The sequence below is a fragment of the Cynocephalus volans genome, chromosome 6 (assembly GCF_027409185.1).
Source record: "Cynocephalus volans isolate mCynVol1 chromosome 6, mCynVol1.pri, whole genome shotgun sequence".
In the NCBI taxonomy this organism is placed as follows: Eukaryota; Metazoa; Chordata; class Mammalia; order Dermoptera; family Cynocephalidae; genus Cynocephalus; species Cynocephalus volans.
In genome coordinates, this window is record NC_084465.1 from 16,937,285 (window position 1) to 17,059,180 (window position 121,896).

Consider the following 121,896-nt stretch of genomic DNA (forward strand, 5'->3'; position numbering starts at 1 on the left):
GTAAATACACATAACACTACTGAACTGTGCACTTAAAATGGTTAAGACGGTAAATTTAATGTTATGTCTTTTTTTTACCAGCACAATAATAATAATGATAACAAAGGGAGAGGAAACGCTAGTTGAAGGTATAGTTACGTTGCAAAGAGGAAGGGAGGGGAAGAGTAGACGTGGGAGTTAAAATTCTTAGAGCAACAACTAACAAGTCAGTTTTCAACTCTATTTAATAAATACTTAGTTGAATACACACCTAAAAATAATTTCAGACTTACAGAAAACTAGAAAAAAATGCTGGAAAGAATTTCAGTATACCTGTATCCAGATTCAACAAATATTAACATTTTATCACATTTGCTGTATCATTATCTATCTATCTATTCATATTACTCTTTTTCTGGACCATAGAGAGTAAGTTGCAGACATAATTCTCCTTTACCCCTAATACTTCCATTAGTATTTCCTAAAAAAAGGCATTCTCTTGTATAGTACACTGATCAAAATTAGAAAAATAACACTGATATAGTATTGTTGTCTAATCTATAAACTTTATTTCAAATTTTACTGGTTGTCTACAAACAATTGTAGCAAAAGGAAAAAAACACTTTTTTTTTTTCCTGGTGCAGGATCTAATCTAGGATCATACATTGAATTATTTAGTTGTTGTGTTTGTTCTTTTTGATCCAGAATAGTTCTTCAGTCATTCTTAGTCTTTCATGACCTTGACATTTTTGAAGAGCACAGTCCAGTTATTTTGTAGAATGTCCCTCAAATGGGTTTGTCTAATGTTCCCTCATGATTAGATTCAGAGTATACATTTTTGGCAGGAATGCTACAGAAGCAATGTGTGTCCTCAGTGCACCCTATCAGGAGGTGCATGTCTACCTTCCAGTTACTGCTTACGGTAAGGTAACTTTGATCACTTGGTTATGGTGGTGTCGGCCAGGTTTCTCCATTGCAAAGTTACTTCTTTCTTCATAATTGATAAGTGTCACATACAGGAGATACTTCAAGATTATGTAAGTTTCCGTCTACCTCTTAGTGCTGGTGTTTGCTAGGGCTCCATTGCCAGCCTTCTGCTCTTATTCCAAGTGTTCATGGCTTCGCTGATACCTCTTGGACCTATGTCTTTGGGGAAGATCATTCTGGAAACATAGCTCCCTCACAGGATGTCCCATAGCTACCTTAAAGTCAACACTGCCCTTCCCATCCAGGACCTTGTCTCCCATCCCCCCCAACCATAAGCTCGTGGCATCACCATGCTCCCAGGCTCCCAGTCATTCATCAGCCTAGATTCTCGGCATCATTCGAGACTCCTCCCTACTCCTTGCACTTCATGCACAATTGACCACTAAGTCCCAAGATTTTCTACTACTCCCTTGGTTCAGGCCATTATCACCTCATGCTTGGGATCCTGCCGCAGTCTCCTCACTGCTCTTCCTGCCCAGGGCCTTGCCTTCTCTCTAATTCATTCTTTATCAGGATGGCAGAGTGAGTTTCCTAAGGTGTAGATTTCATCATGAAGAGTACAGCAGGTGGGGTGAGTGCTACTTAAACCCTTCAGTGGCTTCCCATTGCCCTCAGATACCAACCAACTCTTTGTTTACGGTGAGGCCCTGCCCACTTCTCCAGCTGCTTCAGTCATGTTGATGTTTACAGTTTCCCATTTTTTACTTGCTCTCTTCTTGGGGTTTCATGCATGAAATCTGGAGTGCCGGCCCCTGGCCCCACCTGTTCACCAGCTCTTGCTGCCGTTTTGCTGCTACAAGGTGGTGCTCTAACCAACCGACCCAACTGGCCAGCCTCTTGCTGCCGTTTTGGATTCAGCTTAGGCTTCATATCACATGCTGTGAAAGACACTCCCTGACCCCTGGGTGTGATTTAGATGTCCTTCCCAGGTGCTCCCCAGGTACCTGAACTGGCCCAACCCTACTGTGACATTTTTCATGCTTTGAAATGGATTATGTTTACTTTGACGCCTTCTACATGGGCTGTGAGCTCCTCTAGGCCAGGAACCATGTCCATTCCTTGTTGGGAAACCTCAACTAACACCATTACCTGGCTCCATAACACTTGCTCTGTAAACATTTGTTGAATGAATAAGTGGGCGAGTGAGTCGGAGGAAGTGAAGGCAGGACTCTGATATAGCTGTAGGTTTTTATTAATCTAGGGAAAGTTACCAAGACTCTGGTGACTCAGAGACTTGGGTTCTGGGGACAGGGTGGCCAGTTTTTGGAATCTAGTTCTCACAGATCTAGGACATCAAGGAGGAATACTAGGAATGAGGTGAAATGCTTCAGGGTCAGAAGACTTAATTAAGGCAGGGCACTCATCAGATATCCAAATTCCCCTGACCCAGAAGGGCTGGGACTCCAAAGAAACAGGTTTCCAAGGCCCAGGTGACTCAGATAGGGTTGGGTTCCAAGGCTCAGGAACAGGAAGTTCCAGATAAGAAAGCAATCAGCAGGGCTGCTGCCCAGGTGGCCAGCCACACAGCCGAAATCCTCCATTGACTTGGCAGCCAGTTCAGCCCATGGTTTCCTAGGGAACTGAAGGCCAAGCAATCTGTGGCACAACTTGGCATGGAGCCTGGGACATTTTATGAGGGCCAGATGGCTGGATTTGGTGCTGTCAGTGTTGCAGGGTGTGTGGTTGAGGGTCTTGGGGGTAGGACTCAGCATTAGGGCTTGGAGAGTCTGAGAAAGGCCACATAAGTGAGGGGGACAGGAACAGAGAACTGGAAGTTAGGAGAACATAGAAGCAGAGACTGGTGAGAAGTCCAGAGCCAGGGGTCACTGGCTCTAAAAGTCAAGATGAGAAAGTGAGTTAAAAAGAGACAAGGAGTGACCACATGGTTGGAATCTGGGTCAAGAATATTATTCATCCCCTGAGAGCAGGAATCTGGTCTCTCTATCTCTGCTTGTTTTAGTCTGTTTTGTGTTGCTCAGAATACCCGAGACTGGGTAATTTATAAAGAAGCGAGATTTATTAGGCTTATGATTCTGGGACAGCTGCATCTGGCATGGGCCTCAGGCTGCTTCTACTCATGGTGGAAAGTGGCAGGCAGCCAGTGGGTACAAGCAGATCACATGGCGAGAGGAAGCAAGAGAGAGAGAGAAGGTGCCAGGGTCTTTTTAAGCAACGAGCTCTTGCGGGAACTAATAGAGCGAGAACTCACTCATTAATCCGCCCTCCCCCAGGGAGAGCATTAATCCATTTGTGAGGGATCCTCCTCCATGACTCAGTCAGTTTCCAACACTGCCACATTGGGGATCAAATTTCCACATGAGTTTTGGAGGGGACAACACATCCAAACTCCATCACTGCTGTACCCACACTGCCGAAAACACTACTTGAACAAGTGTCACACAGATCAGACTGAGATTCAGGAATCAGGAGAGCTACTTGAAGGATGGGGCTTGATTGTGGAAGAATGGCTTCTTTCAGCCCTGGGAGATAGAGATGGTTCCAATGAGAGAATGGACCACACATTTTTAAATTTATTTACTAGGATTACTACCTACATGAAGCACTTATGGTAAAAATGAAAATCATAGGCATGCATATTTAATTAATCTTGGCACTGGGCAGAAGGTAATCTCTGCTCAGGGCTGGATCACCGGCACTGCAGACACCCTAACCCAGGTGTGAGAAGCACACACTGGCACTGCACACACCCTAACCCAGGCAGCTTGTCAGGGATGCCCCGCCCCACTGTTTAGCAGAACTGGAACAGGGAGGGGGCTTCTGTGGCAAGCTGAGGGACCAGGAACCAATCTCTAGACCTGACTTGTCCTGAGAAAGCAGGAAATGACTAAAATGGAACCTAATCACCAGAAATTTTTCTGTCTTGATCTTACTCAATAGGTATATAGATTGAAATAGTTCAGAGCATGCGTACTGGCAGTCTGAATGAGGCTGAGTTATATAATAGGGAGGGGAAAACATGTGTCATGTGTAATTGTAGGTGGGCACAAAGTGCTCCATGTGTTGGATTTTTTTCCCTGATGGCAGCGAGACCTAGGATGTAGGCACATCTGGGCAGTGATTTGAGGGGCTGTCAGACAAGTGGAAAGGCCTGGACTGCTTGCGTCAGGAACCTGGGCTAGAAGTTCAGGCCGTGATCTCCAGCCACCAGCAACGAGGAACTCTGGACTTGGAGGCCCCTGTAGCTCTAGGCAGGAAGCCCCTTGCACACATGGGATGGAGCCCGCTCAGTGCCTGTGGATAGGGAGCTGGAGGAGAAGTGAGAGAATTGAGTAGACAGGGTGCTAAGTTGGAGGCAGGCATGTGAAGACAGAAGAAACCACCCCAGAGCCTGCCCAGGGCTCACTTTCTATAGTATCATACGTGACTCTTCTTGATGGGGTTCAAGTCTCCTCCTCCTCGTTGTCATCATCATCATCAAAGTGCCATTCATTGGTCACTTCCCATTTGTTCAGTTACCTCACTTAATTCTCACAAAATGCTGTAAGTCAGGAACTGTTATTATCTTCGAAAGGGGAAACTGAGGCTCAGAGAGGTTAAGTGACTAGCCAAAAGTCACATACCCAGGAGGTGGCAGAGCCAGACTTGAACTGGATCGAAGTCTGATGGACTCCAAATTCTGTAAGGTAGCCTGGAGAGTTAGGAGCACAGCCTGTGGAAACAGGCTCACGATTGGTATGGCTGTGGCCAACTCTGTGACTCATTTTTCTCGTCTGTGAAATGGGGATGATGGTGTTCAGAGAACTACCTCATAAGGAAGTACTAAGGATCAAGTGAGAAACTATAAAATATAACTGCTCCAGGAGTAGGGTTGCCCAATTTAGCAAATAAAAATGTACTTAAAATGGAAATTCAGATAAACAATGGATAATATTTTAGAGTAAACAGTCTTGCACTATTTGGGACATACTCATACTGAAAATTATTCACTGTTCAGCTGAAATTCAAATTTAACACGCACCTGGCTCAAGTGCAGGGCTCTCTGATCTATCTAGTGAGGCCTGTTGCCTGTGTTCCTGCCTCTAGGCTTTTGTTCCGGCAGTTTCATGCCTTATCGTGCCCCCTGCCCCCCACTTTCAGCTCTCCTTTTCTCCTTGCCACCCAGGCCTTTCCTTCCTTTATTCATCCTTGTGATCTTCTGCAGTCTTCATGGCATGTTCTTCCCCAGCAGGCAGCACCGAGAGTCCAGATCATGTAATTTAGCCCCTGATGACACAGGTCAGGTCTACTTGCTGTTCTTTCAGGGGAGTTACTCTGCTCTCCCACGTGTGCCTTGTGGGCAGGAACTGTGTCCTCCATGTCCTGAGCTTGCGTGGGTTTCAGTAAGTCCCTGCTGCTTGAGTGGCTGCAGAAGTGAGATCGTTCACCTTCCAGAAACCAGCTTATGGAGGAAGCCACTTCCATTTTTCTCAGAATGCCGGGGTTGTGCTGTCAGAGTAAAGCAGCAGAGGCTAGCACCCCAATCAACCCTCCTTCCTCCCACCCGCAGCCCGTTTCACTTCTCTTTCCCACAGAGGGGAGCGGCTTGGCCGAGGCCTGCTATTTCTTAGCCAAGAAAGGAACACCCAGAATGGAAGGGAGTGCACCTGCCTTCAACTACAGCAAGGAAGCAAGAACCAGCATGGAGAAGAGATCAGGAGGAGGGACGCCAACAAAGTCACCCTGTTGCACCTCAGCTCAGGTGGCATCAGGTCTGTGCTAGGTGTCAGGTCCTGTCTGGCTTCTTCCCTGTGCCGTGGCAGGGTGAGTCCTTGGATGGACAAGCTGGCCTCTGACATTCCTTCTGGCTGTTGTGCTTTTCCTTGGCCAGGTGTAGGCCCTGGCAAAGACATGACTCTCAGATTGCCCTGTCCCCCGCCTTGCCCTGCTGCATCGCTAATGCTGCACCACATGTCTCAGCCTAGTGAGCCCCAGAGTCTGCAGAGAGCTTGCTTGAACACAGATTGCTGGTCCCACACCAGGAGTTTCTGATTCAGTAGGTCCAGGTTGGGGCCCGAGAATTTGCATTTCTATCAAGTTCCCAGGTGGGGTTGCTAGCCAGGGACCACTCCCTGAGACCCATGGTGCTAAAGTTTCTGGGTCAGTAGGAGGCTGGGGTTCCAAAAGGCACCCTTGGCCTTCAGCTCCTGAATTTCAGCACTCCACAAAAATGATCCCCAGTCTGAACAACACTCTTCTTCTGCATCCCTACATCTTTGTGCCGGCAGCCCTGTAGCAGAAAGGACTTTAGATATGGTCACTATGGGCCCAGTTGGTAATCAGGTCTGGGGAGGCCCTGATTTTATCATGAGCCTTCAAGACGGGTGGAACTGTGGGGGATACTTAGCATTGGAAGGGCAGCTCTTTCCCTCAATGTGTTTATCGACACGTGAAACAAACTGAGCACAAGTGATAATTGACCATATATTATGTAATCACACCCCTCAGTCCCAGGTCCTGCGGGTGCCCATCCCCCAGATGCTGGAGCACTGTGGCTGATGACTCTTAGTTGAGTCCCTTTTCAGGAATTGCCTTCCTTGCTCAAGGTCACCCCTTTCCCCCAGGGCAGCCCACATCTAATGGCTGGCCAGTGCTGGGTACAGCCACTTTGCCCCCATTCAGGACAGCACTGAAGGGCCATCCCAGCTCCAGAGCTCCCTGTGGGGTTGTGGGACTGGCTGAGGCCCTGCCCTCTGCCATGCCTGCTTCCTTCACTCCCAATCAGCTACTTGTCCTGAGGCCACTCCCCAGTGAAGTTCCTGCATGACAATCTCTGTCTCAGAGTACGTTTCCTCTGGCAACCTGAGACATCTATTTGTCCCTGAGTCTGGGGATGCTAGAGCAGATGAACAGTGCTTCTAAAAGTCTGAGGAAGGTGCTATCTTCAGGTCCTCGTGTTCACACTGGCGGTGAGGAGGTCTGACTTCTTTTCCCTCCACTCCCTGCACTGGTTCGCTGCTCCCATAATCCAGGGAGCCCGCTCCAGGGGCCTGTTGCTTTGCCCAGCACATCTGCCCATCTCCCTTCCACCTGCACTCGGCTTTCCCACCTCAACTCACGTTCCCGTCCTGCCTTTCCTTATACTAACTAATCCCTGAGCCATGACCTTTTTTCAGCCCCATAAAAGCCACTCAGGTAGATGCCATCTTCAAGAAGAGATAAAAAGAAGAATCCAGAAGAAAAACAACACAAACTCTATAATGAATCTTTGTAAGTGTCTCCCGGTAAAGCGCTCTGAGAGTTTATGACAAGCCAAGAAGCTCTTTAAAATTAAACGTGAGGTTCCCAAAAGGCTTCTAAGAATCATTGTCTTTAATAAGAATGATTTCTAGGTCCAACTTGGGAACTCCCTGAAGGGAATCGAGATCATTCTAACCACCTGGGCATATAGTAGGCATTCAACAAATATTGAGGGAGGAAATGGATAAGGTAGGCTGGCTATTTCTGTTTGTCATTTCTTAATGAATAACACCAATGATTCCAGCTACTTTTGAGATTGTAAAAATATTCCTACTATGTTTAGGTGAGGCTTTTGCAAGTAGTGACCCTTAACTACTACAGAGTCCCTCAAGTCCTACAGGATGTGAAAAAGAGAGATCTATTTGGAAAGTGTATCTTTAAAGGAATTAGCTCAAATATCCCCTGGAAGCCTTCCTGGCCCCTGCACTGATGGCAGGCTTAACCTTTTCTCCCTTTGGATGGTCACTGTTCCTGAGTTCCCTCCTCTCTAAATGTCAGGCACAGCTCTTGTAACTCTTCAGTCTGCTTGCTTCTTTACAAGTCTCTGTTTAGCTCAGTAAGCTCCTCCAGGGCAGGGACCATGTATCTTTATGTCCTTGAGCATGTGCCCAGCACACTGGAGGTGCTTCATAAATATTTATTAAGTGAACAAATAAATTACATATATTTGTTCCAGAAATAATCTAGCATGGGAAAGATAGGGCAATTAATTTTAATGTGGACAAAACTTCATTCTTCCAAAATCCTTGATGGTGATAAAAAATGAAACAAAATACAGAAATTTTTATCAGTGGCAGCACACAAAACAAGACTGATCAGACAAGTGGAAAAAGATGTTCTCTGTGAATCTGGGTTTGTTTTATTCTCAGCTCCTTTTCTGGAAACCAGGGCTTTCTGTATCTTTTTGACACAGTGGAGAACACTGAGTGCAAAGAACATAATGACTTTCTTTGTTTTACTGTAAGGCTGACTTTTTCTCCCAGTTCTTAGATTTTGTCTGATTCTCATAAATACGCAAAAACTGACAACTTAGATTCCTTCAACATCTTGTAGTTCCATTCACAACAAAAATTCAACACTCATAGCAGTAAAGTCAACTAATAGACTTACAGTTAATGCTTAGGTAAGCTATACTTTCACATTTATTTTATAAAACATTCTGCAAGCAAGTTATACATCATTTCTTTTAAGGTTTCCAAACATCAAAGTGATTTCAATCTTTTACTTATGCATATTTCCCATTTAATATATTTCTCTTTCCCCCTAAGTTTCTCTGTTCCCTTTGTTTTAGAAATGTTTATTTCATCATGTCTTCAACTTTTTATAACAATCTACAACTCTAGCCTTATATTTTCTCTAAATAAAACTAAATAATTGAAGGAACATGCAAGGAGAAAGTTCTGGAAAATAAAATAATAATAGCTAACATTATTGACATTTACTGAATACAAGAGACATTCTAAACACTTTACTCCTTATCTCATCAAATCTTCACAACAACTTCATGAGGTAGGTGCTATTAAATTCAGCCCCACCTTGCAGGTGAGTCTTGCCCAAGATTACACTGGTGTTAGGTGGTGGGGCTGGGATGCAAACTCCAGTCTGCAACACTCTGAGCCTGTGTTCTTAAATACCAGAGCATCCTGCCTGTGCTCCATGACTGAGATGAGAAAGAGGGGAAATAGAGGCTCTTGCTTTAGCTCTGTTAATGAGAACTGAGATCTTATTATTACTATATAAGATTTTCATCTGTGTTTGACTGGACCCGTTTGATCTGAGATGGCTTGGCTGTGTCCAGCCTCAGTGTTCAATGCAGAAAAAGGATCTGGTGCCTTTTCTTCCTCTGTTTCTCTTCTCTCTCTCTCACTCTGTCTCTTTGCTCCCTGTATTTTGTTGCTACATATTTTTAGTCTTTTTATTGGATTTTCATCAAAAGAAAATATCTTCTACTTCTGCTTGGTAGACTTGAACTTCCTTCCACCCTCACTACTCCAAGAGAGCCATTGAAAGTAATTGTGAGGTCAGAGGTCACGGCAGGAGTCAAAGGACACCAGCTTTGTCACCTAAACAATGGATGAAGGTCAGAAAATTAAAAAGTGAAAGGATAATTAAAACTTCTGCATCTATGAACCAATTAATTGGACCTCCTGTCCCTGTGGAATAAGTGTCAAATATCTCAGACCCTGTGTAGACAGAGCTAGCAAAACACTTTGCTAGGGTGGAAACATCATGATGAGACAGAGCCTACTGGAAAAAGATTCGACTTCCCAGAGACCTTCTATCATCTTATTCATATAGTCCATTCACTATTCCAACCAATATTTGTAGTCTGCCTTCTGTGAGTGGGGCACAAGGAGGAGGGAGTGAAAGGCATTTTAAACACGAAGTCAGGAAACTCTAAGGATGACCTTTTCCCCTGGGTATGATGGAGCACCGTCTCGAGCACAGCAGGGCGTCTGTACCCTCTCAGGTCCGCCTCCTCTTCTTCCAACAGCAATTTCAAACTAGATGGGCTCGGTGTACAGCCAGACACCCTCACTACCTTCCTTTCCTGGACAGGGAGTAATTTTTGTTCTGGAAAGAGAGATTTTGTGCCCTGTCAACTTAGGGCAGCCCACAGCCCAAAAACTAATTAGGTTTGGGCTCTATATTTAGATTTTGGTTGTTCAAACTCCTTAAGTAACCTCCCGAAGAAGGGGCTTCCTTGTTAAGCTGCCTGTATCTGCCAAGCAGCTATTTATTTCCCACTTAAGAGTAAGGGAGATTCTCTGAGAATTCTTACGTATGGTCCATGACTTTTTAACACCAATTTGCTGGTATTTATTCAAAAGTGTTTACTGAGTGAATAATAATAATAAATATTATTATGTATTAATATTAGTATATTAATATGCTATTAATATATTAATATTCATAAATGTATTCAGCAAGGGAGGAATATATTCATAAAGAAGATTATGCAGCAAAAGGAGGGAGACTATGTGTAAATTGAACTTTTTTTGGTATTTCTTAAAAAGTTTTCTGTGATAGATTAATTTTAAAATTGGAAAATAAAAATGCTATTTTATAATATTATTGGTCTCTTAAATGAAAAAAAGCACTCTTCATAGCATTATGTGGAGATATACTTCTGCTTCTAGCCATAATGTGAAGCAGGGACCAGATTTTTCCTCCCACCTAAAACAATTTAAAAACTAGACAAAATAGATTTAAAAAACCCTATTTTCAGACATTGCACAACAGGCTGTGTAGGACAATGATAGCTGAAAGAATAGAAACAAATGAGAGGCAGCATGCAATTCCCCCAGGTTACTCTCAGGAGACTTTCAAGTCTGCAGTGCAGGGAGGATGAACCCAGACAGAGCTCAGTAGTGTCCTTGAGTTGAGAAAGCAGACTTCCAAGTTTGGGGAGGCCAAGGTGGCTGGAATTTGCAGGGCAGAGTAATGGAGAGGAGAAAGCTTCATACAAACACAAATACACACACAGAGAAAGAGACAGAGAGAAAATTCTGAAGATCTCTCCATGAATCTTCATCTGAGTACTGATCAGTGCTTGTGTATGAGGAAACAACCAGAGGCTGGGTGATATGGGTTGAATGTGTCCCCCAAAGTTTCATGAATTAGAAACTTAATCCCGGGCCGAGCCCGTGGTGCACTTGGTAGAGTGCTGCGCTGGCAGCGCGGCGACGCTCCCGCCGCGGGTTCAGATCCTATATAGGACTGACCGGTGCACTCACTGGCTGAGTGCCGGTCACAAAAAAACGACAAAAATAAATAAATAAATAAATAAATAAAGTAAAATTATAAAAAAAAAAAAAAAAGAAACTTAATCCCCACTGTGACGGTGTTAGGAGGGTGGGAAATCCTGTTATGGTAATTGAAAGGTGGAGCCTTTAAGAGGTGATTAGATTGTGAGGACTGTGCCCTCATGAAGGGATTGATTGATTCATGGAGCAATGGGTGGGATTCTGATGGCTTTATAAGGAGAGCAAGTAAGAAGTTTAGCTCTCTCTTGCTCAAGCTGTTAGCCATGTGACTTCTTGTATTGATGTGAAGAGCCACCCACCCACCAACAAGGCCCTCACCAGAAGTGTTCCCTGGAGTTTGGACTTCCCAGCCTCTGAAACTGTAAGAAATAAATTCCATTTCTTTATAAATTACCCAGTTTCAGGTATTCTCGTATAAGCAACAGAAATGGACTAATACATCAAGGAAAGGATCACTTGGAAAGAACAGGAGGAAAAATGGCCAGAGCACACACAGAGCTGGCAATAGTTTCTGTTCTTACCAGCCAGAGTAAAAATATGGGCCACCAAGTAGATTCCTCAGAAAGGCATTATGTCAGTGCTGGTGACAAATTAGCTCTAGACTAAGAGCTATTCTGAACCAAGTGAACAAAGCTTAAAATCAAGCCTTGAAAGGATTAAACTATTTCTAAATGATTTAACTGCATCTCAGAATAAAGTGCAAAAATATCTAAAGAAACAAAAACCCTACCACCCAATAATGTGAAATTTACAATGTCCAGCATCCAAACAAAAACTACCAAGCAGGCAAAAAATCAGGAAAATATGACCCATAATGAGAAGAAAAATCAGTTAATAGAAACAGACCCAGAAATGACACAGATGACAGAATTAGCAGACAAAGGTATTAAAACAACTATTATAAATATACTGTGTATGTTCAAGAAGAGAAAAACATAAGCATCATAAAGATAGACACAGAAGCTATAAAAATGACCCAAATTAAACTTTCAGAGATGAAAAATACAGTGTTTAACATGAAAAGATAATATAGGAATAGAAAAATTAATCAGCAGTTTCTGTCCTTGAGGACCAAAGACAATCCAGTAGGACAGAGAGACGTACAACCCATAACACTAGGCATAAGATGAGAGGCACCAGGGAAAAAGCCCCATTAGTTCTTCCAGCTGAATAAATTAAATAGGGCCTCATGGAGAAGGTAGCATTTGAATTTGGTCTTAAGGAATTTCAACCAACAGAGATGAGGAGAGGGCGTGGGTATTTCATATGGACAGACTCACATAGGCAAAGCACAGAGGAAATAAAACCTGAGCAGGTCAACTTGACTGATGGGTCAAGGGATTGATGTGTGGGACTAGTGGGAGGGCAGGTTGAAAAATGATGCCAGCCACCACTTACTGAGCAACTGCAATATGTCGGGCATTGCTCTAACTGCTTTATATACATTAACTTGTCAATTCCTCAGCAACATTATTATTCAGCCCCATTTTGCAGATAAGGAAACTAAGGCCCTGCGAGAATAGAGAATTTGCTCAAAAACACACTACTGGAAAGTAGCAGTCTGGTTCTAGAGTCCAAGCCCCAGCTCTTAAGCATTATATTCTGCTTCCAGTGATGCTGACCAAGTAGGTAAGGGTCGGCCTTTTATTTATTAATTATTATTATTATTATTATTTGTTGTTGCTGCTGCTGGGGGAAATTGAATACCAGGCTAAGGAAGTACATTTTATTCAGGAGTGATGGGGCCCACTGGAGTGTCATGTGTGGGGTGGAGCAGATCAGTGAGATGATTTGGGATGATGCCTCAAGCTGAATTGGAGGAGTGAGAGACTAAAACCTGGGAGATAATTCCAGGTATGGGACTACAAGAATCCAGGTGTGTGGTAGGAAGGACCAGAGCTAGAGGGCTGGCAGGGGATGGCAGGGAAGGGATGCATGTGAAAAACAGTTTTAAAGAAAGAATCTATAGGGCCTGGTAAAGACTATTTCTTATGCATTCCACTGGGATGAGAGTGTTACAGGTTTGGGGGCAGGTGGCAAGGCCTACAGAAAAGTCACAGAGAGGGAAGGTTGATGCTCATGTGACCAGAAGAAGAGCGATACTTGTAGCAGGAATAAGGAAGCCCTGTGGCCAAGGTCACTTCTGAGGTTGGCAGGAGGAGCCCGAGGTGCTGAGGGCAGAGCTCCAGGGGCATGGAGATGAGCTGGGGGGATCTGGACATCAGCAGCAGAGGGGAGAGGGGGAGGTCTGCAGAGTTCAGTGCAAAGAAAGAGGACTCAGCAAAGAAGAGACTCAGCAGAGGAGACAAGGCAAAGGGGCGAGCGGTGCCAGAAAGTTCCGGGCACACATTCTCTGGTACAGGTATGAGGAAAGCCTGGTGCCGCCTTAGACACCGAAGAAGAATTGTCAAAGAGAGGGGATCGTCATTGCTGTCCAGCGCTGCAGAGAGCGAGCAGAATGAAGATAGGCAAAAGGCCCCTCGTTTAGCAGCCAGGAGGCTGTGGGTGCCAACCAGGAGCACCTCAGTGGTGTCCTGGTGGTGCAGACCAAAATTCCAGGGATGGGAGAGCAATGGAGAACAAGAAACACGGGGGCACTGCAGCCCCTTATGGAAGAAAGCCTAGGTCCCTTCCTTTAGAAGCAAGGGGGCTCAGGAACAGCTTATTTAGAGTTCCTTTTGGTTTGTCGGCATTTTCTCCAGGGCAAACATTCATTGAGCTGTTGCTGTCATCAGCCCCTCAGCTGGGCAATGCCAGGGGAGAGCTGAGCTTGCAGGAAGAGAAAGGGGGAGTTCCTGGGGGCCGCATAAAAGATGCACAAGCAGGAAGGGGGACAGGGATAGAACAGGGTTGGCAAGCAAGAGGGAGGGCAGGGGGTATGAAATCACACGTGGAGGGCTAGGCTGCTGCTGCTGCTGCTGAGAACAGAAAAGAGACAGAGAAAGGAGGAGGGGAACCAAGACAAGGGATGAGGTATGGCCTCCGTCTGTCCTGCGGGCTGGGAGGGTCTACAGGAAGCCTTTCCTGCCCTGTCCTGGGCTGTTTGGCCTTCTCCCTGAGGACTGTTTCTGGAGTCCCAGTCACTGCTCTCTGGACTCTTGGCTGTGCTCTGCCTGAATGAATGACGTTGCCCTTTCAGCACAGCCTGTTCTACACGTGATATTTGTTGTTCTCATGAAAGAGGGCGATATCCGGGCCCTAGGGTATCCCAGAGTGCAAGGAAATGTTACATTTGGGGCTGGAAGGAACTCCTCATTGCAAAATTTTCTGTGGGACATGGAATTTAAACTTTTGTCACTGACAGGGGTTTGCTCCCAATTTTCCAGAATGACTCAAATGTTTGCTTCAGACAATGACAGAGTGTATCTTGCTTGAATCACTGGATTTCTTTTATTTTTGTAAGATGTGGGTGGGCAATATGACTCAGTATTTTTCCAAGAGATGTGAAAATTATAAATCCTATTTTGGATCATTTCATGCTGAGATCTGGAACATTTTTCTTGAATTTCAAATCTTGGAGCTTGGGGAATTTTTGTTTTTGTTTTGTCTTTCCATCATGTCAGATCTTTTCCAGATAAAACTTTAAAGGAAAATTACATTTAAGTTAAGAAGTATGTTTTGAGTGACAATTTTTTCCTACACTGTTAAAATAAAAGATATGCTACAGTCAGTGGTGTGTTTGCCATCCCAATTGTGATAAATTTGGAGAGTGTGGGGTTGGATAGACTTGAAAGTCATCTAATTCAAAATCTTGTCTGGTTTACTCTGACAACTGAGTTCTGTTTGAATCACCAGGTGGTGGAGAGCTGTTTCTGCACAAGGCAATACCACTTCTGGACTGCACTTTCACACCAAATTAAAATCAGCTCTCCTGTAGCTTCCAAACCTGGGTTCTAGTCCTGATCTAAATGAATCTTTATAGAATAATTCCTGAATTATTCTTCATAATAATTCTATAATATTATATAGAATAATAGCTGTATGATAGTTTTTGAAATACTTCCTGCTGTATTTTCCTTCTTGATAAATCAGGGAAGATTCTTTTCCAGCAGTTTTTTGTTTTTTGACCATTAATGCTAACACAAGAGACTGAGGCTTAATGTCTCTGGGAAGGATTGGGCACCTCAGAATGAGAAAGATAAGCCAAAAGAGTGGTCCCTATCAGAGAGTAGATTGGAGGGGGAAACGTGAGTCTCTCCTGCATATGTGTATTTGGTACCCCCTGAGCGAACACAGAGAAGCATGTCAGATGCACTAGCTCTCACTGTCCACCTGCCCAGGTAGGAGCCCCTGGGGGAGGGGGAAGCATGGGGGGTGGGGGGCGCAGTGGAAAAACCCAGAGAATTCTGCAGCAAAGGCAGCTGTACTATGAAGCTAATGAAGTTTAGATCTCAGGGCCCTTCACTTGCTGGGGCTTCTTCCAATCACGTAGGAGTTATTCCTAGCAATGTGTTTACATAATCTCATTTTGAAAATTTTCAAAAGACACTTTAACTGCCATTGATTAAAACTGCTCTCTCTTTTTATTCCAACTTCCTCTCCATCATACTTAGCCTTCGTTGAGTGGTGTACGAGTGGCCACAGGTACTGTTGGCACCCAGCTAACGAAATGTGAGTTGGGGTTTCATTTTTGGGGGGTGGTTTGTGGGACATATTTATTTAGGTTATAGTCAGATCTGTGTATAGTTATATTATGGCTAGCTGTCCTGGCTACCAGGCAATGGTATACTAGTAAATGTTTAACAATTGGGTTTCTAGTGTTTGTTGATTACTGTGGTGTTAATAGTCCCACCCTGGCCTATTCCAAGCTGTCAACATGACATCACTGAATACGGAGTTGGGAGGAGTAGCATTCTATACCATTCTACAGTATTTCCATCATATCAATGCAATAGATGTAAATAACTTGAAGAGCACAGCAGTAGTAAAATATAGTGAAATAATTGGGAAGTGATGTCTTTTGAGTACTTACTATCTTTATTTTTAGCATTATTTATTTAACTGTAAGTTTATATAATTTAATTTTTTAAATGGCCATGTTTGAGATCTGCCTTCCCAGATTTCTGAAAAGCTAACAGTTGGCTCTCATGAGCTACCCCCAGCCAGCTCCAGCACACCATTGTGAACTGGGAGCATCGCTGCTGCCCGTTTTGTTGATTCACCCTGTTGTATGACAGAGAAGGGCAGGAGTTAGTCATTTGAAAGTAGTATGTGAGCAATGGAGGAGGAACAAGGTTTTTAAATGGATAGAGCCAGAAGCATGACTGGCTGAAGTCTTCCAGTATTCAGTATGTAAATTTGTATATGGAGGGTTTGATTCTCATCAGTGCCCAGTCAAATGGAAGTCTTGCCTGTCAAGATTATGCTTGATAATTCAGCATATGGAATTACAAATGCCCCATGTATTTAAAAAAATTTTTGTTGGCATATTAGTTATCTATTGCTGCATTACAAATCACTCCAAATGTTAGCAGTTAAAACAACAAATGTTTATTTTCTCACAGTTTCCTTGGGTCAGGAGTGTAGATGGGGCTTAGCTGGGTCCTCTGGTTCAAGGGCTCTCACAAGGCTGCAGCCAAGTGTCTGCTAGGACTGCACTTGGCCTGATGCAAGGAGGGTTTTTTTCCCCAAGCTCATTCAAGTGGTCGTTGGCAGGACTCAGTTCCTCAAGGGTTGTTGGACTGAGGGCCTCAGTTCCTCACTGGCTGTTGGCTGGAGTCCTTCAGTTTCTTGCCATGTGGGCTTCTCCATAGGGCAGCTCACAACATGGCAGCCAGCTTCTATCAGAGTGAGAAAGTGAAAGAAGAGAGAGAAAGCAAGATGGAAGCCATAGTCTTTTTGTAACCTAGTTTTGAAAGTGACATCCCATCATTTCTGCTGTATGCTCTTAGTTAATAGTTAGAAGTCATTAGGCCCAGCTCACCCTTAAGGGAAGGGGATTACCTAAGAGTGTGAACACCAGGAGGCAGATATCATTAGAGGCCACACTGGAGGCTGTCTACCATTGATGGACATAGTGTTTTTTAAATAAAGTTTGAATATACCATTTTAACTGAAATTTGGAAAATGTTTTGGGCATCTCAATATAAAATGTGAGAAATTATGGAATCCTGATTTGTGTGAATGTAAAGGGTAACTTTTTTTTTTATCAACTTTAAATGTATTCATTAAAAATCTGAGAGAAAATTCAGATCAGCAATAATAGAAAATGAAAATTAAAAATACAAATAACAATAAAATGTTAATCATTCTGACAGAAGTGGATTATAATAAAAACACTTGTATATTCAGAGCACATCAGAAGTATTAATTCATGAAGAGGAAGAGATGCACTTCAAACAGAAGTAAAAAATAGATTTAGATTTCAGATACTCCAATTAAAGAAGAGTGAATTACATAAACACATTGGAAAAAGATTTTAATTTTCTGATTTGACCCAAAACATTAACATCAATGAAGAAAACAGAAACTGATAATAGGTCACTACAATAGGGATATCAACAACAGATTGGTTATTGAGTGTCTGAAATTAGTCCCTGCACAAGGAAGTGTGAATTGCCTTGAAATCATACAGCTCATTCATGAAAGAAACTAAACAGAGTCATTTCCAAAACTTAATGTTAATCCTAAAAATTTATATGATATTTCTACTAATGATATATACAAGGAAAATAAACTTTCCTAAGCTATCAGTAATTTTTTAAAAGTTAATTAACCACAGTAGGGGAAAGATTGCATTATCTTTCTGTTCTCTATAGAAAATGGCATTCCAGAATTGTCACATGAAACTGTAGTCAAGGAATATGTAGCCAAAACAATCTGATTTATTTTTATCATCCTAGATAGATATTTATTTTCATATTTAATCTTGTATTCGTTTTCTTAAAGAGTGCTGCCATGATTTTTTTTTTTTTTTGTCTTTTTCGTGACCGGCACTCAGCTAGTGAGCGCACCGGCCATTCCTACATAGGATCCGAACCCGCGGCGGGAGCGTCGCCGCGCTCCCAGCGCCGCACTCTCCCGAGTGCGCCACGGGCTCGGCCCTGCCATGATTTAATATGGTTTAGACTCCACAAAACCTGATTTGCTTCTGGTCCGTGGGATCCCGGAGCAGGAGGGCTTGCTCTTTGCTTCTGAGAGTGTTGCTTGAGAAAGCAGCAAGTCTTTTTTAGAGAAGCCCTTCGTTCAGCATGGTGTGGGGCAACACGGCACCGCCTTGTAGCCTAGACATCTCTCCATGGACTCATCATGATCCCCTTCATGATTTTTACTGACTTTAGGGGAGAAAAACCAAAGTAGGCAGCTGGGAAGCATCCAGAACTAACTGAACCTAAATCATGAGCTACTGAGTTAATACTCAGAAGTGACTGTTTTGTTTTGTTTTATGTTTATTTATTTATTTATGGTGGCTAGCCAGTACAGGGATCTGAACCCATGACCTTGGTGTTATAAGGCCAAAAGAGACTATTTTAAACCAGAACAGATAGTAATCTTTAATGAGCAAGCCCCCTAATGAGCAAGTGAAAATGGCGCTTATCAGGAGCCTGATAAGTTATGAAAATCAAGTTAAGATTTTTTTACACATCCAAGTTGTGGTGTGTACATTTTGGTCCCTTGCCTCATTCTAATTCCTTTTACATATGACAACCCTTAAATATTAGAAAATGATAGTGCCCTCCCAGAGCCCTCTCTTTTTCCTGGCCAAGCCCTTTTCTAGGTCCTTTGCCCATTTCTAACATATGGATTCCAGGCCTTTTGCCAGCCAGGTTGTCTTCTTCCAGATGAGTTCTATTTTTTTTTTTTTTTTCCTGGCCTTTTTGTGACCGGTAAGGGTATCGCAACCCTTGGCTTGGTGTCGCCCGCACCGCGCTCAGCCAGTGAGTGCACCGACCATCCATCCCTATGTAGGATCCAAACCTGCACGGCGGGAGCGCCACTGTGCTCCCAGCACCGCACTCTCCAGAGGGCGCCACGCGATCAGCCCCAGATGAGTTCTATTTTGTCAATGTCCATCTTCAGGTATGGTAGCTAGGTTAGAAATCATGTGAAACTTGGGGGTTTTGACATCACACTGTTGATTTTTTTTTCATTAGAGACGTAATATATGCATATAGCTTACATTCAAATAATTTCCTCTAAGTTTGTTTCATGTATCCTGCTGAAGGACAGGTCTCCATAGTGCTGCAGCCCCTACTCTTCATCCTATCTTAAAATTTTGAAGTTGCTTTGAGGGTATTATGTGTTGGACTTATATTTATCCTAATCAAATCTTATTTTATTAGACTCTGCCCAGATTCCAACATTTCAAGATCTTTTGCAGTCCTAATTCTGTCTTCTAACATTACCTTTTCCTCTCAACCTCAGATCATATAACAATTTTGATCAGCTTGCTATCAAGATCCACATGGAAGTTATTAATAACCAAGTTGACAAGGATGAGATTAAGGACAGAGCTTTGTGGCAGGCCATTAGAGACCACCGTCCAAGTTAAAACACAATCGTCAATCAACAACACTCCTTGGTAAACATTATTCAACCAGCCCTGAATCCACCTCACTGTACAGTCCTTATTACTCTACCTTGATCATGAGAAATCAATGAAAAAAATTTTGTTAAATAGCTCTCTAAATTAAAATTAAATTGTTAAATATCTATATCAAAGAGACAGAGACAGTCTGGCCTGCAAAGCCTGAAATATTTACCATCTGTCCTTTAGAGGAAAAGTTTGCTGGCCCCTGTTCTAGCTCAACTTCAACAGTTTAAAAATGAGAAATCGAAGCCTGCTTTGTAGGGGTTTTGCCACAAAAATAACTTCTTCAGCACTAAGCATCGTGTATGCATGCAAGGATTTGTTGTCTTGACTTGGTTAGGGTTCCATAGAACATGGGGTTACCTTAACATTCTGCTAACTATCTGTCTTCTTGATTGGGTTGTAAGCACTGTCAGGGCAGGGGCTTGATTTGCCATGGTCACCACAACTACTCAATTCTGCTGTTGCAACACAAAAGCAACTGTAGACAACACATAAACAAATGAGTGTGCCTGTGTTCCAATAAATCTTTACTGGAAGTTTTGGAAGTCTATTGGAAATCACAGTAGAATTTTAAATTTTATGTAGTTTTTACATGTCATGAAATATTCTTCTGATTTTTTTTTCAACTCTTTAAAAATGTAAAATCCATTCTTTAGCTTGCAGGCTGTACAAAAACAGAGAGTGGACCCTATTTGGCTTGTGGCATATACTGTGCTCACCCCTTAGTTAGAATATTGCTCTCGTGTTAAAACTCCAGCTCTCTTCATGTAAAATCTCAACATCCCTCTAACCAGTAGTTGTCCCTGTGATCTAGCCCTAGGAACCTACTAACGCTTCAGGCTTCCATTGCTGATTGCTTGATTTGCATTTCATTTTAGTTTAAAACTTAGTGTTTGTTCTCCTTACCTCTATTATACTTACTCTTGCTGCATTGTGTGCTGATTTGAAATGGACTCCTGGATTGCAATGAAGGTCACAAAAGAGGATTTGATAAATAAACAAATAAAAAATTAAATTAAATTAAATTAAATTAAATTAAGCTGTCAAATTCCAATAGAACTTTTTGTTGTCTTTGTAAGTCACAAATTAAGGCATCCCCTCTTTTTTTTAGTTATTATATATTTTGTGCCACGTAATATTGAGCATGAAGTCAGTAACTAGAAATGTCTTAATCAGCCACTCCTGAGCAAATGCCACTGATGTCGTAGAGCAAGTTTGGGGCTTTGTACAAATGGAGGCCATAATTCTGTATGTGTGTTTGTGTGTGTGTTTATGGAGAAATATGCATAACAAAATTAACCATTTTAACTAATTTAGAGTGTACAGTGGCATTAAGTACATTCACGATGTTGTGCAACCATCACCACTATTGAGTTCCAGAACATTTTTATCACCCCAAACAGAAACCCCATACCCATTAATCAGTGGCTTCCCATTCTCCCCTTGCCCGACCCCTGGCAGCCACTAATCTGCTTTCTGTCTCTATGGATTTGCCTGCTCTGTACATTTCTTATAAATGGAATCATATATAACCTTTTATATCTGTTTTCCACTTAGCATAATGTTTTCATCCATGCTATGGCATGTATCAATACTTCACTCCTTTTTATGACTGAATGATATTCCATGATATGGATATGTCACATTTGGTTTATCTAGTCATCAGCTGATGGACATTTGGGTTGTTTCCACCTTTTGGCTCTTGTGAACAGGGTTGTAATGGAGGCCATTGTAAAATCTGAACTCTCAGCATGAAGAAAGTCTTCCTACCAAAGGAACTTTAAAACACTGTTCCCACAACTGAGAAAATTCAGCCTCCAGGCACAAGAACACGGTCCCACGGGACCTATGGTCACAGGGGTGAGAGGAGGGAGTTGCAGCCTTTCCCAGGGTTAACAAGCAGAGGCATGTACTCAGAAACCACACTGCAGCAGGAGTGTGAGCGAGGATTATGGGCTTTACAGTAAGAGACTGAAACATACAGGGCAAGAACAATTTGGGTCATCTACCAAAGATAGGCTCATGGTCCAACACAGAAATTTGTTTCGTAGCCTCACAACTTAAAGGTTGGCACCAGTTCCTTAGTGAGGAGGAAATCGTACTGAACCTAGAACCCACCGTATTCCTTTAGAGTTTGTTGTATGAACATGTATAAAGAAAATTGTGTATAATTGCTGAGGATAATTGTGGGCCCGTCAGATTCTGATAGAACTTTTTGCTATCTTTGTGAAGTTACAAATGAGAGAAGCCTCTCCTTTTTTAGGTGTTCTATATCTTTACATTACACATCTTTATCTGGATCGAGTAACCCTACCTAATCCCATGAGTAAAATCTCAAGTGCTGAGAGATTTTAAATGGAGTTTGTTCTCCTTCATCAGAAGCTGTCTTAATGAGGCTAGTTTCTACTCGGGTGAGCCACCCTTGCTACTCACAGTGTGGTCCTCAGACCAGCAGCATTAGTATCACCTGAGGGCTTGTCAGAAGCGGGAAATCTCAGCACCCACCTCAGACCAACTGAATCAGAATCAGCATTCTAACACGATCCCCAGGTGATTTGTGTGCACCTTAGAGTTTGCAAAGCAACACTGTATCTCAGGGCTTCCTCTCGCTGTCTTGTTTGGAATGGAAGCCACAGTACTTCAAAGAGCCAACAAGGTCTGCCTGATCTGCCCCATCCCCTTATCTCTCTGCCATCGCCGCCCATCACACTGGTGAGTGTGCCAGGTACGCTTCTGCCCCAGGACCCTTGCACTTGCTATTCTGTCTGCACTGCTCCCCCAGATATCCACGTGGCCACTCCCTCATCACTTTTATGTCTTTAGTCATTTAGCTACTTCCTCAGTGGGGTCTTCCCTGGTCACCCAACCTTTAACTGCAACACATCATCCTCCATCCCTAAACACTCTTTTGACCCTCTTCCTAATTGAAATTTCTTTAGAATTTACCACCTAGGATGTCTGCTTCCTGGACTCAATGCAAAATGGACTTATTTTAAGTCCACAGCAAAATGGACTTATTTTTGCTTGTTAATGTTCGCTGCTACACCCCCAGTTCCTAGAAGAGGGGCTGGGACATGGTATCATTGAGTTCTCTTGATCTGCCAGTCTAGTAATCAGGAAATCAAGAAAAAAAAGTCAGGTTCATTCAGCAGCATCTGGTTTAGAAAAACAGTCAAGTTCAGTGACTTTTAATGACTTCTACTGACCCCCCCCATTTCTTTTCTTGTTTAACTCAATTTTAATTATAGAAATAATGCATGCACGTAGAAAAATTAAAATGATACAGAAAAGTATAAAATGCAAAACAAATATCATGCTCCCCTCCCCAAACTCACCCTCAGTCTCACTCTACAGAAGCTCCCATTGTTAAGATTTCTTGTTATAAATTTTTAGGGTAGTTATTACAGAACCTGAAGTAATTTGTTTATACTTTTGGTTCTTGATTATCAATGTATCTATAAATTCCCTGCTATAAAAATGAGAACTTAATGCATCTATAATGCTGCCTATTTTCCCTAACCAGTTTTTATTAGATATATTATTTTAGTTCTCCTTTAGTTCTTCTATGCTATATTTTATAACTTCAGATAAAATACTAAAACCTTTATTTCTGGACTTATCAAATTCAAGCAGATCCTGTAGACTCCCTGCTATCACAGATGAGGAAATTGGCATACCTTAATTTCCTTTCTTTTCTCATTTACCTCCCATTTCTTTATTACGCTTTTTTACATTTTCTGCATTATCTGTAACCGTAATTATACTTTTCTGTGCCCAGACTATAGATGGATTCTAAGAATAAAAATCATTTTAAAAGCTCTTGCAAAATTATAATTATTTAAATATTATTCACCCTTGAGGTAACAATGATTCGTTCTGTAGAGAAGGATATAATCCAAAGTCATTAAAACTTTGAAGATTAAGGAAAAGCCACTTAAGCATCAATGTCTAATGTATCCCCTATTTCTTTTCATCTTTTCATCTTCCTTTATTTCTAGATCATTCTCAAGTACTACTGCTTCTGGTACTTCATGCCACTTTCTTTCCTGGAGTCCTTATTTATTTTTTCGGGAAACTCTGTTTTTCTGAAAGGTTCTCGAATAATTTTTTCATGGAAGGTAGGTGTCAAGTAAATTTTCTAAATTCTTACAGGCCCAAACATGTCTCTATTTGCCTTTCTACTTGATGGACAATTTGGCTGAGTCTGGAATTCTAGATTCAAAGTCTTTGCTTCTCAGAACTTGGAAACAGGGCTGCCCTTCACTGGCATGAGATCTGTGTATGCCAACAAAATGTTGAAACACAAAAAAAGAACAGAGAAAGAAAGAAAAAAAAAGAAAGAAATACAGTAGGCATTAGTGCTGAGACTGTCCTAGAAATAAAGCAAGTAAAAGAAAATAAGAGGCCCCATGCTTAGAAAGGCCCCATGTTTGGTTTAATGCTCTGCTGTCATGTTGAAATTCGTAATAATTTTTGAACAGGGAGCCCTACATTTTCATGTTCACTGAGCCCTGCAAATTATGAAGTTGGCCCTGCTTAGAAGACATTCAAGCATCTAGCAATGTCAGTAGGTCTGAAATAGGTAACATGCTTTCTCCTGGGGGCTGTCTATATGCATACACACGCTGACATTTTTATCATTAGAGTTCTGAATTTTCACTAAGATGTGCCTAGCTGGGGGTCCTATTACGCTGCTCTTGGCTTTCAGTGAGCTGTTTCACTCTGAAATCATTCTCTTCATTTGTAAGCTTAGGTGTTTTCCCCCCTATTCTTTCTTTGATTTTTTGGTTCCCCTTCTCTGTTTTTTTTCCTTGGAGGAGTTAAAGATGGATGTTGGATTCCTTCATCTTCTGTGTCTCAATTTTTCTCTCATGTCTTTCATTCCCCTGTCTTTTTGCATTACATTCTGAAAGATGTCCCTGGTTTCGTCTTGCACATCACGAATTTGGTCTTCAGCTTCATTCATTCATTATTCAGCTTGCTTATTTTTGGGGGGGAGATAAATTTTGGCAGTCATGTTTTTTAGGTTTCTCAAACTCTACGAAGAACCGTGGAGGAGCTATGAGGGTTCCTTTTTCATAGCAGCTTGCTCTTGTTGCTTGAAATCTGCTTTCAAGTTTCTCTGAGACAAGTCATTAGAATCAAGAAAAAAAATTCACTTATGTCCCCAAATTACATTTCTTCCAGGGTGAGCCGTTTCTTTCTTTCTTTTTTTTAAATTTTATTTTACTTCTTAACATACACTGTAGTTGATTTTTATGCCCCTTTACCTGTTCCTCTCCCCCGCTCTCCCCCCACATCATATCTGATCACTTGACTTAAATAGTGCAAGGAATTTTTGTGCTTATTCTGTCTTCTCCCCCCCCCTTGATTTGTTTGCGTGTTTATTTATTTATTTTTAGCTCTCACAAATAAGTGAGAACATGTGATGGTTTGTTTTTCATATCAGTCTTTTTTTTATGCTGTTGATTTTCCTCACATGCATTTTTAGTCTCTTCATATTTCTAAGTTTTTGTTTATTAGTATGTAGCTGGGTTGGGCTTTTTCTGCAGTTGATCAACATGGTTCTTTCCTGAACGGAGCCCCGAATGTGAGTTTTAGGTAGGAAGGTGGGGGGACCTGTGCAGTCATTCTAGTCTGGTGAGTGGGCAGCAGGACAGCAGGACAGCAGGTTGGGGAACTCCACAACTATCAGAATAAGAAGGGCTTCATCCTGCATAGAACACGTGTGTGTTTCTATCCTGTCTTTTACTCCTCCTCCTTCTGTTCCTTCTGCATTCACGTGGTGTGTGCTGTGGAGGCCTGGAGTTACTCTCCAGCCCTCAGTTTTCTTCGTCGGAGCCCACCTAAGGCACATTGCCTCTTTTCCTTAGAGAGCAGTTCTAGCTTCAGCCTAAATCAGTAGTTCTCAGTATGGTCCCAGCCCAGCAGCAACAGGACCTGGGAACTTGTTAGGAATGCAAATTCCCTGCCTCCTGAAACTCTGGGGGTGGGTGGGGCTGAACAACCTGGGTTCTAACAAGTCCATGAACAAGCCCAGTAGTCTGAGAACTATTGGCCTAGGGCAGTCAAGTTTGCCAGCAGTTCTGTTTCTGAGGCAGAGAGGGTAGGGCACACTTGTTCCAGGTGGCTCAAGAGGAGTTGCCCTGATGACTTTGCCATGGCTCACTCCTTTTCTTTACACGTATTGACTGGAGCTTGAAGCTTCTCTAAGGCTTTCTTGTGAAGACCCACAATTACCTTTGGTGTGGTTTTCCTTTCTCTTTCTCTTTCTCAATCAATCAAACCCCATCTGCTTTTTTAAAAAATAGCAATTTTATCATTATAATATAAGGATATAATTAATAAACCAAATAGTACTAAATGGCACATAATGGAAAAAGCAGTTTCTGCTAGCAACACTGTGTGCTTGCCCTGCTCCGACCCTCATGCCACCCAGACCCATTCTCTACTGGCAGCTACTTTGAACTCTTTTAGCCACTGATGTGGATTGAATGTCCCCCCCCCCCAACTCATTGAAGTTTAAATTATGTCCCCCAAAGTTCCAGGTATTGGAAACTTGGCCCCCCTGTGACAGTGTTGAGAGAATGGAGAATCCTATTGTGATGATTGAAAGGTGGGGCCTTGAAGCGGTGATTAGATTGTAGGACCATGATTTAGTGAATGGATTCATAATAGTTGTCATGGGCCTGGTTCTGAGGGCTATAAAAGGGGAGCACGTGAGAGTCTCTCTCTCTCTCTGCTCCGCCATTCTCACCATGTGAGACCCTGCATCGCTGAAGTCACCACCAAAGAAGGCCCTCACTATAAGTGTTCCCTGGACTTTGGACTTCCCAGCCTCCAAAACCATAAGCAATGAATTTCATTTTCTTACAAATTACCCAGTACCAAGTATTTTATCATAAGCAACAGAAATAGACTAATACAGCCACTTTTCTGTTATTTAACTCCATATTTCTCAATAAAACACTTGCATGGCTCTATCTCAATTTATCAATTTTGGACATTACCTACTTATTTCCTTTTATGTTATTGAAGATTTAACTCTTTCACCCCATCCACCTTCTTTTCTCTTTCATTTTCTTGTTTTTGTTGTGTGTGTGTGTGTGTGTGTGTGTGTGTGTGTGTGTTTTGTTTTTGAGGGGATGAGAAGGTTTATTACTCACATAATGAGACTTTCTGAGGAGAGTAAGGTAGGTACCCAAGAAAAGGCCTTGAAATGCAGGGACAGGAGACTGGCTGGTGGTTTCATGGCAGCTAGAAAGTGGAGTTGGGGCAAAAGCTCTTACACATGGGCTGGGGCTTGCATGGCTGGAGCTTCCTGCTGGTATCAAAGGAAGAAGCACCCAGGCATTCTTATCAGTTTGCCCAGATGTGAGGCAGAAGGGTAAGGAGAGGTAGTAGAGCTTGAAAGTCGTCAGCAGTCAGTCATCAAGAATGAAGTCAAGGGCTGGTCGGTTAGCTCAGTTGGTTAAAGCCCAACCTTATAACACCACGGTCATTGGTTCAGATCAACATACCGGCTGGCTGCCAAAGCAAACAAAAAAGAAAACAAAATAAAAATGGAGTCAGACTTTTGTCATTATAAATGGCTTCTACATGCACCCAAGAAAGTGACTGAGTGCTTCAATAATGGGAATGTCTTATAGTCTCCTTCCAAGAACATTTGCATTTAAAACTCAGTATTTCCTGTATTGGCCAGCCACCAATAAAATAAAAACTCAGCATTTAAGAGAGATAATTCAAACTGAAAGAATAAGTCCATGATTGCAAGGCTCAGAGAGAAAAGTCTCCTTCTAGCCACTTTGCAATATCAGTGCTAAAGCATTCACAAGGCAATGCCCATAACCAGTCTCATAACTTACCTTTCTGACTGCCTTCCCCGGCCCCCACCCCTTCTTCTAAATAGAGTTATATTACATTTTTTTGGTTTAAATCAACAGCCAGAATTTAAATGGGATTTACAACAGAACCCCACAGTGTACTGTAATTGTTTCCTTTCTCTTACAGCTTTCATTTGTCCTAAAGTTAAAATTGACCTTTTTTTGTTTTTTTTCTAAGTGCTTATTCATTAATTTTCCTCCAAATGCTCCAATATATCTGTCATACTCTCATCAGTTATTTTTTCTGATGTTAAAAAGTCCATTTCAAACAATTTATCAGTTTCCCTATTCTTTAATCCCTGCAGATCTTCATTTTGTAGCCTTCTGTCCTCTCTAATCCGAGAGGTTGTTCCCTGGGCCTTCTCCTCAGCTCTGGTCCTGGGGTTTCCCTTTACCATTCTCCCATGTTTCATGAATCTTAGCAGGAAGTAATTAAGTAGCTCAGCACAAAATCACTCTTCCTTAAATTGTGTTTCTAATTCCTGGGGCTGGCCTGTTAGCTGGGTTGGTTACAGCGTGGTGTTACAACACCAAGGTCAAGGAAGCCACCAAAAAAAAAAAAAAAAAAAAATCCCTGGCCTTCTGTCCTGATCCCTGTGAGTAGGTCATTCTTTTGATACAGCCAAGACAACTTAGGCCTAGTACTTAACTTTGTTCTTTTTTTTTTCTTTTAAATTGAGGTATGTACAATAAACTGCACGTGTTTAGTGTGTACAATTTAATGAGTTTGGACATATGCAAACACCTGTGAAACCATCACCACACTCAAGGTAGTATACATATCCATCACTTCCAAAACTTTCCTGTATCCCTTTGTCCTGTGTCTCCTTGCCCAGGGGAGGTCATCCTCCTGTAAACTCCAGCCCCATGCTGGAGGCTCTCCTACCTGCTCACAGGCTTCCTAGATACCCACGGGCACCTCAGATTCTTGAGTTTATTGTACATTTGATCCCACGTTGTTGTGTCCCCTTCAGCATACAGAAGAAAGAGACTGTGAAGTCACACAGACCTGGGGTCAAATCTCACCTCTTGCTAGCTGCATAACCTTAGGCAAGTTAAATCTTATTTGCCACATTAGAGAAGCCCAAGGATCGTAATATTAGCCACATTAAGGTTGTTGCAGGGATTAGATGAGAGCCTATGTACTAAGCAGCTAGGAGAGTGCCTTGTACACGAACACTAGCTCTATTTTCCATCCTCTACTGTCTTGTCTCTGGTCCTACCACCAACAGCTTTTTTTGCATGGTCATCAAGTCTTACCATTTCCTTTGGACGATGGGCGCTTTTTTTCTCCTTTTTGTGACAAACTCACCCTTCTCCAACATCTGCACCTTGGTCTGTTTCTCCACCACCACTTGCCTCACTTCTCCCATACTTTGATACTTCCCTTTGGCCACACTCAAGAAACTTCGTTTAATTTCAAACAGAAAACTTTCTAGTCTGCCCAATCCGCTACAAATAAGTGTGTCAAATCAATACTTAGTCCCATGTCCATCTTTTTGGTAAAGAGTATTTTCTAGCTCAAAGACATCTACTGATAAGAGAGATAAAAACAAAATAAAAGTTGAGCAATTTCACTTTATCATCTGTCAATATTACACCATCTGCCCCAAGCATCATGCCATTACCTTCCTTGTTCTTTTTTATCATTCTAAGTATAGATTAAAGAGTCCTTTTAGTTGTTCTTAACTTATTTTGGTGAAGCCCAGCTCATCCTAGGCTTTAATCTTTCCAACAGCTTTTGTACAAGTCTGTGCTGCAATTCTGCATTTGTTCTTGACTGATGTCTCTCTAAGTCCTTTGAAAATCTTGATTTTTCAGGGCTCCTTGTGTACCTCTTTATTAACCCTTTGCTCACCATTTTTACTCTTGTAAATGATCACTTTCTTAAAAGCTGGAACCATTTTTATATTTCTTTCATTTTCTCCAGGGCATCCAGCATAGTGTCTTACATGAAGTAGACCTCTGTAAAATCTAATTAACCCAACTTATTTTTGTTACTATATGCTTTAGTGTACTTGTTAAAAGCATCTTTGAGGCTATTTTTTCTCAAACATATGGAAATATAAACTTTTTCCCCATAACTGGTCCTGAATATTAAGGATGACTATACATTAATTACTATTTTTAAGTATTTAAGCAAAAGATAGCTGGGAATTCTGAACTCTATCTCCTATACTCTGAAGAAACATATTCAGCAATATATTATAGCTTTTGTGCAATTAGAAAACAAAACTGAAACTTCAAACTGCCTTTGGTTTAATGTTAATTTCTTAATTAGGACTTATACAGGAATAAATCCGTAAGGCAATAAAATGAAGAGATAGGATTCACAATTTAATTAAACCTGTACATTTATTAGGCCATAAATTAGTTATTCATGGGTAAAAAGGTTTATAACACATATATGAGGATTTTTAAAGACAATGCACAATATCTGAACTTATTACATATACGTGCTGCAATTTTCAGGACATAAAGGAATTACTTGCCACTTGCATTCAATTTGAAAGAGATTCTTTAAGTTTTAAAAATATTTGTTTCTTGATCATTAGGAGTGACTCTTGCTTGCTATCAGTCAGAACTGGGATGAATCACCCCTGAAATAAGAATGGAAAAAAAATGATTAAGAACTTGTCCAGAATTTTCTGTTACAGTATTTGTCAACTTTTTCTTTGTGCCTACCATATTGCTAAACACACTTCCTTCAGTGCTCATCAAATGCCTCGCTGTTGAAACACTAAGGATTTTACCACTGGCTCTTCATTCGGTCCCCTTTAAAGATATACACACCGACCTTATTTATTGGTATGCACTACCTTGATTATTTGGTTTGCTTCTTATAATGTGAAAAACCAAACACCTAATATTAAAAAAAAATCAGCTTATGTTGGGACTACAACTTTCTTAAGCTGCTTTGAAGCAAAATTTTTCATATTTCATAAATAGATATGGTGAAGGGCACAGAATTTCTTTCAATGTTTATCTAGCCTTTAGGACTAAGCATTCTCTGATTAATCCCAGTCTGGATTAGTGTCCCTCCTGCATGTTACCACAGCTCTTTGTGTTTTTCTCCACAGTACTTAGCATATCATCTTGCAATTTTATATTTACATATCTATCTCTTTTACAGAGTGGGAGATTGTTGAGGACAGAGAATGTGTATTTTATTCCTATATGCTTAGCAACTACAGTATATTTGTAGTAGACAATGATGACTGATGATTGAATAGGTGGATAAATAAGTTTTACTTTTAGTATATGTGCTGCCAAAGCGAGCACAAATAAGTTTTACTTTTAAATTTAGCTAACCACTTATACACATGCACATGTGCACACACACAGAGACACACAGGCACACACACAGGCAAGCATAATTTTCCTGACAAACATTATTAAAAACATGTTCACTCCACCAGGAACATGTTTCCAAGTTACATCGAAGTACCACAGAATTTGGAATGGGAAACCATGACTAGTGCTTTACATAACTATTTTCTAATAACTGGTTGGTCATTTGAAAGAGTTTTTGTAGATTTTGCTTTTGTACGCAAAAGTGTTTTGATAGACCTAAGTAATATATAAATTCAAAGTATTTATATTTATGTGATAGTTCACAGCTCTAAGTCCCTGAAAGGTAAAACTTTAATACAAATTTAAATAGACTATTTTTTGCGACAGTTTTACATTTATAGAAAAGTTAAGAAGATAGTACGGGAGGTTCCTCAGACAACTACAGGTAGAATTGCCATACAATTCAGCAATGCCACTGCTGGTTCTATACCCAAATGTTTCACCTTTAAAAACCTCAAAAAGGAATGAAAATCATTATCGAAGGTGTACCTGCACTCCACCATGGGAGTTGGCCAAAAGATAGAACCAACCTAAATGTCCATTGATGGATGACTGTATAAGGAAAATGTGGTATATATACACAATGGAATACCACTCTGCCATTAAAAAGAATAAAATTCTGCCATTCGCAGCAACATGAATGAACTTAGAGAAAATTATGTTAAGTGAAATAAGCCAGACACAGAAAGAGAAATACTGCATGTCCTCACTCATAAATGGGAGCTTTAAAAAACAACCACAACAGATAAATAAAAAAAGAAAGATACAATTACAATAATTTACTGAACTTTCAAAAGGAGAGCACAGAACTGAGGCCACCAGATGTGGGAAAGGGGGAGGGGAGGAATTATTGAGAAATCGGTGAAGGGCCACAAAAATGATTACATTGTGTAATGTAAAATATACTAATTATCCTGATTTGAGCGTCACGCATTGCACACAGGTATTGATATTCAATGCTGTATCCCACAGATATCAATTACGTTTCAATAAAAAAAAGAAGACAGTACAGAGTTCCCATATATACATCTCCAGTTTTCCCTATTATTATCTTACATTAGTCTGATATATTTGTTACAATTAATTAACTGATATTGATACATTATCATTAACTAAAGGCCATAGTTAATTCAGATTTCCTTACTTTTAACCTGATGTCCTTTTTCTTTTCTAGAATCCCTTCTTGAACACCACATTCCATTTAATTGTCACGCTCCTTAGTCTCCTCTTGGTTGTGAGTTTCTTACACTTTACTTGTTTCTCATGACCTTGACAGTTTTGAGTAATACTGGTCAGGTACTTTGTAGAATGTCCCTCCATGGGAATTTGTCTGATGTTTTTTTTAGAGTTAGACTGGGATAAAGGTGGAAATTTCATAAGGAGACAATACAGTGGTTCTCAACTTTTTTCTGCTTCCACACTGTTCACATGTGCAGCACACTCCCATGAGTAACCTCTCTCATTAGATTAGGAATAGAGGGGTGGGGGCACAGCCCTAGGAAGATTTAGGAAACTTCTGTATGTGTTTCTGTAGTCTAAAAAAGGGCCCCTCTCCATCCCCATTTAGAAGGACCAAATTTTACCTCATTTTATAACCCATTTAGGTTGTAAAGCTTAACAAAATAATGATCCCATGCATTTTGATCTCTGGAATACACAGTTGTAAATCTAGAAGGTATTATAACAAGAAAGTAAAGTATAGTGTATTTAAAATAAGAAATTACCAACAACAGGAATATTTATTTAACTTCTGAACAGACTTAAGAAAAAGGCTATATTTTAAAACTTTTTATTAGGAAAAATTTTTTTAAATACAGGAAAGTTGAAAGACTAGTACAATCAACATCCGTATATGTATCATTACCTAGATTTAACAATTGTTAATAGTATTGTATTTGCTTCGTTCATCTCTGGCTCTCTCACTCTCTTTTCTTTCTGAATCTTTCAAAGTAAGGGCTGACATGATAATGGTTCACTTTTAAAAACCTCAGCATGCAGGTCCTAAAAATAAGGACATTCTTCTACAAAACCACAATACTGTATCTCATCAAAGAAAATTAATATTTCTTTAATATCATCTAATACCCAGATTATGTTAAAATTTTTCAATTATCCCCCAAACTGTCTTTTATAGCTGATTTCCTAGAATCAGGATCCATCAGGTTCATGAATTGTACTTGATTATCTTTCTTAAGACTTTTATCTAGGAGAGCGTTCCTCCCCTTTCCTTTTTTTTTTTTTTAAGTGACAGCTTTTAAAAGAAACTAAGCCAGTTGTCTTGTGGAATGTTTCACATTTTGAATTTGTCTTATTTCCTTGTAATATCATACAACCTATTGCTCTATCTCCTGAGTTTCCTGTAAATTGGAAGTTAAGTCTAAAGGATTAATTATGTTTAGGTTAAATATTCTAACAATACTTCATGATGCTGTGTACTTTATACTGCATTCCTTCAGTATTCTTGGGGATAGGCATATAATGCCAGGCTACATTTTTGATTCACTTTCCTTACTAATGTCACTTATCTGCTTTGCCTTTATTTATACTACTTTCTCATCACTGTTTCATTCCTACATTTACATATTGGTTACATATGTCCAACATGATGACAGTCCTCTAATAACATCTCAGCCTTGGGCTGTCAGTTAGAATTTTCCCCAGCTCCTGGGGTAGAAGTAAAGAAAATCAGGCTGACTGTCAACAAAGCTGCCTAGTTTTGTTTATTGGGTCCTGCTTTCTCTACTAGGACTCTGCTCTTCTTCCCAGCACCAACCATGTACTCCCTCTTCAAGATCCACTCTCCCTGGGTAATGTTTTCCATCCAGACATTGTCCTTTTCCTTCGACCTCAGTGAAATTTTAAAATTTCAGTCTTCTCACTATAACTTTACACAAGTTCTGTGTTTACTGTAGTTAATCTGATGAATGCACTTGTGGGGATCTAGTAAAACGAAGTGCTACACAAGAGCTCATCAGCGTCATTTAATGCGTGTCAATGATTTAATGTAAGATTCCCAAAGGATGTTTGTTTTCCAAGGAAAAGAGTAGCAGACACAGTTACAGAGATAGACAAGTACTGGTAGTAGTAGGAAGCAGAATTGTTAGGTTAGAGCAAACATTCCTTGTCAGAGAAATGAGGTTTTATGGACAAGTGGATTGTTACAAACAAATAAACAAATAGGGCAGCTTGGATTTGATATGAAAATTAACAGAGATCTACTGTAGGTACTAGAGTTCTCAAAAAGGAGAAAAGCAGTCAGAATGCCACAATCATTGTCAACCAACTCTGGCATGGAGCTGGGTGTCAAGATATTTTATTTCTGAAATTTTGTCCCCCCCCCCCGTTTTTGTGTGTGGTGTGTGTTTTTTTTTCCGTTTTGGGGGGGCAGCTGGCTGGTATGGGGATCCTTGGTGTTATAACACTGTGCTTTAACTGAGCTAACTGGCCACCACACGCCCCTATGCTTGTTTGGGGGATAATACTTTCCTAGTCTTCTCTCTATCTGCTCTTCAGTCCTCTCTATTATTATTAATAAACAAGTAACAAAATAATTATTCATAATTTTAGGTAACAGCTATATGGCTTATTATGTGGAAAGAATTGTAGCCAGCATTTTGTTATCTCACTTAGTGCACCCAACCCTGTGAGGAAGATAGTCTTATCATCCCCATTAAGATGAGAAAACCAACACCCAAGCATCAGTAAGCTGTCACAGCGGTAATTGGTTGTAGAATCCAAACCCATGCTCTTAATTACTATGTATGGGGCTTGCCACTAAAATTTTGGCATTTTCCAGAGTTCTAGCCTTCATCCCTTAAGATCAAATATGCGTGTTTACAATTTTTTTAACCTTTCTGTCCAGATTTGTATACCTCATAGTGTTTTTATTCTTTACCAGTTTCTTCATATACCATTAAAGCTAGCTGCATTTCCAAACTGGAGTCTCAATTAAGTAGACTGGACAGAAATACACAGAAGTGATGTTACTATTCTTCTCACTGAATCCTACTGAGTGGTGTGTGACTTTGAATTGTCTCATTATTGATGGTAGTTGATTACTTGATTAAGATGGTGTTTACCAGACTTTACACTGTAAAGTTACTCTAGTTTCCTTTGTAATTAGTAAGAATTTTGTGGGGAGATACTCTGAAACTATGTAAATATTCTAATCCTTATCAAACTTTCAATTTATATACTTATCTACATCTGTGCAGTTTACTATGCTAGTCAATGGGTTATAATACATTATTATCCTTTTTAAAAAATTTTTTTGAAGCTCAGTTTGTACTTGATTTGGCCAGTGGGACACAAGTTGGCCTGTGTCCTTTTGACATATCCCATTTTTCTTTGAGCATGTTCTCATGTCCTTATTTTCTGGCACAACTAGAGGCTCCAGGCTCATCCTGTACTTTCTCTTCTCCAGTCCTGCAGTCGACTATTTTGCCAAGAAGAAGACAGAAGTGGAGAATGGTATTTAGAATCCAAGATCTGGGCTAGATGTACTCACTGTTTGTGGTGTCTCTACTCTCAGATCCTCTCAGTGGGCAGGGTATGTATGCACTTATACATCTACATCTATTTCTACATACAGAAATAGATTGTTATCTCCACCACTAGTCAACCATCAAAAGGCTCATTCCAGTTTTCCCTTTCCATATTTGTAACTCTCTTTCTCAACAGTGAGAAATCTGGCTCCCAATTTCCTTAATAAATTTATTTGATCAATCCTCTGTTTCACAATCCTTTTTTTTTTTTTTCTTTTTTTCTTTTTGGCTGCTGGCCAGTAAGGGGATCTGAGCCCTTGACCTTGGTGTTATCAGCACCATGTTTTAACCAACTGAGCTAACCGGTCAGCCCTGATCAATCCTCTGTACGTAACCAATCTCTCATTGCCACTGCTGCCTCCTCCTCAGCTCGCTACCCTCTTTATCTCGCCCATGCTGACATCTGAAAGCCAGGTGGTCCCCAGAGAACATCCCACACCAGGCCACTTCTGTGCATGGGTGGATGCCATCCTCACCCAGATTCTGATGACAGCTTCGGCTGCCTCCCCTTCACTGACATTGTGCTGTGCTGTCCCCTGACAACACACCCCATCTACAAGGTACATTTCAAAATAAATCATCTTTTGCTTCTTATAAAACTTCTGTAAGTTAATTAAGGAAGGTATTATTATTCATATTTTTTCAGGGATCTAGTTCAAGAGAAATGGACTGATTTGCTCAAGGTCACAGTTTATATAAAATAGGCTCTGAGTGTAGGGCTCTTTTCATTACACCAATCCATGATGCCTCTAAACATATGCCAAAATTACAGTAACTTTTCTTCTTTTCTCCTGTAGAAGTACATGTTCCAAATTCATTCAGTTTGGGGTCAACTATGATTTCCAGGTTTTTCTTTTCCTATGATATTTGTGCCAAACAGTGCTGTGGTAGAAAAAGGAACGGATGCAGAATCACGAAACAAACTTCGGTTCCAGCTCTGATCTGTGAGACTTCAGGTAAGTTACTTGCTTTCCTCAACTGTAAAAAGATGAGATCAGCGGTTCCCTGCTTGGGGGTGGGTGAGATGGACAACCCTCCGGCCTTCCCTAACAGAATTACCTAGGGAGCTATAGGGCTTTTCCCAGAAATTCAGCAGAAATTCAGCTACAAATGCCCCATTCAATAATCCTCAACATCCATTCCAATTCGCACAGGCAGGATTCCAAGGCACTCTTTCTTTATTCAACATTTATTAGCTGTTTTTATTCTTCAGTTTATCACCTTACATTTGGCTCTCGATTTCATCCTTCATTCAGAAACAATGACTGATGGTCTGTGATGCACCAGGTACCCTACGTTCCGTTTTTTGTAGTATCCCTCTGTCGAGGGAAAAGCCATTTCGAATTTCACCGCATCTTCCCAGCGTGGGAATATGAAGCATTCACAGCTAAGCCATGTTATTTATGAACACGCCAGTTCTCCGTTCCTCTGTCCACCAACTCCATTTCACGACTGATCTCTCTCGGCGGACAGGCGTGAACGAATTCCTCCCGGGGACAACCCTCCGTCACGTAACGGTGGCTTCTTCCACACTCTGACTTCTTAGCTCCTCGGTGGGAAGTTTTCCCAAAGTTTGAGCGGACTCCACAGCACATTCTCCCGCCTCGGAAGGGCCTCGGTGGCTCGGCGTGTCACCTGGGCTAGGACCACGCAGGTCCCAGCGCGGCATCTCCGTTCTCAGCGCGCGGCTGCTCATTGATGGAAGCCTCTCCCTCGGAGCCAGGTGACTCAGGCGGGCCGAAACTTCCCCGCTTCCCCGCCTCGGAACACGGACGCAACGTCTGCCCTTTTTCACTCCTCAGGAACTTCCCTCGGCCTCGGCTTTCTCTTAGAAATAATGAAGCCGGCTTTTCGCACGCTCCCGCCGGCCTCCCCCGTCTGGAGCCGCGCGCCCGGCGCCGCCGCGCGTGCCCTGACGGAGCCTCGGCCTCCCTCCGCCTCCCCGCCCGCGCGCCCTCAGCCGCTCCCTTCGCCTGTCCGCCGCGGAGGGGACCGGGCACGCGCGCCGGCGGCCGAGCGACGTGCGCGAGAAGCACGGCCCCGCGCCGAGCGCCGGAAGCCGCCGGGCCGGGGCCTCGCGCGTCGCGCGCGCCACCTCCTCCCCTCCGCCGCCCCCCCCGCCCGCCTCGCGCGCGCGCACTGAAGCGCCGCCGCCGCCGCCGGCGCCGCGGCTGCTGCTCCGGCTGCTGCAGGAGGCGGCGCTGGCAGGCGGCTGCGCTCGCTCCAGTCGGCGAGCGGAACAGCGAGCGAGCGTGTGTGTGTTTTTTAAAGATGGCCGGAGCGGCGGCGGCGGTGGCCGCGGGAGCAGCAGCTGGAGCCGCCGCGGCAGCCGTGACGGTGGCGGCTCCGGGCCGGGCCTCGGCGCCCCCGCCGCCCCCGCCCGTGTACTGTGTGTGCCGGCAGCCGTACGACGTGAACCGCTTCATGATCGAGTGCGATATCTGCAAGGACTGGTTCCACGGCAGGTAAATAAACCCCCTCCAGCCCCGCGCCGCCGCCGGCCACCGACCTGCCGCCGCCTCCGGCCGGTCCCCCGCGCCTCCCTCCGGCCGGGCCGCTGCGCCGTGCCCACCGCCCATGGGGCCCCGGCGCCGAGCCCCCGGGCCGGGCAGCGGGGCGCGCGGGGCCCCGGTCTCGCCGGGCGCCGGCCGGGCTGCTGAACGGAGTCGGTGGGCTCGTCCGGCCCGGGCGAAGAGTCGCCACAACAAACAGGAACAAAGGGGGCCGACAGAGAAGTTGGCAGGGGGAGCCCGGGGCGAGGGGACGCGGCCGGAGGCGCGGCGGGGGCGGCGGGCGGAGCTCCGGCCGGGCCCGCAGTCTCTCGCCCGCCCGCCGCCGCCCTCCCCGCCCCGCCGCGCCCGGGGCTCCGGCCCGGAGTCGCCGCCCGCCCGGCTGCCGCCGCTCTGCCCGGCCGGCCGGCCGGCCGCCGCGCCTGCCTTCCTTCCGGGCGGCGACGGGGTCGCTTCGGCCCTGCGCCTCCCCCCGCCGCGGGTCCCCGTCGCGCCCCCTTCTCTGTCTTTATCAAACTTCCTGGGCCGGTGGGACGGGGGTGGCGAGGCGACCCGCCAGCCTGCTCGGCGGGGGTGCGCAAGTAAACAGAGCAACAGATGAGGAGGATGAGCCACTCTCTCTCGGGGACTTGGAGGGTGCCAGGGGGACGTGGGGGCCCGGGGCCCCGCCGGCGGCAGCAGGTTGACTCGGGTCGTGGCTCACATCCCCAACACACCCCCTGCTCGCCGGGGGTGGGGCAGACGGAGGGGGCGGCGGGGCCCGAAGGGACAGCTTCTGCGGACCCCCTGCGTCGCCCTCGCGCCGTGGCGCAAACTTTACAGAGAGTACGGTTGCCGTCGCCCGTGGGCCGGCGACACCGGGACGGCCCGCGGCTATGGACCGGGCGCCGGCGAACTTGAGTCGGCCGGGCGGCGCTTCGGGCCGGCGGCGGCGGACGTTGCCCTCTGATTCAGCCGCCGCCACCGTCGCCGCCGCCGCGCTTCGGTTTGACGTTTGTGAGAGCCCCGGCCGCCTCCGCAGCCAGGCCGCCGACTCGTGTGTTTTGTAATCAAAGTGTGAGGCTAATAAAGGGCGGCGCCACAGCCTCTTGACTCCAGCGTGGGAGGGATTCGCAGGCATTTAAACAAAGAAACTAGTTGGGGTTGGGCTCCCAAAGTCCTTATTTGGGTGTTGTGGCAAAGCCTGCGGTCACCTTTAGGTGAAGCAGGTTTCCCGGGCACCGTTTGGTGTTGTATCTTGGCGAGAGCACGCTCACCAGCAATAGCAGATATGGTGACTGTGATTGTAGGAAGTGTCCTTTGATTGACAGCAGGACATTTAAATACAGCCTCCGCTGCCCGCCCCCCCCAATTTTACAGAAACATTACACGACCAGGCCAGATGTCTTAGTCTCCCTCTACTGGTCCAGGGAGAGAAAGCCATTTAAATTACAGTGTTCTTTTCAGCGTTTAGTGCTAGGGATAGTTTTCCTTAATTTTTAAGTACAGTTATTACTTAATCACTTTTCAGGTTAGACGATTCTGACAGTAGAAAACAAGTCAGAACAGATTATCACTTTAAAATAAGGGCAGCGTCTTCATTTTGTATAAACGTAATCGTGAACAGTCTGGTTTATGGTTTACAACCTTGTCACTTGTAATTAATAAATTATCAAAGTTCATTTTTATTACTCCCAACTGATGCTTTCCTATATTTTGATTATGCGTAAAAGTGTAATGTTAAGATACCCAATCTTTCCAGTTCTATTTCTACCTCCTCCGTTCCCATAACGTATTCTAAGCAACCAAAATAGAGACTATCTGAAAGTTGAGGTTCTAGGGAATAAAATCAGAATCTCTAATGATTCTGTAAATGCTTATTTTTTCAAAGAACTATTTTATGAAATTGAGGTGTTTTAGGTTGCATAGGAAATTTGTCCCATTATGCGATGTAGAGATTTGATAGGTTAGTAAATTTTAGACTATAATTTTATTTATCTTAATTTAGGTAACTTAACGCTATACCTGTGAAAAGCCTCAGGTAAATTTTACGAAGAATTTTGTAACACGTTTAAGTATAACTTTGTAACCAGGATAAGTTGAAGAGGAAATAAAGAGGGCATATGTGAAGGGGGGAGAGCGAGACCAAAACAAATATGCTGTCTCTGCTTTGTCTCCTAAATTTGTGTAACTTCATAATCTGTGGAAGTGACTCTAAAATAGGTTTCTTTGAGCCCCGGGGCTCTTTGACCTGGTATCAATCTTTGAGACTTTGGTTTGGATGTCAAAAGTTAGAAAGTTTAGTGATATTGTCCTGCCTTACAACAGCAGTATCTTTTTAGTGATTTTAAATCTTAATGAAGTATTGGTAATTTGGGGTCTATATGTTTTTTCTGTGATCAGTATTTACTCTAATGTTGTTGTATTATGAAATCAGTGATTATTTTTTTGAACACAGCAAAATATTTCTTATGTATTAATTATTAAATATCATTTGCTTTCACGAGAATTGGTCCCTGAATGACTAAGGTATACCTTTCATCCCCATGCTCATCTTTGGTTTCCAGATGTGGTCCATCTGCAAAAGAGGAAGGGCGAGTAGAAGGTTGGATTCAGAGAATTACTTCATCTGGATAATTTCTTGATAATTTTATTTCTTCAAGTAGAAGGACTGTTTTAGACTTTGGGAACCAGTGAATCTTAGTGTAAATCCTGGTTTACTCTGCCTGGAGTTTTTGACATCTGGAATCTGAAAAGTTGTTGCCCTAATTTCTCCTGACAGGGAAGGAAGGCCCTTCCTTGATGCTTTTCAGTCAGGCTACAGGGCTGATGGAACCAGCTTTTGCCAGGTCCGAGTCTGTTAAACTTTGGCTGCATCCTTGGTGTTGGGTAGTTCCCACCCGTCAGTCAAAGCCGTTTTGCAAGTGAGAGAAGAGCATTTGCCAGGCAGGGTACAGTGTGTAATTGATACCCTAGTGGGTGGTGAGCTGAGAAATTAACAGGATTTTCCTTGGAAGTTTCCTTCCAACCTAGAGAAGGAATTCTTCTTCCTCCCAGAGTCCTTGGTGGAAGTAGGACAGTGGAGATCTTTCCTGATAATGCCCCATCCCCTAATCTCCAGGCTAGATTTCTTTTCGTCGTACTTTTTAAATCATCCTATACAAACCTGCATCATTGCTCAAATTAAATTGCATTAGAGTGTCTGTTGTCTCCCCATTAGAATGTAAACACCTTCATTTATTAGTCTTTATTTATTTATTTATTTATTTTTGGCAGCTGGCTGGTACAGGGATCCAACCCTGAACCTTGGTGTTATCAGCACCACCCTCTAACCAACTGAGCTAACAGGTCAGCCCGCATTTATTAGTCTTTTTAATCACATATTTTTTTTGATTGATAAAAGTAATATAGAGAAATTGAAAAGCACAGAAAGGTATAAAGAATATGAAAGTACCCATGTCTTCCAGAGATAACCATTATCTTAACATTTGAGGTATGTGTGTATGTATTCTTGTGTGACCTAACTTTTTTCATTAATGCATACTTTTTCCTGTATCTTTAATGTTCTTTGAAAATATTTTTAGTGGCTGCATAGTGTTTAATTCCGTGAAAGTACAATACATTTGAAAATCATTCCTCTGTTATTTACCTTATTTACTACTTTTTCTTGTATTTACTAATGATGATATGATTGACATCCTCCTAAACAAATCATTTCTTTAGAATAAATGAAATGAGTTAATACATGTAAAACACTAATAAGAAGGCCTGGCATACATAAGTACTCAATAAAAAATTTCCTTGAATTAGTATCATTGGTCACAGGGTATAGATGTTTTTAAGGTTTTTGTGCATGTTGCCAGACTCTACTCCAGAAAGGTTATTCCAATTTATACTTTCACCAGCAGTGCCCACTTTCTTGTTCCCTGCATCTTCACCAGTGTAAGGTATTATTATCCACCACCCCCCCAACAAACAAAACCTTGCCAATCTGTAGATAAGTGAATACTCCCACCAAAAACATACCCAAGACTGTTCATGGCAGCATTACTCATATTGGAACAATCTAAATGTCAACAATAAATTGGATAAATAGTGGCATATTCATAAAATGGAATACGACTCAGCAATAAAACAGAACACTACTGATGTAGGCAACAATATGGATCAGTCTCACAGATAGAAAGTTGAACAAGAGAAGCCAGACACAAAAGAGTGTACTGTTTGATTCCATTTATATGAAGTTCAAGTACAGGCATAATTGGGGATAGAAGTCAGAATAGTGTTTACCTGTGTGAGGTGTATTGTCTGAGAGGGAGCTTCTGAGATGCAGGACGTGTTCTATATCTTGACAGTAGGTGGTGGTTACATAAGTGTATACAGATATAAAGATTTGCTGAGCTGCATGTGCACTGAAGATCTTTTTTTTTTTTTTTTAAACTTTATTTTAATGTTTGAAGTGTACTTAAATCTCCAAAACAAAAAGTTTAAAAAACTAAAAATCTGCCACTTTGGAAGTTGACATATGTTATTTTATAATTTTGTTTCTTGTTCCTGACTTGAGTGGGATTGCCTCTTGTATTTTATCATTAAGTATGATGTTGACTTTGGCCTAGAGTTTGTAGAATACCAGGCGCTGTTCTTGGTGCTAGGAATATAGCAATGAACAAAGTAATGTCCTTGTTCTCTTATAACATATATTTTAGCAGGAGAAGAGAGATAAATACATATGACCAATGAGTGATAAGTACTGTGAAGAAAAATTGACTTAGGGGAAGAGAGGAGGATGGGATGGTAGTAGGGCTACTTTAATATGGTGTGATCATGGAAGGCCTTGAGGAGACATTTGAGCACAAGGATGTCTAGGAAGAAAGTGCCAGGCCAAAGGAAAAAGAAGTACGAGGCCCTGAGGCTGGCCCATGCTCGTCATGATCTAATAAGAGCAAAAACATCCACGTGGAGTGAAGTGGGGTGGGTCATTATTGGATCTTGTAGGCCAGGGTTAATATTTTGGATTTTACACTGAGCAAACGGTGTGCTTTGAGTGGAGGAGTAAACATGTTGAAGTAACCTTTAAAAGGATCACTCTGGCTGCTCCATGGAGGACAGACTGGAGAGAGGTAAAGGTGAGGCCAGCCAATAAGAAGGTTATTATAATAATCCAGGTGATAGATGATTTTAAATGTCTGAGTCAGTTTGGGCAATGTACAAATGTTTTATACTAATTTTTATTACTGAAGCTTGAATGAATGAAGAGCTTAGTTTATGGAGAAAGAAGAATATAATGTGGAATAGTACCATTCGGTGGGTGTTTCTCAGGCACTAGCTCTACACAGCCCTGGGAATTCAGTTGAACGCAAGTGTTAGGCACTATTCTAATTACCGTAGATGTTTAACTTATCTAATTCTCACAGTCACCTTGTTAGATAAGTGTTATCATCATCCTCATTTTACAGATGAGCAATCTGTGGGTTAGAGAGTTCAATAACTTTCCCAGGGTGGTAAAGAGAGAAGGTGAGAGAGCTAGTGTCTGACCTCAGGCAGGTTGACTCCAGAGCTCATGCTCTCAATGGGTAGGTAGTACTGTTTCTCCTCATCTTCCTCGGCCACAGCCAGCCTCAGAAAGAGGATTAGATGTCAGTTGTCTGTCTCTATCTTGACGGTATGCAGGTGGAGCAGATAGGACAGGGTTCCAGAGAGAGAGATGCCTGTGAGCATCTTTTTTTGTTATTTATTAAAATTATTTTCTTCAGTGTATCTATGTAAAAAATTATCATACAAGGGCACTTCAAAAAGTTTGTGGAAAAATGGAATTAAAAGATAAGACGAATCTTTCCATGAACTTTTTGAAGACCTCCCATAGCTATCTTGGAGACAGTATTTATAAAATATTTATTTGAAAAGTTTTATAATTTAACTCTGCTTTCATCCTTGTGATAAATAGATTTCTTATTGGAGTGTGTTTTGATTTTTCAAAAAATTAGGGATTGGAATTATTTTAAAAATTTGGTTTATGTACATTTCACCTTCATGATGAAGTCTTTTAGAGCTACAAACTTACTAGTGAATGTGTATCTCCTCGTAAGAAAACAAAAAGCCCATTTATTGAACTTCTCAATGTCTTTTTTTAATATGACAGTGTATCAGAGGAGAATGTATGAGTATTTGTGTGTCTCACTTAGAGTTTTGTACATTTATACTCAGTTTTGCTATTTGAACAAAATATGTTGTGGTATTGGAGGCTTATCTCAGGCTGCTAGAAGACACAAGACATATAGTTCTCTCATCAGGCTTTGGTGGCGGGGGCAGATTTCTGCTTGGTATGCTGTCATATCCTGTGTTTTTAGGTATGAAATTGAGTCTTATCATCCAAGGGGAGGAATCCTTTTATTTTTGAAGATTTGAAGTGGGGGGGGGGGGCTCAAGAATAAGAACAGGTGTAGAAGAATTTGGTTATAAAGCGAGCTTTGGTAGATTCCTGCAATTTAAACTCCGAGATAATTTGCACAGCTTTGGAACAGCTGGCCAGTGCTGATCTTACAGCTGCTACTAAGTTTTTGGTTCTTTTGGAAGTTACATTTTATTACTATAGTGATTGTTAACTTATTTTTCCATTAATGAAAATAATACACTTTCCCCATTAATTATAATGTGAATTAATGCTAACTTGTATGATGTTTGTGTGTGTTAGTATGAACCCTGGTTCCTTTTCATTGGAGAATAGTGTTCAGAAGCCAAGGTCTGGCACTGGGTGGGCTCATTGCTTGTAGGCCTTGTCAGTGGACAGAGCTAGGATATACATGATCACACATGCACACACATCTGTCTTTGTTTCTGTGTTTATCTGTGTATATTAAAAACTGTAAGTTTTCATAATACCTTTGATTCTAATCCAATACCACAGGGTTCATTTTAACCTCCTCCTTTTGTAACTTACAACTTTTTTTGTTCAACAGTGAGAAACCCAGTTCTCATTATTTACAATATATTTATTCATTCAATCCTAGTGTACAGCTAAAGAAGTTCTAGAACTGCTAAAACATACCCTCTGAGAAACAAATTTGCTAACTAAATTCATAGTATTTGTGTATAATTCTTTTAATCTTTAGCTAGTCAAAATGTGTACTGTTTTCCAAAGTTACTTAGGTTAATTCTTTTTTCCTCCACTGTAGTGTGTTATGTCATTTATTTGTAATATGGTTAGGTTCATCTATTACTGTTTGTATTACATTTTGGATTCCCACATGCTACTTAGTTTTATTGTTGGTTTTTGAGTATGTAGAACATTACTATGGTTCTAAGAAGTCAGAGTTACACAAAAAGATATACTCAGAATTGTCACTCCCTGTTCATCCCTCCTACAACTTTCCCGTTTCTCCCTTCATCCCACCTTTCCCATCCACCCCCTGTAAGTCATCAATCTCTTTAGTTTCTGGTTTATCTTTTCTGTGTGGAGGTTTTTTGTTTGTTTTTTCCCCAAATGAGCAGATGCATGTATATTTTTGTATATCTTTTTTCTTTATGTGAAGGGTAGCATATTATAAATACACTTTTGCAGTTTGCTTTTTTCACTTTACAATATATGAGCATACTTCAATAAATTCGTGGTATTTGTAAAGTGATGGCAAAAAAAAATTAAAAAGAAAGTTGGTGAAAAAATGGAATTAAAAGATAATACGAATTCTTTCATGACTTTTTGAAGACCCCTTGTGTACTGGAAATCACTCCATGTCAGTTCATGGAAATCTTCCTTTTTTTTTTTTTTTAACTATTGTGCAGTACTTCTTTGTGTGAGTGTACCGTGTTTTATTCACACAGAAGAGTACTATACAGCAATAAAATACTAAACAGTGGTATTCAATCACTCTTTGTGTAGGGGTGTTTTAAGTTGTTCATAATATTTAGCGATTACAAACAATGCTGCAGTGAATAACCTTGTGCATATGTATTTTCATACTATTGGAGATATATCTTCAGGTTAGATTATTAGAAGTGGGATTACTTGGTCAAAAGGAAAATGCATGTGTTGCAGTATTACTAGATTTCCGTCCAGAATGGTTGGACCAGTTTGCATTCCTGCCAGCACTGTATGAGTATTAGAGTACCTCTTTGACCACAGCCTTGCTATCAGGATGTGTTGTCATGTTTTGAATCTTTGCCAATCTGATAGGTGAAAAATGGTATCCATGTTTTAATCGACATTTCTCTAATTATAAATGAGTTTGAATTGTTCTTTTTTTAATGTTAGGGCTCCTTCCTTCCTTCCTTTCTTTCTTCCGCCTTCCCATCCTTCTTTTTTGAGAATCATGTGTTTATATCTTTTTCTGATTCTATCATGTCTTTGTTCCTTTTTTTTTTAAGTGGCTCAAAACAGTAATTTATTTAGCTCAAGAATCTGCAGCTTGAGTAGGACTTGGGGGGGAGGCTTGTCACTGCTGAATTACCGTCAGTTGGAGGGGCTGGACCGAAAACTTGTCTCTTAGTTTTTAAAGCTATTTACATGTTAGGGATAGTAACCCTTTGTGGCATATTTTATAAATATTCTCTACCAGTTTTTGGTTGTCTTTTGATTTTGTTTACGGTGATTTTTTTTTTTTTTTTTGCCCTGCTAAAAAAAAATATATAAATATATATAAATATATACATTTGTATGTAGTCATATTTATCAGTCTTTTCTTTTATTGGCTTTGGATTTTTTTTTTTTTAACAGGCTTAATTAACTTTATTTTTCCTTGTGTTAAAACCCTATTTGTAGCCACAGCTGGAGCCTGGGTCCTCTGCATGGAGACTCTGGTGTGGGTCTTTACAAGATCATCAGTGAATTCCTGATAGGGAGACTTGGTGAACACAGTCTCCTTCCAGAGGTCAGGGACAGATAGCTGTGGGTCTTGCAGATGGCATCAAAGGTGGCCTTGGCAAAGTTGCCCAGGGTCAATACTGGCTATCAGCAGTAGTTTCTTGAGTAGTGCCTCTGGGGGCAGAGATGAGGCACAATAGCACAGAGCCGCAGTGGCCTGTCACTTTAAAAGGGATGGTGTGGGGCTTGCCAATCTTGTTCCCCCAGTAGCCTTTGCACACCAGGACAATGGAGAGCTTGGCCAGGAAGATGGCCCCTTGGATGGCGGTGGCTACCTCCTTGGAACACTTAATACGCAGACCAACATGGCCATTGTAGTCCTCAGTGATGACAAATGCCTTGAACCTGGTCCAGTGGCCATCACGGTCTGCTTTTGCACTGGCATAATCTTCAAAACTTCATCCTTGAGGGATGCCCCCAGGAAAAAGTCAATGATCTCGGACTCCTTGATGGGTAGGGAGAAGAGATAGATCTCTTCCAGGGATGTGATCTTCATGTCCTTGACCAAGTGGCCCAGCTTGGTGATGGGGATCCACTTCTTGTCCTTGTCCTTGACTCTGCAAACTGACTCTGACTGCGACCCCAGCCCGGTCCTGGATGCTGCTGCCAAAGCCTCCATGGAAGCCACGAGGCCTTCCCACTGTACTGGTGTCATCCGCCATTTGTTGTTTTCTCGGAGAAGAAGATGGCTTTGGATTTTGAGTCACGGTGAGCAATCCTTTTTTTACCCCAGGGGTAGAGAGGATTTTACCTGTTTTTTTTCTTCATGTATTATTTTTTAAATTCAGCTCCCTAATCCATTTGGCTTTTATTCTTGTATATGATATGAAATAGGAATATAATTTTATTTTTTTCTAAATGACTACTGAGTTGTCCCAGCACTATTTATTAAAGGTCCATATTTGCTGTAGTGATTTGAGATGCACATACATATATATGTATGTATGTATATATATACATATATACACCCACACACACAAGTATATATCATATGCTAAAAATTCCATATATACTTGGGTCTGTTTCTGCATTTCCTGTTCTATTCCACTGGTCCATTTGTCCATTCATGTACCAGCACCACACCATTTTAATTATAGAGGCTTTTGTAGTATGTTTTTAGGCCTAGTAAGGCCGATTTCATCCTTGTACTTAGTTGTTTTCAGTGTTTTTGTGGCTGTTCTTGCAGATTTATTTTTCTATATGAACTTTAGCATAATTTGTCTAATTTCATTAAAAAGCATGTTGATTTTTTTATTGGAATTGCATTAAATTTATAAACAGTGAGAACTGACATTTTTATAGTGTTGAGTCATTCTCTCTAAGAATAGGGATATCACTTTATTTTACATCTTCTTTTGTGTCTTTCACATGTGTTTTAAATTTTTCTTTGTGCAGAGTTTGCACATTTCTTGTTAAGTTTATTCCTAAATATTTAATTTTCTTAGTTACTTTTGTAAATGGGATTTCTCTACCATTTGTTGCTATTGAATATTGTTTGTGTATATGAAGACTATTGTAATTTTTGGAAATGCCTTTAACGTTTCCTCATTAAAGAAGATACTAGCTTTAGGACTAATTAACCATATTAAGAAAGTACCCCTTGATTTCTTTCTTTCTTTCTTTTTTTTTTTTTTTTGGTGTTTTTATCTTTATAATGAATGGATATCGGATTTTGTCAAAGACTTCTTCAGCATCTATGCAGAGAATCATATGGGTTTTTCCTTTGGTCTGTTAATATGCATATATAGTAGTCCCTCTTATCCCTGGGGTATACGTTCTAAGACTCCCAGTATATGCCTGAAACCGCAGATAGTACCACAACCCTTTATATGCTATGTTTTTTCTTATATATACATACCTTTGATAAAGTTTAATTTATAAATTAGGCACAATAAGAGATTAACAACAATAAATAATAATAAAATAGAACAATTATAACAATGTACTGTAATAAAACTTATTATACACTGTGGTATCTTTTGCAGTTTGAGATGTGACAGCAAAACTAGCACAGATTTCTTTTTCCTTTACAATTTCACAGATAGAAGGTTTGTTCTTACAGTAGATCTTAACAACCTCAGCATGTGCCTTTTTTTCTTTTCTCATTAAGTCAAGAACTTTTACCTTTTCACTTAAAGGAAGCACTCTTGCTCTTTGGGACCATTCTTAAGTGAAATAATGGTCACTTGAACACAAGCACTATGTGATATAGTACTGCCACAGTCTATATGGTAACAGAGTCAGCTACTAAGAGACTAATGGGCAGGTAGTGTTTGTAGCATGGATGCACTGGACAAAGGAAGGATTCATTTCCTGGGTGTGACGGAGTGGGACTGTGCAAAATTTCATCACAGCTACCTCAGAATGGTGGTAGCGATTTCAAACTTATGAATTGTTTATTCTGGAATTTTCCATTTAATGTTTTCAGACTGTAGTTGACCACCAGTAACTGAGACTGTGGAAAACGAAACCACAGATAAGGGGGGGGGTTTGGTAACATATTTTTAAATATAGATTATCATTAGCTGCTATGAATAGCCTCATGGGAAAATAGCCTTAACTACTGGGTATTTAAATTGTATTTTGGTGATGCTTTGTACCTAAATTAAAAAATATTATTCTGTGTTTAAATTTTAAAAATATCACTGTGTTTGGTAGTTTTTTGAATAATACAAAGTTGACAAATATAAATGACATAGAGGAACAAAGAAACACTGAGCAAGTAAATGAATATAATAGGAGTTTCTAAAGCATTAACAACCCAGGAATTTCCCTAAAGCAGCATTTCCTAACCCATGTTTTGTGAACCCCAGGCATTTGAGGTATCCTGGAGTTCACATCTTTTAATTTGTCTTTTAGAAAGACAATGATTGTTTTCCTTTTAAAATAGATTTGAGAGCCTCTGAGTGAATAATGAGCAAGCATACCTGGGATGGTTGGTGGAAATCAGTAGAAAGTTCTCAAGATTAAGTCTGGTTGGCTTATCATTCAGCTGAATGCTGCCAGCCATCATGGTTTTCCTTTTTTTTTTTCTTATCCACTTGGACATTTTCTGGTATTTTGTGATCTTCTTGACTTTAATTTTTTTTTTTTTAAGAGGAAATTGCAAGGTATCCATCACTCCGCTTCAGTAATTATTAGTTCACTGCCAGTCTTGTTTCATTTACTCCATACTTGGTATTATTTTGAAGCAAAATATCAGCATGTATATCTAAAAGATAAAGCTTCTTTTATAAAAACTTACATTCCCTTTATTACAACTAAAAATAATTGACAATTCCTTAATTCATCAAATATTCAATGTTCAAATTCCCAATTGCCTCATAAATTGTCATTTTTTTTTTTTTACAATTTGTTTGACAAGAGATCCAAATAAGCTTCACACATTGTGATTAGTTGATATATCTTGTAAGTTTCTTAATATATAGCAGTGGTTCTCAACTGGATGGGATTTTGCCACCTCAGGGGACACTTGGCAGTGTCTAGAGGCATTTTGATTTGGGAGTGGGAGGTTGGTGCTACTGGCATCTAGAAAGTAGAGAGCAGGGATGTTGCTAAACATTCTGCACTGGATAGCACTCATAAGAAAGAATTATCTGGTCTAAAATGCCAACAGTGCTGCTGTTGGAAAACCCTGACTGATAAGTTTTCCTTCCATGTTTCCCTTTTTTCCCTTGCAATCTCTTTGTTGCAAAAAGTGGCTGTTTATCTTATAAGATTTTCCAGTTTGTGCATTTTGCTGATTACATCCCTACAGTATCTTTTAACACATTCCTGTCTTTCCTATAAATTGGTAGTTGGGTCTAGAGAAGTTTGATCAGAGTCAGGTTTTTTCCTCCTCAAGGATATTTCATAGGTGGGTGATATAGTCATCTATCAGGAGGCTAATTAGGAGGCATAAAATGTCTGGTGGTTTCTCTTTTTGTCATGTTTGCAGTTATTGATCAATGCCAATATCCATGAATTCATTAGCAGTTGCAAAATAATCTAATTACAAACTTCTTTCTTCACTTATTAGCTGCAGTACTTCTATAAAGAGAAAATTTTCTTCACCTACTCTTTGGTTACCTAGTTGTACAGTTTTTATAGGAGAGGCAGAATTAACTGCTTGATTCTTCCCCCTTATCACTAGCTTTTAAAATTAATTGGCTCATGAGCATCCTCTAATGATTATTACTTAAGTAAAACTTAATATATATTAGCTTTAATCAATACAGAGAAATAAAAAGATGAATACAAAAAAGGGTCTGTGTCTCCTTTGACCACATAACCTGCCACTTAAAAAAAATGAGAAAGATCTGGTAAGAAATTCAAGCAATATAGAAAGGTTATATAAAAAAGAAAAGTGAAAATCTCTTGATCCTTCCTACAGTTCCATTCCTTCAGTGGTAAATACCATTAACAGTTTCGAGTTTTTATCCAGAAGGAAAGAGTCATTCATACATACATATACAGTTCTGTATCTTACTCTTCATTTATTAAAATATCCCTTGCAATGACTCAGTGGCCTTTGAGTCGCTCCTTTTTTCAGTTGTCTGTGGCCCCTCGCTCCTATGTGGGTCGATGGGAACCCTGTCAGTGGTCTTGCTGGCCTGGGGTCCACCAAGGCTCTCCTCTCCCTTGCAGTCTCCAAGCAACTTCACACAAAGGGCACAGCTGCAGTTTTTGCCAGCTCTTGCTCTGTGTGCTCACCAGGGCCAGCCTTGAAATGGTCAGGGCTCAAAATGGTTGGAGCAGTCCCTTCTTTCTCTCATCGCGGCTTGTTTTTAGTGAACTCCATGGGTCTCTCCTCCTCTTGCCCTGAGTTCTAGCGGTCCCAGCTTGTCAGTTGTAGCTTTTTTAACAGTTGTAAACTGGTCAATTGTGGGAGAGAGTGACGCTGGGGACTGTCTACTCCACCAACTTGATTCTGCTCCATCATGACACATTTTAATATGCATAAGAAAGATATATTTATGTATTTGTTTTGTTTTGCTTTTGGAGGCTGGCCAGTTTGTGGACCCCAACCCTTGACCTTGGTGCTTGGTGTTATTAGCACTATGCTCTAACCAAGTGAGCTAACCGGCCAGCGCAAGAAAAGATATATTTATTGAAATAAATAATCTTTATCATCTAAAATTTAAAGACAACCAACAGAATGGGAGAAAATATTTGCAAAATATACATCTGACAAAGGATTAATATCCAGAATATACAAGGAACTCAAACAACTTTACAAGAAAAAACAAGTAACCCAATTAAAAAATGGGCAAAAGAGCTAGATAGGCATTTCTCTAAGGAAGATATACGAATGGCCAACAGACACATGAAAAAATGCTCAACATCACTCAGCATCCGGGAAATGCAAATCAAAACCACACTGAGATACCATCTCACCCCAGTTAGGGTGGCTAATATCCAAAAGACTGAGAATGATAAATGCTGGCAAGGTTGCAGAGAAAAAGGAACTCTCATACATTGTTGGTGGGACTGCAAAATGGTGCAGCCTCTATGGAAAATGGTATGGAGGTTCCTCAAACAATTGCAGATAGATCTACCATATGAACCAGCTATCCCACTGCTGGAAATATACCTAGAGGAATAGAAATCATCAAGTTGAAGATACACCTGTTCTCCAATGTTCATCGCAGCACTCTTTACAATAGCTAAGAGTTGGAACCAACCCAAATGTCCATCATCAGATGAGTGGATATGGAAAATGTGGTATATCTACACAATGGAATACTACTCTGCTATAAAAAAGAATGAAATATTGCCATTTGCAACAACATGGATGTACCTAGAGAGAATTATATTAAGTGAAACGAGTCAGGCACAGAAGGAGAAATATCACATGTTCTCACTTATTTGTGGGAGCTAAAAAATAAATAAATAAATACACAAACAACCTGGGGGGGGGGGAAGAAAACACAACAATTACAGTTCCTTGAAGTTGATACAACAAGCAAACAGAAAGGACATTGTTGGGAGGGAGGGGGGAGAGGGAGGAGGGAGGGAGGTTTTGGTAATGGGCCACAATAATCAACCACATTGTATATTGACAAAATAAAATAAAATAAATAAAATTTGTACCTATAAGAATGTCAGAAGGGTGATGCTGATTGATGGAAGGTTAACAACCGACACAGGGAAAGGATACAACTTTCTTTAATGGAAGTAAAGGATTGAAGAACTTAACCAAACGAGAATGGCTCTACAAAGCAGGAGACATAGCAGAGTTTGTCTAATTGGAAGGACAAGCTTCCCTGACCTTCAAGTCCCCACGAAGGTTCTCTGTTGCTAGTGATAATGGGTGATGAAGATGCTCGGGTCTTCTTGATTCCTCCCTATGTTAATGGTGCCCAACTGGTGTGAGTAACTGCTCACAACCTCAGTGTTTATGGTAAGATTGGGTGAATTGAAGATCAGCTTCTCAGGTGCCCCATCTTCTCAGCAGGCTTCAAGTCTAGTTGAAGTCTATTCCACCAGGTGTGCATGGCTCTGCATTTCAGTAGACCTTGAGCTAGATCAATTAAAAAGCAGCTAGGAAAAAAAAGCACCTACTTTTCAAAAGCACCTACTGGAAAGAAGGGATCCTTAAATGATTAAATGCGGTATATCTCTTTTGTCAAAATAATAATATATATTCTTGAAATAAATGACATCTTTTTCCTTTTAGAATTTTTTTATTCTAGTAATTGTTTTTGAAGTATCAGCATTACACATCTTGCATTCAGCCATTTATACGTGAGCCACACTTGCCAAAGTTTGCTTTAGTATGGAGAGATCTATTTTCAGATTTAGAAATTTTCTGGAAATGTAATTTCTAAAAGAAAAGGAAACTGCTAAGTCATGTAGACGGTGATCTTTGGTGGTAGTTGGAATTTATCTTTAGGTGTACTAGATCCCATCTATTCATCTGTTCAAGGACCTGGCTTCAATAATTGTGTGCCCCTGCCCCAATAATTTTTTTCTTCAGCATGTAATTTATATATACCCTTTATTAAAAAACACATGCACAAAACTTTCTTGACTTGACATCCTTCTTCAGTTGCATCCCTATTTCTTTTCTCTCTTTATAGCAAAATTCATCAAAAGGGTTGTTTATATTTGCTGTCTCCAGTTTTGGGGGCTCCCCCCCCTTTTTTTTGGAGCTGATCTGTGCAGGGATCTGAACCTGTGACCTTGGTGTTATAAGGCTGTGCTCTAACCAACTGAGCTAAAGGGACAGCCCCACCACACCCCCTTCTGTACCCTTGTTCCACATCCCCTGTCCCCCAGTCTCGTAAGGAAATGTAATTTAGTGTAATACTTGTCCTCTTAAGGAAAACTTTTGTGGAGATTCCCTGCTCATCACCACGATTCCTTTCTTCATTTATAAGTAGTTCCTGAAGTTCTGCTTTCTCTGAGGCCTTCTCTTAAGATAGCTAAACTATTTGTCTCTTTTGTTTAAAAGACTTTTGTCCTTTTGCCACCTGCTTCATACTCATATTTCAGTCTTCTATATAATAGTCCAGTCTCACAGGAGATTCATGGTAGCTGAACCTACTGTGCAGTTCAGGCTAGAGCTGAGGCTGCTCTCAGACGTGGGACAAAATTTGTCTTTAAAACCCATCGACTTTCATGGAATAGAACTGACATCTAGTACATTGCTAGGATTGATTAGTTTTCCCTCCAGAGAATTTCTAAAGTCCAAAGATGGTTCTTTTCCCTTGAGAAAAAAATCATTTGAGGGTTTCCTCATCAGGTTGGACAATTTTATCTTTAATCTTTGTCAGGGATTAAGTATTAATTATTAAATATTGCTTAAGTATTATTTATCTAGTCTATTCTTATTTACCTATAATGTTTATTATACTTATTTTATGCATATTCTTATTCAGTGTTTATCTCAGGGAGGATGCCCAGAAAATGGAGAGAAGGAAATTAAGTATTAAGGCGAGCACCTATGTACAAAGAATGAGAAGTTAAGTGTGTATGAACAGAAGTTTGGCTAGACTAGAATTTTATATATGTAGCAAGCTCAGGAGGAGACCCACCCATATCCCCTGGCTTTCTCTGTTTCTGACTGTCTCTGGTATACCTGTTGATGAAAGTACCTGACACGTGGCCTGAGGGCTTTCTCTGGCTACAGGAGCTCAGCAGCTTGCACTTGAAGCAGGCTGGGAATGCTGGGAGTTAATGCCTCTGGGATAGCCCTCAACCATTGTCTAATGGTAGACAGTGGATAAATACTTAGCTTCCTCTTCCCTTGGGTGGGACAAGGCTGAAGCCTCTTCTACATAGTCTTCCAGAAGTCCCCAGAGGAGTAAATGCTCATTAAGGTACCCTCTATAGCTTCCTCCTTTTCTCCGTCTCACTTTTCCACTCTCCTATCAGTGCTTCCAACGATCACCTCCCATATGCACGCCTGCACTCAGATCTGCCTCTCGGGATCTTCTGGGGGACTCCAACTTAAATCAGTAGATAAATAATGAGAAGAAAGGTCATAAGTGAGAGATGTTGGATTTGAAAATAGAGTTTGGATTTTATTGATAATAGATTTTTGACATGATGGTCATGTTTGCGTATCAATGCCTATATAATGATGTGATTTACCTAGGTCTATGTGTAGATATGTTATGGACATGGTTCTCAAAGTAGACTATGAAAGCTACTTCCTTACCTCATTGAATAGTTTTCTTTTCCTGCTACCTTGAAAAGATATTCTATCTTGAAGTTTGTGTGTGATATTATTTTAATATAAAGCTGTTCGTTGCTGTTTTAATTTATTTCTCCCTTCCTTTTGAATTCCTTCTTTTTCAAAACACTAGAAACATCCTATAGTGGTTAGTAACCTGTGGCATGGGAACAGTTGCAACAAAGTATTAACATTTCACAGATTAATTAGCATATAAGAAACCTAGTATTACCAGATGGTGTATCCCGGTTCTTGATCCATGAAAGAAGAATCTTTTTAATAGGTAATAGGGCTTTATTACCAAGTGAAGGTACATGCCAAAGTGCACAGGCATCTCTGCCAGAGAGAGAGATGCCTGCGCCCCCAACCTTGTCCATCTTCTCCATCCCACGTACAAACTCCTAATGGCCCCCACCTCTCCCCTCCTGTTCCCTCCAGTGCACAGGTCCTGGATGATCCAGTCTGAATATTTATGAATAGCCTCCTTGTGGTGTGTCCCTACTTTATTCCTGCCTCATGTGTCCCTATTTTATTCCTGCCTTGCTAGCAACCACTTTACCATCTTTGGGGAATGATATAGTCTACTTAAATAAGATTTTCCTATAACTGAAGGTTCTACTTGTAAAATGTAACTGAATGTTCTCAGAAAAGTTACTCAGGAGATAAACTTCTTTATATGTCAACTATTTTTAGAAGGATTTTGACAGATAGATTATGCTTTTCTTTTTTTTTTTTTTTTGCTTTTCTTAATAGAATACTACACTATTTAATTTTCATGACTAAGTATCATGGACCCTAGTTATTTTCTGTGCTTTGTAGGTTGTTGTATTGTTTATACAATAAATTGCTCCAAACCAGTGGGCATTTATTGATACTGTTTCATTCCCTTTCTTGTGATTCCTTTTTCCTGCTGCCTCTTAGTCTGCTTTGACCAGCTCCCTCTGCTGCTTCTAATTTTCTGTTTTCTTAACTAGAGCAAAACTTAAGATTTCTATGGGAAATCAGACAACAGGTCTGATTAAATTGTCCACTCTGTCATTCTGATGCATTGGTGACAACAGGATGGGCATAGCCAGGAATGGAATCAATCTAAACTAATAGATAAATTATTAATGAGAAGAAAGGTCATCAGCAAGAAATGCTGGATTTGAAAATGGAGTTTGAATTTCATTGATAACAGATTGCATATTGCCCTGTCTTGTATGTTTTGAAATAGGATAGTCCAGTGCTTGCTACTGACCTTTTTTGGACAACTCAGCACTACCTATTTTGCTGTTAAATTGTAATTGTATTGAAATTCTTTGAGATCTTCTGGATCATATTTGAAATTCCATGTAGGGGTATTTGTTGTGGATTATGTCAAGATTTTCATGGTTTAAACCCCTCTTCTAACTCACCCTTCATCAAAATGAAGAAGCATGCCAAGGATATTAAGTCCCACTTGAATGTTACCTTAGTTTCTGTCCCAACAGAGAGTTCTCTAAAATGAATCGTGTGGTCAGGTGGAGGGCATGGGGAAGGATTATGATTTGTAATGATGAAATGCTAATAATAAGTGAATGAATGAATGAATGAATAAATAAATAAATCCTGTGTCTGCTTGGCTTGGAATGTGGTCTTTTCCTTAGATGCAGGCCCTGAAGACTATTTATGGGATGAGAAAGGTTATTGGGGAAACTAGATCTGCTTGATCTGCTTCAGTTGACCCCAAATCCTTTGTAGCTGACTCATCACTAAGTGTCCTAGATATACAAGATAGACTTGCTGTTATCTTTTATGTCGAGGTGTGATCTCTTAGCCTTACATATATTAAATCTTCTGTAGGTGTCATTAGGCTGTAGAAAATATTGCTTTCCTTCCTATACTCACAGTGGGAAATAAAACTCAACTGGATTGAAAAGTTTCTGATGGCTATTGGTTCATTTTTTAAAAATCTATTTCTATTTATAATCTACTTATCTGTTCCTTTACTAGATACCCTATTTGGAAAATCAAATTAAGATAGGGACACTTAGGGGCTACATGAAAGAAAAACAAGATAAATGGGCATAATATATAAATCTAATGAATAGGGAGCCTTTCTTTATGTACAATAGGATTATACTTACAACTGAACCTGAACAGTCAAGAGTACTACATGTTTTTTCATTGACAAAAAGTATCGACATTTCAGAGTAAGATCCTGAAAGAAAAATGTATCAGTTCTTTATTTTTTTTCCCTCATATTCATTTTCTGCCCTTTTATATCTGCAAAATTTATATTGTAACAGGTCTCACGATAGTTGCCCAAACTGATGCCTCCCTCATGTTTGGCATTCCTGCTTCATCAGTCATCAATATTTTGTGAGGATCCACTATCTAATCAGTTTAGGTAGATCTGTGGGGAATAGGAAATTCTGAACTGTTAAATATTACCCATCTCCTTAAGGAGCTTAAAGTCTAATTGGAGTAACAAAGTTTTCATAGGAACTGACTGTGAATGAGGTATTGTGCTAGGCTTTACTACGTAAGGGCTTTAGACTGGTAGTTCCCCGATGCCATTTCTCTGTCGAGCTGGCTGCAAAAGAATCACCTGGGGAACTTGTTAAAAATAAAGATTATCGGGCTCCACCCATTAACTTTTCCCTGCAGATCAAAGGCAGGGCTCAGGAATGTGTTTTTCTTTTTTAAAATAAATGATACAGAAGGTTATATGGTGAAAAGCAATTCTCCCTCTGCTTCTGATGTGCTTGGCATTCCTGCTTTATCAATCAGTAAATATTTTGTGAGGAACGACTATCTAATCAGTTTAGGTAGATCTGTGGAGAACAGGAAATTTTGAATTATTAAATGTTATCCATCTCTTTAAGGAACTTAAAGTCTAATTGCGTCCATTCAGTTTTCTCTCCCAGAGACAGCCTCTTACCAATTTCTTGCATATTCTTCTAGACATATACCTTGCATTTACAAACGTGTGTGTGTAGGGGGGCTATACAAACTGTTCTGTACCTGGCTTTTGTTGCTTTGCAGCATATGTTGGAGATCTTTCTACAGCCCTTCTTACAGAGCTGGTTCATTCTCTTGAAAGGCTGCCTAGTAGCAGCTTGTAAAAGCTCTATAGGGGATTCTAATTTACAGCCAGGTTTCGAAACCACAGGTAGACTGACTATTAAAGGGGTTTAGAAAAAGTTTCGTGGAATGTTAATTCCTTAAGTCTTGAATTTCACAGAGAACTGGTAGAATTCATCAGTCAAAAGAAGGCAGTAGCATGTATTTGCTTATTTATTTGAGACACTGTGTGATGGTCAAATCAGCTAGAAATAGGAAGTTTTTTCCGTTTTCCACCTTTGGGCTCAAGATGCTCACTGCTGTTTCACCTTTCCTTGATGTTAAGTGAGGTAGGGGTGGACAGAGAAGGAGGCAGAAAGTAGCAAATCATAGCGTCAAACTTGCCCTGTAAAAGGAGTTATTTTCTTCTATGTGTCTTTCACTCTAATACCTTTATGTAAGAGATACATGTAAATATTCATATTTTTTGTTGATCCTCACATAGATACTGATGTACATACTTTAGATATACATTACTCATAACATAATTTTAAATTCCTTTCTTTGCTGTTGTGGTTTTCTTTTTCTTTCTTTCTTTCTTTTTTTTTTTTTTTTGACTATGCAGACTCAAGAGACCTTCCTTTGTTAACTTAAAAACATTGCCAAGCAAGTATTTATCCTTTATCATCATGGCAAGTTTTTTCTCCTTCAAGATGATTTACAATGTTCTTATTAAATTCTTATATAATATTCATTTTAGGATGACATTTATTTGTTGTATCCCTGGTTATAAATAAAAATATAGTCTTTATCTCCACAAAACATCAGATCCACTGGATACTGTTTGCATCATAGCTTCCCTTATTCTTTATGGACATATCCCAAACAGACCTAGATAGGTAGAAAGTAGATTGGTGAAAGGAGAGTAAGAGAGTATTAGCTTGAGAGGTTGAATTGCTAGTGGAATGACCACAGGATGGTGTAAAGCAAATATGTTTAGCTCTTTGGACATTTCAGAAATCCTTTCTGAGAACATTCTAATAGGGTTATTATCTTCATGAGAGAATGGTTTATTTTTGCTTATTTGTAAGGATCCGTTTACCATTTGCATTGCCTACTCTGTGTGCTAGGTGTCAGTGACAAGCAATACAAGCATGTTTTCTGCACTCAAGAAGCAAATAGTTTAATGTGTCAGCATGTAAATAATATTTTATGTATATATTTCATGTATTCATCATGGAACAAATTTCAATAGAAACTTGTCAACAGGATTTTCAGCTTTTTAAGGGGCGTATTTTGTACCACTGAGTACATCTCTCGGTTTTTCAACCCCCTTATTTTCCTCTCACGTTCTTTGTTCCATTCCTTTTTATATTGTTTTCCTCTTGTACCCTTATTAACATAGGAGTTAATAAACCTTATTAGCCTTATTAACATAGGTGTTAGTCAACTGGATGGAAATAACTCTGGAAGCCCCGGGACAGCTGGAAGTGTGAACCCAGCTGTTGGAGGTCGGAAAAGTGTCTAATCCTCTAAGATTATTGTGAACCAAAGGAATTTGGTTCAGAATAGCAATTCAAACCCCTTGTTAAATATTGTTAAGCATATACGTATGCCAGTTAACAGCTTTAATGTGCCAAAAATATAATCTTTCCAAAAGTTGAAATGCTATAATCAATTTTTAAAGAAAAGCATCTATTTTTGTGAAAATAGTTTGTATGTCAGCAAGAAAATAAGAAGTTGGGTTTTTCAGAGCTACAAATTTAATCATAAATTACCAGTTTGATTTTTCACTGAAAATATTTCGTATGTGCAAATTATAAATTTTTACCTTAGCTGATATCTGGTAATAAGGTGATATATCTCAGGGTTAAAATACTGTATAAAATATTAACAATTTAAAAGTGAAAATGCCTATTGGCATCCTCATACTTTTAGAAGGAATATCAACTTACTAAGCCAATTAATAAGCCTTTTTATTGGTTAGCAAAATAAGATCTTGGACCAACAAAACCATTGTTATAGTATTCTAAGCATTTTATGTATATTGATTAATTTTCTTAACAGTCCTTTGAGGGAGGTACTTACAGATGAGGAGATCAAAAAACAGACAAGTAAAGTATGTTACAAAGTCACACAGCTACTAAGTGGGTTAGCCAGGATTCTAACATAGGCACACTGACTCTAGAGAGCCTGTATTTTTCTCAACTCAAAAATTAATTAAAAATTGAAGACAGTTTTTTTTCTTGAGACAATTTTTTCTGGTTAAAATAGGCATTTGAGTGCCTATTGTGTGCTCTCAAGAGACATGATTGAAGAAAAAAATATATTAAGCCTAGTCATAAAGCCCAGTTTCCTAATTAGACTCAGACCTCATAGCTAATAAGCTGTTGACCAGGGCTATGTAGGCTGACAGGTACCTAACAGAACCATAATAATAATATTAATAGCTGCTATTTATTACTTAGTATATTTACTATGCCATTGCTTACTATATGCCAAGCCCTGTGCTTTACATATTTACATACGTTTTCCTGTATAAATTTAGGGGAACTCCTGTACAGGGAGATTAGGAAACTTGCTCAAAGTCAAAACTAGTAGAGCTAGAAATCAAACCAAGTCTTTCTAATTCCAAAATCTATTCATCCCACTGAAGCCAGTTGTCACTTGTTTATCTGGTGGCATGGAACTAGACTGGGTAGGCCTTGCCTGGCCTATAGCCGTCCTAAGACCTAAACTGACCCCAGAGTTAAGATAAGAAGGGAAATATGAAGAGCAAGTTATAAATTATCCTCTATATTCCTGGAGTCCATTCACCTTTCAGGCCATTTTCCATTCCCCTTTGTTGATATTAGTGTAGAATTTAAAAGGGAACACAATGACTGATTATGTCAAATGCCGAAAAGAAGAAATCAAGTAGTTAGGTGCTTTGGATGAGAAGGTGAACTTTTGATAAACAGGTGAAAACCTGGACCGAAGCAAAATTTCAAATGTGTAAATTTCATTACCGCAGTCTTCTACCATCTGAGGAAAGATGAAAAATCTAGTAATTTTCGAGTATATTATGAGAGTTTCCCTTTTCACCAACTGTTGCCTTTAGTTCCTGTGCCAAATTCTATAAAAATTCAAACTGAACAGACTTTAAAAAAACTTTACCACAATGTATTGGTTTTCAAGTAAGTTTGCAGCACAGTTAATAATCAACAGAAATTTGCTGGGGTCATTGTGTACTTGGTACTGAGAGAGAAATCTTAGGAGCTCAATTCAGGTAATAGGGTGAATAAAATAGCTCAATATTAGGTCATAAGTGAATGGAAATGTGGAAATGTGTATTAATAAAATGTTGAAGGACTTTCTGTGGGGTGAGCAAGTGAAGTTTTACCAAGGAGGAGGAATTTGAGTTGGGCTTTGAAGACTACGTAGTGTAAAATTGCTTGGTGAAGAATGGGAAGAGCATTTGAAGCAAGAGGAATACCTAAAGTCTACTGACAGGGAGATCTTAAGGAATTTGACCACCCGCTCTTCTATCACCAAGAGTAGGGAATATAAATGGGAGCATTATCTGAGAGGAAAAAAGAGAATGTTAGGCAGATTCTAGGGAATTCTGGTTAGTCATTAATTCAGTTCTGTTCTCATCAAGTGTCAAAAAAAAATGCCAGCTAAGCAACAATTTCAGACGATTAAGACAATACAAAGTGCTAAAGTTGTCACTGCCCCACTCACCAAATGGCAGTGAGGCAGTTCTTCTATAGTTGAAAGCTATTCAACAAAGGTCAGATTGTCACCCATAGGAATCACCCCCCACCCCCCACCCATCCACACACACACAGTGGTCTAATAAACACTGAGCATTTTGCTTTAGGACAAAGTGTGACGATTTGTATATGAAGGGAAGTTTTATGGGAAATAAATGGAGTGAGAGAGACTAAAGAAGGTTATGTGCCAAGATTTGAAAGTGATTCTTAGAAAATTTGCTCTCAGAGTTGTGCATTTTGTGTGTCCTGCTGCATTTGCTATTAACATATCTGTTAAAGGTATAGTGATTCTAGAATTCTTTCAGTGGGGGGTGAGTGAGGGATGGAATGGGTGGGCATGATAAATAGTAGGGAGAAGTTATCCCTTTCTGTGAGAGAGAAGCTGAAGTTTATGTAGTTGTTCCTTTTAGTGCCCTTCAAAGATTTGAAATTACTTTTGGTTTAGGAACATTAAATTTTTATGTTATTAAATTTGACTTTTTAAAATTATATTTTATACAGTTCAAACTATTTTTTGATTTACTAATTTATCATATTTACTGTTTTTATTTATTTGCCAAATTTACTATTAAGTGTTGAAATTATAAAATAAATGTAGCTATACATGTTTTGCCAGTTGATTAGAATTGGCCAAAACCTGACGACATCACTGACATTTTAGTAAATGTCCGATTATATGGCGTGAAGCGGGGGGAGGTGAACAGTAGAAGTTGGAGAGAGGACCTTTGAGGATTAATAGCCAAGTTTTGCCTAAACTGTCTTTAACTAATTGGAATGTTCCTATCTCTTTCTTCTTCCCTAAGCCTGGTGGGGGTCACCCTTATTTATGTATCTTATACGTTTATAGATGAGTTTATACTGGTTTAGGTTTTTCAGGACACATCTAACCTTTTTTTTTTTCTTTTTTGCTTTTTACTTAATTCTTTTGGTGTCATCATCACTTGTTAAGAGTGAGGAATGTGGCCATAGTCAAGGTAGAGCAAGGTATGAGAAGACAAACCATGAGTTTCTGGAAGTGCCAGATAGGCTTCTGAGGCCTTGAGTTTCTGTTCTGGTGGGAGTGCAGCACCTATTAATGAACCTCACTTTCAAAATTAGGGAAGTTTGGTTTTGAACTCTCTTTCATTGATTGCAGAAATAGCTCTGACACATCTTCTCACTTGTCTGCAGTGATCTTTTTCTTTGCCCCATCTTAGCTACCCACTGTTATCACACTTGGACTTTATCGCTGTTTAGACTACCTCGGAAATGTCAAATTCGAAACATTCTACTCTTTGAGCATAATCTCCGCTCTTTACAGGTCACTTTCTCAAGGCCTTTCACTGGATGACTCATTGCTGTTTGATTGCAAGGAGACCCCTCAGATCATCTCTCCATTTTCTCGCTACCTTCTGTCTTCACACCTTTGTTGTTCAGGGTTTATCATGGAGTTTGTTTATAAATCATCATTATATTAACTCCCTTGTAAATATCTTCAGCTCCTTTTGTGGTCTTTACCTACAGAATCCCCAGCTCTGGATGGACCCAACCTTCTCTTCTGGGCCTGTATCACGTGGCTGAACGTTGCTGGGGAAAAAAAAAGTCACATAACTGTGCAGAAATGGTCTGGAATTTGTTAACACAAACCTCATATGGACTCTCAACACTGACTAGTGATGTTACTGTGTTCCTTGGTCATTCATTCTACAGACTATTTTATATTTTCTTTCCTCCCACCTCTCTTTTCTCACATCAAACTAAGCTGAGAAAACAGAAGCCTTCAGACTTTCGTATGAAGTCCAATTTCTCTATTTTTTCTTTTGTCCCTTGTGCTTTTGGTGTTGGGTCTAAGAAACCACATCTTGATCCAAGGCCGTGAAGATTTACTATGCTTTATTTTAGGAGTTTTATAGCTTTAGTTCTTACATTTAGGTATATGATGGATCTATGTTAATTTTGTATATGGTTTGTGGTAGGGGTCCAGATGCATTCTTTTTGCTTTTTTGCGGCTGGCGGGTTCTGGGATCCAAACCCTTGACCTTGAAGTTATAAGGCTGCACTCTAATCAACTGACAGATGCATTCTTTCACATGTGTGTTGTGTTGGTATCATTTGTTGAAAAGACTGTTATTTTCCCATGGAGTGATCTTGGCACCCTTGTTGAAAATCATTTGGCCATAAATGTTAGGGTGTATTTCTGGACTCTCAATTCTATTCCATTGATCTCTGTGTCTATTCTTATACCATTACCACACTGTCTTGATTACTGTAGCTTTGTTAAGTTTTGAATTCGGGAAGTGTGAATTCTCCATCCGTTGATTCTTAACCTTTTTTGGGGGTGATAGAAACCTTTTTGAGTATCTTATAAGAAACTGTGGACCCAGAAAATGGCGCATAAATCTATGAAAAATTTTGCATAAGGTTTATCTTATTGGATTGGACATTTGTAGTCTTTCAGTTTTATTTTTTTTAAAATAACTTTTTAAACAATTAGCATATTTATCATTTGCTTTCTGTGAGAAACAATGAAGTAAATCCAAATGGGACAAATAAAGTAAATTTCAGTTCTACTCAAAAGCAAATTGCAATTACTTGATTCAATTACATGGATTCAGTATTCAGATGGCAATGTCATGTTATTTTTTGACATCTAGTTGGTTTTGACTTTTTGGACTTGATTGCACCAGGCTCTACTCAGACTCTCAAATACCTTATGGTAGCAAATGTACTGTAGTTCTCAGGTGAGAGAATTGGCTTGTTTTAGGGTACCCAAAGATCTCTATAATTCACTGTTTTCAATATTATGTTGTAGTTATTAGATTAATACATTTCAAGATTTTTGTTTGCTTAATTTTTTACATGGTTGTAGACAGAATTTCACTCTTAATAGTACTTCAGTTGTGAAATAACAATAGAGAAGAGTGTCTCTAAAACATAAATATACACCTATGTAATAACAATCACCGAGGACCCCAGGATACCGCTCCTCCCCCAATCTTTTCTAGGTCACATTTCCCTAGAGGAAACTTCTGTCCTGTTATGATTCATCTCATCCTTGCTTTTCTTCATAGTTTTATCATCCTAAGCACTATACTTCAACTTTCCCTGGTTTTGAACTTTATGCATAAATGGAATATACCATATGTGTTTTTTAATGTCTTTTTTTTTTTAACTTGGTGTTGATTAATTCGTAGAATTCATTCATTTATTGCATAGGGCTGTAGTCCTTTTATTTTCATTGCCATATAGAATTCCATTATGAGAATATACTGTAATATATTCATTTTACTGTTGTTAGACTATTACAGATAATGATTTTGTAACCATTCCTGTATAGGTAGATATCTTAGTGCACATATGCATGAGTTTCTTTCTTTCTTTCTTTTTTTTTTAAAAGATGACCGGTAAGGGAATCTTAACCCTTGACTTGTTGTCAGCACACGCTCTCTGAAGTGAGCTAACCGGCCATCCCTGTGTAGGGATCCGAACCCTTGGCCTTGGTGTTATCAGCACCACACTCTCCCAAGTGAGCCACTGGCTGGCCCTTGCATGAGTTTCTTTAAGGTATATTTACCTAAAGAGGAATTACTTGGTTATAGAATACATGATTCTTCAGTTTTGATGCAAATTGTTTTCTAAAGTGGCTGTATCAGATTATTCTCCAGCCAGTGGTACATTAAAGTTCCCATTGCTCCACATCATCTTCAGTGTTTGGTATCATCAGACTTTTTAGTTTTAGCCAGTCTGGTGGGTATATTATGGTACAGGGTGAGCATCCCTAATCCAAAAATCTGAAATTGGAAATGCTCCAAAATCCAAAATTTTTTGAGTGCTGACATGACGCTCAAAGGAAGTGCTCGTTCGACCATTTTGAATTTGGATTTTTGGATTGGGGTGCTCAATTTGTATAATAATGCAAATATTCCAAAATTCGAAATTCAAAATACTTCTAGTTCCAATCACTTCGGATAAGGGATACTCAACTTGTATTTTATTGTGGTCTTAATTATATTTCCTCCAGTTACTTATGAGGGTAAACCTTTTCATGTGTGCATCAGCCTCTTGGATTTCATTTTATGATGTGCCTATTCAAATCTTTTGTCCACTTTTCTATTGGGTTTTCTCTCTCTCTTTTTTTCCCTTACTGATTTGTATGAATTTATTATATTCTGGCTGTAAATCCTTTAGCTGTTATCACTATTGTTTTTTACTCTGGCTTACTATTTCATTCTTTATAGTTCAATAAACAGAAATTAATGTGGCCGAAGTTACCCTTTTTTTCTCTTATGGACAGTACTTTCTGTGTTTTGATTAAGACAATGCTTCCTGCCACAAGGTCATAAAGATTCTTTTCTTTGTTATACAAACTTTGTACTTTTCCTTTTGTGTATTTTTAGGTTTTTAATCTACATTGTGTCTAATTTAATTTTGTTTCTCATACAGATATATAAGAAGTGTTGAAGGACCTTATATTGCAAAGTCTTTCCTTGTTGTGTGCTCTGCATTGCCTCCTATGTTACATATGTGTCCACATATGCATGGATCTGTTTTTTGGCACTGGCATCTGTTCCATATTGCCTTGATTCCTGTACCTATAAGTCTTGATATCTGTAGTTTTGTGGGGTTTTTGTTTTTTCTAAGAATTTTTTGGCTCTTTATATTTCCACATCAACTTTAGAATCAGCTTGTCAGGTTCCACAGATTTTGATTAGGATTAAATCGAATCTATAAATCACTTGAAGGATAATTAATATCTTTACATTATTGAGCTTCACATCCATGATCATGATGCATATCTCCCTTTATTTAAGTCTTCTTTAAAGTCTCTCAATAATGTTTTATAATTTTCCTTAGAGATCTTGCGTAGTTTTTGTTAAATTTATTCCAGTGTTCTTGACATTTTTTATGCAGTTGTACATGTTGTTTTATTTTATTTTTTAGCTTTATATTGTTGTTATATGGAAATACAATTAATTTTTATGTACTAATTGTATCTAGCAATCTTCCTTTTTATTCTTATAATTTATCTATAGATTCTTTTGCTTTTTCTACATGTGTAAGCATAGCATTTGCAAATGACAGCTTTGTTTTTCTTTTTCAATCCCTATACCTTTTAATTATTTTTCTCATTTTACTATACCAGCTTGATCCTCAGCACAGTGTTCACCGGAAGTAGTGCTATCAGGCCTTCTTGTCTTGTTATTAATCTCAAAGTGACTGCTTTCATGTTATTTGCATAGGTTTTTTTAGAAGTGCCCTTTACCAGATTATGGACCTATCTTCTAGGTTTGCTAAAAAGTTTTGTTTGTTTGCTTTCTAATCATAAGTAAATGTTGAATTTTATCAAATACTTATCCTGCATCTTTTAAAATGGTCATACAGAGGCTGGCTGGTTAGCTCAGTTGTTTAGAGTGTGGTGGTGTAACACCAAAGTCAAGGCTTTAGATTCCCGTACCACCCAGCTGAAGGAAAAAAAAAATATTCGTATGGTTTTTTTCTGTTAATCTATTTATGTGGTGAATTTCACTGACTGGTATTTTTAGTTTTAAAAAAACACCTTGTATTCCTGGTATAAACCCAACTTAATATTTACATGTTTTCTCATAAATGATAAATGAGGGTGACCTATAATCATCCTATCCAAGTTTTGGTATGAAGGTTATGCTGTCATAAAATGAGTTAGAGAGTAAGTCCTTTTTTCCTTCTCTCTGAAGCAAATTTTATATAATATTAAAATAATTTATTCCTTGCATGTGACGTCATCTGGGCCTGAAGTTTTCTTTGTGGGTTGATTTTAAAAATTACTAAGCAATAGTTACAGGACTATTCAGTATTCTATTTCTTTGTGACACAGGCTCGTTCATATTTATATTTTTTAATCTTAGTGTAAGATTGTTTGTAATACCCTCTTTTACATTTAATGTCTATAGAATCTATAGTTCTGTCTCTTTTTTCATTCATAATATTGGTAATTTACGTCTTCTCTCTTTTATTTTCATCTTGCTAGAGGTTTTCCAATTTTGTAAGTCTTTTGAAAGAATCAATTGTTGGCTTCAGTATTCTGTTACATGTTAGTTTTCTATGTCATCGATTTCTGCTTTTGTCTTTTTCCTTCTTTCTCTGTTTTTAAGGTTTATTTTGCTATTCTTTTTGTAACTTCTGGAGGTAGATGCTTAGCCGTTAATTTCAGCCTCTTTTTTTCTGACACGTAAATTTAAAGCCATACATTTCTGTTTATAAATTCTGCATCCCACAAATTTTATTATGTAGTATTTTCGTCGTTGTTCAGCTCATAATAATTTTCAGATTTTTCATTATGATTTTTCTTTTCACTTGTATCTACTGACATTCATTCTATAACAGGTGGCATTTACATAATGGTTGAGGGTTTTATGGCATATAATTGTATTATTTCTGATGTCTCTACTGCTGCTAAGAATGAATCACTTTGCATATATTTGGATATACTCTGTTCCACGATTATTTAGCAAGTGTGTAGAGAAGAGAATAACATTTACCCTTGCATATGTTTCTGTGCTCTACAGAATTTGTCAGTGATGTGGTTGTACATTTCTTAGCTAAATTTCAACCATTGTATTATAGTTTAGTAAAGAATTTTGACTTATTTGCTTATTGACTTTATTTTTATTTATCTTAGCTGTGTTGGAGTAGAAGAACATCATGCTGTTGACATTGACCTGTATCACTGTCCCAACTGTGCAGTTTTACATGGTTCCTCCTTGAGTAAGTACTAGATGCTTAAGTAAAAATTGATGTTTTGAACTTAATGTATGTGATAGTACCTTAACCATACTCTGATTAGTTATATTACACCCACCAAGAACTATAGGGAAGATTTTATTGAGGGTATTTAGAATGCAGTTTTTGTCTGAATTATTAAATAAGTCAAAAGATTAAGGGAAAAAATACTGTTATTCTTAATTGCCATTGCAGAGTGCCCAAACTGAAGTACATATTTTCAAAGCTTTCAATTTGAGGAGTGTGGTAAAGTAAAATTTTTCTGATTCTGTAAACCAATTTTAATTGTTTTTATCTCCTCACTAATAAAAGATCTTTCAGTAGTATTTTGGAACAGTATGCAGAATAAGACTTTGATGCACACATGCATTATGTTTTTAGGAGAAAATGAGAGTGTTGATATGCTAAAATATTACTTACATCTTCTGAATTTGGTTGTTATACTGAGTATGGCCTAGAGTTCTGCCCAGCCATCCTCTTTGCTTGAAACCCTTCTCCTGAGGTCCCAAGGAAGATAGAGGTACAGAGGATAAGTCCAGACTAAGCTCTGACCACACTCTTCTTCCTAAAAGGGTAGGGCAAGGAAGGGAAGCCTCTGAAGTATACCTATATCACACACTTAACGATATTTATTTTTAGCCTTTTACAGATGCTTCAGAAGAATAAATTGAAATATTGTCATTGCACCAATGTAAGAAAAAATACTTAAAAGGCTTTGGATTATAACTTGTTTTTTTTTTTTTAAACTTAGGCTGCAAATTAGTGTTTTTGTGTTTACAATATTAAAGGGAAAACTGTAGACTTTTGTTATTTAAAACTGGAAGGAATGTTTGCCTGAACATACCTTCATACACACTTGGGTCATATGTAGGTAACCTATGTGACCTCTTTATTTTATTTTGAATGCAGCTTTTTTTCTAGTACTTTTTTTTTTAGTAGAAATTTTGTTCTGGTGTTATACACAAATAATTTTTGAAAAGACGCTTACTAACAACTGACTGCTCATCTGCTTTATTAGAAGTATTAATTTTCCCTATTTCTTTGTAGGAGACTTAGAAATTTAAGCTATGTGAATGCACTAAAATATTTCCTTGTAAAATATAGGTTATCTATTTTCTTAGTTACAGAGTATAAAACTTGAGGTTAGCAAATTGGTAGAATTGTTTTATGTGTAATTGACTAGTTTATTGTCATGAACATTTTTAAAGGATCTTCCTCTGTGTAGCTCTGAACTATGTGATATATAACTTGAAATAATTGCTGACCAAGAGTAATTCTTGTAGGAAGTAAATAATACAGTGTTTATCTCAAGGGAAACAGAACTAAAAGTTGTAATGTTTTCAGTTTAGAATTTAAGTATATTAATCTCCAAATGAAGTAATTTGAATCTAACCTCTGTGAAATTTTAAGTGAGTTACTGTAAGGCAGAATAATGTGCTACCACAAGTGTGCACTCTACTTTGTGTTTTTCCTTTGTGATTTAATTTTTTAAAAAACTTTTCATGCTCACTAAATTGATTACACAGTCCATAATGGATCATGACCTGCACTTTGAGTAATGATGCGTCTGAGAGAAGCTTCCCTACTTCGTGGCCCTTCTTATGCTTCTCATTCTTGAAGAGCATGAGATCAGGCATTTGCTATCTTCTGGGCAAAGGTCCAGCTCTGAGTACTCATAGGGAAAATGCCCAAGATCCAGTAATCTGTTTTATCTTGATTTAAGGCTCACCTTTCCACCCCTCGTCTTCCACCTCCAATTTGGGTAATCCCTTTTGATCCTTTTCCTTCTGCTATTTAGCCTCTCCAGCTTGCTACCTAGGGTTTCCTGTTCCTTTTAGAGTTCCCCAGGAATCATTATAGATACCATTGGACAGTGTAATACCCACCTAATATGAGGAATTTAAACTTTACCCTCTTAATGGGGATTAGAACTCTATTTGAAGGCAGATATCAAAAAACAGCCAAACATTTAAATACATATTCTTTGTATTCCCCAGGCACATGCAATTCAGACACAAAATTTTCTCTTCTTTCCCTATGACCACTACTCAAATATTCCTTCAGTGGCCTCCTTACTCTAAGAAATCCAGTCAGCTTTTGCAGTGGCAGATTTTATGTTCTAAGTATGTTGGCCCAACAGGACAATTATATTCTTCTGTTAACCTCCTACAAGTCAGCACATTTAAAAGGAAATGATAGTAATTGGCAGCTTATTACACATGAGTTACTATAGTGGGTAAGTAATTACTTGACATATGTTATCTCCTTTGATACTTATAACAACTTGATGTGAAAAATGAATAAAAATTATTTAACTAGCTCTTTCATGTAGCTATTTGGCTGAGCTGGGATTTGAACCCATAGCTGCCAGTGCCAAAGCCAGTGTGCTTCACTGATTAATCGTCTCTGCAAAAATTAAAATTAAACAATGTAGTATCATAATTCACTTGTCAAATGAGCAGCTTTTTTTTTTTTAATGGTGATGCTCATTTTTAACTCAGCACTTTGAAATAGGCTGCTTATATAACACTAATGTGAATGTGAGTTACTACCACTTTTCTAGAGGCAGTTTTGCAATATGTAGCAAGTGTCTTAAAAATGTTGATCTTTCTTCTAGCATTTCTATGAATTTATCCTGAGCTAATCAGGGAAACAAACAAATCAGTATATGAATATTAATCTCAACTTAGAAGAACAATTCAGAATGAACTAAATGCTTAAGAATCAGAAAATGACTATAAGAGGGGGTATAGCTCAGTGGCAGAGCATTTGACTGCAGAAAATGACTATAATATGGTACATCTACATCTTAAAATTCTAGGTTGCTTTTAAATTGTTACTGAATATTTAATAAGGAGAAAATGCTTGTTATATAATAAGAAAGGAGAGCAAGATAAGCATTGTGATCTCAGTTGAAAATAAAATGGAGTTATGTATCTATACATAGTAGAAAAAAACCTGGAATGAAATATCCTTGAATTTTAGGAGTGATTTTAAATGAGAAAAAATAAGGTACAAAGAATGCCTTGAAGGGATTTCCTAGGAAGGCTGCTTTGTGATTCTAAATTTTTCTCATGAGAATTTTTTAAAATGGGATTTACTCTTTCATATTGAAGATCAGGCCTCTATAAGTTACTTGGGAATCTTGTTTTAGATTCTTAAATATGAATAAGCCTGATTTCCAGTCCTGTTGATTATTTAGTGTGTCTCCTTATCCATATGAGTATCCTGTAAGGTGAAGGTTTAGCATAACTTGGAATCATAGAGTCGTTTTTCCCCTAATGTTTTTTTTATGAAAATGTTCAAAACATACAGGAAAAGTTGAAAGAATTTTATACCAAGCATCTATAAACTTTAACCATTTAGATCCTACTATTACCATTTTATATTACTTGCTTTACCACATATCTATCTATGTAACTTTCCCACTATCTCTCCATCTTATAATTTTTTTTTTTTGATGCATTTCTAAGCAGACATTAGAATACATTTTCCAGAGTCAGAGTCATGAAAATTTTCGGCTTAAAAGTGATTTTCAATCTTAAAAAAAGGATTTAAAACCGAAATCTTACATTGATAGTACACAAAAGAGCTAGTAGGTGGTGCAACTCTGGTGGAAAAAGGAATGAGGTCCAGAGCTCCTCCCTTGGTCTTTTCTTCATCTCCCCCTTTATTAAAGATTCCTGGACACAGTTTGAAAATCAGCAGTCTAACTCATCCGCTTCATTCCCACCTTGAGGAGTCTGGATCTAGAGGTGTTAAGTGACTTGCTCAAGGGTGCAGAAGAAGTTAGTGGCTGAACTAGGAAGCAAATCCAAATCTCCTTTATTTGATTGCTGTGACTGCTCAAGACTGTAGCCTCCCAGAGCTGTAGAATCACAGCACCTTAGTGTTAGAACTAACCATAAAGTTATTTATTTTGTCATCCCACCTGTCTTCTTTTAATTACCACTGTCACCTGCTCTTTGTCTCAGTATAATTGTGCATATCTTGGAAATAAATCTTCACATAAAAGAGAAGGGAATGATGCTGTTAAAATAATTTCTTTTTTTTTTTTCCATGACCGGCGCTCAGCCAGGGAGTGCACCGGTCATCCTTATATAGGATCCGAACCCGCGGCGGCGGGAGCGACGCCGCGCTGCTAGCACAGCACGCTACCGAGTGCGCCACGGGCTCAGCCCAAAATAATTTCTGATGTGGGATAAAATGCCCTAACCTAAAAGGAGGATTTGGATGATCTGGATAATTATATTTTGATGTAATGTTGTAGTGAAAATCATAATTTTAAATAATTTGGAAATTCTATAGTATATATAAGTGTGGATATTATAGAGGACTTCATCTGCTGATTTGAATTCCTTGATTTAATTTTTAAATTATTTTGAAGTAAAGAGTACATTTAAAAAACCCACAGTTAATTGCCTATAATTGCAGCATTACATTAAGTAAAATTTACTTCTGTAACCTAGAAGTGCATTTAAAACCCAAGTGTTTTTATTGTACTTAGAATTGTTATTTCTGATTATTTAAAATATAATGATTAGAAAGTATATAGTATCATTAGTTAACAGAAATACTTGTTTTTGTTTTTGTTTTTAATCTTCTAAAAAATCCAGTGAAAAAGAGGAGGAACTGGCACAGGCATGACTACACAGAAATTGATGATGGTTCCAAACCAGTGCAAGCTGGAACTCGAACTTTTGTTAAGGAATTACGTTCTCGAATCTTCCCAAGGTATGGAAACTTATTCTGATTAAAGAAAATTTAAGACTGTTGGCTGATAAAGTGACATTAAAGCAATGCTTTCAAACTTCAGGCTTCAACTCATTATTCTCAACCGGCTTTTCACTTTTTTACTTTTTAATGAAATAGGAGAGAAAAATCAGTATGTTGCAAGTAGTAGGAATAAATAAGCATAGTTCATGGAATTTTTGTTATATGTATATTGCATACTGGGTCACCAGTATGTAAAAATGTACTTCTTAACCGTGGGTCACTAATCTGAGGCAGTTGTTCCCAGCATTTGGTTCCTTATGACATGCAGCTGCTTCTTTTTCTTTCCCCTCACCTCCTATTTTCCAACTCTGATTTTTTCTCACGTTGTTTTCATATCTGTCTGTACCCTAAGTCCACCAGAAGCACACACAACCATTGCTTAGCCTCTGGAGGCTGTAGGACTGGGTTTTTTGATGTGTTTTAAATAATGAGGTTTATTTGAGTTGTCTGTGGCTCAAAGAAAGTCAAAAGCATTATAAACCATTTAATCATGCTAATTTAGATCATTTCCTACTCACTGCTTGACATCTATTTAAAGTGATAATACTTAATAGGCTTTTACACAAGATCATATCCAGGCTTGTTAAAGAGGGGAGCACAATTTAAATTTAAATCACAGTATCACATGCAGCCTATTATGGAGTTATTTCAGATCCTGAAATGATAAAACTCCTGCTATTTCTCCTCAGTCTTTAGGATTCCTCTCTATCCCTCTGCCCCTTAATCCTTAAACAGAAACCTAATGATAAGCATCTACCATTGCCTCCCTCGGGTCTGCTGAGAGACAAAAAGAAAACATATGAAATGTAGTGCTTCCACATGATTTTTGTGGTGTTAAAAACCTTGTTCTCAAATATTCCCTTTTATCAGTTTAAAAGTCTTAGGAGAAATGTTTGTTTTCCTTTTTATTGGATGATATTTGGTTGGTTTGGGAGCCTAGGGCCAGAGTTTTCAGTCTGGGTCTTTTGATGGGTTTCAGAGAGCCCTGTGAGCTCCCTAAAACTGCACATACAATTTAGTGTCAATGTGTGAGTGTGCATTTTTCAGAGAAGGAGCCATAGCTTTCATTTTTTTCAAATAGGTTTGTGATCCAAAAAAGTAGTGTTAAAACCCTGGCCTAGTAATTCATGTGGCTTTTCAACCAAAGTGAACACAAATGAGAACAGGTTACAGAGATGATTGCAAGTGTCCAAACTGTAATTAACATTAATTGAGGGTTTTTTGTTTTATTTTAACTCCATAAACCTTTACATCATTTAAAACCATAGTAGAATAACAACATTACTAAATTACACATACTTGATGTGATTAACACAGGAATGTATAAAATAAAGTGAATGGGTTATCTTCCCCCTCCAGTATTTTAAGACAGTGTCTGTCTTTTGAGATCCTTTTCTACATAAATAATAACATTTAATACATTTATGAGTATAGATTTATGTGTGCATATAATTTCTAAAAAATAAAATGGGGTTAAGTTATGCATAGTGTTGTAAACGTGCCTTTTTTTACTCTATTATACTTCATAGGTATCCTTTAAATGTTATGTAGACTTACCTACCTCCTTAACTGCCGTGTAGTATGCAATAGTATATATATCACATAATTTGCCTAACCATCCCCATATAAGTTTAGTTTGTCTCCAATTTTTTCCTCTTGCAAATTATGTTGTACCTGTATTTTAAGCACTTGTGTCTATATATTTGTGATGAAGAGAGGAAGTAAAACACCAAACATTTGAAATCAGGGAGTACAAGTGATTTAAAATTCTTCCTCAGATTGGAGTTTAAGGAATTATTTAATCCTTAGAGGTTGAGGGAAGGAGGGACAATTGTGGATGCCTATTGGGGAAACTAAAAGGTAGTGCAGAACTCAAGGTTCAGTAGATGAGCCAAGTGAAGATCTCAGCCATCCACTTATATGACTGTCTGGGAAAAGTCTATATCCAGTTTCTTAGGCTTCCAACTGCTGTTGCCTTATTGAGAAGGTGAGAAGGTCAGAGCCCAGTAATTCAGAGAACCAGTGTCTCCTTTTTATTTTGTCTTCTCCTTACCACCTAGGCTGCAGATGAGATCCAACAGTTAAGATCTGATTGTATAAATGGAAACTGTTGTGTTTTAACCTTTATGGGAAGTGTTGCACTTAATTTTGAATGTACAGCAGCTGTATCCTGTGAGCAATTGGGAGATGACAATCTAGAATACCCCATTGAAGGAGATCTGGAGTTCTTTGGATTTGTGGTTGGATGGAAGACAGTGATGAGAGACAAACCACGCTTAAGTGTAATGCCTATGACATGCTGATCATCAGAGAGGGCAGCTGGAGGTCCAACCCTTTTTAGTGGCTTAAAGTGACTACCTAGTATTAGAACTTAGTAAATACTAGTTATGATAGGTCATTTAAATCAGTAGTTTTCAATGGGGGCATTTTGGACATATGTCTCAATGGGAAAGGAGCAGGGATGGTAGTCATCCTGCAACATGCAGAACAACAATTAATTGTTGTATGTCCCATTAGACTTTGAAAAGTCTAACAGATATTTCTGTAGAAGTTTGTAGCCAGATAAAATATGGTCAGTTTTTACTTATCCTTATGCTATCTAATGTGCACCTTACCTTTTGCTCTTCTTATTCCTTATGTACAGCTTGTATCGAGTGGCTTCTTTTGATCTTTTTATTTCTCTTAAATCCAGTTATTCATTATAATACTACTTTTAAGCATCCTACTATTTTATTATGTCTCCTAGTGTAATTTACTGAAAATTCACTTATTGAAATATTTTGATAGTTTTTTTTCCTCATTTTATAGTTAGAGCATTTTATATATTTTTCCAATTATATCTATTGAATTAAGTAGATTATATTATCTATGAATTGAGAACCATGGATATAGATAATTATACTGTATATGAATTAACCTATTATCACAGTATTTTTTTTAAACCTAACTTACCTACAAAATGACATATTGTTTTTATGTTTTTCCTTAGTGCCGATGAAATAATTGTAAAGATGCATGGCAGCCAGCTGACACAAAGATACCTGGAGAAACATGGATTTGATGTCCCTATAATGGTCCCTAAATTAGATGATCTAGGACTCAGGCTTCCTCCACCTACTTTTTCTGTGATGGATGTGGAACGTTATGTAGGTACGAACTTGATTTCTCTAAGTACTTGGGAAAACATGGTATAAGTAAAAATGAGAGTGTTTTAATAATAAAAGTTGAGTGAAGAAATGTTAATTGAGTTCAGTTTCCTGGGTCAGGAAAAGTAAAACTCAGTGTCACCTATGATGAAAACTTTTTTCTCAGCAGACCTATAGCTGTCAGTAAAACAGAATGAAACAGTATATCCATTCTTATATACCCAGCCTCATCCTTTCTTTGGTATCATTAAATTTTCCAATACTTGCTAAGAGAAAACCATTATTGAGGGACAGCTACAGACACCAAGAAGACATTGGGAAATTGAGTTGGTTCTAGCCATCTGTAGAATACAGGTACAAAATTCTGGACCCCAGTACACCAATTGCATAATTAGTCCTCTGGAACCTGCTTTGTGACCTCCTGCTGCTTATAGAGGAAGGGCCATAAAATGAGATCATTTTCAAACCCGTTTTTATATTAATGACTTGGTGAATATTGCTATTTAATGATGTTTGGACTTAATTTGTGATTTTGAGGCCCAGAAAGGCATAGAAACAAGGGGAAAAGCCCTGTACCTAATGCCATACTATTGACATTTTCAGTCATTTCATTCATTCTCATCATGATATTTATAGATAAAGCTGACTGCACGTAGATGTCATTCCTTGTTAGCAATAAATAAAGATTATTTATGGTTTAGATCCCAAATCTACCTTGACTTAAAATTGTACATCCACTACAGTACATTATCTCCTTAGCATGGAATATCTGAGATATTCCATGTCTCTTTATCAAGCCGTTGGTTGATAATACTCATTGATAAATGTTTCACTGAGGAAATCCAGTTAAATGTGATGACTAGATATTCAGCTAAATTTGAATATTTGATAAATTGGGGAATGAGGCTGAGGTTTAACCTAAAGCTATTTGCATAGATAGCACTGTAAAATAAATGGCTAATTAATGTCAATATAGGAAAAAGTATTCAAACTGCGATAGCTAACTTTTAGTACTGCAAAGCACTTCATTTAAATATAGTACTAGTAATAGAATTGTGTTACCTCCTAAAGATAAAATAAAGAAGTCCACAAGGCAACACTTTCTTAACTTATGTGAAGTTATATTAAAGTAAGAAAATGGCATTTATTTGTCTTCTATTTCAGATTGGTTAAGTATTGTCATATTTTAAATTCCACCCTATCCTTTAGTCCATTGTAAAACTGGTTATCTTTCCTAGGTTGGGAGTGCAGTGGTCCACAAGCCTCATCTCATGGTTTTATAGTCACAATTCAGAACGTGAGCATTCAGACATAGGCACTGATTTTTGCTTCCTAGCCACCAGTATTTTCCTTGAGGAGAATATTAAAAGAGAAGACACTATCAGGAGAGCAGAAATTGTTTATCCTGGTCAGTTTGCTCACTAATTCCCCAATGACTGATCTGTTTTTCAAAATGATAGAATCTTAAGCATTATGTAAGTGAAAGAGAAAGGCCAGTCCCTTCATTTTATGCATAAGAAAATTGAAACTCAGAAAGTGTTGCACAGTTTTCACATACCGATATAATGTATTTTTGTCATTACAAACTGCACACAAATCATTGGTATGTAGAAAGCTTTGTAAGCCATGTAAGTTTTTACATAGTGTTAATTATTCAGCTCTGTCTTATTGCTTTATTCTTTCCCCCTCAAACTGTCCCCTTGTTTCAAAAGGTTGATTTGAACTTAAAAAGTAAGAATATGGGAAGAATCTTTGCCTATGTAGTTTTATAATTGGCTTAATTATTATACCAACTAAATATGGTCTTTAAAACATTATTGTTTAGGGCATCTAATGATATAACTCTAAAGCCCGATAATAAGACTGCAATCTTTCTCTGCAGGTGGTGACAAAGTGATAGATGTCATTGATGTGGCAAGGCAGGCAGACAGCAAAATGACACTTCACAATTATGTTAAATACTTCACGAATCCTAACAGACCAAAAGTGTTAAATGTGATCAGCCTTGAATTTTCAGATACAAAGTGAGTAGTTCTGGACATTTTGGTTTAGCATTCTAAGTATTAGCTAAATGGTAGTTTAATGATGTATTTAATTTAGTAAGAAACATAATTGTGACTTCTAAAGTTGTCCAGTGGTAGCAATGTTGTAAGTTTTGCTTTGGCATGCTCAGAGAATATTTGGAAATAAGATGTGTTTTATACTTAAGTATTGTTGCTAACCTTGAGTTCCAGTTAATTATTTGGTTTGGGTTGAGATGGAGAAGCAATTTTAAGAAGTTTTAATTTGCATGATATGGGTGTGTGTGTATGTGTGTGCTTGCTTTTTTAAAAGGATGTCTGAATTGGTGGAGGTCCCTGATATAGCCAGAAAACTTTCCTGGGTGGAAAATTATTGGCCAGATGATTCAGTGTTTCCCAAGCCATTTGTTCAGAAATACTGCTTAATGGGAGTTCAAGACAGCTATACAGATTTCCACATTGACTTCGGTGGAACTTCAGTCTGGTACCATGTCCTCTGGGTAAGATTGGGGTATTTCTTTGTTCTCTTATTGACAAAAACATATAGCCATGTTTTTCTAGTAGTTCATTCATTTGCTGTAGACATTTGCAAAGGAGGAAGTTCTTCTACTTTTTAAGTAGGATCTATCACTTTGCCTTTAAGCATTATGATTTTTTTTATTCCAAGTAATGGAAGAGCCATGAATTCTTTATATTTAGATTCCATTTTTGCCCCCATCTTTTAAATTGGTTTCTTTTAGCCTTTTGTCTTTTTGTTTCTTGCCCCCTAGTCAATTATCCATTAATCCCTGAATCAAATACCTAAGAAAGACCAAAATTACAGTAAAAATTGCTTCTGGCCTTAAGGTTAAGATAGGCCAGCTAGTTGGATAAGTCAGGAATGCCCATAAAAATACCAGTCCTTTGCAGTTTATATCCACCTTGCTTTATCTAGAACTATACTGTTGACTACAGTAGTCACTAGCCACATGTGGTTAAATTTAAATAATTAAAATTGAATATAATTAAAAATTCAGTTCTTCATTTGCACCAGCCACATTTCAAGGGCTCAGTAGCCACATGTGGCTAATGACAACTATATTGGATAGCACAGATGTAAAAAATTTCCATCATCACAGAAAGTTCTGTTGGAGAGTGCTGATCTAGAACCAAATCTTCATCTATATCAAATGTCTATGCCTCAGCAGTGCTCTGGACTATATTTGATGCTGTGTCCTTGGGCTCCTGTTCCTTTTTTTTATGAGGAAGCAGAGAGTTAGTTCATTACCGGAAGTTTATTTACACATCTTTAAAAATGATCATTATGTGATAGATCATGGGAGAAAGGGCAAAGTTTGCAGAGATGACTCTGCAACCTCGGGCCTGTTAACATGTATTTACTTCTGTACCTTGAAAATGTGAGGTCAGTGGGATGTTTGTGGTTCTTTACCCTTTTCTCTTGCAACTATTTCTTCAACACTACTTTATTGACTCCTTGTCGGTTAGGGAGGGGGAGCTTTAGCTCCTGTGAAAATGTTTATTATGGGCAATAGCTACTGATCAGGTATGTTAAATATGTCTTTTTTGAAAATAAAATATCTGATAATTATCTAACTTAACTTAGATCATTGTATTGGGAAATTGCATTAATGTAGGCCATTTTAAGAATGGCTTTTGCTTTTTCAAAAATAGTATGAACTTCTTTCTAGGGTGAGAAGATTTTTTATCTGATAAAGCCAACAGATGAAAATTTGGCACTCTATGAATCTTGGAGTTCATCTGTGACCCAGAGTGAGGTGTTCTTTGGAGATAAGGTGGATAAATGCTACAAATGTGTGGTAAAGCAGGGACATACTTTATTTGTTCCTACAGGTAAGTCAATATTCAGTCACATGGAGTCAGCTCTTAATAAGATCCTCTGGCTTTAACATGTTTGGAAAGTAGCTTTTATGGTATTGCCTAAGAAATAATTCTGATCTTGAACTTTTTACTTCTTTTTCCCTTGAAGGGTTTCTCTTATGGTTAGGACTTGTTTTGGCATTGTGTTTTATGTCATTTGGCTTTGTTTTATTTTTATTGAGATAAAATTCACATACCATAGTATTCACCCTTTTAAAGTGTACAATTCACTGGTTTTTAGTAGATTAACAGAGTTGTGCAACCATCACCACTATCTAATTTCAGAAGATTTTCATCATCTCAAGAAGAAATCTCATACCCGTCATCAGTCACTCTCCATTCCCCTCTCCCCTGAACTGTTAACAACCACTAATATACTTTTTTCTCTATGGATTGCTTATCCTGGACACCTCATATAAATGGAATCATGCGATATGTGGCATTTTGTATCTAGCTTGTTTCACTTAGCATAATATTTTCTAGGCTTATCCATGTGGTAGCACATTTAGGTACTTCATCTTTTTATGGCCCAATAATACACCATTGTAGGATATGCCATATTTTATTTATTCATTCATCAGATGATGGTCATTTGGATTGTTTCTACTTTTTGGCTATTATGAATAGTGTTGCTTTGAGCATTTGTATACAAGTTTTTATGTGGAAGTATGTTTTCATTTCTCTTGGGTATATACCTAGTAGGGGAGTTGCTGCATCATATGGTTTAACTATGTTTAACTTTTTAAGGAGCTGCCCAACTGTTCTCCAAATAGATGCATCATTTTACATTCCCACCAGCAGTGTATTTGGGTCCCAATTTCTCCACATCCTCTCCAACACTGTAATTGTCTTTTACTTTTTGCCATTCTGGTGGGTGTGAAGTGGTATTTCGTTATGGTTTTGATTTGCGTTTCCTTAATGAGTGTTGATGCTAAGCATTTTTCTTGTGCTTATTGGCTATTTGTATATCTTCTTTGGAGAAATGTCTACTCAAATCCTTTGCCCATTTTTAAATTGGGTTATTTGTCTTTTTATTGTTGAATTTGTCAGCATTCTTTACATATTTTGCATACTAGACCTGTATCAAACAAATGATTTGCACATATTTTCTCCCATTCTGTGGGTTGTCTTTTCACTTTTTTGATAATGTCCTTTGATGCACAAAAGTTTTTAATTTTGATGAAGTTTCCTTTAGTTTTAAGTCTGGTCAGCTCTACATTGCTGTCAAAGGCCAAGCCTGCTCTAAGAATCTGGGCTGCTGTCCCGAGACAATTAGGAGGCAAAGGGTATGTCTTGAGGGACCCTAGGAAGGATTGAGCATCAGTCTTAGCTGTAGCCTCAAATATAGGTATCAGGTGTGTCATTTTGAGATATGAATGAATGCACAGTATAGACTTTTCCAGGCCAATGGTTTTGAGAATTGTATTTTGCTGGTTTGAGTGACCTTAATGCCTACAGAGTTCACAGGGATCTGTTACCGCAGGCACTGCTTTCTTGCCTTGCCACTGATCTGTATAATAATAAATAGGTGTTGAGTAAATGAATGACTATGAATGGGCTAAGCTCTTCCCTTAAATCCTCTTCGTAGTGCTTCCTTTTATAATAAATACTTTGTTGTGCCCTCTTCAAAATCTCAACTTGTTTCATAGATAATTTAGCCTTCTACACAATAATTTCTTTAAAAATTGATTTAATGAACTAACTGGAATATAAAGAAATAAAAAGGTAATTTATAATGAAACACTATTTCAATATGTGCCTCTTCAGGCACAGCAGTATTAGAGGACAGAATGAAATGGTTAAGCTGCATAAGCCAGCAAACTGATACGTGTGTGTGCTAGTGGCAACTCAAATTCTCTCAGCAGCATTGGTGTAGATTAGTGGTTCTCAAACGTCATGAGTATGAGAGTCACCTGGAGGGCTTGTTACAACACAGATTGCTGGGCCTTATTCTTAAGTTTCTGATTCAGTAGATCTGGAGTGGGCCCGAGAATCTGCATATTTAACAAGTTCTTGATTGATGCTGGTGTTGCTGATCTGGGGACCATACTTGGAGAACCACTGCTGTAGGCAATGTAATTTTTTTTCATAAGGTAGTTGGCAACTGGTAAACAAACTGAAGTACAGTTTCTGACAATTTACAGAGTAGTTGTATTGCTGGAAATTGTGTCAAAATCATGCAGAAATACTTTGTTTAGGTTAATAATGGAATTCTAGTTTCTAGACTCACATAGTTAATGAACAGTCTTTGTCTATATATGAACGACCAGCAGAACTCGACAGTCCTGAGTGATGCAGGACAGTTTCTTACTGTGTGGAACTGTTATGCTTGTTGCATTTCTGGTTCCCACTCATGAAATGCCAGTAGTGCTCTGTGATCATTGTGACAATCAAAAAAGCCCCCAAACTTTCCAAACACCCTGTTCAGGCAATACTGCCACTGTTGAGAATCACTGATGTATAGGATTTGTAGCTGACTTAGACTTCTAACTAGTGGTTTCAGAGTCAAGCTCAAGGCTTTGTGCCTTTGGGCACAAGGATGGGTGCACTTGAAAGTCCTTTGAGGGTTTTTTTTTTTTTGATATTGTGTTACAGCACAATGAGGGAACAAAAGATGAAAAATATAAAGAAAATGGGATTTGTGTATTTTAAAAGCTAATTTTTACATGCAAATGCATGTATGTGTATATATTTATATGAAGTCTTTATGTTACATCTGTTGACATTTCTTCCAAAAGTTAGGCGTCATCTCTTAGAAATGATTCTCGCTTTGAAAACATTTTTATGGAAAAACAAAACATCATTTTGATTGCCTGCGTTTATAATTATAAGATCATAACCCTACATAATTAAATGTGAATGATCTATCTTTTCCTTCTTACAGAATTGGGTGTCAGGTTGAGTTCCCTGATCTTCCACTGTGTAGTCTCTTCAGGGCACTCATTTCAGGATGACACTAAGGAAATGAAGTGTGTAGCCAATCCCAGTGTTTTTTTGTGGAAAATGTGCTTTCCAATTCAGACCAGATTTGACTTGTCTTACTTTAATATAAAGTTGGATTGTGTTTTTTAAGTAAAAAACAAAAACAGCAACACCCACAAAAACCTTCACCTTATTCCTCAAACTCAGCGTACAGCCTGGCATATAATAGACATTTAATAAATACTTAATTGAATGAATCTATAGATTGTAATAGTCATTAACTTCTCTAGCACTGGAGTATGAAGTAAACTGATGATGATATTTTGAGTTACTTATTTCACAGGAAGATATCACATTTGTTTGTTTTAAATATTGAAAATCACTGATTTATATACTTTTAACCATTTCAGGGTGGATTCATGCTGTGCTTACTTCTCAGGACTGTATGGCTTTTGGGGGGAACTTTCTGCACAACCTTAACATTGGCATGCAGCTCAGGTTTGTGTCATCAGAATTTAAAGGATATTTTGTCCTTTCTCAAATAGGATATTTTTGTTTATTTAAAAAAATTCACAGCATATTTTATTTGAGATTCCATGGAGATAGACCCTGAAAAATGATTATGAATAGGAACTTTTAACAAAAGTATTGTTTTAAAATTTTGTCAGGAAGATACTTTAATGCATTTCAAATCTAAAACAAAAAAAGTAACTTATTCAGCTTGATAATATCTCCCGAAATTTCAGAATTTTATTAAAAGTTATGTGCTCTTCTTTGGCTATTTTTGCAATGAGGAAAATGAACTAAATTCAGTCAGACTCAGGTATAACATATGATCCCCTTCTGTATCAGAATTTGACCTTTATGTAACTGTTCCCCTGGTAGTGTAATGAGGGTAGAATGTTTCTAGGCAGCATTGTTTATGGGTAGAAATGATTCCTGATTAATAAATTGTATTAGGACTGGGAAATCTAGAAATATCTGGTAGGAAGCTATGTCTTTGGGGTTCCTTGACTCTGGTTACTCTTGTAACATGGCATGCCCATGAGGAACCCTGGAAGCCATGCATCTGTGGAGTTATTACAAGAGATAGCAGCTCTTACAGGGCATGAGGTTTCAAGCCAAGGCAGCTCCCACACTTACCAAGTGTGGATGTCATCTCTTTGTAACTGAGCTGTCACTGGGGTAGAGATGGCTTCTGCTATATGGACTCTACAAGGACTCTGACAGAAGGCTAACACTGCAGCAAGCTGTGGTTCCTGTCTTCTCACCTTGACTAATGCCAAGCGTGATCTTGGGTTTGAACGCTTAGTAGAGCCTAAAGAAAACTCCCTGCGTGGGTGTTGCAGTGTTGTCCAACACATGGACCTGTTTTATTTATTACAGTGGAACCCTCGTAAAATCACTTTTGTTAAATCTAGGATACAAATACCAAGGTGTGATCTTTTATGATGCTCAATGTAATTCTTAAGAAGACTCATATTTGTTGGCATCAGAACCTGGATAAGATCCCAATTCAATCCAAATATGGTGTCTAAGTAATTAATATACAGTACTTGATTGGCCTTATATATCATGACCTGCCTATTTTATTTTCAAGTTGGTTACCTTCATTTAACTTTGAAATGCTAATATTAATATTAAATATATTTCTTCAAATTTTATTCATTTAGGTGTTATGAGATGGAGAAAAGGCTAAAAACACCAGATCTTTTCAAATTCCCTTTCTTCGAAGCCATATGTTGGTTTGTAGCCAAAAACTTGCTGGAAACCCTTAAAGGTAATTAATAATTTATACATTTTGTTGTACGTTTTGATGTATAAAGTTTGTAAGTTCACTAAAAGCCATGTGACAGAAAGAGTCCCTTTTCTCGTAAGGTACAGATGTCACCCCTTGCCAGGAACTTTTTTAGCAAATTAAAGTCAGTAGTCCACAGACTAACAACCTGTACTCTTAAAAATCAGGTATATGAAGGCCTGCATCAGAACAGCATAGTTAATATTGGAAAATGTTCATTTCGTCTAGTACTCTAGTAGCCTGAACGTATTATCAAGCATGTAAAAGTGCCTCACTCTCAAAACATAGTTTATGTTGAGAGACTGTTACCTAATATGTGTTCCCAAATATTTGCTATAAAAAATAAAGGGAATAATTTTCATGTCCTGAGAAAATCAGGTAATGCCTATGCCATCACTATTATGACCTTTATGCTGGCTAGTATAATTCAACTGTTAGCATGAAAACCAACTAAATGTCAGGTTATGATTCTGTAGTTGAAGAAAAATATTTTTTGAATATTCCTTTATATAAACTTAAAAGTTGTTTTTTAAAATGTGGTATTTAAGATTTTGATGTTTTTATATTTTGGTTTAATAATCTTTGAGCAGTCAAATTGGAGGCTGAATGTCACTTCTATCCATTTTGTGCTTTTCACGCACTTGTGCCAGTGAAAATATGATTTAGTTTTTGTGTTTTGTAACTTTTCTAGAAAGTCTGCTAATAGTGCTACTATTATAATTAACTCTCAGAAGAATAGATATAAGCAGATTAAACAGTAAAGTTTATTCTGAACATTTGTGGGGTTTTTTTTCTATATAAAAGTTATACAAGAAGAAAAGGTAAAATGAAAAGAAATAACCAAAAATTTACTTCTCAGGATAGCGTACAGAACTTAAAATGATAAAACTCACGTATATCTGTTTCCTCAAAAAAACCCCAACAAAACCATGATCCCCTAAACCTCACACTTGCAGCACAGTGTAGAGGGAGATGTCTTGCCAGTGCTGCAGGTGTGTATGATGGAGGTAGGATCTCATGGACAAGGAGGAACAGGTCTTTTCTTCACAAGACCAGTCTTTGCTCCAGAAATGAATGCTTGTCATGAATCCCTGACTCCTTCAGTGTTTTCAGGTATTTTTCTTGGCTGGAGGTATGTCACAGTGGACTGTAGAGTTGCTATATATAGTTTCCAGTAAAATACAGGACAGTGTAGATAGTAGTTTTCTATCTGAATACAATCCTAGAAAAGCAGGAACACTTACACATACTTATAAAAATACTCATAAATGTCCTTGATTTCTGGAAATAAAACCCAACTACTGAACCTGCCAGTTACGAGATTGGCAATTTATGCTTGGTTCATTGTACCTTCTCCCATCTTTTCTCTGCTTCTGTCCCAAGACCCCAAGTTTCTGTCTTGTGATTAGCTAGAAGAAACTATCCACTAACATGCACCCCTCTGGGGTCTTGCACAATGGTCTTCTTTTTCTGAATGTCTAAGGATCATCAATCAACTTTTTAGAACAAATTAAGAGTTTATCTGAAAGACAAATTCTTGCTGTAACTCTTAAAGCCACAGTAGCAATTTGTTTAGTCTCAGGAATAACTACAATTGGCCCTCCTTATATGTGAGTTTTTTGTCTGTGGATTCAATTGAAAATATTTTTTTAAAAAATTGTGTCTGTACTGAACATGTACAGACTTTTTTCTTGTCATTATTCCTTAAATAATGTAGTGTAACAACTATTTACAGTTCATTTACATTGCATTAGGTATAAGTCATCTAGAGATGACAGAGGATATGCATAGGTCATATGCAAATACTATGCCATTTTATATCAGGGACTTGAACATCTGTGGATTTTGGTGTACATGGGAGGTTCTGTAACCAGTCCTCTATGGATGCCAAGGGACAACTGCATTTCTTTGTGTTAGGCCATCAAGAGTTCAGAAATATTGAGGTCTGATTGTAAGTAAGCATGACCCTATATGTTAAAGATTTTTAAAAAAGGATTACTGTAAAAGGGTATTTGTAGGTTGTTTTAAAGTGTTTCATTTTATCAGCCAGATCAGTACAGGATACCTGGCAATACTAGTGATTAAATTTAGTCCCACCGAGGCTACAGCCAAATGACCATTATAGAAATTGCCATTGTTCTAGGCATTCATCCTGGAAGCAGAAATAAACCCCACAGTATGTTGTTTCCCATGTTATGTTGCTCTTTCATTCCTAACATTTTTGCCTTCAACTGTGGCCTGTTTGCCAATTCTCAGACTGTTATAAGGCTTATATGATGGGTTGAATGAGGGTGGATTGTGTGAAACTGTTAACTGCATTTCATGTCAGTGATAATAAAACAATGAACTAGTTTGTATTTGTGTAATTAGCCACTGGGCAGAAGTGAAATCTTTTGCTTTTGCCTCATCTTAGCTTGAATTTTGGACCACATCTAATATATTTTGCTTGAGTTTTAGATAATCATAATTTGGTTTAAAAAACCCAAAAAGGACACTTGTGCGTGTGTGTGTATTACTTTTACAGTAATGAAATATGTTGTACACATAGTTCATTGTACAGATCAAACATACACACACACACACGCTGCATATACACACACTCTTGTACAGTTTAAAGAACACTCTTGTACAGGCTATTATTACTTACATATAATCCAAACTCATCAGGTAACCACTACCCAAGTTAAGCAAAATAGCCTGGCCAATCAGTACCTTAGAAATACCCGCTTAACATTGTTGGGGGGGAGGGGGGAGGGAGAAGGGAGGGAGGTTTTGGTGATGGGGAGCAATAATCAGCCACAATGTATATTGACAAAATAAAATTTAAAAAATAAATAAATAAATAAATTTTAAAAAAAGAAATAAAAAAAAAAAGAAATGCCCGCCTACCTTTCCCATTACACCCTCTTCCTTCCCTTCTTGAGATAACCACTATCCTGACTTTTGTAGTAATCTTTTCCTTCAATTTTACCACCTGTCATGAACTAAAATAGTTCATTTTCTCCATTTCTAAACTTCATATGAATAAATTCATGCTGGTATTCTCTTATGACCTGTCTTTTACACAGCACTGAGATTCATCTGTGTTTTTGTGTGTCGCCGTAGTTCTTTCTCATTGCTGTAGTACTCTGTTGTATGAATGTACCATGGTTTATTACCTGTTCTACAGTTGGACACATTGGGGTTGTTCTCAGTTTTTGACAATCATGGAAACTGTTGCTAAGAAGTCCTTGTCTGTGTCACCTGTTGTAAGTTACTCCAGAGAATAAACCCAATTGCTAGGTCATAGATAGAAATTAGTAGCAGTTGCCAAGTTGTTCCCAATTCCCATTTCCATGGCAGAGAGTTCCCAGTGCTCCCTCCACACGGTAGCCAACACGTGGTATTGTTAGGCTTTAATTTTTGCAAATCTAATGGGTGTGAGGTAGTATTCCTTGAAATGCTTTTAATGAGCAATTTCCCTGAGTATTAATGTAATTGAGCATTTTTTTCATATATGTATTGGCCTTTTGGATTTTGTTTTTACTGAAGTGACTGTTTAGGTCTTTTGCTAATATTTTACTTTTGTTTTTTATACTGATGTATAAGAGTTTATATATTCTAGGTTCTAGTCCTTTCAGTAATATATGTTACAGATATCTTCACCTCTGACTTATCTTTTTGTTCTTTATGGTATTTATTGAAGGACAAAAATATCTTAATTTTAAAATAGTATTTTTTTTAGCTTTTATGGTTAGTGCTTTTTGTGCCTTGTGTAAGTACTTCTTTTTTATCCCAAAGTCTTGCAGATATTCTTTGTCTTCTAAAAGATTTTATAGTTTTGTGTTTTGCATTTAGGCCATCAACTCATCGGTGATTGATTTTTTTTGTGGATGGCAGAAGGAAGGGGGTATATTTTCAGTTGTTTTCTTATAAATATCCACTTGTCCAGCACCATATTTTGAATAGTTTAATTCTTTTTCTGTTCTTGATGAACACCATTACTGTCCTATATCATGTGTTGGTATATGTGCAGGTCCTGTGGTGTACACACACATACTTACTAAGTCACTGTACTGTTCTAATGGGCTTGTAGTCTGTCTTTTCACCAAGCACACTATCTTATTAGCATTATGATAAAACTTGATATCTGGTAGGTCCTTCTCCTTTATTCTTTGAGTATAGCTTGGTTTTCTTTGCCCTTTCATTTCCATACAAATTTTTTAGTTCGCTTATTATACCTCCCCCCCTAAAAAGCAAACAAGCAAGTAAAAACATGGGGATTTTGATTTAGAAAATGTTGGATCTAGAGATCAATTTTGGTTAAATTCTACATCATTAAATATTGAGTTTTCTAAAAATGATCATGGAGCATCTCTATTTATTTAGGTCTATTTTAATGTCTTTTGGAGTTTCATACTTTTTTTGGTAAAAGTCTTGTACTTATATCTCTTGCTAGATTTATGCCTAAGTACTTCATATTTTTTAGTGCTATTATAAATAACATATATATTACTATTTTTATTTATATAATCATATACATATTGTTCAGCCATATGAAACTGTTTTTGTATTTCAAAAATGGTCATGAAAATATTATGAAAATATTAGCAATTTCATATAGTTCAATCTAACAACCATGTGATGCTGGAATACATAGAGGCAGTTAATTTTTATATTGATTTTGTATCCAGCAACCTTAGTAAAAACTGTTATTTAATAATTTATTTGAGGATTTGGGGGCGGTTTTCTAATATACAATCACATATATCCTTAATAATGACAATTTTGTTCCTTATTTTTGCTGCCTTACTGGTTGTCTAGGACCTCCAGGGCAATGGTGAATAAAAGTGGTGAAGGTGGGCAGCTTTATTTTGTACCCAGTCTCAGAAGGAAAGCTTTCAACCTTTTACCATTAAGTATTATTTTAGCTGTAGGCTTTTTGTTGATAACCTTTATCAGGTTTAGGAAGTCCCTGTCTATTCTAAGTTAGGTAAAAGGTTAGTTTTTTCCTTTTTTTAAATGATCAGTGGTAGTTGAATTTTATCTAAAGCTTTTCTTGCATAAGTGAGATAGTCCTATGATTTTTCTCCCTTAATCTTTTAATTTAGTGGTTATATTAATTGATTTTCTGATATTAACCCAACCTTTGTCTTGTTAAGTTATAATTTTTATATACTAGTAGGTTAGGATTTTATTTATATTATATTCTACACATATTTATATGTTATATATATTCAGTATATGCAGAATATATAAAATATATTCTATGTAAATACAAGGGTACTTTAAAAAGTTCATGGATAGATTTGTGTTATCTTTTAATTCTATTTTTCCATAAACTTTTTGAAATACCCTCATATATAGAATATATATATTTATATTGCTTATAAATGTCTGCATATGTGTATTTTTTTTTTCTTTTGGCACATAAGTGAAATTGGCCTATATTTTGTTTTCTCATACTGTCCTTGTTAGATTTTGGTATGAAAGTTATGCTAGCCTCAGAAAAAAAGTTGAGATTGTTCTTTCTGTTTCTGATCTCTGGAGGAGTTTATATATGATTAGAATTTGTTTCTTTCTTGACTGATTGATAGAACTCAATGATGAAGCCATCTGGATCTATAGATTTCTTTGTGGGAAGATTTTTGACTGCTGAGTCAATACCTTTAAATGATTATAGGACTATTAAGGTTTTCTAGTTTTATTGAGTCTATTTTGATTAATTTCTGAAAATGTGTCTATTTTGTCTAAATTTTTACATTTGTTGGCATAAAGTTGTTTATGTTATTCTCTTAACTTATATCTGTAGCATTTGTAATGATGTCTCATTTCTCATTCTTGATACATAGTATTTGTGCCTATTTTCTTTTTTTATCACTTTTATTACATTTGTAAAGAACCAGTTTGAGGCTTGATAATCCTCTCTGTTTTCTGTTTTGTTGATTCTTGCTCATTATTATTTTTTCTTATTTTGTTTTTAAACTTTTTAGTGGGTCATCAGCTCATTAATTTTCAGTCTTCTTTTTTTTTTTGGCAGCTGGGCTGTATGGGAATCTGAACCCGTGGCCTCAGTGTTATAAGGCTGCACTCTAACCAACTGAGCTAGGTGGCCAGCTCCAACCTTCTTTTCTAACTTAAGCATTTAAGGCTGTATATTTCCTTGTGTGTATAGTATACCACACATTTTGATATAATATTTTCATTATTGCTTAACCAACATATTTTCTGATTTCCAGTATGTTTTTCTTTGGTACAAATGTTGTTTAGCAGGCTATTTCTTATCTGTGTTTCTTAATTTCTAGACATATAGGCCTTCTCTGGCTATCTTTTTGTTATGATTTCTGTGTTATAGATTTCTAACTTAATTGCATTGTGAACATATATATGATTTAGATCCTTGGACATTTGTTGAGATTTGTTTATGGCCCTGGGAATAAGGATGATTTTTGTAAATGTTTTGTGTATGTATGTTTGAAAAGAACGTGTATTCTGCAGTTGCTGGATACAATGTTCTATTTGGTCACTAAATCAAATTTTATATTGTTCAAATTGAATATACATCTACTGATTTTTCTTTTTAAACCACATATGCTATCATTTACCAAGAGAAATATGTTAAAATCTTCTACTGTGATTGTGGAGTTGCTTATTTCTCCTTGTAGTTGTGTCTAGGTATTACTTTCTATATTTTCAGGCTATGTTATTGAGTATAAATTTTAAGTGGTTATATCTTTCTGGTGAACTGAATCTTTTGTCATTATGAAATGACCCCTTATTAACGCAATCTATTATTATAGCTATACCAGCTTTCTTTTGAAAGCTCGGTATCTTTTTTTCATCCTTCTATTTTAAAGGTTTCTGTATTTTTTTTATATGTGCTTTTTTTTGGGTGGCTGGACTGTAGGGAGATCCGAACACTTGACCTTGGTGTTATAACTCTGTGTGTATTTGTAGTTTATTTTTAAATCCAATGGAGCAATCTCTCTTTTTACTGGAGCATTTAGTACTATTACATTTAATATAGTTCTATTTCTTTTTCTTTCTTGCATTTTGAATTGATTGTTTGAATTGAATCTACCTTTTTTTGTTTACATTTATTTTTCTTTATATTAATTATACAGTTTGATATTTGGTGATTACTCGAAATCTAAAGTTAATTCCTTTTTCTTCAGAATACTTTAACTCCTTTTCCCACCCGACTTCCATTCCTACAGAATTGAAAGAAGATGGTTTCCAGCCTCAAACTTACCTAGTACAGGGAGTGAAAGCACTGCATACTGCTTTAAAATTATGGATGAAAAAAGAAGTAAGTCATTTTCTTTGGTGAAATCATTGTTGTTTTTTATGTGGCAAGGTCAGGAAAACTGAGTGCTTCTGCTGTTTTGGCATCACTTGTGAGTACCAGTAGTAGAGGGAATGGAAATCATGCTTTAAATACAACCTGCATTTCATTATACAATATATACAAATGTATTGGTTTCTGTTTATAATTATGAGAATAAAACACTTAGGTATTTCTTTAATCTTTAATCTGGAAGAGAAAGTAATGCAAGTATATTTAGGATATTGACTAAGAAATGAACACGTAAATATAGAATAGTAATGAATAACATTGAGCTCTCATATTGTGCTAAGCATTGTGGTTAGTCTTTATACACATAATCTCATTTAATCCTCACAGCTACTATATGAGGTCTGGGTGCTATTGGTACCCGCATTCTACATATTGGGAAAGCTAAGGTTCAAAGAGTTTTTTGAGTAACTTGCCCAAGAGAACTAACTAGTAGACTTAAGACTTAAATCTAGGTCTCTAGGACTACAAAGCCTATGCTCTTTACCACTCTGCTAGACTAATGTAAAAATGAAGGAAAGGAAAGGTCAAGGTTCAAGCATGAGCTTTCTATTTTACTAAAAAGTGGACCTGTTTGCATTTGAATCCCACCACTTCCAAGAGGTTATCCCAGATTTCCATTTGGAATTAGTGTTTTCTTCCTTTATTTTTCCATAGCATATTTCTTGTGCCAGTGGACTTAAAATTAGTGTATATAATGTAATGTATTCATATCTCTTTAACTAGGTTTATGAGTTCTTGAAGAACAGAGACTCTATCTTTCTTATCTTTATTTCAACCCCATGGAACTTTGCACACTATACATTAATAAATGATAAACATGTGAGCTGATGAAAATACATGTTTATGTTAATGTCTTACATGTTCACTTGAAATAAAAATCCTGCTCTTAAGAGATATTGGGAAACAGTAATTAATAGGTTACCATCCCAATAATTTAATACTCCCTTTCACTTTATTTCATTGCTACATGTACACCAGAACAAGGCACTGTGGAAGTATTCAGAAAAATAAAAATTATGCTTTCCAGTGTCCAAGATTCATCATATAGATGACAAGGAAAGACATAAACAGAACTATATAACAAGATAAAAACAAAATAAGTCATATGTTGCAAAAACTGTGTAATTTTTGTTTCCTGATGAAGGCTTTAGACAAATTTGTACATTTATCAGATTTGCCTTTAGAGCCTTTTAAAAATAAAATCCCTGGATCCTCCTCTAGAATATTTGATTTAATAGATTGGGGTAGGATCTGAATCTCTGTTTTTAACACACTTCTTAGGTGATTTTGATACATAGTATTTAAAAAATAATAAATATAGTTAATACATTACATTTGTAGAGCATTTTTAAAAGCATGATGTTTACATTTAACTGTTAAATTTGCTATAAGATGAGAGGCAGCTAATCATAGTGGTTAAGAGCATGGATTCTGGAGTCAGACATTTGGATTCAAATCTTAGCTTTGCTATTAATAAACTGTCTTTGTGACTTTGGGAAAACTACTTAGCTTCTGTGCCTCAGTTCCCTCAGTTGTAAAATAGGAATAATAGTAGTATCTATGTCATAGTGTTGTTGAAAAGATTAAGTGAGTCAACACTTGTACTCAACAGTATCAGAGTACAGTATTAGCGCTTAGTATTACTGTTATTAATTTGTTTTAACAAATTATGCTAAAACCAAGAGAAGGTATAAAGCAAAAGTAGAAACTAGTATAGTGTTTCTGTAAAACTAAAATGTTCTTAGATAAAGAGATAAATATTTGGAAATAGACCTAATAAATAATGACAATAGTTTGCAGTTCAGTAGATATGGTAACCTATCAATTTATTTCTCTTTCCAATTGATAGGATGTTTTTCCTATTTTGCTTTTGAATATTTTTGTGTGTGTGTGTGTGTGTGTGTGTCTCCCAAGTTTTATTTATTTATTTATTTATTTAAAATTTATTTATTGAATCAAAATCGATTATACATATTTTTGGAGTTGAACATTGAGATATATTGATTAAGTCAATATTACTAGCATATATATTCTTACAAATTGTAATTATTCTTTATGCCCCTTGTCCAATCTCTACCCTTCCCCCATTCCCTCCCCCCTCTTATTGCCCTAGATTTCTTCTCTCCTTCTGAAAGAATAATGGTTACTCTGTTAATTTGTTGCCTAGATGATCTGTCCAATGCTGAGAGATGTGATCAGGTCCCCCAATATTATCATAGAGCAGATGCTTCTTCTGTCACTCTGAAATGGGTTTTGAGGAAAGAGACATCCTCTTCTTTGTCTCTGCTGGTGACTCTTCTTATGTGAATGGACTCCAGTGGTTGGCGGACCATCTACGTGGTGGTTGTGGCATCTAGCTGCTTTTGCAGCAGCCATGGTTATTGCGGTGGCTGTGGTGGGCCATCCACGTGGAGGTGCTATTTTTGGTATGCTCCTTGGCACTGGAGGTATGCCTAGTTGTGGGGTGTGTTTGGTCCCCTTCTACATGCCTCTGGTCCCTGGGCAGGCCCCAGGGCGCTGGCGCCATGTGCCTGGTTGTGGGTGGGGTGGCTGGTTCCCTTCTCCATGCCTCAGGTCATCAGGTGAGACCCATGGAGCTGGCTTAGTGTGCCTGGTTGTGGGAGAGGGGTCCAGTCCCCTTCTCCATGCCCTGGGTCCCTGGGCGGGCCCCAAGGTGCTGGCACGGTGTGCCTGGTTAAGGGAGGGCAGTCTGGTCCCCTTCTCCATGCCCTAGGTCTCTGGGCGGGCCCCAAGGTGCTGGCACCATGTGCCTGGTTGTGGGAGGAGGGTCTAGTCCCCTTCTCCATGCCTCGAGTAGCCGGGTGAGCCCCAAGGTGCTGGTGTTTTGTGCCTGGTGTGGGAGGAGGGTCCGGTCCCCAGCTCTATACATCAGGTCACTGGGTGGAACCTGAGGCGCTGGCTTGGTGTGCCTGGTTGTGGGAGAGAGGTCCACTCCCCTTCTCCATGCCTCGGGTCCCCAGGTGGGCCCTGAAGCGCTGGCATGGTGTGCCTGGTTGTGGGAGAGGGGTCCAGTCCCCTTCTCCTTGTCTTGGGTCCCTGGGTGGGCCCCAAGGTGCTGGAGTGGTGTGCCTTGTTGTGGGAGGAGGGTCCAATTCCTGGCTGTATGCCTCAGGTCACTGGGTGGGACCCTAGGCGCTGGCTTGGTGTGCCTGGTTGTGGGAGGGGGGGGTCCAGTCCCCTTCTCCATGCCTCGGGTCCCCGGGTGGGCACCAAGGCACTGGCGTGGTGTGCCTGGTTGTGGGAGAGAGGTCCAGAACCCTTCTCCATGCCTTGGGTCCTCAGGCAGGCCCCGAAGTGTGGGCGTGGTGTGCCTGGTTGTGGGAGGAGGGTCCGGTTCCTGGCTCCATACCTCAGGTCACTGGGTGGACCCAAGGTGCTGCTTGGTGTGCCTGGTTGTGGGAGAGAGGTCCAGTCTCCTTCTCCATGCCTCAGGTCCCCGGGTGGGCCCTGAAGCACTGGCTCAGTGTGTCTGGTTGTGGGAAAGAGGTCCATTCCCCTTCTCCTTGCCTCAGGTCCCCGGGCAGGCCCCAAGGTGCTGGTGTGGTGTGCCTGGTTTGTGAGAGGGTAGTCTGGTCCCCTTCTCCATGTCCCGGGACCTTGGGTGGGCCCCGAGGCGCTGGCTTGGTGTGCCTGGTTGTGGGAGAGAGGTCCGTTCTCTTTCTCCTTGCCTCGGGTCCCCAGGCAGACCCCAGGGTGCTGGCATGGTGTGCCTGGTTGTGGGAGGAGGGTCCAGTCTCTGGCTCCGTGCCTTGGGTCACTGGGCTCGCCCTGAGGCACTGGCACAGTTTGCCTGGAAGTGGGAGTGGGGTCCGGTCCCCGGATCCAAGCCTCCGGTTCCCAGGCAGGCCCCAAGGTGCTGGTGGTGTGCCTGGGCCGGAGCTAATTTTTTGTCCTTTGCTTCTAATACAGGGGAACTTCCTGTGGGAACCAGTACTTGAGCTGTGTGGTTGTTTAAAGTGCTACTTTGCTGCTTTTTCCCTAGGGAAGGCTTTTTGTGCAGCTCAGGGTTTAATGGTTGATCTTATAGGCACTTCTGGCTATAGAGACCTGGTGGATCTGTGTTCTGTAGAATCTCTGATTTGGGCCTGAGTTTTTTCATCAAACTGCATCCCATGCAATTCTGCATTCCTGACCAGTCTCCTCTGAGTGGTTCTGTGCTGATTGGGGGGCAGGTCGGCTGTCCTTGCTGTGTCCCGGTGTTCTCCCGGTGTTCTCATCTTGCCCACTGCCCATGCTCCAAACACTTCCCATGGGATGGGCCCTGCGATGTCCCTCGTGATGACTCACTGGCCTCTGAATGGCTCCCTTTTTTCAGTTGTTCTGGCTCCTCGCTCCTGCATGGGTCCATGGGAAACCTATTAGTGGTCTTGCTGTCTTGGGGGCCGCCAAGGCCCTCTTCTCTCCTGCTGCCTCCAAGTAACTCCATCTGAAGGGCACAGCTGCAGCTTCTGCCAGCTCCTGCTCCAGGCACTCATCAGCTTGAGCCTTAAAGCAGCCACGGCCTGAAATGCTCAGAGCAGCTTTTTCTTTCTCTCATCGTAGTTTCTCCCACTTTCATGAACTCCATAGGTCTCTCCTCCTCTTCCCCTGAACTCCAGTGGCCCCAGCTTGGCTGATGTTACATTTTTATTGTTGTAAATTTGGTTGATTTGTGGGAGAGAGTGACGCTGGGAACCGTCTATTCCACCATCTTGACCAGAACTCCCTGCTTTTGACTATTAAAAGAAAAAGTTTACAAAAATTTATTCAAGTTAGACTTCCCATGAGAATGTAGGATTGTTAGTGCCTGTGTTCTTAAAAATTTGTATGTATTATGACTTAAATGCTAGGCTTAATTAGCTACTTTACTAATTAGTAGTAGTACAGGTTGAGCATTCCTTATCTGAACTTTTTGTTCTGAGAATCTGAAACTGAGAAGGTATGATATCAACTGCATGAACTCTGTATTACTAGTATTTGGCTATGTCTGTAAAGTCTAAAGAACCCAAAAATTGGTTTAGTAAATTCATTTTAACATAGTAAAGTGTGAGTAACCCTTGGTTTTCTTATCTTTGTTAATACAAATACAGCTTGTATCTGAGCATGCCTTTGAAATTCCAGACAACGTTAGACCTGGACATCTTATTAAAGAACTTTCTAAAGTAATTCGAGCAATAGAGGTAAGGGTAGAAACGATCTAAGTGCTTAGTTACTATCTGCTTTGAGAAGCCAATTGATCTACCACCACACACTGCAAACATTTGAAAGCTCTTAGACACTTTGAAGAAGTAGAATGAGCTGAGTCTTGGATGGATTTTCAGGTTTTCAGGCTTCTAAAGTCCTGGAAAAAATTATAGAATATGGTAATGAAATAACAAGGAAGCAGGTTACTTTCAGGTTACTCCAAAAATAAAAAATACAGTACAAATAATACAACTTTCAAATCTAATTTTAGTTCCTCAGATATGGATACATATTAAGTAATTAGAATAATAGAAAAAATGTGAGTGAGTAAAGCTAGGGGCAATAGGGTTAGAAAGAGGGATGTTAGTGGTGTGGATAAGGAGACCTGCTTGACTGAAAATGTTTGAGCAACTAAGGTAAATGCCCACTGAAAAAGCCCATAACATCAGTGATTAGGTCTTTTAACTTACTACTTAAGAGCTATTCTAGGTATTTAAGAAAGGGGGTTTTAACTAAAGTAATTCTTCAGAAAGGTAGTTCTGTTAGTGTCTAGCTTGAATTGAGAGGAAATTAGGTGGAGGAATGGAGGCTAACTGGTAAGTTAACAGCTTACGTTAGGGCTGTGTTTGGGGAGTGGAAAGTGGTAGACATCTAACAAATATTAAAATGCTGGGTTTAATATCCATAGATAGGATAGTTCATTTAATTCTCAATGTGTTCAGATATAGTAGGATAATATTTTCTGGTTTTTAAAGAGTGACAGTAATTGCATATAAATGGATTTAGTATCAAAAGTCATATCTAAAGTATATGTAAATGTATATACATATATAAATTTCATGCATAACAACCCAAACTAAGAAAAGTGTGAGTTTGTGTGAAGAAAACTATAAATCTCTACGAAGGGAAGTAAAACAATAGTTGAATAAATGGGAGAGTCATCTCTGAAAATACGTCAACTCCAAGTTAATTCTACAGATTTAAAATAGTAATATACACCTGAAAGAACTATTGGACTGGTCCAGAGAGCAGCCAGTCCAGAATGGATCAGAATTGAAAGGCTCCGTATTTGTTGTTTATCTGAAGTTCAAGTTTAACTGTCTCATACTTTTTCTGGCAGTCCTATCCAGGAGGGGATGTCTCCAAGGAAAAATATAAAATTGATAGATTACCTAATGTGTTTGAATGTTTATATTCTTTTAGTGGAGAATTTGGGGATCAATTAGTGATAAACACTTAGAAAAGAAAGTAGATAGGAAGCGAGGCAATTGCAACTCAAGGGAAAATCAAAGGATGTAAAAGAAAGAAAATGTAATAATAGTATGTTACATGGCACTGGGTTATCAATAATTTTTACTGAGTGCAATAATGATTACTGAAGGAAATGAAGGTGTGTGTATGTTTAGGAAAGGTATGCGAAGATTAAGACTTCGTCTTGCACAGCAGGAATTCAGTAATATCTGAAGCTGAAAACAGTATAAAAAGGTTATTTAGACATTTGGAGGCAAATAACTGGGAAAAAGCCCACAGTTATAATAAGTTGCAAGTTCTAGACAGATACCCAAAAGAATTTAAAGCAGGGACTGAGACAGATATATGTATACCATATTCATAGCAGCATTATTTACAGTGGACCAAGCAACCCAAGTGTCCATCAGCGGATGATTGGATAAACAAAATGTGCTATATACACACAATGTAATATTATTCAGCCTTATAAAAGAAGGAGATTCTGACACATGCTACACTGTGGTTGAACCTCGGAGGTATTTTGCTAAATGAAGTAAGCCGGTCATTAAAGGATAAATATGTGATTTCACTCGTCAGAGGTTCCTAGAGTTGTCATACTTGAAGAGAGGGAGCAAGGGTTTGGGGAAGAGGAAAAAGGAAAGTTATTGTTTAATGGGTACAGAGTTTCAGTTTGCACAGATAAGAAAGTTCTGGAGATAAATGGTGGCAGTGCTTGTGCAACAGTGTGAACTGTTAATGCCACTGAACTGTACACTTGAAAAACGGTTAAAATGATGAATTTTATGTTATATGTATGTTGCCACAGTAAAACAAAAAGGTTGCAAGTGGTTGCCTCTGGAAGGATGGGGAAGAGTAGACTGCTACTTTTCTTTATGTTTATAGAGTGTTTAATTTTTAAAACTACATAGATGCGTGATTTGGGGTTTAAAAAGTAATTATTGATTTATACAAATATGTATGTGAAAAGAATGTTCATCATAGGAAGGAACTGGAGGCAGCCTAAATAGCTACCAGTAAGTATTAGGTCAAATTATGCTATGTCCATACAGTGGAATACTACCCAGCCTTTAATATGATATCAAAAGTCAAGGAAATATGTTCACAGTATATTATGTGGGGGAGAGAAGGGAATTAAGGTCTCAGCCAAGCTGTTTGAGGCTCATGATTTGTTTTTTTGTTTGGTTGTTTATATGATTAAACTGAATGGTGTTTGTTTTCTAAAACATTTTTATGGCTGGTTAGTCTGTCAGGTATGTATCTAGTAGCTATGTCATAAAATTACTCTGATTCTTAAAGGAGGAAAACGGCAAACCAGTTAAATCTCAGGGAATTCCTACTGTGTGTCCAATTTCACGATCCTCAAATGAAGCAACTTCCCCATACCATTCCCGACGAAAGATGAGGAAACTTCGAGATCACAATGTCCGAACTCCTTCTAACCTAGACATCCTAGAGCTCCACACAAGGGAGGTGCTCAAAAGATTAGAGATGTGTCCATGGGAAGAGGCAAGTATTATATTTCATAATAACAACATAAACTTGGTTGTTCCCTAAAGTTCTTTTAAAGGGTGATAAAAAGAGAACAGTCTGCTGCTCATTCTTGTCTAATCTCTGTTGTAGAATTGTAGGGGTTGTCATCCAACAGTTATGCCTGTGACAGAGAGAGGCACTTAATCTTTCTAGACATCAGTGTAGAATTAAGAGGAATAGATCTTATTCATTTGCTGATGTGTTTATTGAGTGTTTACCAAGTACCGTGTGCTCCTCTAGGCTCTGAGAAGATGCAAGAGTGAACAAAACTTAAGTCCCTGCCCTCATGAAGCTTCCATCCTATCTCAAGTTGGAAAGATGGGAAGACAGACACATATACTAAAATCATATAATTTCAGTTGATAAATGTTATGAATGAACCCAAAATAACAGAGCAGCAGAATAAACGGGGATGGGGTGGCTGGCTGCATTAGCTAGGGTGGTCAGAGAGCCTCTCAGGTGTTGACGTTTGAACTGACGTTTAAATAACAGGAAGAAGTCAAATGGATACACAAAGAAATGAGGAATAGTGTTGCAGGCAGAGGGAAGAGCAAATGCAGAATGCAAATATTGTTGGGCCAACAGCATCAACCTGTAGGACTGTTAGACTGGCGGACTGTTAGAATAAACCCAGTGATGTTTGAGAAGTGCCGGTCTCCTGGCCAAAGAGGAGAGCCGGAGGCAATAATGAGATCAGCATAGTGACTTTGTAAAACATGGTAACGAGTTTGTGACATGATCTGTATCATCCATAATTTTACATCTTAAGTAGGATAGGCAGTAATTTAAAATGAATAAGATAGAGGTATCTGTGGATTAAAATATTTAAAGAGGTTATATAGAAATTACAACTTTCTTAAATATTTTGAATTTTATATAATTATATTCTTCAGGATTATGTTGTTCTAAACTTACTTACCTATAGCCATCTGGGGAAGATTTAGCTCATTATGAAATATTCTATTTATTATTAAGGAAAAAAATACCATGAAAAGGAAATAGTTTTTACGCATCAAAAACTAGCTACTACTGTACCTTTATGTCACATGGTGGCCTTGGTTAGTGGTGATAGCAGTGTGGTGACCTGTCAGTTGCTGACAGTGCCTGGTGGGAGGACTAAATAATAGGTTAAGGATATGGTGGGTGGGAAGGCCCAGCAGCTAGCACTTTAGCAGGAATAAGCAAGGGGAAGAGAATTAAAATACCTTAAGACAGTGCTGCTCCAGCTTTTCAGCTTTCTGCAACAGTGAATTTCTTTGAATTCGCTTTATGCAGATTTTACATTCCACTTTATAGAACAAATTTTAGTGTTAATGGCCCTCCAAAATGATGAACTATACTCACACTTTGGCATTAGGAACTCTGGAGTGCCATACTGCTGCATATCCCCAAGCCCAGGCAGCTGTCTGTCTCTGTGAGCTGCAGGGCCATCAGGAGAGGAGTTGTATACTGTGTTCCTTCAGTCAAGCAGGTGTATGTGAGAGTGGAGGTGTTCAGTAAGTTCTACTTTTATACTTTAAGGACATCTTGAGCTCTAAACTGAATGGAAAATTCAACAAACATCTCCAGCCATCTTCCACGGTACCTGAATGGAGAGCAAAAGATAATGATCTACGATTACTGCTGACAAATGGAAGAATAATTAAGTATGTAAAGTACATCAAGGTATCAAATAGATTAGTTTTCAGTGGATTCCCTTTGTTCATTTAATCCCTATACTGTTGCACAGCTGACTGAAATATGGGGAAAGTGTCTCGATTCTCTACTCTATTAATTAAGGGGAAGGGAATAATGTTTGGCCACATAGTCTTACACTGTTTTCTGACTTGATTATTTTCTCCCCATGATACAGAGATGAGAGACAGCCCTTCGCAGATCAAAGTCTTTATACAGCAGATAGTGAAAATGAAGAGGATAAGAGAAGGACAAAAAAGGCAAAATTGAAGATAGAAGAGAGTTCAGGAATAGAGGGGGTAGAAAATGAAGAATCTCAAAAACCAATTAACAGTATGTTTGTTTTAATGGTCATTTTAAAGGTCTATTTGTTACTAATGTGATCATGTGTAAAGTAACTTGCTAATTTTAAAGTTCTTAAGTTTATAGTAGCATTGAAATTTTTTGTGTCCCTAAAACTGTTTTGAAAAATCTGAAATGTCTGAATAGTTTCACCATCAGGGAAGTGCTGAATGAATGCCAAGTGAGGTGTGGTGGCCAGGGAAGTTGTTATCAGTGTGGGTCATTGATACCCTCTTCCATTTACAGTGTTTAAAGAATCACATGAAAGCTCATACATTTTATGGGCCTCTACTCCCCAAAATAAAAGTTTCAAGTTTAATGCAATTTTGTGTATCATTTTAGTTAACATGGTTTTCAGAATTAGGAGACATATATAATCGACTGATCTGAAGCTGTTAGTAACCCATGTATTGTGGTTTTATTTGATTGCCTGTTGATAAGAAGGCCTCTACTGAGTTATTAATTGGTTATCATCGATATGACAGAATAGTAATACTTCCTTCTTGACATTTTTCTTCTTTGAATGAAGTCTTAATTTCTCAACTTTTTTCAGGACCATCATTTGCCCTTCTATTTTAAAAAGTAATTAAAATAAGTATTTTGGTACTTGACAAGTAAATGTTCCAGATAGCTAACATTATTTAATACATGTTGAATACCTCAGTTCCTTCTTCTAATTCCAGGTAAATATGGTATTGCTGTAGTTAGTGACTCTGCCTTTGTTCATATGCCAGGAAAAAGTCAGTTAATCAATGGGAATTCATCAAACAGTTGCTATATGGCAGTGACTCATGAAAGAGAAAAGCAGGTTTATAAGCTTATTGAACTCACTATCTACCTGAATGCTTTTTAAGTTTAGGAGAGTTATCTTTTATAATAATAGAACTAACGCAACAGGAGAAGCGAAAAGCCTCTTGGAGCTAATATTAGTTTTGGAAGTTTCTTTTCTGGAAAGAAACATGAAATAGTCAACTCACCCATATAAGGGATATATTCATATAATCGTGTTTAATAAATACTACACTTATATTTAAGAATGCACTTCAATCTGTGTCTTGGTCAATTAGGGAGAAAGACCTTGTGGGGAGCAGGGGAGATGGAGAAAATAAAAGCAGTGAACAAGGAGGGTAGAGCAGGAGAGATTGAGAAACATCACGAAGCTGAATGGACTTGAGAGGTCACCTTGCCACCCTGCTCATAAAATTCTAAGGACTTTCTCTTTTTCTCTCATCCTTTCCCTTCTTTCTCAGGGTTTTTTACAAGTGTAAAATCAGAACTCAGGAATAGATCATCAGAATATTCTGATATTTCTGATTCAGAAGACTCTGGACCTGATTGCACTGCACTGGTATGCCTGAAACCCTGTGACTTGTACATTATTTGATGGAAAGATGAGCATCTGGGAGGAAGGCAAATGACAGCTTTTCTCAAAGCTTGTCTGTCTGACCTGTGTAACACAGGGTCTTCCTGCAGTGATCATTGTATCCACGCAGCATCATGTGACTGTTCACATTTGATAAACATAGCTTTTGTCTGGTTTTAGAAAAGGTAGAGGAAGAGTCTTCTCTGCTTATACTGTTTTTATATTTCATCTTACTTTAAAGAAAGCCTAGATTGTGCATTTTTATTAAGGTTGTATGTTACTGTAGTTACTAGAGATTTTCACTTTTTCATATGAAATACAGAAATAATTTCATGATAATAAAGATTCTAACATACATTCCTAGATGTATAAAATCTTTATTGATTAGTTTGTACAGACTTGGTCAATTTCTTATGTAGCTTTGTTTTTATTTAATTATTTATTTTTTCAGAAAAATAATTTTACCACTGAAGAGTCTGAAAGTTCAGGTGATGAAAAGAAACAAGAAATAACATCACACTTTAAGAAGGAATCTAATATGATGAGGAACTTCCTTCAAAAGAGCCAGAAACCATCTAGAAGTGAAATTCCAATTAAAAGGTAGGCTTGCTGATGATAGTAGCCTTATTAAATTGTGATGTAAATACTTTGAAAACATTTTTGTAGTTTTAAGTTTTATCAAAAATTTTATCAGAAAAATAGACTTTTGTTTTTTTGGATTATCTGCTCTTTAGGGAATGTCCTACCTCGACGAGCACAGAGGAAGAAGCTATTCAGGGCATGCTGTCTATGGCAGGGTTGCACTATTCCACATGTTTACAAAGGCAAATACAAAGCACAGACTACAGTGGTGAAAGAAACTCTCTCCAGGATCCCAGCAGCTGCCACAGCAGTAACCATGAGGTTAGGCAGTTGTATCGCTATGATAAACCAGTGGAATGTGGTAAGAAACATAAATTATCAGTCTCTAAAAAGTGACGTACAACCCCAATTTAATTGCTCTGTAATCCGAGTTTAGTTTAAAGATTTATGAATAAAGACTGTTTATTGCACATCTTTAGTTGGAAATGGTGTTAAGAATGTTGACCAAAAAATACATAATGCTGACAAGTCATGTAAGATTGGAGCATATGAACTCAAAATGTGAATTACCTGGAATTGAGAATTCTGTTTACTAACATAATTCTACCATTGCTATTGCAAGACAGTATTATTTCTCTTTCACCAACAGTTAGGTTGATTGGAAAGAATGTTGTGGTATCTTAAATAGTCTGCTAAACTTGAACAATCACCCCTTTTTCCTTTTATGAGAGAGGAAACAGTTTTTGAACTGTTTCTTTCTAATTGAGGATATTCTTTCTCCTCTTTGAAAAGGAAATATTAGGAAAAGAGAGCAGAATCAATGGCAGCCTCAATCATACCACACAGTGTTCTCTTCTCTGTGTCTTTAAGGAAAAATTTTGTTTCCCAAAAAGTCTGAGGGGGATTGAGGAAAAGACAGTACATTAAAATTGAATACCTGAGTAATAGTTGTTTTTAATCACACATAATTAAGTGTCAGCTATGTACCAGGAGCTTGACATTCGTTTCACTTAATTCTTGAAACAATACTTATGGTATAGGTAATATCACTCCTATTTTACAGGTAAAGGAAATAAGACTTAGTAAAATTAATTTAACTTGCCCACACTTTACATAGCTATTTTTCAGTGGTGTTGGAATGTGAACCCAGGATCATCTGATTCCAAAGTCTTTGCTTATTGTATAAGAGGAAACTAAAGTTTGGAGAGGTTAAATAACTTGCCGAAAGCTGCATTGGTAATGGAAGAACTGAAACTCAGATCTGGGTTTGTCTGTCATCCACTGCAGCATTTTGTCTTTCTAAGTATGATCTCTTTGGTCCCTTGAAAAGAAAGCTTTTAGGGAAATACTGCAGAATTTAGGCAAGCATCTGCCTTTAGTTTTATATGGGAAAATATACCATTTTTAGGGAATGTGTGTTGATTTGGTTTTATATCTGCAACAGGTGGTCATAGAATTTGACTCTAGATCTTCTAGCATCTGGCACAAAACCACATAACAACAGTCTGTGAGAGAATTGAAAGAACATGATAGGTTGTGAGCTGGTGACTATTTTCTTTTTGGTTGTGAGAGGGAAAGGAGTGTAGTGAAGGTGAAGATATGTAAATAAATTGCTGAAGAGTTAACATTTATTTTTTAATAAAATGTCAACATGAATTTGCTTTCAATTTTAAGCATTCGGCTAATTTTGTTCTTTAAGATCAAGTTAGTACAATGATAATTTAATTAAAACCTCTCTTTAGGATATCATGTCAAGAGTGAAGATCAAGACTCTAGGACTTCTTCCTGGATAAAACAATTTGATACAACTTCCAGATTTAATCCTCAGGTATTATTCAAAGTTTGAAACATTAAAAGATTTAGAATTGTCATTAATTCTGTTTTGCTGCTTCTTTTTTTAAACTATAACGTTGTCAACTACAAGACCTAAGAAGCCAAAAAATTACAATTAAATGCACATTTGAAAGACTGTCCATTCTTAGAGATTCTGATATGATGATTAATGCAAGACTCAATGGTAGCAGGTGATAGGGAAAAGACTAATTTATTCAAGGAAACAATTAAAAACCACTGGCTGCCAACACCTGTAGGTTATGTCTGGTTAGAATTAAACATAAAAGGAAAGGAAGAGTACCATGAGGATCTCTCTTTAACTTCGGATGTTTCTTGAACATTTTTAGATACTTTTTTTGAGAATTTAATGAAAGTTAGAGTTTCTTTCCAGAAAAATGTTTATTATAAATACTATTACATTTTCTCATGGTTTGTGCTGCCATCCCCCCACCCCTCCCCCGACTATCCATTGACTCCAGGTTAGGAACCTCTACTCTAAGAGAAGAAACTAGATGTTTTAGGATTCTAGCATCTTAAAGTTTACACCAGACAAAATGAACCCAAAATAGCATTTTTAAAAAACCAAAACTTTACCAACAGCACCAAACAAGGAAAGTGATCGAACCTTTGACTGCAAACCTTGAAAAATGGCTGCCCAAGAAAGAATCAACATTCTCATGTGGCTAAGTGGGGCCCCTAAACCACCCCAACCCCAAGCATACTTAAGAAAGTAAATCAGCAAAGGAAACAGAAATACTGTCTCCAGTTCTCTCTAGTGTAAAAAAAATTTACCAGGTGTATTAGTCTGTTTATGTTGTTTATAACAAAGTATACACAACTGAATGATTTATAAAGAAAATGAAATGTATTGCTTACAGTTTCTGAGGCTGGGGAAGTCCAAAGTCCATCTGATGGTGGTGACAGTGACTCAGGGGTCTCACATTGCAAGATGGTGGAAGCAGAGAGAGCAGAGAGAGAGAGAGAAACAGACTCTCCTCTTCTTTTAAAGCCCTCAGAACCATGCCCCTGATCACCATTTTTAATCCATTCACTACTGCACGGTCCTTTGATTACCATAATAGGATTTCCCACCTCTTAACAGTCACAGTGGGGGCTAAGTTTCTAATACATAAAACTTGGGGGACACAATTCAAGCTTCAGGGAGTTTTGAGAGTCATAATTCAATCCACTACACCAGGGGTGGGTACATAAGTAGGCAGTTTAAGAAAAAGTGAAGCAAAAATCTCTTGTGAATAAAGCTGTCATACGACTGAGATACTTCAGCAGAAGTGGAAAAGGCTTCTAGGTTTTGCTGTCTTCCAGAGCCCTGGGCCGAGTTGTAATGTGGACTAAAATCCATGGAGGAGGAGACATCTATGTATATAGACAGAAAAGACAGTAAGACTCTACCCCTAGATATTTAACATACTTAATCTCTGAGTGGTGGAATTATGAGTGGTTTTTATTTTATTTGGCTCACCTGTATTTTCTAAATATTTAGCAATTACTTTTACAATAAGAAAATGAGCGAGTTATTTTTTTAAAGCAAGGCTTTGTGAGTACAAGTTCTTTGAATAGAAGGACATGCTCCAGAGTCAAAAGTCAAATAAGAAATCTCTTAACTGTTATAATTCACTTTTTCAGTAAAGATGCTCCTCTACTTAAGATGGGGTTACTACCCGATAGACCCATTTGTAAGTTGAAAATATCTTCAGTCGAAAATGCATTTAATACACCTAACATACTGAACATCATAGCTTAGCCTAGCCTACCTTAAACATGCTTGGAACTCTTACGCTAGCTTACAGTTGGGCAAAATCATTTAACACAAGTGTTGAATAGCTTATGTAATTTATTAAATACTATACTGAAAGTGAAAAACAGAATGGTTAAATGTGTACCATTGTAAAGTTGAAAAACCTTAAGTCAAACTGTCATAAGTTGGGGATTGTCTGTATATGATTTTATAGTGCCTCACTGTATCTGGTTATAAAGCTTATCATTTGTTAGCATTATAGGATTCAGTATTGAAAGTAAGCTATTATTTAAATCTGGCTGTTGTTTTTATAATAATTGCCTTTGAAAATAATGAAGATGTAGAGAACAGATGATTAGCAAGATCACTCAGAGAAAATCAAATTTCTTTTGCCTGTAATCTAGAGAATATTATAATGGCATGTCAAATTATAGCAGTTGTAGAATATTTGCAAGACTAAAGCAAGTGTGTTTAATACTGTTTTTGAAACTTATTTGATCAAAGATAGGTTTTTATATCTCTCACACACATAAGCATGCATAATTAAAAATATTTTCATGAAACATCACACTGCAGGGTATTCTTTTCATGTCTAATCTGTTCCTTTCTCTTTTTAATGCTGGTCATGACCCTCTCGGTTGATTTCAGTACTCACCACTCAGTAGTTGTTTTTTTCCTGAAAGTTCACTCAGTAGTCTTAAAGGACTGAAAGAGGAGTTGTAGTTAAAGAAAAACCAGTCTTGGGGCTCTGGGTCTAGGATTTTCTAGCAAACACAGTGGAGATGAACCTTTTTGAAGTGAGGTTCTAAAAAAGTACAGTGCGAGAGGTACATAGGAGCTGTGACATGCTAAGGCAGTAGTAGGTCCACCTCTCTCATCTCGAGTTCCTTCCATGGCACGTGCTCACTGAGTGGAGTGGCAGGCAGAGCACCCCTGCTTATTTTCTTTTTTTTTTCTTGACATAAGTTACAATGCAAATTCAAGACCTGAATCCTTCAGAGCTATTAGGTTTATGGACTGAGATACCATCATGAAGGGGTAGTTGTGGCTAAGACATGTTAAGAAAACTAAAATTCAGTAGCTTATTTGTTCTCTCACTTGACTTTGCTACTAATACATAGAGAGCTTAAAAGCCTCACTTATTTTAAACCCTGAAAATTCAGCCTTATTTTCTTCTTTCTTCAGGATCTAAGTAGAAGCCAGAAATGCATCAAAAAGGAAGGTTCATCAGAAATCAGTCAGAAGGTACAAAGTAGGAATAGTGTGGACAGCAGTGGCTCCATCCTTCAGAATGGAAAGTATATGCAGAATTCAAGCTTGATTTCGGGGGCATGCCAGATAAGTAATGGCAGTCTAAGTCCAGAGAGGCCAGTTGGTGAAACTTCCTTCTCAATACCCCTTCACCCCACCAAGAGACCTGCGTCAAATCCACCACCTATCAGCAACCAGGCAACAAAAGGTAACTTTTACACATTTGCAGATTAAGTACATTTCTGATTGTGTGTGATGGTAATAGTGGCAGTTTACATGTAGTCTTCTAACTCAAGTTGCTCACCATCTAATGCACTGTGGAAGGCATACTGATAGCAATATGTGCAAGCTACTATGGGAACAAAGATGCAGGATACCCAAGTCAACCTTGAGGATCAGGACTGACTTTCTGAAGAAAAGGACGAGGTAGATCCTAAAAAAGGATAATAAGGGATTAGCCGGGCTGAGTTGGGAGAAATGACAGAGTAGACAGCATTAAAGGCAGAGGAGAAAGCATAACCCAAGGCACAAAGGTGAGAAACGGTATATGGGATATTTATGAAGTTGCAGTCAGCCTTGTTGCTGAGGCACTCTTTGATGTAGGATTTGGTTAGAGCTCATGCTGAAGGGCTAGACAGAGATCAGACTTTGGGAAGGCCTTGTAAGTCTCGTGAGGGAGGTTGGCCTTTATTCCTAGTGTGACGATGTACAAGAGTTTTAAACAGTGGAAATCCAAAAGCGTGACTTTGTTCATTCAGAACACCTAAGAGTTACCATAAAGCTCTCCTTTAAGTCTTCCAGGTGCTGTTCGTCAGGTGTGCTTTTCATTATTATTTATACTGTTGTTGGTCTTTTATAGGTAAACGTCCAAAAAAAGGAATGGCAACAGCCAAACAACGTCTTGGGAAGATCCTTAAGTTGAACAGAAATGGCCATGCCCGTTTCTTTGTGTGACAGAGCTGCCACTGCAGCCACTCTTGCCTTTGGAGACCATTCTCGGGGGTGCAGGAGCCTGGAGCAGTCTGCGTGTACAGTAAGGACACTGCCCGAGGAACAGAAGGAGCCGCTGCTGCGTTTTCACTGTGCCACGCCCACTCAGCAATAACCAGTATGGACCTACCTGGCGGGGGAAAGGAAGGAGGAGGGTGGAACCTTAAAAAGAGACCTCGAACTGGAAAAGGTCTCTTGTCAGGGCTTGAATTTCATTTTGTCATTAGTAGTGTCTTGATTTAATTTCAGTGGTAGGGTAAAGAATTATCAATAATTTATTTAACAGATTTTTTTAAAAGTTAACAGCTTTTAAATTCTTTCTTTTTTAAAGCTATTTATTTGGAAGATTTCTGAAGAAATATCTCACTAATTTAGATTTAAGAATGTGAAGGTTTTTAAATTATTTTTGATAGTGTGTGTGTTACATGTGGGAAAGAGCCACAGTAACAGTAACTAGTCTGGACTCTTAAATTTGATATTCAGGTTAAAGTCTTAAACAGGGATTTGATGCATTAATTATTTTAAATTAAGATGTATATGAAAATCATTTTATTTTATATATTTCATGTGTTTTTTATAAGCTATTAGCTTCGCTTTTGCTAACATCCAAGGTGCATACTGTTATCCAGGTTGATTACCTTCTGTCTCACCTTCCCTCTGCACTCCTCATCATTTTATGACGACCCAACAAGACTTCTCGTTGCAGGGAAACACTTTCATAGCCAATGTGTAAGAACTCCATAAAAGATCCCTCATTTCCCACTTTGTTTGACATTGTGATTTTCTTCTAAATACAAAAATATGGGCTTCTTGCATTTTCATTTCTGCTGATGATATCTGGGTCCCAAAGAGAACAACTTTAATATCTTTTTCCTACTTGTGGGAAAAGTATTAAAGTTTGGTTAAATTGTCATGTTTGTGGTTTTTCCAAATACATTTATAACTATAGAGAGCCTTCTTCATACTGCTGGTTTTGGAGGACAGGACCGATGCCTGCTACAAAAGTTACCTCTCACAGTGGTTTTTATTCTTTAGACCTAATTTGTTGGAAAATATGATTTGACTTAGCATATTCAACTCTGCATAATAAGCCGTAATATAATAGGACTATACTATATTAAGTTGTATAGAAGCAAGCATGTTGGAGTAGATCTTTTGTGTGTGTGTTTACTTTTAATTTTTAACCTTCTAAAGAATTATTTATGATATGGATTTGAAGTAAAATAGGTTCTTTTTGCAGTTTCTTCCATCTGTCCTAACTTGACCAGTGCAAATTGAGGTTAGGTATCTGGTTGAACTTTAAGGTAATCATTTATCTCCTTTATGTTCAATTTTAACTAAATGCCAGTTTTCAGTTGCTTGTAATAGCTTCTGTTTCCCCCTTTTCCCCCCATGGCATAAAAATAAATTATTTCTGGGGGTGGGGTGGAAATATTCCCAAATCTGACAATAGAGCATTTTACAAATTCCTGCTAAGAAAATACAGGCAAACAGGATAAAATTAATTTTTGTGGCGAAGAAGTATGGCCATATTACAGATTTGTCTTTTTTTATTCAGCAAGGTAGTGGGACTTTCCCTTCTATATTAAGCAACACTTAAATTGCTAAGGAAAAAAATCTATACCATTGTCTTTCATGGTTCTATTCAAATGTGTATTTTCAAAGAGAAATATTTCATACTCTGTCTCCATTCCAATATTTTATGGGATAAGTATGAAATAGCTTCTGAATCAGCCTTTTTGGTCCAGAGTAACTGGAACCATTGGAATCTTATCTGGGTGTTAAGAAGAATTTTTATGGAAATCCTCAGTGTCTATAAGTGGCCTACTTAAACCCTTGTCTACACTATGCCAAAACTTAGCAGAGAGTACAGTCAGTCTTTGAGTGGTCATCTTATGTCAAGATGCAAACATCTGGGTTTGACTGATTCCCCCACCTTTTCACACAGTATATTACTATGATGTCTTAGTTTTCAGCATACTGTTTTAGTGTTACAACATACGTACTTTTATTTTGGCTTAAGAAATAAGTGCTATAATTTCTTTTTCCATTTACATCATGATCTGGGTTTTGTTTTGTTTTTTCTTTACATTTTCTACCTTTATAATTACCCTTTTTTTAGCCATAAAAATTAAAATAAAACTATTTTTATGAATTAAAATCGTGGCCAGTATCCACCCCATGTCCTTAGGCCAATAAACACTAATTCTGTGTAGCCAGTATGTGGATTTTTAAGTAAAGGTACTGTGGATTCATTTTTGGCAGTTTTAGCCCATTAACTGGCTCAGTTACAAAACTTTCAGCAAAGTAATAAAACTGCTGTAACAGAATACATGTATCTTTTTCTGAATTGGTGGAAAGTCAGCCACTGACCCTGTGACTTTCCTACTCAAACCTCTTATAAAGTCACTGGCAATGATGCATCCCTTTATCTCATGGAAATGGCTGAACTTTGAGGTAGCTGCTGCCAGTATCATCTGGGCTCAAAAATAATAGACAACTTTTTGTCTTCCCCTTAGTCTCATTTATAAACACCTACTGCATAGACACCGTAACTTAGGAAGACAGCAATTATAGCATTTAGCTTGTTGTAAACAAATACAAATATGTAAAATTGAGAATTGTGAATTAACATATGCAACTTTAATGGTAGTATTAGATAATTATCCTGTATTGATTCAAATAAGACCTCGGATCCACTTACTGCAATTCACAACATCACATGATATTATGCCCTCCAGTACTGATGAATGTTATAAACAATACAAAGCTAGCAATTTATAATAGTTCGGTATCTTAGGAATACATAAAGCTTTGTAAGTATCAGTTCATTTTTAAAAGCATACAAAATTGAAGACTCTGACCAAAATCATAAACTCAGAGAGAAAACAAGCCCTTCTTTATCCTTCATTAAATATTTAGCTTGAGGAATTGTTCTATTTTCTAATACTCCTAATTACTGCCTTTTCAATATACTCTACTGTATTTATTCGTATGAGATCAGCAGGTATTTATCAATATCTACTTTGTGCCCAGCACTACTTAGTACTATGGGGGAATATAAAATTGCAGTCGTGGTCTCTGTCCTTGAAGATATCTTCTTCATGAAATTAGCAATGTTATTTTCACTTCTAAGCAAACTTTAGCAAAAGAGGGCCCATTCATAAAAAACAGCATAAGTTTTTTAGTTGCAAAAGATCTGATTTATTTTTTAAAATTTAAGAAACATTTCAAAAGTTAGTAATTTAATGATGGTAATGGAGGGGCATGGTATAACATGCACGGAAGCAGAAGACCAGGGTTTTGTCCAAGTTCTGCCGTTTATGTATCAGCTGTGTGACCTTGAATAGGTCATTTATTCTTTCTGAGTCTTAGTGTTCTCATTTGTAAGTTTGGATAAAAATGCTTATTATGATAATCAGTTAAGGAAAACATGGAAAAGCATTCCTTACTCTTCATACTTACAGAGAAATTATCATTATTTAAGTTATAACTGATAGTGAATGCACCTTTATATACATTTTTTCATGAAACTGCTATTACTCATAAAATTTATTTTATATCAAATATATTCCCAGGGTATGCTATCTAAAAATCTGAAGAATCTCTAACAAGGTACTGAGTTAAAATCAGATTCCATGCTTGAAGTGAAAGAAAAAAGAAGTGAGATAGTTTATGGATAAGAATGAGAATGTTTATCCTCAAGTACATTAAGATGATATAAAGTAATCGAAAGAGAGCGAGAGAGAGCTTTATGTTTAGGGATTAGAATAGTACTGCTCCACAGATTCACTATAACTCTTCAGGTACTAGATAAGGGTGAAATAAGTCATGGAATTAAAATGATAAAACAACTACCCATGGAACTAGGGGACAAAATAAGGTGATTGAAAAGATGGGAATTTGGAGACAACTATGGGTTGGGGAACAACAGCTAGTTGGGTAAAGAGAGAAACCACAGTAGTAGAGTAGGAAAGGAGACTGGACTGGACGCCTTCGACAGAGAAGATACTTTGTTTTCAAAAGATGCTCTCTATAGTGATGAGACTAGAGTTGACTGGGATAAGTATGACTCAGTACAGATTTTGCATTGAGAGATGAAGGCCTTCATAATATAAATCAAAAAATTTTTCAAAAATTCATTTTCTCATTAAATATTAAGCTAATTTTTCCCTATATAAAGAGAAACTAAAGCTCACCAGTCTTTTCCTGATGTTCTAGACCTTCATCTAAATCAATCTTGAGAAGGTTGAGCATCAGATCTTCAGCCTAAGAAAAGAGTGTTGCTGGTAAATAAAGGAGACAAATGGAACCCATATAGGGCAGTCATTTGCCTGGGGACACAGTGGATCTGGGACCTCCAGTACCTTGCTTCCTAAAACAGGCTTTATCTGTTCTCTGACACTGTGCAGCCTCTGCTTGGCCTGTGGTGGTGGATGATGTGCTTACTTGATGCCAGGTGGAAAGAAAGGGGAAAAATTAATATACTCACTATATTGCTGTTGGATGTAATGTAGTCTTAATACTATAGCCTTACTAAAAACCCTTCCCTTATTTTAATTTGTTTTTTAGTGACTGTTGTGCCATAAGTCAAATATTTGTTGATATCCCTTACATGAACAAATTTTAAAAATTAAGGTCATTAAGAAGTAAATGCCTATTTCTAAAGTAATCAACTTATTGTGATCAACTGTAGTTTTATTCTTCTGTAGTATTTTGTCCTCTCCAATGGAGAGGAGAAAATAATACACTTAGGTTTTCCCTGTCACCCTTGGTGCCCATTCTAGTGTCCTAAGGCTTTGTCTTAAGTGCAACATGACATTTTTTTGGTTAAAACCTTTTTGAAACTTCAGCGATTCTTCCAACAAGTTTATCCGCTCTGCACTATTTCACTAATAAACCTTGGCTACCACGTAGCCCTTGACCTCCAAGTAGTTTACCTATGCAAGACCTTGACATTCTGAACTCATTTTTCTTTACTTCAGAAAGCAGTCATAAGTAGAACTTAATCATAAGGGTAAAATTTGTCTCCAACCAGTTTTGTTTTGGCCATTTCCTTTTCAAAATGTCAGCTATTTTCCCCAAGATTTTTCACCAAAATAATAATCATAAGTGCTAGAATATATAGTATTTTGCAGGAATAAAATAACACAGACATACTCATATTTCTTTGGTGGATCTTGCTTTGTAAAAATTACCAGCATTAAATATAATATATAATGAGTTGAGTCCTTGCCTAGAATAATTTCTTTCCTCTGTGATTCATAAGTAACCTTTTATTTTTACAAAGCATACATATAACTTCCACATTATAATCAGGGACCTGAGGTGTAACTTTCTAAGTGAACCCCAAGGTTATTTTATCTTGCAAAAGAAAACTAAACCAAACTAAGAGCCTTACAGTTTATGGTTAGACTAAATCAAAAGCTATAACCTCAATTTTTCCAAAAACAACTTCTGACTGCAAAAGCAAGTCATGCAGTTGTTAGGTATGAAATAGCACTGATCAGGAAATGCATACGCATCTTTGCAAGACTGTATTTCCTTCGGAAAAGACTTTTCTACTTTTAATATAAATTAAGCCATAACAGTTTCATGCTGTGGAAAGAGGGTGAAAAGGTTCATTTTAAGAGATTATATAATATGAATTTTCACATTTACTGTGAAATGTCTAACTTTGCCATTGCTTCAGCAAGTTTTTTTTTTTGAGGGGGCAGTTGGAGGGTGGTGATGGGGAGGGGTAGTAATCGTTTTAGGGGGTTTAAATCTGTGAAATTTGAAAAGGGGCAGTTGTTGGCTATGGTATTTACTAGTTTTGTAGTAATGTTTTGCTAGCCTGACTGGCTTTCCTTACTGATTTTTATACCCACGGTCCAAGGTGACTGTTACCATTCTTGTTTGGGGTGTCTGTGGAGTAGTTTCTCTCTGTTTGTATAGGCAGTCAGTATGTGTGCACGTGTGTCCTTTGAATGCAGAAGCACACTGTGTGACAATGGAATGCGGTGTGGCTGGGAAGTGGGATGCTGAAGCTTTAAGAGCTTTTTTTAAAATTCATAACAGTATTTCCCATCTTTTGCCTGCAGGCAGGGAAAGTGTACAGTATTTATTTTGTTTCTGTCTTACTTTAAATTTGTAAGTCTTTAAGTAGCTTACATGGATTATTATAGAGGAGAACAAGTGACTTGTTTAAAGTTGTATTTGGTATTCTTTCTAATTTCTGTATTTTAAAATATTGAAATTAAAATTGTATTACTTCTGTTTTGATTTTTTTTAGCACTCAGTGTATCTTTTGCTCATTTTGTTTGAAAGTATAAATGTTGAAAGTTGTATAAAATGTGTCTTTGAAAGAAAAAAATCTGAATTCTATATCCAATTCTGACTTTCTGTTCCCTTCTTCTGTTTATTGAATCATGGGAAATTATTTGAGAGTGTGAAAAACTGTTAAGCTTGTGTTCCTTATTATTTCTGAAGGTTCCAATGTCTTACTATTTTATTATATGAATGGCTGGGGAAGAGCGATTGCTGCAGGAGAGGAAAGAATCTAAAAGGGTAATTGGCAAGATGGGGCTGAGCTGTAGCAGTAGATGTGGTGCTTACTGATGAGCACTTCAGAGCACTCAAAGACCCCAACATGGGCACCCCACAAATATTCACTGACCACCCGAAGTGAACTACACTGTTTTAGCACAAGTGTTGCAGGAGTGAGCAAAACCAAGTCCCAGACCTCAAGGAGCTTGTGTGAAATGGAAGAGGCACAGGAGAAGGAGGAGCCGCGGTGGCTGGGCTGACTGGGACGGTAAGAGTGCAGCGCAGTGAGGAAGAGGAGCTCCATTTCAGACACAGTTCTGAGAGACAGGTCGATGGTGAGAGGAGTGAGGATAAGATCTCGCTTTGGAGGGGGTGAGAGAGGAGCCATGGAGCAAGGAGGAAAGAACACTGCGGGCAACACTTAGGGAGGAGACTGGAAGTGGGCAGAGTCCACTCCAGAGGAGAACCTGATGCAGATTTATGGAAACCAAGGGAACAGAAGAACCGAAGACCTCTGCTCTTCCTCTCCCTACTGTCTTCCAAAGAATAGGGATTCCAGAGCACACACACTTAAACACACCTCGAAAGCTGCTCCAGCTGCCATAATGGTGTCACCAAAAGCACTTTGCTCCTCCTTGTCCTTCTGACTGGCCTGCTTTTGTACAGCTGATTGAAACCTAAATCTAAACAAATCTGTTGCTTTTGTAAAATCTACTTACTATTTGTAAGTCTTTGGGATGTTTACCCTTCCTAAAGCTCATATGTTACAATGACATAATGATCAGGACCTGCTCGCCTTAGACTTTCAGCCTGGTGTTTGTTCCCGCCAAGCAGTGAGACTGTATGAAATACATCATTGGGAGATGTTGGTGTTACACCCATATTATTTTAGAGTGGGAAGAATCAGGTGCTATGCAACCAACAGGATTTGGAACAGAAGCCCTTATTGTCTTTATTTCATCCCATTTGAGTTCTTCCTGTGTACAAGGAATATTTTTATTTCTTCCTCATAATAACCAAATGAGGGAGGTACTGTGTTCCCCAGCCTACAGATGAAACCAAGGCTCAAAGAGGGTATTAACATGTCCAGGTTCATACTACTAATAAGAAGTAGAATGGAGATTTTCAGCACCACGCTCAGCCAGTGAGCCAACCGGCCATCCCTATATAGGATCCGAACCCATGGCCTTGGTGTTATCAGCACCGCACTCTACCGAGTGAGCCACGGGCCGGCCCAGAATGGAGATTTTAATCAATAGTCTGTCTAACTCAAGAGGCCCTGCTATTTCTTTTGAATTGTTTTCCTCTAATTATTTTTAATTATATACTTTTAAGTATATAAGAGGGATAGATGGTCCTTAACTTAGAAATGGTGTGTGCTCACGGGCCGAGCCCGTGGTGCACTCGGGAGAGTGCGGTGCTGGGAGCGCGGCGAGGAATGGCCGGTGCACTCACTGGCTGAGTACCGGTCACGAAAAAGACAAAACAAACAAACAAACAAAAGAAATGGTGTGTGCTCTAAAAATTTTGTTGTAGACACCACCCATTTCGGATTGAAAATATTTTCTTACAGAAGTTTTCAGTGACTCAACCAACTTTTGAGTCTATATTTTCCCAAAACCTGGATACACTGAAAGAATGCTGGTCATCTTCTAGAACTGAGCTCACTTTCTAATGAAGGACATAGGCTATAAACAAGTGACATATGAGAAGCACTGCTATAATACATGAACCAAATGTGGATTTCCAAAGACTCAGAATTAGAGCATAAGAAGAGGCCATGCCCAGGGCACCCCCTTTGCCAGACCCAGCCATGGCCCTTGCAGGCCAGCATGGCTGCCTCCCTCCCTGCTCCTGCCACAGCCAGGCTGCTCCCTCTTCTCCTGCCCTCCCACATTGAAGCTGTATTCTGCCACCATTTTCTGCCCCTCAGCTCTGTAAGTGGGTCAGCAGAGGAGGAAGGAGAAAGAAAAGTCCTGTTCTGCTCTCCATCTGCTGACACTGAGGCTCCACCTTCCAGAGCCTTGCAGAAAAACTTACATCCACATCCTCCTCTTCATCCACTTCTGGATCCCCGTTCTCGCCTTCCTGTCCAACCCCTCTCCCCAAAGTACCTTTACACATTTTAAAGTGCTAATGCTGAAATTTTGTAAATTCACGTTCCTTCTATGCCAGAGTTAGAAAAAGAAAATTAAGGTTCTACAAATTCAAAATAATATGTGTAAATTTCTTAAGTTATTATTTTGTATTTTTAAGGCAAATACAACCTGGGACAAAAGATTCGGAATAACAGTAAGAAATAGTGTTTGACCTTCTCTTATGCTCTTCTTTTAGAAGCGGCCCCACTGCCATTTCTGGGTGCCCTGGAGAAGTCTTGCACCCCACCATCCTCTCCCCTAGCACCCGGGACACTCTGCTTGACTCCACTGATCCAGCCGCTGACCAAGACCTCCAATTTCTGTTTTCCCATCCTACCCCTAAACTTTGCAAATTTTGCTCTTATCCTTTTGGATCAGTTCAGCCTCAGTCTCTTCTCTGCGTTTTTTCCAAATCCCACAAGAGACTAGACCATTTTCTGTCATGGGAAGGAGGCAGCATATGCTGGCCAAGTTCATCTGTATCCCTGTGGAATCTGAGGCCAGGAACTGTGCTGTGACATTTGAATTTGTACTTTGAGTTATCCCAAACCTCTTAGGTCTTCTTGCATGCAAGTTACTGTTCAATTCCTCTTTCCCCATACTCTGTTGTACATTGGGAGCAAGGAGAGGGACTTGTATTTGTGACTAGATCTTGAGAGACTCTTCATTCAAACCTGTTAGACACCATAGTATACAGGGCTAAGGACACAGACTGAAGCCAGAGTTAAATGAATTAAATCCTGGCTCTGCCATTTACTAACTGGTCTTGGGCAAATTATATAACCTTGTTGTACTTTAATTTCCTCTTTTGTGACATACTTATTTACTTCACCGGATTGTTGAGGGCATTAAATAAGTGAAAACATATGGAGTACTCAGGACAGTGCCTGGCACAAGGAGACACTGACTGTTGGCCATTAGTTCCATCTCCTCTGGTTCTAAGTCTGTGATGCCATCTGTTTGACCAGTCACTAAGTAATGTACTTATCCAAGTTATTGCCGTGAGTATGAAGATTAGACTAAAAGTAAGGTATACACAAGAGAAAGAAGGGGACAGCTGATTAGGGGGACAGACTCCTACTGGAGTAGAAAGCCAGAGCCCAAACATACGCCCTGAGAATGTGCAAAAATCCTGGGACATGGGCTAGGGAACTTGAGGTATTTAAGTTTCTGGAACAATGTATACCAGGCTGGTTACCTCTAGGAGGTGGGAATAGGATAGGGGAGATTATTGAGTTTGGGGACTTCACACGTTAGTTTTTTGGTTTTTTTTTTTAATTCGAATAACATGTATCGGCTTTTTTTTTTCGGCTGGCCTGTACATGGATCTGAACCCATTACCTTGGAGTTATAAGGCTGTGCTCTAACCAACTGACCTAAGTGGCCAGCCTATTTTGTAATTAAAAAAGGCAAATGCGTTCTACTGTGGGGTATGGGCTAGCTGCCCAAGACACACTAATTACACCATCACACCTGTTTGCAACCCATGAGAAATCAGGCCCTCCGGCCCCTGGTGTGCTGCACTGGCAGCCTAGTGGATGGGGGGTTCAGGGCCGATGAAGGGGACACAGAGTCAGTCAGTCCTGGGAGCTGTGCTGCCTCCTCCCCACCTCCCTGCCTTGTCTGTGCTTCTACTGCTACACTCTGTACAATGTTTACTCTTCCATGTTTGTCTGTCCTACCAGCCTGAGTTTAGGGCTCAGACTCTGTGGTGTTCTATCATCAGCACCTCCCACAGCACAAGTTTAGCAGAAATCTCATTAAAAATACAGTGAATAAACACATGAACAAACACGGATATTCCTCGTTATGATCACACACATCCGCCCTCTCCTTTCCCCTCCCCCTCACTGGCAGCAGTATGGGATGGGGAGGTGGGGGGAGATGGGGTAAAAGAAATGCAGAACAATGGGAAAAGGACCCTTTATGATTTTAGATTTCTGTTTCTGTGAACTATTAAGAACCGTAGAGGACACCAGGACTCCAAGATGGCGTTATTCGTACCAGTGAAGAAGAAACTCATGGATGTTAAACTAGGAGAGCTGCCAAGCTGGATATTGATATGGGATTTCACACCTAAAGGCATTTTTGGAGCCTTTCAAAGAGGTTACTACTGGTATTACAACAAGTACGTCAGTGTGAAGAAAGGGGGTGTCGCTGAGGTTTCCATGGTGCTGGCAGGTTACGTGCTTTTCAACTACTGCCTTTCTTACAAGGAACCCAAGCATGAGCAGCAACACGAGTACCACTGAAGGGGACCAGTGTGGCAGGCACTCTGCACTCCTGACTGTGACCTCCTTGGCCTGTACTCCTCCATGAGGAACTCAATCATTGCTGAAACCTTTCATATCCTAATTGAGAATTCATGCCCAATAAAAGATGGAAACAGTTAAAAAAAAAAAAAAAAACTGTAGAAACTCACCAATATGGTGGTATAAAGAATGGATGTTTTAGGGCTGGCCGGTTAGCTCACATGGTGCTAGTAACACCAAGGTCACGGGTTTGGATCCCCTTACCAGGCAGCGGCTGAAAAAAAAAAAAGAAAGAATGGATGTTTCAAGTTTCTTTATAAGAAAAATAAGAAAGAGTAGATTATTCTTTAATGAGATAAACTGTGTGAAAGGAATGGATTAAAAATACATATGTACCTCGCTTAGAACCTAAAATTGTATTGTAAACTGCTTTCTATATAGGCGTGCCTAGTTTTGAAAATACAGAATATAGTAATGATTAATGTGTAAAACTATAAAATGGATGAACTAGGTGGTACCTAATTATGAAAGGATTT

At 38.5% G+C, this 121,896-nt stretch overlaps 2 protein-coding genes and 1 pseudogene across 2 annotated transcripts; 2 read left to right on the forward strand and 1 right to left on the reverse strand.

The window, feature by feature from the left end:
* Positions 1-37,555: 37,555 nt before the first annotated feature.
* Positions 37,556-116,172, forward strand: KDM7A (lysine demethylase 7A). The gene is made up of 20 exons (XM_063099531.1): positions 37,556-37,749; positions 68,709-68,794; positions 73,426-73,543; positions 76,575-76,735; positions 78,614-78,755; positions 79,066-79,252; positions 80,441-80,603; positions 83,963-84,050; positions 85,226-85,332; positions 92,547-92,638; positions 97,777-97,866; positions 100,418-100,627; positions 102,173-102,297; positions 102,504-102,658; positions 103,918-104,015; positions 104,482-104,630; positions 104,765-104,973; positions 106,355-106,440; positions 109,387-109,660; positions 110,312-116,172. Exons 1-20 carry the CDS (start codon positions 37,556-37,558, stop codon positions 110,404-110,406), a joined length of 2,829 nt encoding a protein of 942 aa, XP_062955601.1. The 3' UTR covers positions 110,407-116,172.
* Positions 38,955-47,285, reverse strand: LOC134380049 (small ribosomal subunit protein uS5-like; annotated as a pseudogene).
* Positions 116,173-121,096: 4,924 nt separating the features above from the next.
* On the forward strand, positions 121,097-121,360 carry LOC134381281 (ATP synthase subunit f, mitochondrial-like). Its single transcript, XM_063101380.1, has one exon. It carries the CDS (start codon positions 121,097-121,099, stop codon positions 121,358-121,360), a length of 264 nt encoding a protein of 87 aa, XP_062957450.1.
* Positions 121,361-121,896: the final 536 nt, after the last annotated feature.

What these genes read in the sequence shown, in the direction of transcription:
- LOC134381281 (XM_063101380.1), top strand. Translation starts at nt 121,097, where the DNA reads ATGGCGTTATTCGTACCAGTGAAGAAGAAACTCATGGATGTTAAACTA.
- KDM7A (XM_063099531.1), top strand. Translation starts at nt 37,556, where the DNA reads ATGGCCGGAGCGGCGGCGGCGGTGGCCGCGGGAGCAGCAGCTGGAGCC. An exon ending in CTTGAATTTTCAGATACAAA is followed by an intron (nt 78,756 to 79,065) that starts GTGAGTAGTTCT and finishes CTTTTTTAAAAG; the next exon opens with GATGTCTGAATTGGTGGAGG. An exon ending in AGATGTGTCCATGGGAAGAG is followed by an intron (nt 100,628 to 102,172) that starts GCAAGTATTATA and finishes TTATACTTTAAG; the next exon opens with GACATCTTGAGCTCTAAACT.